Source organism: Mauremys mutica, chromosome 12 (genome assembly GCF_020497125.1).
Source record: "Mauremys mutica isolate MM-2020 ecotype Southern chromosome 12, ASM2049712v1, whole genome shotgun sequence".
Taxonomy (NCBI): Eukaryota; Metazoa; Chordata; order Testudines; family Geoemydidae; genus Mauremys; species Mauremys mutica.
The window spans coordinates 28444975-28564672 of NC_059083.1; the positions used below are offsets into that span (position 1 = coordinate 28444975).

General features: G+C 50.6%; 3 protein-coding genes and 1 pseudogene across 4 annotated transcripts; all 4 read right to left on the minus strand.

Moving 5' to 3' along the window:
• Positions 1-14665: 14665 nt before the first annotated feature.
• On the minus strand, positions 14666-46950 carry LOC123346102 (E3 ubiquitin-protein ligase TRIM39-like). Of its 2 annotated transcripts, XM_044983322.1 has the most exons (9): positions 46901-46950; positions 43785-44488; positions 42149-42244; positions 40855-41082; positions 40517-40539; positions 40314-40417; positions 20070-20090; positions 19468-19494; positions 14666-16572 (listed from the first exon to the last, which is right to left on the minus strand). In XM_044983322.1, exons 2-9 carry the CDS (start codon positions 44199-44201, stop codon positions 16013-16015), a joined length of 1476 nt encoding a protein of 491 aa, XP_044839257.1. In that variant the 5' UTR covers positions 44202-44488; positions 46901-46950; the 3' UTR covers positions 14666-16012. The 2 variants fall into 2 exon arrangements, with proteins under 2 accessions (XP_044839257.1, XP_044839258.1); XM_044983323.1 differs by lacking the exons at positions 19468-19494; positions 20070-20090; positions 46901-46950 and having other exon boundaries at positions 43785-44986.
• A 4186-nt stretch (positions 46951-51136) lies between these two features.
• LOC123346653 lies at positions 51137-55793 on the minus strand (annotated as a pseudogene).
• Positions 55794-65782: 9989 nt separating this feature from the next.
• Positions 65783-69233, minus strand: LOC123346654 (zinc finger protein RFP-like). The gene is made up of 3 exons (XM_044984130.1): positions 68666-69233; positions 66497-66592; positions 65783-66016 (listed from the first exon to the last, which is right to left on the minus strand). The coding sequence occupies exons 1-3, from the start codon at positions 69080-69082 to the stop codon at positions 65783-65785; spliced, it is 747 nt and encodes a 248-aa protein (XP_044840065.1). The 5' UTR covers positions 69083-69233.
• An 18663-nt stretch (positions 69234-87896) lies between these two features.
• LOC123346104 (butyrophilin subfamily 1 member A1-like) lies at positions 87897-116446 on the minus strand. Its single transcript, XM_044983326.1, has 8 exons — positions 116370-116446; positions 112824-112940; positions 110853-111200; positions 105894-106175; positions 103850-103966; positions 96778-96798; positions 96647-96673; positions 87897-88518 (listed from the first exon to the last, which is right to left on the minus strand). The coding sequence occupies exons 2-8, from the start codon at positions 112927-112929 to the stop codon at positions 87959-87961; spliced, it is 1461 nt and encodes a 486-aa protein (XP_044839261.1). The 5' UTR covers positions 112930-112940; positions 116370-116446; the 3' UTR covers positions 87897-87958.
• Between the last annotated feature and the right edge of the window lie 3252 nt (positions 116447-119698).

The following is a 119698-nucleotide window of genomic DNA, read 5'->3' on the forward strand; positions in this document are numbered from 1 at the left end:
TGTGCCAAAGAGTGGGAAGACCCCAAGACCAAGTCAAAGCCCCTCTTCAGCCACGCCCCATAATTAAGGTTCCATTTCAGGAAGTAGCTGTGAACATTCTGGGTCCTTTCCCGAAAAAGACACCCAGAGGAAAGCAGTACATACTGACTGGCCGGAAGCACTAGCTTTAAGCAACACTAGGGCTAAAAGTGTGTGCCAGGCATTAACAAACATTTTTGCCAGGGTAAGTTGGCCCTCCAATATCCTTATGGATTTGGGAACTAATTTCCTGGCCAGGACCATGAAAAGCCTTGGGAAGCTCATGGGGTGAACCACTTGGTTGCCACCCCTTACCACCATCAAACCAATGGCCTGGTGGGAAAGTTTAATAAAACTTTGGGGGCCATGATATGTAAATACATGAATAAGCACTCCAACAATTGGCACCTAGTGTTGCACAAGTTGCTCTTTGCCTACAGGGCTGTACCACATCCCAGTTTAGAGTCTTCACCATTTGAACTTGTGTATGGCCGTGGGGTTTAGGGGCCATTACAGTTGGTAAAGCAGCAATGGGAGGGGTTTACGCCTTCTCCAGGAACTAACATTCTAGACTTTGTAAGCAACCTACAAAACACCCTTCAAGACTCTTTAGCCCTTGCTAAAGAAAACCTAAAAAATGCTCAAAAAAAGCAAAAGGCCTGGTATAATAAACATGCCAAAGAGTGTTCCTTCAAAGTACGGGACCTTCAAAGAGTGATTGGAAGCTGTTAATTATGTCATAGCTTCCCCCCACCTCAACCCTAAAGAGTATCATGTTAATTCTCTAAAGCCCTTTTATTCCAGAGAATTAAAGGTTTCCCAGTTTACAGCCCAGGGAACATATGACACGGAGTGGCCTGAAGGTGTCTACTACGAAGGGAAAAGTGACGGTGGTGTGGAAGAGGTGAACCTCTCCATGACCCTCAGACGTCTGCAGCGACAGCAGATCAAGGAGCTGTGCACTAGCTTTGCACCGATGTTCTTAGCCACCCCAGGATGAACCAATCGGGCATACCACTCCATTGACACAGGTAACGCTCACCCAATTAGAACTCAACCTTACTGGGTGTCTCCTCAAGCCAAAACTGCTCTAGAACGGGAGATCTAGGACATGCTACAGATGGGGCTACTCTGCCCCTCTAACAGTGCATGGGCATCTCCAGTGGTTCTGCACACTTGCAGTAATACAGCCCCAACGGTGGGCATCCCTGCTCCAAATTGATTTGCAACTGACCCGTAGCAGTCTGGATTTGCCAGCTTCCACACAGCGATTGCAACATGCCTCTCGACCAAAGGGGCAGCTCTCAATCTGGTGTCCTTGTACTGCGGGCCAGGGGCCAGCTCAGCACATAACTCCAGGAAGGTTGCTTTACGCATCCGAAAGTTCTGTACCCACAGGTCTTCATCCTACACCTACATGACAATGAGATCCCACCCATCAGTGCTAGTTTTCCTAGCCCAAAAGTGACGCTCCACCATATGCAGCTGCTCTGTGAATGCACATAGTACTGATAAGTAGCTGCCGTCCATATCTCACACGGGTGCCTGCAATTCATCCTCTGTCAGTAACTTTGCAAGTAAGTTTTCGAGCAACTCTGCTGCCATGTGCAAAGTCCTCACAACAGTTAACAGTGCATAGGAGAGAAGTGCGGGATCCATCCTTTCTCACTGCAGATGCTGGCACGCACTACAAAAGATTCACAGTTGGAAAAATGGCACGAAAAGTCAGAAACCATAGGAGGTCTGGGACACAAAGTGGTGCATGACGGTACATTTTGCACGTCCCAGGATGCGCCACACTCTGTTTACGCATTCCCACAACACCTAGTGACAGATGGTGTTACCAGGCACTGTGGGATACATACCCACAGTCCATTGCTCTCAGTGTTGACAATGGTGCCCTGAATGTGGACATGATCTGTCGACAGAGGGAGCAAATATACACATGCTTTGGTGACTTTGCTTTTGTTTATTTTTTTCATGTGGACATTAGTTTCATTGACAAAACTTGCCAGTGTAGAAAAGCCCTTAGTTTGTTCATTGCCCATGCTGTTCTTTGACTCTCTACCATGTAATCAGTCACTGGCTTTTCTTTCCCTCTGGTGTTTCCCTTTGTGTTGGCTCTTAATTTAATCATATTTTTGAAATTTTGGTGCCTCAGGGTCCAGCAAGATAGGTGTTCAGGGAGATCCTGCACATTCATTGGCATCCATGGGGAGCAGTCTCCCAACCCCAGGACTGTACATATGTAGAAAATACAGCTCCCCTTTTGGGGTTACCCTGTGTTTCCCCTGCCCAGCACTGAGTCCTTCCCTGCCCCCTTGAGGGCTATGATCTATACTCTTGGGGCTAGGTGTGTTTACTCTTTGATTAGAATAGATGCACCTTTTCCCAGTAGCTTTCCCATAACTGCTCTCTATGTCTCACCAGCGTGGGGGAAGACACTCCCTCTCTGTCACCTGACACCCCACTCTCTGACACTCCTCTCTCTCTTGCTTCCAGCTGCGGTGCAGAAGTTAGTCTCAACCACCCTTCCACCTGGAAGTAGACTACCTCCTGTGCTACAGAGTCACAGGAATCCTCGTCCACCTCAGGGGTTTTTGAGATTCCCTGCCACTTCTCTGGGCTCTCCTCTGGGAGACATTTCTCTATGCTCCCTAGAGCCGGTTTTGCCTCTGGTTCAGCTGTGACCTCCCTGCAGCTAACAACCTGGACAATGCTCTCCCTGGCAGCCATTACACCCCCATCCCTTCCTGATGTGGTGCTGCCTCCAGCTGCAGTGCAGGAGTTCGTCTCAACCACCCTCCCACCTGGAAGCATGTGGCTTCCCCCTGCTGCCGAAGAATCAAGGAGACTCTTTCCTATTCTCTCAGCAGTCCCTGAGACCTTGTCCTTTCCCTCTGGGGTCCCAGGATAAAACTCCCTCCTGCTGCAGGCAAATACTTTAACGTGAGCTACACTGAAAAAAATCATTACCACAGAGCAGGTCAACTAGAAGGTGTTCTATTTCCCCCACAGTCAAAACACTTTCCAAACCACATGGATCTTAGCTAGTGGAACAAGGAATCTGTTTTCACCCACCCCCACAATCTCTTCCATTTGGCCAGGCAACATACTGGCCTTTGGGACCACAGTCTGCCTAGCCAGAGAGATTTGGGCCCTTGTATCCCTCTGCCCCAAGTATTCCCTCCCATTAACATGCTTCATATCTAGTTCTGCAGAGGCTAGCCTCACAGAACCAGTATGATAGGTTTCAATTGCTTGTGGGGTTCCTGTGTTGAGGACAGCAGAACTAACATGAGCTATTGGTTGCCTGCTTCCTCCTAGCAGATGGCATTTATTCTTCAGGTGACCAGTGGAATTACACTGATAGCACCTTTAGGGCTCTTTTGCTGTTACAGGAGATTTGGGATGTGGGTTAGAGGAATGTTTTTGGGTAAGAGAATGTTTATGATCCCAAACTCCTTCTCTCTTCCCAGAGGGAAAATGGGATCCTCCCTTCCCACAAGTTTTAAAACCATCTTTCTGTGGCCTGCCCAGCCCTCAATAGACGCCTGATTCTGTTTGAAGGCATCAGCTAAAAAAGCCATCTCATCCAGTCTTTACATCTTTGTCATATAGACACTGCTTTACATGAGCCTTACATACACTTAGGAAATGCTCTTGAGCAACAAGATCCAACATTCCCTCAAAACTTGCCACCTCTTTACCCCTCACCCATTTTCCCAACAAATCTTTCATTTTGTTTACATATTACTCATCCCAATATCCCTCGTAAGATTCATAAATGTAACTCTATATGTTTCAGGGGTAATTTGAAAACTTTGCAAAACAGTATCTTTAAATTTACAATAGTCTAAAGCATCTTCAATAGGCATTCCATTGAATGCATTTCGAACTTTACCAGTTAATTTCGCAGTCAGATGTGGAAGCAAGGAAAGAATTCATAAGGATTTGAAGGGGATTTTAATGCATGTTAGTCAGTTAGCAAGAGTCAGGCCATACTGTGACCCTTATGACGTGAGATTTGTAGAAGCAAGATAATGTAAGACAGAGTGAACTGTGTGAAAGTATTACGACCTTGCAATGTGCAGTCTTGCTTTTTCTAGTGAGATAGCAGAAAAGCTTATGTATAAACAAAATGTAGTTGTTGCTTTTTACTGTCTGTATTATTGCTAGAAATTGTCTGAAACAAAGGTATAAAGGCTTGATGTAATTGTTTTCCAGTTGAGAGACCTGTCCAGGACCCTGTCCTATGGCACTCTCTCCCTCCATGGTAATTACTGGAGAAATAATAAAGTATTTGATTTTGCTGCACCCAAACAAAAAGCGAGAACTGAGTTTTTCTTCGACAATTTGGGGGCTCATCCGGGATGGCAACGCCCACAGACCCACAGACAACTACTACGGATCATTCCCCTTCGAACCCCATGGCGCCACATGAGAGGTATGAGACCTTTTGAAATCTCTATTGGGGTATCGGAGGAGGACTTTCCGTGAGGACGTCTGTCTCTGTTGGGCTCACGCCATCTGAACTTATTGACTGTGAAGCAGGATCAGATGCAAAGTGGTATTGGGGAGAGGCCCCAATAAGGTTAGGTTATAGCAGTACTGGGAACTGCTGAGTTGGCCAAGGAAATGCATAAGGTAATGCATAAGGTAATGCATAGGTAATGCATTAGAATGCACCGGTGCTGAGGGGTTTTTACCGCCTCAAGAGGGGTTGTCATACCGCCTCATGGTATTGGTCCGGACCAGGTAAAGATGCATCATGGTTTAAAAAAAAAAAAAAAGATAAAAAGGTTAAAAAAGGGTTAAAAAAAGGAAGAAAAAGAGGCCTTGGTGTGTGTGTGTGTACACCAGTGTGAGTGGCTGTTACCGGGCTAGCCCGGTAACTAGTGGATCTTTAGGAGATCCGACCCACGGTGGGCTGACTCAGCCTGGCATAGTCCGGCGAGGAAGCTGCCTGGGTCTAGGGGTGTGTGAACCCATCTTCCCTCCCCTTTCCCTTCCGTGTGGGCTACTGACAGTCTGATCATCTCCTTAGTTTTTGAGCCGCTAGCGCGGACAGGACACCCTCTCTGTGTGTGTAAGTGGAAAATGGGTAAGGGACAGTCTAAATATTCCACCTCACCCCCTAAGGGTACCCCAGCATATTCCATGTACGTACATTATGGTCCTAAAACCTGCAGGTATTTAAATGATTGGAATCTGTACACGCGTGAAAATTCATTTAAACAATGCCCATTAGAAGGTACCTTCAATCTAGATAAGATCATATATCTCAGTGGAGCTTTAATCACAGAGAAAAACCTCTGACACACTGTGAGCAATTTGTCTAGGAACGGGTTAATTTGAAATTCGGCTTAGCCCTGAGATAAAGGAGAAGTTGTTTTGTGTTCAAGGTCATGAATCAGTGAGGGACTATGCTAAGTGCAAAGAAAACTGCTTTCAGCCCCAGCTGCTTGTGGAAAATAGAAACTGAGGCAAACCAAAAGCAGGAGTTACAGAATTGGAATTATATTTGCAAAGCTTAACTTCCCAGTGAGACATGTGTGAGTATTAAAGTGGTTTAAGGCTTGGGGCATTCATGTTTTTCCTGTGTGACGTGGGAGCATTCCCAATACTCTCCATTGTTGTTTTATTATTTTTAATGAAGCTTTAAAATTTGATTATATGCTCTGTCAGTCTGATCACCTGACATGAGGGATAAATTAGTGACAGGAATTTGTCACAGTTTGGTGAGCAATTAAGAATGGGGGGCACTGCAGAATTTACACCATCTATCTGTTTTACCCTTGTTATTTTGTGTTTGCTTTGTTTGGTATTGTTGGTGTTATATAATAAGGATTGCATGATTAAAGGTGAGCTCTAATAGAATAAGGAAACACTATCCCGGACGAGCCCCCAAATTGTCGAAGAAAAACTCAGTTCTCGCTTTTTGTTTGGGTGCAGCAAAATCAAATACTTTATTATTTCTCCAGTAATTACCATGGAGGGAGAGAGTGCCATAGGACACAGGGTCCTGGACAGGTCTCTCAACTGGTAAACAATTACATCAAGCCTTTATACCTTTGTTTCAGACAATTTCTAGCAATAATACAGACAGTAAAAAGCAACAACTACATTTTGTTTATACATAAGCTTTTCTGCTATCTCACTAGAAAAAGCAAGACTGCACATTGCAAGGTCGTAATACTTTCACACAGTTCACTCTGTCTTACATTATCTTGCTTCTACAAATCTCACGTCATAAGGGTCACAGTATGGCCTGACTCTTGCTAACTGACTAACATGCATTAAAATCCCCTTCAAATCCTTATGAATTCTTTCCTTGCTTCCACACAGGGTAGGAACTCTCTTATCAGAGATTTCATGTATTACACACTGCATTTTGAAGGTAATCAGATATTCAGCAATATTGTTCTCACTGTATGCAGGACATAAGTGTTCCCACTTGTGGATTTTTGGAGTGATGGGCGTCGCTGGGGTTGGGGGGTTCTGGTACTACTTCTCTAACAGGTCCAGTTGGTGTTTTTGTGCTCTCTCTCTCTTTCTTCCCACAGTTTTTCTTCCATGGCCCTTCTGTGTGCAGACTCCTCAATAGCTACCTCTGCCTCCATAGTTTCCCTGGCAGCAGCTGCTTCTTTGAGCCTCATTTCTGCCTGCTACATTTTAAACTCGAGGTCCTTTGCCTTCTTCCACTTCCAGTCTGGCCAGCTCTAGTTCTATAGCTGCCTCACTGGTAGTCATTTTTCTGTGTTCTTGTGCTTATTTCCCTCAACCAAAATAAACCAACAGAAAATAACAAAACTGTGACGTCCTCCTGACTGTTCTTAGCCACTACACTTAAGACTCACTTAAAATCACAAATGTCAGTGCTTAAACTGTGAACTTCACTTGGAGTAACAAGTCGTACATACACCCTGCTTGTTGCACCACTGTGATGTTCCCCTCTGGTATTATCCAGACCAGTGGTTTCCCCAGGAATTGAAATTAGGGGTCGGGTGTCAGGACCAATGAGATATATAAAAGAGATATGAATAAAGTAAATATTTTGTTAGGATTATGCCAACTTAACATAAGAATAATGCAAGTTACACCAAAACACATAACAGGTCTAGATTTCTAAAAAAATATACATTTAAAAAAAAGTATTTAATTTAAATTGACTTTTGAAAAGTAAGCCATCATGGGGTAAGAGGAAAGTCCTCTCATGGATCAGTAACTGGTTAAAAGATGGGAAACAAAGGGTAGGAATAAACTATCAGTTGTCAGAATGGAGAGAGATAAATAGCGGTATCTTTGAGGGGTCAGTACCGGGACCAGTACTGTTCAACATATTCATCTGGAAAAATGGGTAAACAGTGAGGTGGCAAAATTTGCAGATAATACAAAACTATTGAAGATAGTTAAGTCCCAGGCAGGCTGCGAAGAGCTACAAAGGGATCTCACAAAACTGGGTGACTGGGCAACAAAATGGCAAATTAAATTAAATGTTGATAAATGCAAAGTAATGCACATTGGAAAGCATTCTCAACTATACATACAAAATGATGGCATCTGAATTAGCTGTTAACACTCAAGGAAGAGATCTTGGAGTCATTGTGGATAGTTCTCTGCAAACATCCACTCAATGTGCAGCAGCAGTCACAAAAGCAAACAATGTTGGGAATCATTAAGAAAGGGATAGATAATAAGACAGAAAATATCATATTGCCTCTATATAAATCCATGGTATGTGCACACCTTGAATAGTGTGTGTAGATCTGGTCACCCATCCTAAAAATATATATATTAGAATTGGAAAAGGTACAGAGATGGGCAACTAAAATGATGAGGGGTATGAAACAGGAGGAGAGATTAAAGTGACTGGGAATTTTCAGTTTAGAAAAGAGATGACTAAGGGGGAATATGATAGAGGTCTATAAAATCTTGACTGGTGTGAAAAAAGTGAATAAGGGAATTTTATTTAATCCGTCACATAACAGAAGAACTAGCAGTCACCCAATGAAATTAATAGGCAGCAGGTTTTAAAAAAATAAAAGGAAGTATTTCTTCACACAACATAAAGTCAACCTGTGGAACTCTTTGCCAGGGGATGCTGTGAAGACCAAAACTATAACAGGATTATAAAAAGAACTAGATAAATTCCTGGAGAATAGGTTCATCAGTGGCTGTTAGCTAGGATGGGGAGGGCTGCAACACCATGCTCTGAGTGTCCCTAGCCTGTTTGCCAGAAGCTGGGAATGGGCAACAGGGGATGGTCACTTGATGATTCCCTGTTCTGTTCATTCCCTCTGAAGCACCTGGCCTTGACCACTGTTGTAAGACAGGGTACTGGGCTATATGGACCATGGGTCTGACCCAGTATGACCATTCTTATGTAAAAATTAATTATAATAAAAATGTTTAGTACAGAAACTCCCCAACATAATGACCTCTCAAGATAGCAATAATGCATTTTAAAAATCTTGGCCTACTAGGAAACATATTTATATAAGCTTCCATTCCCAGTCACAAATCTAGCATTCTGGAGCAAAGTGACTAAAATATAGTCCAACAAACAAATGTTTATTTAACATGCCCCCACCGCACTCCACTCACCGGTGTTGTCTTTGGTCAGTGGAGACTCAGAGTTCAGAGGTGCTTTCACATGAGTACACCTTCCAGGTGGGGGACAAGAAGGCACCTTGCTTGTTCCTCCAGCTGCTCACTGTTTGCTCTGGCCATGTCTGTTCGTTGTGCCACCGTTCACTCCACCGCTCTGTTGCCAATGGCCCTGCGCAGTCACCTTCTGCTGCCACCTGCCACTGTGACCTCTGTGAGTTGGTCTCTTGAGGTTCCACCAGCTCTCAGTGATTTCAGCTGAGCTCTCAGTGGGGGAACCTCACTGCTAGTGCAGTCTGGGCTGTCTCTTACACAAAAACACTGTACCCACAGGAACACTGTCCCAACAACAGGACTAAGCACTTAGACCTGATTGTCAGTGATTTCAGCTGCAGTGGTCACTTAGTAGAACAAAAGACTATCTATGGAGCCTAATCAGCTCTGTCTTTAAACAGTGGAGAGGGACAGGTCCCCACCCTCTCTCTTGATGCCTTCAAATCATCACAGGCTAAATACAGTTCTACTGCCCTTTACTCATACAATAAGAAAAACATTTCATCCCTCCCTTCCCCCCCACATTCAAGTGGTTTGTAACCCAACCCCAGCCAAAATCTATCACTTGGACAACACAGCTCTGTTTGCTGGATACCTAGGTAGATTAGGTGTGAATGTAAATACAATCTGGTCCTGAAACCTTTTCCCCCAGCCCCAGCTCATCACTAGCTGTCAGAGAGAGCTCATTTAGAGTTTGCTTACAAATCATCATTTGAAATTATTAGGTTGGCCAACATCACCGAAATGAATGCACTGACATCATAAAAAACAGCAGCTGTATAAGGAAGCAAGGAAGCTAGTCTAGGTTAATACTTTCCAAATCTATTATACTTTTTCAGATATACATTTTATCATACACTGTATAAGCTTTTAAAGTGTGTATTAATGTTTCAGTTTAAATTCAGATTTCCAAACAGTCACTAAATAGGTATGTAACTAGCTCACAAAACTGGGGGGGGGGGGGTTGGGGAAATTCATGGGGGGTGTAGGGAAATCACTGATCCAGACCCTGACCTGCTAGCTCACATCAATCCTTGACTCTGGGAGCCAGCCTGACCCTGCACTGCTGTGAGAACCCCCACTCCTGCACTGTTCATGCACAGCCTCTAGCATGTAAGCTGCTCCTGGGATAGCGTAACCGCATGACACTAGCCAATATCTCCGGTCCCAGACACAACCCTAGGAACCTCCATCTTGCAGTGTCCAGTTATGCCCAGTTCATCAATTTAACAAAGAAATTGTTATCCCAAGGAGAGTCTCTGACACACTTCAGACCAAATGCACTGCTTCAGGTAGAATAAACAAACAGATTTATTAACTAAAAAGATAGTGATTGTTAAGTGATTATAAATCAAAACATAAGTCAGATTTGGTCAAATGAAATAAAAACAAAATGCATTCTAAGCTGATCTTAACACTTTCAGTTCCCTAACAAACTTTGATGTTTCTCATCACAGGCTGGCTGGTTGTTCTTCAGCCAAGCTCTCTCCTTTGATCAGCACTTAGGGCTTGGCTACACTTACAAGTTGCAGCGCTGGGAGTTACAGCGCTGGTCATGCAGCTGTGTAGGGCCAGCGCTGGAGTGTGGCCACACTTGCAGCACTTTCCAGCGCTGTATTGAGAGGTGCATTGCGGGCAGCTATCCCACAGAGCACCTCGTCCCATTTTGGCGCTGAGTATTGTGGGAAGGGGAAGGAAGTGTGTGGGTCATTCTGCTTCCTGTGCCAACGCCCCGTGGTGCATCGCTTCACATCCCAGCATTCAGTCTTTCCGGCAACGTTTGGCGCCATTGTGAGTGTCTTTCTGTTACTGTGTGTGAATCGCGATTTCTGTGGGAAATGGAGCCCGAGCTGCTGAGGACTGTGCTGATGAGTGTCGCCAGCACAACACGTTTGGCAGTCGAGCTATTCCTTCAGCTCCAAAGTGACAGTGAGGAGTCTGACGATATCGATATCGATTTGCCTGCCACGTGTGACACTACAGTGCTTGTGGCATTCACGGAAATGCTCAGCAGCGTTGAACGCTGCTTTTGGGCTTGGGAAACAAGCACTGACTGGTGGGATCACATCGTCATGGAAGTCTGGGATGACAAGCAGTGGCTGCAGAACTTTCGTATGAGAAAAGCCACTTTCATGGGACTGTGTGCTGAGCTCGCCCCCACTCTGCGGCACAAGGACACAAGATTGAGAGCTGCCCTGACGGTGGAAAAGCGGGTGGCTATTGCAATCTGGAAGCTGGCAACTCCAGACAGCTACCGGTCGGTTGGGAACCAGTTTAGAGTGGGAAAGTCGACCGTTGGAATCGTTTTGATGCAAGTTTGCAAGGCAATTAATCGCATCCTGCTAAGAAAGACTGTGACTCTGGGGAGCGTGCAGGACATTGTGGATGGCTTTGCACAAATGGGTTTCCCTAACTGTGGAGGGGCGATAGATGGGACGCATATTCCTATTCTGGCCCCCCCCCCAACCTGGCATCAGAGTACGTTAATCGGAAGGGGTATTCCTCTATGGTTCTCCAGGCGCTTGTGGATCACCGTGGGCGTTTCATTGACATTTACACAGGCTGGCCTGGAAAGGTGCATGATGCACGCATCTTTCGGAACAGTGGCCTGTTCAGGAAGATGCAGGCAGGGACTTTTTTCCCAGACAGGAAGATCACAGTAGGGGACGCCGAAATGCCCATTGTGATCCTTGGAGACCCCGCTTACCCGTTACTGCCTTGGCTCATGAAACCCTATACAGGGAAGCTTGACAGGAGCAAGGACCAGTTCAACTACAGGCTGAGCCGGTGCCGAATGACTGTGGAGTGTGCTTTTGGGCGTTTAAAAGCCCGCTGGAGATCCTTGTATGGGAAGCTAGACTTGGGGGAAAGCAGCATCCCCGCGGTTATATGTGCTTGCTGTACCCTCCATAATATTTGTGAAGGGAAGGGTGAAACATTCAGTCAGGCATGGACCACCGAGGTTCAAGTCCTGGAGGCTGAATACGCACAGCCAGAGAGCAGGGCTAATAGAGAGGCTCAGCACAGGGCTTCAAGGATTAGGGATGCCTTGAGGGAATAATTTGAGGCTGAAAGCCAACAGTAATGTTTGCTGCCTTGCATGGGAGTGAAGTGCACTGTTTACACTGTTATTCTATTATCCCTAAAATGATCTGCAGTGCCTCTTTCTTTACTGGGCTAAGGTATCTTTCACTATCTGCTATAATAAAGACTGTTTTCAAAGTCAAGAATTGTTTTATTGAAAAGAAAAAAACTTCCTTGACAGACAGACACACAACATTTCATGAACACAAGAGGGCAGGGGTGTGGGTTGGTGAACTGTACAGTCACAAGTTTGCATATGTCCTGTCTGGATTGCAGTGCAATGAATCCTGCACTTCAGGGTGCATATACTTCATGGTGATGGGGGTTGAGTGCAGAGGGTAAGGGTTGTAGTTATCAGGGCTGGTTGGTGAACGTACAGGTGTTGGAGGCACCTGGTGGTGGTAAGAACCTGGATGCTGGGGAAAGGGGGTTTGAGCTGACATTGGGGCACAAGGCAAAAAGCTTTGGGACGGGGGGGGTTGGGGAGTAGCACGGTAGTGCTCTGCTTGCATGGCTACGAGTGACTCGATAGAGTCCGCTTGGCGCGACAGGATGCTTAGCAGCTGCTCTGTGCTTTTCCTCTTGGCCACTGCATTTCTCTGCCGGGTCCTGCTTTCCCTCTGGCGGATCCTGCTTTTCTTTTCTCTCCACTCCTGCAAGTTTTTACTCTCTAGCAGAGTGAGCAATAACAGTTTTCAGCATGTCCTCCTTGCTCTTTCGGGGATTTTTCCTCAAATTCTGCAGTCTCTGTGCTGTGGTACATCTGGTCAGTCCAGCAGTCAAGGTCACTTTAGAAAGGCAGAAATGACAACATTTAACAGGGTAGCATTGTTTTCATTATCTCCAGAGAGTAATTCCCACACACTGAAGGAGTTCTTAGTCCTCACTTTAGCATTCTTTTACCACACACATAACACAACAGAAGACACGAAATGGTGAGTGAGGGGTGCTGCATTGAGGGAGAAGTGGGGCTTGAGTGATAGAGGGGTGCTGGTTGCTTCGGGGAAGTGCACCGAACAGCTGCAGTGATAGAGGGGTTGAGTGAAGATGCAGCTGCAGGGGTGATCTTCACTATCTCCCTATCTCCTAATCACTATCTTCACTAAAGAGTCTCCCAACATTTTTCACAGGAGTTACTCCTGGAAGATATCTCCCTGCTGCGGGTCACTAGGGAAGAGCGGGAGGCTCTTCTACAGCAATGTGGATTCTGCCCTGGACCCTATGCGGGTTGCCTGTGTGCAGCAATGGTCCCACCTCCCCTCGTGGCACAGTGGCGCGGACGCGTTAGCCTGACTGGGACAAGGACCACAGTGGCTCTCCCTATAAACCTGCACAGGCATATTGCCCACGCTCTGGCTGAAACTTTTGAGGAGATTACTGCAGCCGATTACCGCAACGTGATAGACCACATCAATGGGCTATTCCACATCTAGGCTGGCATGCATGCAGCCCTAACCCCCCTTCCTCTCCAGAAACATTTCAACCCAGAAAATAAAAGCCGCTTACCGGTAACCCGCTGCTCTGCTTGTCCTTCTGCAACTGCTGGCTGCTACGATTGGGTACTTTCCTCCTGGCTTGAGAAGAGCTCCTGGCTGCATGCCTCCTGGGACTCTGGGGTGTCTTCCCCCATCCCAGTAGCTTCACTCGCGTTTTCCTCCCCCCCCCACCGCCTCCACCTCCACCTCCTCCTGTCCCCCACCCTGCTCAGAAGTGTCCATCGTGGTCCTGGGATTGGCAGTGGAGTCACCCCCAAGTATCACGTCCATCTCCCTGTAAAAACGGCAGGTCGTGGGGGCAGCTCCGGATCGGTGATTCCCCTCGCGGGCTTTGTAATAGGCACTCCGCAGCTCTTTAACTTTAACCCTGCATTGTAGTGCATCCCGATCATGGCCCCTATCCAGCATGGACCTTGATACCTGCTCAAAGATATCGTAATTCCTACGGCTGGAGCCCAGCTGGGACTGCACAGCTTCCTCCCCCCAAACACTAATGAGGTCCTGCAATTCGCCAGTGCTCCATGCTGGGGCTCGTTTGCCGCGTGGAGGCATGGTCACCTGTAAAGATTAACTGATTGCACTCCACACCTGGCTGCAGCAAACAGGAAGGAGATTTTTAAATTTCCCGGGGCATTTAAAGGGCGGGTCACCTGAGGCAAGAGCAGTAGAGTGCAAACTGATGAGCAGAGTGGCTGAACAGGAATTCTGGGATAACTCCTTATTCCCTGGAGGACAATTAAAGCGCTGGTGAGTGTCCACACCTGATGAGCAGCGCTGGATCACCAGCGCTACACTCCTTATACCCCAACCCGGATGGGTTTTCAGCCAGCGCTGCAACTCCCTGGTTGCAGCGCTGTTTGTGCCCTGCAAGTGTGGACGGGGTGTAATTGCAGCGCTGGAAAGCCTCCACCAGCGCTGCAACTTGTAAGTGTAGCCAAGCCCTTAGTCGCTTGGTGTAGTGTCTGTAGATGGAGGTGCAAGAGAGAGAGAGCATGGCAAATGTCTCTCCCTTTTATCATGTCCTTTCTCCCCGCTCCCCCTTCAGACTTAGGTGAGCATTACCTCATTGCAGTCCCAAACTGACCAAAGGAAGGGGGGGTGACTCCCTTGAGAGTCTAACAGAGACTTTTGTTACTGCCAAGGCCAGTGTCCTTTGTTCCTGTGAGGCTGGGTTGGGTTTGTCCCATACACCCCAATGAGATGTGAACCGCCCCTCTGCTCTTTAAGCCCAGAAAAAAAATCTCATTTTAAGCCATGAGGATACATTTTCAGCCTCATAACTACATACATGAAATTATAATCTATAACATTACTGTAACAACTACTATAACATCACTATAACAACCATGCTCAGTGCAACGTGAGCCTTCCAAAGACACCAGCCATGACAAACTTTAATTGGTTGGATACAACACAATCATTTTATAAAGATGAACATGGGGGTGTAGGGTGTTCCCCAGAGGTACAGAGCATCACAGTGTTGGACAGAACCCAGAGAAATTGTGATGAATTTCCTGGAGCAACTTTCTTGTCTTTGTACTCTAAACCTCATATGACAACAAAAATATCACCCTTTCAACTGATTTATAGCCAAGAAGAAAAATTTCCTTATAAAGATTAACAAAATTTCATGTTATGTGTCATTAAGTGCCAGGGTCTTTAATACAATTAAGTTAATTTGTGATGATTCGGTAAAGGAACACAACCCCTTCTCTATTTCTTTATCAAACTACATTTGTTGTGTCTTTATAACCAAGAACATGAAGAGCCCAGCAGTACATTGAAATCAACAGCAGTCACTGACAGTACATTGCCTGCAAATAATATTTCTAAATAAAAATAAATTAAAAAATGGAGATTGTAGGAGAGATTTCTATCTGTAGGAAGAGAGCATTTGAGGGTGGGGACCATGTTTTGTTAATTGATGAGAGAAAAATAAAGACAGGGTCATATCTTGATTACTGTTTATATGTAGCTAGAAAGTTAAAAAATCACATGAATTAATGCTGACAGAAGTTCAAATATTATATTGTGTGAGTTAACTTAAATATATTGCTTAACTAATTTGATCATTTTTTCATCTATTAATTGTCAAAGATGTAGTGCAGGAGGTGCGTGTATGTGCCCTGCCTGCCAGAGAGAACCAGTCAAGGCAATAGAGAGAGGTGGGGAGGGAGAAAACAGCTACACATGTCTGTAGTTGTGATGTTTATGACACATGTACATTGTAACTGAACAACCCAATCTGACAATTTAATAGTTTATTTTGTTAAGATAAATATTTTGGGTTTCTTGAAATTTCACAGTTGAAATACAAATGACGCTATTTAGAGAAATTAAACTTCAATATAGAATTGAGGGAAGAATAAAAAAATGTAAATAATTCCATTTCTAAAAATATGTTTAGATGCTTGTTTTTGAAATACTATTGAAAGGTAAATTAAACTATTCTTGTATTTACACCTTGTTACAATAATATTTTCTAAATTAGAATAAGCTTTTTTTTATTTTTTAAGATTTCACAGGGGCAGAAAATTCTGACAGGAGTGAATGACTCCATCCACCCCCATCTGCTACCCCTGGGGTAGGGGATGGGGAAAAGTGAGGGCTGGGGGTTCCCAGGTGAAAAGGGAAACTGGCACCATCAGGTCAGCACAAAAAGTCCAGTTGCTGCAGTAACTGGCCTCCTCCACTGGGGGCGGGAAGAGCAGCAGGGCTGGGAGGGGTCAGTCTGTGCCATGGGGTCACTGTCAGGGACCGAGATTCCCTCCGGCCTGAGCTGGGACCGGGCAGATTATCAGGGGAGCCGCGTTTGTACCCCCAGCACTGAGACCAGGACAGAAATAAGGGCGGAGCTTCCCGGAGAAGGTGCCAGTGAAAGTGAAGAGATGGGACCTGTCAGTCACATTGTAAAACGAGACTTCGCCCGCCTCATAGTCCAGGAAAATCCCAAACCGGCTGGGCCTGACGCTCATTGGGATGGAGGTCTGGGGGGAGGTGCAGGCCTTATATTCCCCATCCCACAGCCCCACGGCCCAGTATCCATCCTCGGGTGTGGCTGTGACCCACCCCTTCCTGCTCACAGATTCCCTACAAACCCCCAGAGCCCACTCAGCCTTGTCTCCCACCTCCACCTCCCAGTAACGTCTCCCGCCCGCGAACCCCTCAGCGCCCAGGACAATGGGCATAGGATCAAATCTCTCAGGGTTGTCGGGCAGATCCTGGCGTGTGTCTCCGAGTCTCACATGTTTCCGATCCCCAGACAGGACGAGGTTGGGATTTGCCGTGTCTGGATCCAGAGTCACGTCCACTGGGGAGAGAGTCACAGAGTCAGGGCCGGGGGCAGGGGCTGGTCACTGGGATCAAAGGGAAATTAACTTGTGTCCCCATTAATCACTGTGGGGGGAGGGGTTGTTGCCTGAGGGGAGTCAGGGCCCCTCTGCCTGGAGGAGACAATGGGGGGAAAGGGCAGGAGGAGCAGGGGAGGGGTGAGAAGGTGTCAGTGGAGGCGGGGGAGGGAAAGTGACAGACTGATGCTGGGGAGGAAAGGGGAGGGGGAGGTGATAGGAGCAGAGGGGGCAGGGAGGGACATGGGGTGGGGCAGGAACAAGGGCAATGGGGTGATAAGGGAAGGGAGCGGCACCAGGAAGATAGGAGTGTGAAGGGAAGGGCAGGTTCCAGGGGGCTGCAGGGGGTGGGGGGAGGGGTGGGCACCAGGGCAGAAGAAGGGGATGGACCTCAAGGGGCACAGGGAAGCAAGGGAAGGGGCAGGCACCAGGGGGCAGAGGGGGGTGAGGAAATGGGGGAGCTCCAATGGGGCAGGGGAAATCAAGGGGTGGGTGAGCTCCCAGGGGTGAGATGATGAGGAGTGGGGGAGGTGGAACCATGTGGGGGGGGGAGCGAATGAACAGGCATTGGTGCCAAAGGGGCAGAATGGGGGGTGAGGGAGCAGGTGAGCAGAAGGGGGCAGAGAGAGGGGTGTGGAGAAGGGCAGGCCCTAGGGGGGCAGAGGTGTGTGCAGGGAGATGTGGGCACCAGGGGGGCAGAAGGAGGATGAAGGGAGGGTGGGGCCCAGAGGTTAGGAGAAGGGGAGGGGAGGGGTGGGGCAGTGCTGAGGTGAGGGGAAGGGCTGAGACCAGGGGTGCGAGGGAAGGGACTTGCACCAGGCAGGCAGAGGAGGCAAAGGAAACAGCAGGCACCGGGGAGGCAGATGGGGCCAGGGTAGAGCTGGGACTTGGGGCAGAGGAGGAGCTGGCACCAGGGGACTGGAGGGGTGGTGAGGGGTGCAGGTGTCACGGAGCCAGAGGGGGAGGGGAGGGGCAGGGGTCAGAAATAAGGAGAAGGTGGCATGGGCGATGGTGGCAGAGGGGTGAGAGGAGAGCAGGGTCAGTGGGGCAGAGGGTGGGGAGGGGCTGGGCACCAGGAAGGAAGGGGCCAAGGGGAGTGTCAGGTGTTGGGGGGCAGGAGGAGGGAAGGGGCAGGCAGCAGGAGGGTGCGTGGGGGAGGGAAATGGCAGTTGCCGGGGGATTGAGGGGGTTGAGCAGAAGGGCAGGCACAGGGAGGGCAGAGGAGGGGAGGGACAAGCACCAGGGGGCAGAGAGGGGTGAGAGGCAGGGCAGGTGGGTAGAGGGAGGTGTTAGGGGAGGGGATTGGGGAGAGGCAAGTGCCAGGGGGTCAGAGTGGGGCTAGAGGAGGGGTGGGCACAGGGGGGTGAGGGAAGGGGCGGGTTCCAGGGGTCAGAGAGGGTGGGGAGAGGGGCAGGTGTCAGGAGGGCTGAGGGGAGTAAGAAGGACGAAAGTCAGGACAGCCGAGGAGGGTGAGGGGAGGGGTAGGAGACATGGCACAGAGGAGGGAAAGGGGAGAGGTGGATGCCAGGACATAGCGGGCGGTGAAGTGATGGGTGGGCTCCAGGGTGCAGAGGATGTTTGGGGAGAGGGGCAGATGCCAGGAGGGCAGGGGGAGAAGGGATGGGCTGTTCCAGCAGGGTAGAGATGGGTGGAGGGCAGGGGCATGTGCCAGGGAGGCAAAGTGGGAGTAGAGGGGCAGGGGCCCAGGGGAGCAGAAAGGGAGTGAGAAGAGCGGGAGGGATGTTGGTGAGGGGTCAGAATAGATGCTGGGTTCAGGGTCCCTCACAGGGGTGAGGGAAGGGTAAGGGAGGGGCAGGAGCCCCTGATCTCACCCCCACAAATCAGGCTGAAAATGGCGACTTGGCTCCAGCCTGAACTCTCTGCCCAGAGCCATTTGTCCCATGGACGATACTAGCGGCACAGACCCTCTGCAGCTGCACCTGGGCATCTCCCAGAGTGGATAATGGTCACAGAGACCATCTCAGACCCCCAGGGGCTCAGGTGTCTCCATCTAATGACTTTGCCAGCCACCCCCCTCGTGCCGGGGGTACGAGTGGGGTTCAAACCCCAGCTGCTGGAGCTCTGTGTATCGAGGATACAAAGACATCACAACGGCCATGTGAGTCCCCCCACTGTCCTGCCAACGTGGCTCAGCCCTGACACCTGCTGGAACCTCTCCCTGGGGAGGAACCGTCCCTGCGGCCTGTTCAGGCCTTGGCTTCCCTGAGGAGATGGTGGCCAGAGCGCCCCCTCCCTCCCAGCTCTGTGTGGTAGGATACCCCAGAATTCATTGACCCCTGGGCTACTGGTGCTGCTATGTGTGCGCATGTCACCTGGGCTTGCTAACCTCTGCTGGCGCTGCCCAGTCTCCCCCAGCATGCACCAGTGCACACAGAGGTCAGGCAGCAGGCTGGGTGTGAATGTAAAACACAGCTCAGCCACAGCTGAGAGACAGGAAAGCTGCCATGTGGGCACAGTTTGTTTTACTTGTGTCCGTGAGTTTCACAGTCTGGTTATAAAAACATCTGCCTCTGCACCGGGGACAGGGCCTGCCTCAGCCCAAAGCCATGGAGACACTGACCAGCTCTTAGCCCTTCAGAGTGTTCTAGAAGGAAATTGCAGGTTAAAGGCCTGTATGAGCATGGAAACCCTGCTGTTGGGAGGGGCGATTTGAGCAATTTAATGCCTATTAAGGTTAGGTGAGATAATGTCTATCAGGCACGACCCAGATACCATATTGGGAAGGTGAAGTGGAGGGAAATTACTCAGCATTTTTCCAAAGCAAAGGAGCAGAGAGCTCTCAGGGGCTGGTGGGGTTTTGACAGATCTCATTTCAGCAGAGCTTACAGCACAGTTACCTGCATATTGTCGGGCTTTTTCCCAACCTGAAATCAAGCAAATAGAGAGAGATGAGAACTGCCCTGAACACAGACTTGCTGAATAGAAAACAATCTCTAACAAAGTTTATGATAAGAGAAAATATATTTCTGTATGATAACTATCTATTAGCAAAACCACAAATTTATTTACCTGCATTTAGTAGGGCTCTTCTCCACTCTGGCTTTGGCTACACTTGCAGTTCAAAGCGCTGCCGTGGCAGCGCTGCCGCAGCAGCGCTTTGAAGCGCTTTGAAGCGCTAAGTGTAGTCAAAGCGCCAGCGCTGGGAGAAAACTCTCCCAGCGCTGTCCGTACTCCACCTCCCTGTGGGGAATAACGTACAGCGCTGGGAGCGCTCCCAGCGCTGGGGCTTTGACTACACTGGCGCTTTGCAGCGCCGCAATTTGCAGCGCTGGAGAGGGTGTGTTTTCACACCCTGCTGCAGCGCTGCAAATTTGTAAGTGTAGCCAAGGCCTCAGAAACCAAACACAGACAGAGAGACGAGACCTCCCCTGAACACAGACACTCCGAATACGATACAATTTTGTAGCAAGGTTTATATTAGGAATAAAAGGCAACTTACTGAGTTCACCCTGCAGTTTCTCTAAAAGTAAAGCAAAGAGAAACAAGTAAGCATATGATAAAAGAAAAAGGAGGCTATTCAACAAGTTCCCATACCACACAAACCAAACTGACTCTCAGTTCATAGTGAGAGCTCTGAATACCTGCCCTGGGGGAGGGGGTGTCTATGGAACTTGTAAAGTTTGAGATTCCCCCTCCCTTTCCCTTTGTTCATTGCAATGGGTCTCACCTCTCTCTGCACAATGTGCCTCTGCAAGTGAATAGCAGGAGAGATGTGTTACAAGGTAGAAGATTTATCTGAAAGTATTGCAAGCTCATCGGCGTCATTTTTCTACTGGTAGAAAGTAGAACACACACAGAGGCTCTGCCTAGCTATTCCCATTGCGAGCATTATACTGGGGACACAAGGCCAAGTGCAGGTAAAACACTGAGGCTATGGCTACACTTACGGTTTGCAGCGCTGGTCATCCAGCTGTGCAGGGCCAGCGCTGGTGTGTGGCCACACTCACAGCTACCAGCGCTGGTGTGTGGCCACATTTGCAGTATTTGCAGCGCTGTTGGGAGTGATGCATTATGGGCAGCTATCCCAGCATTCAAGTGGCTGCAACGTGCTTTTCAAAAGAGGGGGGTGGAGTGGGGTCTAGTGTGACAGGGAGCGGGGGGAAAGAGAGAGGGGATTTTTGGAGTCAACACTGTGTGTTTAGCTTCCTGCATTGAAAAATCAGAAAATGTTCACGAGCCCTTAGTCTTAACTCTTAATTGCAAACAGCCTGCCTCCAACACGGACTCCCCGCTGTTTCACTCACTCCCTGTGGTGTACTGTGACAGGGAGCGGGGAAGATAGAGAGAGTGGATTTTTGGAGCCAACACTGTGTGTGTTAGTTTCCCTGGATTGAAAAAATCACAAAATGTTTGCGAACCCTTAGTCTTAATTGCAAACAGCCTGTATCCAAAGCTGTTTCTCTGTCAAGCAAACTGCTTGCCTCTCATTTGATCGTTCACAGCCAGGTACAGATAGCTCCTGTTTGCTGTGATCAGTGTTTGTTTTTCAGATAAGCAGTTCAGCGGAGCTCCGATCTTCACAACAAAACAAAGAGAGGCTGCATAACAAAACAAAGAGAGTAATTTATAAAAGCATTCTGGGATACACCTTACACCCTGGAGGCCAATCACAGCGCTGGTGTGTGGCCACACTTGATGACCAGCGCTGGTGCTGCAGCGCTGGAATCCTTATTCCCCATGCTGAGTGAGGTGTACGGCCAGCGCTGCAGCCAGGGAGTTGCGGCGCTGGAAGTGCCCTGCAGGTGTGGCCACTTACTAATTGCAGCGCTGGTGGAGGCTTTCCAGCGCTGCAAATTGCCAGTGTAGCCAAAGCCTGAGTAAATGGTGTCTCCTTTCCCCTCTGGCCAAGTGAAGGGAGGCCCCACACTGAACTCGGTGGCGTTTCTGCCCGTCTGTAATGGGAGAACTTTTGAAAACCACGTCCCATCAGCTCCAGTGTTTCAGGGCATGTTCTAGGCTTCAGTGGGCAGAAACCTCCTGATTTTGGTGAAAACCAGAGAACTGTAAAAGCCTGATTTCCACTAAAATCACCATTTGATCCCTCAAGATACAGGATGAGGCAGTGACCTCAGGGTTAGGGTTTAAGCTGTGAGTGAGGTTAGAGTTAGGGTCAGCAGGCCCCTCATTACACTCCAGTCATCCCCTCCCCAGCTGCACTTATTGCCCCAGTGTCAGCCAGACACCCAGCTGGTCTCTTCACCCCCGGAGTCCAGCCAGGCCATTCTCATCCCTGCCCTGGTCTGAACGCTATTGATTTGGGTAACAATGAGAAAAGCCTGATTTTAGTGGAAATTAATTTTTCCAGTTTTCTGCTTTTCACCAAGCTCGATAAGGTTATGGCCAGAGTGGGGAGAAGAGGGACCCAGTTGAAGGGGGATGGAGATGGGGAGGAGCCCAGCCGGGATTACTACTGGGCCTATGTAATCAACAAAATGTGCTACCCTCTTGTTAAAGATTTGCCACATAATTATGCTCCATGACTTAAACTCTCAGGGTGAGATTTTGTGCTCAGAACCTGCAGCCCAGGAGCATGTGAGGGCTCAGGCAACTTTAAGCCCTGCCCTGTGTGGAAGCCAGTAAATAATTAACAAGGTTTTGAAGAGATCTTAATGAATGTTAGTTAGCATGAGTTAGGTTAACTGTGACCCTGGTGACGTGAGGAAGCAAGATAATGTAAGACAGAGTGAATTGTGTGAAAGTTATTACGACCTTGCAATGTGCAGTCTTGCAGTCTTGTTTTTCTAGTGAGATAGCAGAAAAGCTTATGTATAAACAAAATGTATTTGTTGCTTTTTACTGTCTGTATTATTGCTAGAAATTGTCTGTAAAAGGTATAAAGGCTTGCTGTGATTGTTTACCAGTTGAGAGACCTGTCCAGGACCCTGTGTCCTATGGCACTCTCTCCCTCCATGGTAATTACTGGAGAAATAATAAAGTATTTGATTTTGCTGCATCCAAACAAAAAGTGAGAACTGAGTTTTTCTTCGACAATTTGGGGGCTCGTCCGGGATGGCAACGCCCACGGACCCACAGACAACTACTACGGATCATTCCCCTTCGAACCCCATGGCGCCACATGAGAGGTATGAGACCTTTTGAAATCTCTATTGGGGTATCGGAGGAGGATTTTCCCTGAGGACGTCTGTCTCTCTGTTGGGCTCACGCCATCTGAACTTATTGACTGTGCAGCAGGATCAGATGCAAAGTGGTATTGGGGAGAGGCCCCAATAAGGTTAGTTTATTGCAGTACTGGGAACTGCTGAGTTGGCCAAGGAAATGCATAAGGTAATGCATAAGGTAATGCATAGGTAAATGCATTAGAATGCACCGGTGCTGAGGGGTTTTTACCGCCTCAAGAGGGGTTGTCATACCGCCTCATGGTATTGGTCCGGACCAGGTAAAGATGCATCATGGTTTAAAAAAAAAAAAAAAAAAAAAAAAAAGATAAAAAGGTTGAAAAAGGGTTAAAAAAAGAAAGAAAAAGAAAAAGGAAGAAAAAGAGGCCTTGGTGTGTGTGTGTGTGTACACCAGTGTGAGTGGCTGTTACCGGGCTAGCCCAGTAACTAGTGGATCTTTAGGAGAGCCGACCCACGGTGGGCTGACTCAGCCTGGCATAGTCCGGCGAGGAAGCTGCCTGGGTCTAGGAGTGTGTAAACCCATCTTCCCTCCCCTTTCCTTGTGAGTCGCTCCTGTGTGAGTGGAAAATGGGTAAGGGACTGTCTAAATATTCCACCTCACCCCCTAAGGGTGCCCCAGCATATTACATGTACGTACATTATGGTCCTAAAACCTGCAGGTATTTAAATGATTGGAATCTGTATACGCGTGAAAATTCATTTAAACAATGCCCATTAGAAGGTACCTTCAATCTAGATAAGATCATATATCTCAGTGGAGCTTTAATCACAAAGAAAAACCTCTGTTACAGTGTGAGCAATTTGTGTAGGAACGGGTTAATTTGAAATTCGGCTTAGCCCTGAGATAAGGGAGAAGTTGTTTTGTCTTCAAGGTCATGAATTAGTGCGGACTATGCTAAGTGCTAAGTAAAACTGCTTCAGCCCCAGCTGGTTGTGGAAAATAAAAAAGGCAAAAAGTAGTTTAAGTTACGAAACTGAGATTGCATTTGCAAAGCTTAACGGTTCAGTGAGATCCAACAGTTTTTGCAACCCTGAAGCCGGATAGGCAGCTGACCTGAACTGGAATCTCTGAAAGAGACGCCGCAGGAGATTCCAGGGTGTAAAAGAACAGCCATCCCAAGAGTGGCAGCATGTTGGAAATGCTGGACAAGCTGTATACAGGATAATCTCCCGTCCACCTATTTCCCTTCTCTGAACATTATACACAGACATGCCAGTCTGGATATGTGTAAGTATTAAAGTGGCTTAAGGCTTGGGGCATTCATATTTTTCCCGAGTGATGTGGGAGCATTCCCAACACTCTCCATTGTTGTTTTATTATTTTTAATGAAGCTTTAAAATTTGGATATATGGTGTGATTTCTCTATCTACCCCCCCCAGTCCTGCAATGTCAGTTTGATCACCTGACATAAGGGATAATTGGTAACAGAAATTTGTCACAGTTTGGTGAGCAATAGAGAATTGGAAAGCACTGTAGAATTTACACCATCTATCTGTTTTACCCTTGTTAGTTTATGTTTGCTTTGTTTGGTACTGTTGGTGTTTTGTGTTAAGAATAGCATGATTATAGGTGAGCTCTAATAGAATAAGGAAACACTATTTGGTTTTGGTGCACTATTTAGCTTTGGCTCTGTTTTGTTTAACCGGTTACTGATGTTTTTCTGCTCTGTTCATTTGGGCGTTAGGTGTGTGAGCGGAACTGAACTTCTCGTTCGTAATTCATCAGGGTGGAAGCCATGTGTGCGATGAAGCTCTGAGGTTGTCCTGAAATTTTACAGTCCCGCCCCCCCCGTAGCGGACAATATAATAGAAGTAGAAAAATTTGGCTTAGACTGTAATTTTCTTTGTTTTTTGTGTAATTTTCTTTTCTGTTTAAGTGTCAGCAGACAAATGGGTGGGTCTCTGGGTATGCCCCCAAAGGGGTTTGGATTATGTGTTAAGTGAATGGCCATGTATTTTTGCCCAGGTGGCAAGCCTTACTAGGAAGGACTCAGGTAGTCTTGTGAGTCGAAATGTTTTGGGGACAAGACCAGAAGGGTGGGGGCTAGTTGAGTAGCCCACCCTCCTAGCTAAGAACTGGTTGTGGAACACGCTCGTGTCCATGGACAGGACGATTCAGTGAGGAAAAAAGGATCGGGCCCAGGCAGGCGGGCAACAGACAGAGAGATTTGGAAACTTTTGAGGGTGTAGTGGAAAGAAGAAGTAAGTGAATATAAGCATGAGGATTTCAAATACTCAGAAGGATATTTGGAATGGTGATTTGCATTGGTAAAGTGGCTGTTGGAAGGAGAAAACAATTGATTTTTAAGGGAAAATGAAAAATTGACTCTGTGTTTGCTGGGGGGAACAGCACTTGAACTTTGTGAAAAAGCTGAAGAGAACAGTTTTTTGGTGTCTTTGACATATTTGTGAATGAATTCAGGCAAAGAAATTATTAGATTGCACTCATTTGGCTATGAACAATTTTGTTAAATCAGTTGAAGAATGTATACAGTGCTATGTAATGACATTGTATTAGGCCCTACAGGCACTATAAGTGGTGATGTTTTCTTTCAGTGTTTAAAAGCAGGAGTTAAAAGAAATAAAAAGCAAGCCGGAGAGCATCTGTGTTAATGCAAATTAACTAACTGATAAGGTAGAGGCCGCTGAACCAGGGCTGTCTAAGAAGCACATACGAGAAAATATGGGGTAATTCCTCTGTTTTGCCTAGAATCAACAAGAGTATTTGTATATTTTAAGTATTTAACTGCCCCGAAGGGGTGGACCTCTGTTTTTGTCTTTCAGATAATCAAAGAACATTAATGCCAGCTACACAGCATTCAACATACTATGATTTACTGGCAGTCACAATTATGTTGTGTGTTCTATGTTCTGTTTTGTGGTGTTTTGCCAAAAAAATTGTTGTGTTTAATATTTTCATGAGATGGTCTGATTTGACATCAAGCGAAAATGTTGCATTGCAATGCAGATACTTGTTTTCTTCAACTTAGAGTACAAAGTGTTTAGTTATATCAGAAAAATGTGATATACTAAAGTCTAATACATTTTCTTAAGTAAGAGAAAGAAACTACATTGGCCAAATCTTTTAATTGAGAATTGTTGTTAAAATTTGCATACTGACAGTCTTTGGACGCAAGGAGATGAAAAGTTAACCCACTCCCCATATTGTACGAGGGATCCTTCTGGCTACCTCAGACTTTTAGCCAGAGGGCTGGGGATGGTGGATAGCTATTGGACTAGAAGTTATATTAAGTGAACTTCTCAAAGTGGGTGTGCTTGTCCTGGCTTGTTCTTCCAAAGTTCTGTAATAAGGTTATTTTAGTGAAAGGGTATATGTGGCATACATTGAATGATAATACTTCTGTACTGTATAACAGTACTGTTTATGTGTTCATGGTATGAAAAAGGTGTATAATTGAAGAGTAAAAGTTTCCTTTGTAGGTTAAATGAAGAAAAAAAAAAAAAGCCAAGTAGAGAATGGCTAACATGCGCTGGCCCCAGTCAAGGACACCGCTTGGCTGCCTACCAAGGGAAGGGGGGGGGGAAATGTTTGCTGCAGTTACACGAGATTGGTGTGCAGCGGCCAGCCCACTCTCCTCCTTGGGGACCTTTTGTAAATATTCAGATTGATTTTATTTCGATGTCTACATGTTGTGGTTATGGATATGTATTTGTTTTAGTTGATGTATTTACCAATTGGGTTAAAGCTTTTCCCTGCAGGAAAGCAGGTGTCAGGACTGTTGTGACATTTTGCTTAAAGATTTTGTGCCACGTTTTGCCATCCCTGTGGGTATCAACAGTGATCGTGGAATTCATTTTTACTGGACCGATTGTGAAGGAGTTATGTGCAACTCACTGCCCTCACCACCCACAGTTGGGACAGTGGAACGCCAGAACGGGATTTTACAGAATAAACTGGGCCAGATTTGTGCTGAAACGAACTTAAGGTGGCCGGATGCCCTTCTTTTGGCACTGAGGTGTATGAGAGCCATTCCCAATCGAACGACTGGACTCAGCCCTCATGAAATTTGACAGGACACCCAATGCTGACTACCAACTGCACCCCCGCTAACCCCAGCTCAGATGGACATTCATTTGCTGGATAACATAATGCTTAAATATTGTCAGGCACTAATGAAATGTGTTAAGTCTTTTTATACACAGGTGATGGAAGCACTACCAAAGGATCCTGTGCAACCTTGCCACTCATTGGAACCAGGAGCCTGGGTCTACATAAAGATCCATCAGCGAAAGACTGCCTTGGCTCCATGCTGGAAAGGCCCTTTCCCAGTCCTGCTGACTACCGACACCGCTGTGAAGTGCCACAAACTGACTGCTTGGACCCAGGATTCTCACTGCAAAAAGACCCCTCCACATCAGAAGAATTTTCCTATTGATGATTAGCCTATTCTTTCTTTTAGTTCTACTGTGCTTCTGGACAGCAGGGAAAAAGCTCCCTTGACCACTGACAGACCAACTGTGCCTTTAGACTTTTCTAGAAAAGAGCACAGCTATTACAGGGTGATATGTGCTGGAAACCTCTCCCCTGTAGGATGCTAAACCTCGATTGTTTTGGGAAAGAAGAAGACACACTCACTCCACTGACATTGCCAAAGTCCAGGAATTCCTGACTGAAAAGGACACTGAGAACTGACCCTGGTGAAGAAACAAAGAATTACATACTGGCAGGAAGAAATTTGTGGGACCCATGCTTGGGACTGTGGTATTAATTGGATTTTGGGGTTTATTCTACAGGCTGCGCCCTGTGTTCTGGATAAATCCTTCAGTATGTATTGCCCTCCCTAATTGGATTTTACCTGACATTGCCCTTATCCAGTTTTCTACATACCCAGATTGCTCACAAGGGGCTACCATTAGATTAGCACAACAAAAAGGCCTGGGTTATTTCCTCTGGACAAAAAGGGAATTGACCAGATCCCTGTGGGCTGGGTTATTTCATCTGGCCAATAGTGTAGTAGCCATTTGGATTATTCTTCCAGGCCAAGAACATGATAAGAAATTGGGGCAACTAGAAAAGGCCACTAGTCTTATTTTTGAAGCTCAGCTATCTTCAGTACAGGCTGGAGTTGCTGAGTTACATGTAATTTCCACCCTTAGTTCTATGACCCAGAAGTTACTGACAGAGATGGTATTGAATATCACTGAGGCTGGGAAGGCATTGCAGTGGGATCTGGACTAGACTTGGCCCACTGCCCTTACAGACGTCAGGAGTACCATCTGATCTGTGGTCATGAAGACATACTTGGACACTTTCTGGATGGAAGTGTGGACATTCACAGTGCTCCTTCCAAGCATATGGACCGGTTAGGGTGGGTGTGGGCTCCCACATACCAAATCCTGCTGGGTCCATGGGGAGGATGCCTGTGGGACTGTAATTGTTTACCGAGACATCTGGGGAAATTAGACCACCTGGTATCTCCAACTGATTTCTAGACAGCACCCCTGGAATGACACCTGACATTTTGGATAAGAATAGAGAGTCAATGGATATTTTGGCCGTTAGAACCACCACAGCTCAGTGTATCTATAAACTGAAGCTAGGGGAAGTTGTCACTGTTTATGACAATATTTGTTGAGAGGGTGGAGGTCAAGGAACTACCCTGACGGGACACCCATTTTTTCAAGCTAATGATAGCTGTGTGTGCGTTAATGACACCACTTTACAAGATATACATATTGATCTTACCACTGCTGCAGGCAATCCTATCATTTCCTGGCCTGCAGATAGAATGTTACATGTAGCTCTTAGATTTCAGGTATATTTTAATTGGACTAGAATAGTACCTGATTGGTTTCAAAATTTGCTTTCATTGTTACCAAAGGTTCAAAGAATCTCTGAATTGCAAGGGCAAATTCCCATGTTTTAGAATGTATATCAAGCTGGAAGGAATGCCTTTCATACAGCTTATAGAGTGTTTACTTTATGTACTAGGTATGATGTTTTGTGCTTTGTGTTCACGATTGTACAACAGCCCCATTATATTATTCCTATAGGATTGTTATTATTTGTAGTGTTGTTAGTTAATTTAGGATTATATTGTTGTTGTTGTTGTAAAAAAATGTAATCATAGCAATACCTTTCATGTTCATGCTAATCATGCATTGTCATTACGTCCCATGACGGTTGACATGTTTGCTGTAGTATCTGAAGTCCATGGTTTCATGCGAATTGAGATTTGAAATTGTTTGTTGTACTAGAAGTACAAAAGGGGGGAGTGTGGAAGCCAGTAAATAATTAACAAGGTTTTGAAGAGATCTTAATGAATGTTAGTTAGCATGAGTTAGGTTAACTGTGACCCTGGTGACGTGAGGAAGCAAGATAATGTAAGACAGAGTGAATTGTGTGAAAGTTATTACGACCTTGCAATGTGCAGTCTTGCAGTCTTGTTTTTCTAGTGAGATAGCAGAAAAGCTTATGTATAAACAAAATGTATTTGTTGCTTTTTACTGTCTGTATTATTGCTAGAAATAGTCTGTAAAAGGTATAAAGGCTTGCTGTGATTGTTTACCAGTTGAGAGACCTGTCCAGGACCCTGTGTCCTATGGCACTCTCTCCCTCCATGGTAATTACTGGAGAAATAATAAAGTATTTGATTTTGCTGCATCCAAACAAAAAGTGAGAACTGAGTTTTTCTTCGACACCTGTATCCTCCTGATCCTGGGTGCTCTGGATGCTAAATCAACCCCCGCAGCAATGCAGGGCTTGTCTGCATGGGAAAGTTACACAGGTACAAGGTAAAGTGGCCATTTAAACCGCTTCTGTTACACCAGTATATAGCTCCATGGCAACACACACATTCCGTAAGAAGAGTGAGTTTTTCTGACTTAGTTTATGTAATATCAGAAACAGCTCCTGGCTGGCAGCGAAGCAGAGCAAACTCACAGAGGCGAGACATCAGGAGCTGTTGCTCTCCTGCCCTCCCCTTACACAGCCCAGGCAGGGAAAGTGACCTGGGATGCAGGGAACCTTGACATCGCTCCTCCATCGCGCCCCCCCCCCCAGCCCCTAGGGGTGTGCAGAGGGAGGGAATCCCCAGCTGTGACGATCTTTACATTGAGTCCCAGCCTCCCTTTGGCGTCATTCCGATTGTCTCCCCCTACCCGGCAATCTCTAGTTTACTGACATCTAGTTTGATGACGTCCTTGTCATCTGGACCCCTGGGAAGGAGGCCCTTGAGGAATTCCACCAGGATTTCAATAATTTCCACCCCACCATCAACCTCAGCCTTGACCAATCCACACAAAAGATCCACTTCCTGGACACTACAGTGCAAATAAGCGATGGGTCACATAAACACCAGCCTATACCCAGTGATGAGCTGCCAAAATCTTAACAACGGGTTCCCTATAAAAAGTTCTGATTTAAGGGATGTGCGACAGCATGTATTTTTTTGTACCAATAGGGTTACCATACGTCCATATTTTCCCAGGAGGTGATTTAAGAACCGAAAAGCCTGACATGTCCAGGAAAATACAGATGTATTTTAACCCTACCTAAAGTTCTTTTTTAAAAAGATGGGGCTGAACTAGAAATGAGCTCCGTTTCACATGTGTGGGTGGTGATCAGATGTCCCTATTTTATAGGGACAGTCTCAATTTTTGGGTCTTTTTCTTATATAGGCTCCTATTACCCCTCACCCCCGTCCCGATTTTTCACACTTGCTGTCTGGTCACTCTAGGGTGTGCACATGTGTGGGTCCCAGCTGCTCCCTGCCCCCCCCCTCCCATTAAAGCAGGTGTGCAGGGTTACTGCCCTGGGAAAAGACGGTTACTCACCGTAGTAACTGTTGTTCTTCAAGATGTGTTGCTCCTATCCATTCCATTTAGGTGTGCGCGCTGCGCGTGCACGGCTCTCCGGAACGTTTTTACCCTAGCAACTCCGGCGGGTCGGCTGGGCGCCCCCTGGAGTGGCGCTGCCATGGCGCTTGTTATATACCCCAGCCGGCCCGTCCGCTCCTCAGTTCCTTCTTGCCGGCTACTCCGACAGTGGGGAAGGAGGGCGGGTCTGGAATGGATAGGAGCAACACATCTCGAAGAACAACAGTTACTACGGTGAGTAACCGTCTTTTCTTCTTCGAGTGATTGCTCCTATGCATTCCATTTAGGTGATTCCCAAGCCTTACTTAGGCGGTGGGGTCGGAGTGAGACATGGCCGAGTGTAGGACTGCTGAGCCGAAGGCTGCATCATCTCGAGATTGTTGCACCAACGCGTAGTGGGAAGTGAAGGTGTGCACCGAAGACCAGGTGGCCACTCTACAGATGTCCTGGATGGGCACATGGGCCAGGAAGGCGGCCGAAGAAGCCTGTGCTCTTGTTGAGTGAGTGGTGAGGCGGCATGGGGGGACGCGAGCAAGCTCGTAGCATGTTCGTATACATGATGTCACCCAGGATGAAATCCGCTGCGAGGAGACCGGCTCGCCTTTCATGCGATCGGCAATCGCCACAAACAGCTGGGCCGAACGCCGGAAGGGCTTCGTCCGATCGATGTAAAAAGCGAGGGCCCTGCGGACGTCCAGGGTATGGAGCTGCTGCTCGCGAGGTGAGGCGTGCGGCTTCGGGAAGAAGACCGGAAGGAAGATCTCCTGGTTGCTGCACCTTGTCCCCGTGGAAGACGGTGTACGGAGGACCGGCTGTCAGGGCGCGGAGTTCTGAGACTCGTCTGGCAGATGTGATTGCCACGAGGAAGGCCGTCTTCCAGGTGAGGTAAAGCAGAGAGCTCGTGGCCAGGGGCTCGAAGGGTGGTCTCATCATTTGGGCCAGAACCAGGTTTAGGTCCCACGTTGGGGTTGGACGACGTACCGGCGGGTACAGACGGTCTAGACCTTTAAGGAAGCGGGCAACCATCAGGTTGGAGAAGACGGACCGACCTCCCATGGCGGGCCGAAAGGCCGCCAGAGCCGCCAGGTGCACCTTCAGGGAAGAGATCGCAAGACCCTGTTCTTTCAGGTACCAGAGGTAGTCGAGGATGGTCGGGATGGGGACCAAGAATGGGTTAAGACCTCGTTGGTCGCACCAGATCGCGAAGCGTTTCCACTTTGCAAGGTAGGTAGAGCGCGTCGAAGGTTTTCTACTTTCGAGCAGGACTTGCTGCACCGCCGACGAACAACCCCTTTCCACGCTGGTCAACCACTCAGGAACCAGGCTGTAAGATGCAGGGACTGCAGGTTCGGGTGACAAAGCCTGCCGAGGTCCTGGGTGATGAGGTCCGGCCATAACGGAAGTGGAATGGGATCCCGAACTGACAGCTCGAGCAGCAGGGTGTACCAGTGCTGTCTCAGCCAGGCCGGAGCGATGAGTATTACGCGGGCCCTGTCCCTCCGAAGCTTGAGTAACACTCGGTGCATGAGTGGAAACGGGGGGAACGCGTAGAGGAGGGGATCCGTCCATGCCAGGAGGAATGCATCTGAGAGGGAGCCCGGAGCTTGACCCTGGTACGAGCAGAACCTGTGGCACTTCCTGTTCTCCCTGGAGGCAAACAGGTCTATCTGGGGAAACCCCCACCTTTGGAAGATTGTGTAAGCCACATCTGGGCGAAGGGACCACTCGTGGGAGGCGAACGACCTGCTGAGCTGGTCGGCCAACGTGTTCTGCACCCCCGGCAGAAAAAACGCTTCTAGGCGAATCGAGTGGGTCACGCAGAGGTCCCATAGGAGCATTGCTTCTTTGCAGAGCGGGGAGGATCGGGCTCCGCCCTGCTTGTTCACATAGAACATCGCTGTTGTGTTGTCTGTGTACACCGCTACACAGCGGCTCTGCAGGTGGGCCCGAAAGGCGAGGCACGCTAAGCGGATCGCTCTCAACTCCCGGACGTTGATGTGGAGGGAGAGCTCCTGGGCCGACCAGAGACCCTGGGTATGCAGGTCTCCTATGTGAGCACCCCATCCAAGCGCCGAGGCGTCTGTGGTCAGGGTGACAGACGGGCGAGGAGGGTGGAACGGGACCCCCGCGCAGACAACCTCCGGATCCACCCACCAGGTGAGTGTCTGGAGAGCAGGCTTCGTAACCGTCACCACCATGTCTACGGGGTCGCGATGGGGGCGGTACACCGATGCCAGCCACATCTGGAACGGGCGAAGTCGCAGCCTTGCATGCGCGGTCACGAACGTGCACGCTGCCATGTGACCCAGTAGGCGCAGGCAGGATCGCACCGTCGTTGTAGGGAATGCCTGCAGGACCCGTATGATTGAGACCATCGTCTCGTGCCGAGGACGAGGGAGGCAGGCTCTGGCTAGCTTGGAGTCGAGGACCGCTCCTATGAACTCCACCTTTTGTGCTGGAGTTAAGCTGGACTTCTCGGCATTGATGAGCAGGCCTAATGAACGGAACAGATACAGTATTTCGGTCACCTGAGCTGTTACCAGATCTTGGGACCGACCGCGAATCAGCCAGTCGTCTAGATACGGGTACACATGTATCTGGCGACGGCGGAGGGCTGCGGCCACGACCGCCATACACTTGGTGAATACCCTCGGTGCGGTGGAGAGGCCGAAGGGCAGTACCGCAAATTGGTAGTGAGCGTTGTTGACCACGAAGCGCAGGTAGCGTCTGTGGGGGGGGGGGGGTAAATTGCCACATGAAAGTATGCATCCTTCATGTCGAGGGCAGCAAACCAGTCTCCTGGATCCAAGGAAGGAATAATGGTCCCCAAGGTTACCATGCGAAAGCGGAGCTTGCACAGGTGTCTGTTGAGCTCCCTAAGGTCCAAGATGGGTCGAAGACCTCCCTTCGCTTTGGGGATGAGAAAGTATCTGGAATAGAATCCCCTGCCCCGCCTGCTGTGAGGCACCTCCTCTATGGCACCCACGCTCAACAGAGTCTGGACCTCGTGTAAGAGGACTTGCTCGTGAGAGGGGTCCCTGAAGAGGGACGGGGAAGGTGGGTGGGAGGGAGGGGGCGAGACAAACTGTAGGCGGTAGCCGTGCTGGACGGTGTTGAGGACCCAGCTGTCTGATGTTATAGAGCGCCACGCCTGAAGGAAGCGGGAAAGGCGATTTGAAAATAAGAGGGATGGATCCTGGGGGGAGAGTGGTGGGCCGTCCTCGGGCGTCCCATCAAAAGGCCGGTTTTGGGCCTGGAGGGGCCTTGGAGGAGCCCTGTGCCTGGTTACGCCGACCCCCCGACGGTTTGCGGCGGTAGGGGGCCGCCCGGCGGTTGTTGAAGGGCCTGGACCTGGCCTGGGTGAAGGGCCGGTAGGGCTGCTGCCGGAATGGCCACCTCTGGGTGGCTGGCGTGTGCATGCCCAATGTCCGAATTGCAATCCTCCCATCCTTCAAGGTCTGTATCCTCGAGTCCGTCTTTTCGGAGAAGAGACCCTGTGTATCGAATGGGAGGTCCTGGAGGGTGTATTGCACCTCCGGGGGCAAGGTGGAGGATTGCAGCCACGCAATGCGCCTCATAGTTGTCCCGGAGGCCATAGTTCTGGCTCCTGAGTCGGCGGAGTCCAAGGCTGCCCGAATCAAGGTCCTGGAGGCCGTTCTCCCCTCGTCCAGGAGCGCCGAGAACTCTCTGCGCGAGGCCTGTGGGGTCAGCTCCGAAAATTTCTCCAGGCACCCCAAGATGTTGAAAGTGTACCTGGAAAGGAGTGCCATTTGGTTAGCGATGCGGAGCTGGAGGCCCCCCGCTGAATATATCTTTCGCCCCAATAGGTCCATGCGCCGCGACTCCTTAGATTTTGGCGCGGCGGCGGGCTGGCCGTGCCTCTCCCGGTCATTCACCGATTGGACCACCAGAGAGTCCGGGGTTGGGTGCATATACAGGTACTCGTACCCTTTGGGCGGGACCGAGTATTTTCTTTCCACCCCGCGCGCCGTGGGTGGGACGGATGAATGCGACTGCCAGATGGTAGCATTGTTCCGCTGTATCGTGCGGATAAAGGGCAGTGCCACCCTCATTGGGGTCTCTGCTCCCACGACATCAGTCACTGGGTCATCGTCCTCTGGCACCTCCTCAATTGGCAGGTTAATCGCCTTTGCCACACGGCGGAGAAGGTCCTGGTGTGCCTTTATGTCAATAGGCGGGGGTTCGGATGTGGATGCCCCCGCCACTGCCTCGTCGGGCGAAGAGGACGAGGAACGGCCTGGCAGCACCTCATCAGATGCCTGCTCTGCCCCTGGATGGTCAGCCGCCCCGGGCTCCGGTCCCAGCGCCGGGTCTTGAGGCGAGCTGGTCTTTCCCGTTGGAGACGGTGGGGGCCTGCTGATTGTGGCCTCCGGCACCGAACACTCCGCACCCGCCTGCCTCGGTGGAAGGGGAGGCCCTCGCTCGTGTTGAGCCCAGGGAACCCAAAATCCCCACTGTTGGGACCCATGGTCACGTCCCTGCGACTCTGCCCTGAAGTCCACTGCACTGCCCTCCGGGGAAGCGATGGAGGGTTCATGAGAGGGCCAGGGAGGAGCTGAGGCGGCCCCCGAACGTGTGACCGATGCCGGAGTCAGGTGCCTAGCCGGCGTAGAAGGTCGGCGTCAGTCCTCGCGTGACTTAAGCGGGGAGCGGGACCTGCGTGTGGTGCGGTACCGGGATCTCGACCGGCGGCGCCGGGAGCTCGACCGGCGGCGCCGGGAGACCGACCTTGACGGCGATCATCGGCGTCGTGAGTGGCTCAGGGAGTCTCGGTGCCGAAAGCGGTCTTTGGAGCCGGACCTCCTGTGGTGCTGGTGACTCGGTGACCGGGATCGAGAGCGGTGCCGGTGGCTCGGTGAACGGGACCGGGACCGTCGCCGGGAGTGCGACCGGTACCGCGATTGAGATTGCCTGGACTGCGACCGGTGCCGAGACGGGGAGCGGCGTCGCGACGTTGATCGTCGTTCGGATCGGGATCGGCGCGGCGGCGACCGTCTCCAAGAGTGGGACCGGGATCGGGACCGAATCCTGGAGCACCGTCCGTCTCGCTTGTCAGGGGAAGGAGGCCGCATCATCGGCGGTTTGCCCAGTGACTTAAGCGCCCGCACCGGCGGTGCCGGGGGCCGGAGGCTGGGAGCTACCGCGAGCTCGATTAGCTCCCTCGCCGTCTCAAACGCCTCAGGCGTGGACGGGATCCGCAGCTCTACCTCGGTGGGTACCGGGGAGCTGGGTGGTGCCGGACTTGACGGCCCGTGCGGCGCCAGAGTCGACGGCACCGTGCACTGCCTGTGCACTGCCTCAGCCTGTACCGCTTGTGTCGGAGGTGGCTGGGCTAACGGTCTCTGCGGATGCTTTGCGGAGACCGTCTTTGGCGCCTTATGCTTCCTTCCTGGGGAGAGGGAGCTGTGCCGGGACGTCGGTGCCGGGTGTCGAGGGGCCTCGGCACCGGAGCGGCTCGGTGCTGCTGGTGCGCTGCTCGCCGAGGAAGGCTTCGGCGCCGGTGGAGTTGGCGCCGGAGGCTGGAGCGAAGCCTCCATCAGTAGTTGTTTGAGGCGAGAGTCCCGCTCCTTCCTCGTTCGGGGTTTGAAGGCCACACAGATCGGGCACTTTTCAGTCCTGTGTGACTCCCCGAGGCAGCGAAGGCAAGAGTCGTGTGGGTCACTCACCGGCATGTGCCGCTGGCAAGCCGCGCAGGGCTTGAATCCCGGTGCCCTGGGCATAAGCCCGTACCGGGTGTGGAAGAAGAGGGGTTAACCCCTCTAATTCCCTACTTACACTATTAACTACTAAACTTATATAACTATATAACTATACTAACTACTAAACTAAGTAACGAACTATATATATAGGAAGAGATGGAGAAACGCTAGGGCTGTGGAGGTAAGGGAGCACTCCACTGTTCCAACTGGCCGTCACGGGCAGTAAGAAGGAACTGAGGAGCGGACGGGCCGGCTGGGGTATATAACAGGCGCCATGGCGGCGCCACTCCAGGGGGCGCCCAGCCGGCCCGCCGGAGTTGCTAGGGTAAAAATGTTCCGGAGAGCCGTGCACGCACGGCGCGCACACCTAAATGGAATGCATAGGAGCAATCACTCGAAGAAGAACACTTTCTAATTCTCAGGGCCGTGAAGCTCTGGACCCGGCTCCAGGGGAGGTTGTGGGATCCCCGTCACTGGAGGTTTGTAAGAACAGGTTGGACAAATCCCTGCCAGGGATAGTCTAGTCCCTGACCTAGCGTGAGGGGCTGGACTAGGTGACCTCTCGAGGTCCCTTCCAGCCCTGCGTTGCTCTGGCTCTAGGTTACAGTAGTTCCTGGGGCTGGGCCCTGGGGGCTCTAGGCCTGGTGAGTGGCACGTGACAGTGTTAACAGTTAGTGACCATGGCAGCTGGCAGCTCAGCATCCCTGCCAGGGGCCTGGGCTGGCATGTGGCTGCCTGTACCTGGCTCAGCAGCGTGTTACTGGGCCATATGGACAGGACCTAGGGTTGGCACCTGTCCATAGGGTTGCCAGGTGTCTGTTTTTTTATTGGGACGCCTGGTCGAAAAGGGACCCCAGCGGCTCCACTTGGTACCACCGACTGGGACATTAAAAGTCTGCTCAGTGGCGCAGCAGGGGCCCGGGGCTAAGGCAGGCTCCCTGCCTCCCTAGCTCCATGCAGCTCCTGGAAGTGGCCACCAATTTACTTCCCTGGAGTTTGAAACTTTTCTAGCAGAACATAACCAAGTGTCGGCCATGGTCAAGCCTCCCTTTGAATACAGGTTGGCTCTGGGGGTGGGGGGAAATGTATCAAGAGGGCTGGTCCTTTTAGGGGAGTCAGGGACCAGACTACCTGTGACAGGCTCCTGTAAGGGAGAATGAGACAACCCAGACCAACCTGGAAGTCATTAAATCCCTAGGTGGCTAGTCGGCAGTGAAACAGCTAATGAGGCTGATAAAGGGTAACCAGGGCTCAGCTGAAGGGATCCTAGAGACAGGAAGCTGCTGAGGAGATGAGGTCCCAGGAGAGCTCACCAGAGCAAGGAGCCTGGAAGGGGCTCCTAGAGCAGTGCTCCCCAAACTGTGGGTCGTGCCCCCTCAAGGGTGTGGAGGAACATTTGCGGGGCCTGACAGGGCCTGGACCAGCCCCCATGGGTGGCGGGAAGGGAATGTCACCCACCCCTGCTCTGCCCCCAGCTCCACTCCAGCCCCACCCTCAGCCCCAGCTGCACCTCCGGCCCCGACTTCAGCCACCCACTCCCGGCCCTGCTCCAGGCTGAGAACCCAGCTGCAGCCGCAGCCCCAAACACGGTTCCGCCCCCAGCCAAAGCCCCCAGCTTCCGGCCCCAAATGCGGGTCCACTCCCAGCCATGGCCCCCAGCTTCTGGCCCCAACTGGAGCCCCGTTCCTGGCCCAGTTCCTGACAGCAGCTCCCAGGGTGGGGGCGCAAACCAGGTAAGGGAGGGCAGGACCAAAACAGTTTGGCGACCACTGTCCTAGACAGAGGAGCTCCCCTAAGGGGGAGAAGCTGCCAGAGACAACAATGACAGCAGCAGCTGTAGCAGGACAGAGCCCTGGAGAGCTGCCCCTGGCTGGAGAAAGTGGATGCAGAGAATAAAGGCACAGTCTGAAATGACCCAGCTCCAGGAGTGGGGGCTGGAGTCGTCCGATTCCACCATGGAAACTAATCCAAGCCCAGCTCCGGGAGGGACTGAGGGCTCCTGACTTGAGGACAGTGAGGAGCTGGAGTGAGAGCTGGAGGCTGGAGCAGAGTGAGGGAAAAGATTTTATTTCGGGGTTTACTTGGACTCAGAGCGGACCCCAGCAGGGGACTTTTCAGTCAGATATTTTGGACTGTGAGGTGTAATTTAAGGAGTGCTGAAGAGAATAAACTGAGGCAAGATGCTTCCCAAGATACCAGCCTCAGCCATTTCAGGATATCAATAACAACACTCACTACCCAGCCCCCAAGGGCTGCATGACAGCGCGGGGCCTTCCCCATTGCACACAGGGACCTGGGGATCAGGGAGCCCTGGTTACTCTGCCCCACACATTCACCCAGAGACTCCCCTGAGCTGCTGGACCCGGGTCCCTGGGGTCGGAGCACAGGCAGTCGAGTGGCACTGACTGGTCGGGGCTGCTGGGGTGGGGGGAAGGAAAGGGTTAATCTCAGCACGGTGGCACTTTGCTGCCCAGCCCTGGCTGGTCTCTGCCCTCTGGGTGCAGCTCAGGGCGTGTGTCTCTGAGCAGGTCCCTGCCCACTCACCCGCCATTTGCCCCAGACACAGAGAACCCAGGTGCCGAGGGAAGGAGCAGCCCCAGTAGCGCCGCATTGGCCCTGGCACGGGCTGAGCCTGCGAGCGCAGCAGCAGAGGCAGCGGCAGAGAGAGGGGCTCAGCCATTGAGAGCAGCAGCGTCCCCACCCGCAGGGGAGGGGTCAGCGCTGGGACAACAGGCCGGGCTGCGTCAGGGGCTGGGAGCTCTGGCAACGAGCGCGGTGCCAGCACCAACGGCCCTGCTGGAGACCCTGGGCCTGGCCAGCCTGGAGCAGCCAGCGAGTGACTCAGGGGCTGGGACCCTGCCCAGGAAGGGGCTTCTGCGGGCTGGTGATCCCCTAGAACGAGGCACTGAGCTGACTGGCTCAGGATCCCGACAGGCTCAGGGGCCAGGGGTGTGGAATGGCCCAGAGCCTAGCCGTGTTCAGGGCCCAGTGGACACAGGCTGTGCTGGGCTGGGAGCGGCGAGCGGGGAGGGGAGCAGGGATGTGCTGGCTCCAGCCACTCACAGACAGGAATCTGCTTCTCCCACAGCCTGGGGTTCCTGCTCCCTGGAGCCCTGAGATCCTGGCCCTGCAGCCTCCATCAGCTGGGACAGACACACCCAGCTTGGCCCCTTCGACTGTCCCCTGCGGGGGGTGGGTGGGAGGAGAGGAGCGGCGGGGGTAGGAGGAATGGGCCAGATCAACAATCACAGACCGAGTTCATTGAACCTTCCCACCCCCCTCTCCTCTGCCTTAGCTTCTTCTCTGTCCCTCCTCGCTGTCAGGTTTCCGCCTTTGCCCCCGGTCTCTGCGCTGGGGTTGTGGGAGGGGTTTGGATGGGGGCAGCTCACACTCCGCCGTTGTGGCAGGGTCACACTCTTGTGAGTGAGTCTCACTCACTGAGCAGCAAACCACTGACCCAACCTCACACTGGGCTGTGCTCAGAGCAGACGAGGGGCCCGTAGGATTCAGCTTATTACCCAGTAACACACGGCCCAGGTCAGACTTCAGCAGCCAGACAGGCCCCTCCTCTGCTCATAAACTGGGCCAGCCTTGGCTAATGGGGGCTGGGGCAGCGCTGAGCAGTGGCCACACAACGCAGCCCTCACGTGTCCCAGGAGAGAGGCACAGACACGTCATCCGTAACCCGTCTGTGCAGCACCCACAACAGCGGGCCCAGTCTAGGCCTCACAGCACCTGGCTCAGTGACACCCAGTAACTCAGCCATGGAGGGGTCAGGATGTCAGAGTGACGGGGCCTGGTCAGACACCTGGGCAAGTACCAGCAGGTGGCTGTAAGTAGCAGGCAAACTGCCCAGCACTCAGAGCATCAGCCTCCAGCTATCACAGCTCCAAGCCTGTCAGCTGGGCCCATGTGTGTCCTGGGGTCCCAGGCTCTGTCCAGAGCCCCAGCACAACACAGCTGAATGTCCCAGTAGAATCCACTCACCTCCGAATCTCTGCAGCGCTTCCCTCATGTCAAGGGAAATTTTATACACGTTCTTCAGGTCAGTAGAAACAGTTTCTGGTTCCTGGAGTTTCACATTCTCACTCCTATGAAGAAAACATCCCATCATCACTCAGCTGCTATGTACACACATCATCCCAGAACCACCACCAAGAATATAAGAGCAATGAACATAGGAAACACACCTGCTCAATGTGCTTTTCACATCCTGAAAGGAAAAAAAAGAATCAATGTTCTGTATTAACACAATGTGCATAAAACTGTGTGAGTTTCACTCTGGGCATCAAACTTTCATCTAGAAAATAGATGTATCATCCATTTAATCTCCCATGGCCTCACTGGGTCTCCATGAGGAGAATTCCCCTCTAACATGAACTGGGATATTTTGGAACTGATGGAGCCCTTAGCCTGATGCTCTGTTTGTCAGTAAACCACAGAACACATTTACTCTAATTGTTGGAATCCAGACCCAGGGATCTGAGTTCTAATTCTGGATGGGTGGAGAATTTTGATGCCGTCTCACCTTTAGCAGCTCAACAACTGGTTGCTGACACTTCTCCTCTAGCTCTGTGATCAGCTGCTGCAGAGAGGAGCTTTGCTGGGAGAGTTTGGTTACATTTTCCCTTAGTCTCTGTAGAGTCTCCTTCTCCTCCTCCTCCAGGCTCTGCAGAAGCAGCTGCTCCTCTCTCAGCAGTGTGTGCAGTTTGTTAAATTCACCCGCAATCATCTCTCTCCTATTCTTCACTTTCCCCTTGAAATAGAAGAATAGGAAAGGCACAGAGAAACGTGAGCCAGATTTTGACTTACACAGACTGGGCCTCTGTCCATGAAGCAGGGCATTAGATCAGTATCAGGTTTGTAAGGAGATTTACTTCTTTGGGCACTGTACCATAATGGGTTTCTTTTAGTTCAGAGTTCATATGGCCAGTTCTATAGCAGGGTTGTCTAGGGTGCTTTGTAAAGCAATAGTATGTTATTGCAGGTGGGAGGGGATGGACACAGGGGAGTGGGGAGAAATCAACGGAGCAGGAGAGATTTACAGGGGGCCACACAGGGCATCCAGGGGGGGATTTGGGTGCCCAGTGCTGGGCACTCAGACACCAAGGGGAGCCATCACAGAGGGATGTGGGCGATGCTCCTTCTTTGACAACCTGCTCCCAGGGCTGCAAAGTTCAGGACCTAGGGCGGGTGCTAATAGTCCTTTGGGTGCATCCGGGGGCTCACATGGGTGTTGGGTGCCCAGGGCATTGTCAAGGCTGGCTATGGCCTCACCCAGCCTGGCCGAGTGCCCCCTGCCCATGTGCCCAGTGCCCCTGGGATCGCAGCCTTTAGGGAGCCCGTCAGCTGTGGGGGGGCCCCCACCAATTGCTCCTCTCCATCCCTCCCCGCCATCACTCACCCTTAAGGGGGCAGAAAGGAGCAACCGGCAGGCGAGGGGGACTTGGGGGAGGGAGAGGGGTGAGGAGCGAGCTGCAACAGTGAACGGTGAGCGGGGAGTCTCTGGGGAGGGGGCTGAGTGGGAGCCGGGCATGGGGCAGAGCAGGAGCGGCGCATGGGCGGGGCCTCAGGGAGAGGAGGACAAATGGGGGTGGAGCAGTGGGCAGGGTGCTGATCCGGGTGCCGGGGAGGATCCGGCACTCACGCCCGGCATCCCCAAATGCCGGAGGCATGCGCTGCCCCTTGCTGGCACCAAGCCTGTGCAACGGAGCAAACCACCAGAGCATGTTCGTAACCTCATCCTGGAGTTTTATGGTCCCGTCTTTCCTGGGAATGCTGCAGGGGGAAGGGCTTAGGGATGAATAAACCCGGACACCCACCTGCCACTCTGTGGTTTTCTTCTCCTCTGCAGACATCAGAGCCAGGGCCTCTTCCAGCTCCTTCCTCAGAGGGCCCAGGGCTCCCTGGAGTTTCTCCTGCAGGGACATCGCGTGCAATAAACAGCCATTAGTCTGCCAGTCCGATGGGTGGAAGTACTGTCCATATTGGCATTTCATACACGAGCAGTAAATACTCTGGAAAGAGGCAGCAGACTGGGCTCTGCCTGCCCCAAAGGCCTCATGGGAGCAGAGACGCCAGTCTCAGAGCAGGGGCTCTGCTCCCTGCAGACATTCAGGACTTCTCAGAGCCTGTGTCTGAGCTAAAGCTTCACATCACTGAGCACAGGCCAGAGGGGAAACAGCTGGGAAGGTTCTGAACGATCCCTCCTGCCGGTGCCAGTGAAGAGGTTGGGGCAGCACCTCGCTGCTCTGTACCCAGACCCAGGCCAGGAACAAGACCCCACGGTGCTCTCGTCTGTCCAGGCTCCCATGTGGCCAGCCGAGCACCTGAGCCAGCGCAGTCCCATTAACTGTACGGGGTGAAGCTGTGATGTGGCTGGAGGTCAGTGAGGAACAGGGAACACTTGGTCTGGGGGAATGTGTCACCCATAATTATAACTGCTCCAGAGCTGTAACAACCCAGGGCTCTCTTCCCCTTTGACAGCGTGTGAGTCATTTCACACAGCACAGCAACGTGCTCCTGCCCCGTCAGCTCCACTCTGTGCAACACCCCTGGCAGCCCCCCAGAGCCGCCTCCTGAGATCTCCCCATTTCACTTTTTCTCTTTTCTCTGAGCCCTCGAGTTCTCTCCTCCCCTCTGCCCAAGGGCCCAGGCTGCTGCTGTGAGCTCCTGGGGAGCTGTTCGGTGACACCCCTGCGGTGCTGCTGCAGGGAAGCAGTGAGGGAGGGTGGGAGCCAGCAGGGGCTAGTGAGAGACAGGAGGCGGAAAAGCAGCCTTTGCATCCAGCAAAACAGCGTCATAAATGAGTAGGGATCAGAACCGGGGGGAGAGAAATGTGGCTGGATTCTTTGAAGCTCCACCCACAAAATAAGCTCCGCCCACACGAGTCACTAAAAGGAGACACATGATCTGTTCAAATGGTGCATTGTTCAAAACAGGATGGAGTTGCTGATTGTTTCCAAGGCGCTCCTGGGGCCGAACTCCCCTCATGGGGCTAGAATGTACCCCCGGACTCCCTCTCCGCTGTAATTCTCCCCCTTGCTCTCACAGGGGAACGAAATAATTAACAGTGTTGAAATTTAAATGATCAGTTCTCCAGTCTGAAGGTAACACACTCACCTAGACTGGCCTGCAGCTCGTGTGATTTAAACCTCACTGATCGTTAACACTGGCCGTGGTGTAAAAAGTCCTCTTATTTCAGCAGTGGAAGCTGAGTGTGAAAAACATTCAGAATCTCAGAGAAAAGTTTCCCACATCAGGTATCTTTGAAGACTTGATATTCTAATTCTGTCACCACACTGCCAGATCATTCATTTTGTTATAGCATCTCCCATACAATGAAGGCTTTACAGAGCTGAATGATGCATCACACCCATGATAGGCAACTTTCAGTGAAATCAGCCTGTAATTAAAATCCAAAGTTATTACCCATTAAACTTGACAGCAATTCCCTACCTTGTACTCCTGGGCAGCTTCCTTTATGGGAACCACCCTGTGATCTCTGTGATCCCGGGACAGATGGCAAACCACACAGACAGAAGTTTGATCCTCTTCACAGAACAGTTTCAGAGTCTCCTGGTGTTCCCCACACACCCTCTCCTCTCCTGCTCCCTTTGCTGCCTGTAAACTCAGCCGTTTGACCATTTCTACAACATTTGCCAGCTTCCTATTCGGCCTGAGGTTTCCCTGTTGCACAGTTTCTCTGCACTGAGGGCAGGAGATGTCTGTATTCGATCCCTCCCAGCACTGGGCGATGCAGGCTCCGCAGAAATTGTGCCCACAGTCTATAGTCACTGGGTCCTTAAAGTACTCCAGACAGATGGGGCACGTAGCTTCCTCCTGGAGACTTTCCACGGGGTTGTCTGTGGCCATGGCTCCCTCTGGGCAGCGTCACAGGGTTAGTTTCACTTTCCTGAGCTCAGAAATATGCCCCGCCTGCAGCAGCAGCAATTGGGTGTTTCCCTTCCTGGAACTGACTTAGGCTGTTTGCTGAGCTGGAGCCAGATCACCAGTAACATTCCAGCCCTGGGGGCTTTGGTGAGAAATGTCCCAACAAGGCTCTGATCCTGCAATCAGCCCCCTCTGCTGGTGTGTGTGGGGGGAGTCACTGGGGCTACACATGGACATCAGCTTCCCCTTGTCCTGATGAGCTGACAGAACTGCGTGTCCAAGGAGTGATATTTAGGCTTGGCAGAATTCATTTGATTTAATACGTAATTTTGACAGATAAGATTAATATTAATTTGTAAGAATGTTTATATATTTATCTATTTAAACTGTCACAGTTTCAGTTTTTATCAATATTATTGTTCACAGTTGTGGGAAATTGGGGGGATTCAGACAATAGTTTAGTCAGACAATTATTTTATGACAGTAGACACAGAGATTCAAAAAGTTAAAAGGTGTAACTGTTAAAACACAAATTGTCAACATCTAATGTCAAAACATGCAAAGTAAATCTCCTTAAATTAAACTCTAGTAAGTTCTCAAGCAGCATTTTTCTTACTGTAGCTATTTGTAAATTTCAGTTCTTATCAATGGAAATGTTTTTTCATCCGTTTGTGTGTGCAAAGTGAAATCAACATTTACTGACATCTACCAATAAAATCTAATCCTTTCAAGTCTAGGGATATTCAATTCACAGGCCAAAAACTTGCTTAAGCTGGAATCAAGGTTTCAAAGGCCTGATTGTGACATATGCTAAGGCAGCTCTGCCTCAGTGTAAAGAAGACGCAGTGTCAAAAGTGTTGCCAACATTGATGATTTTATAATGAGTCTCATGAACATAAGAATGGCCAGACTGGGTCAGACCAATGGTCCATCTAGCCCAGTGTCCTGTCTTACGACCGTGGCCAATGCCAGGTGCCCCAGGGGGAATGAACAGAACAGGTGATCGAGTGATCCATCCCTTGTTGCCCATTCCCAGCTTCTAGCAAACAGAAGTTAGGGACCTAAACAAAGGAAGTTTCTAGTTGTCTTGGTTGCAGAGAAAAACTTAAAATGTGACCTGAGTCAGCCTAAAGTGTGAGAATCAGAAGGCAAATAGAAAGAACTCAACATTTAATATTATTTTTATTTTTTAGTCTCACAAAAGGCATCACATCATTCTGGGGGTCCTGACTCATGATTTTCAAAAGTTTGGGGTTGGCAATACTATGCCACGGAGAGCTCAGGCTTTAAATCCCCATCCCCCGTGGAAAGCCCCCTAATTTCAGGCCATCATTTATCTAAAACTGCAGAGTTAACACATAGGGAAACAGAGAGGGCGAGGTGTGGGAATGTGCATAGAGCCGGGCTGTGGGCCCAAGCAGCAAATGAGCACATCCCCCTGGATGGGGGTGAAGTAAAGGAATCACTCAGAATGCTCATTTTTATATTTAGGTCCTTAGAGCCTTTGCTGGAGAAGCCAGGCCTGAAAACAAACTGATCACTGCGAAGGCAGTATTGCCAGCACTATGTAAGCAAAAATCAAGAGGCTGCTGAAGAAAACATGAGGGTTTTTCTTCTAAAAAATTATATTCTGGACTGTTTGTTTGTTTGTGAGCAAGCAGGCAGGATTCGCTCTGGTCACGTACTCAACCTTTTCTACTCAGCCCCAAGATCAAGGAACTTACTTTTGTTAAAGTGAGAGCTGAGATTGTCACGTAATCTCAGGATTCCAAGAGCTGTGGCATTAAGAGAAACACCAGCTAGTGAAGGAGTCAGTGTGAAATTAGGAAATCTTGCGACAATCCCAATGTGATGTTTTTGTGATTTAATGTGGACAGGAAAGAGCTGCATGTCTAACTATTGCAGGTCCTTACCTGGCCCCCATCCCTGCACTGTCTGAGCAACTCACAAACTTCCATGTGCTTAGACTCACCATACTGCTGTGCAGAGATACCTGTACCTGCCAGTAGTGTGGGGGCAGAGTCAGGGCAGTGCCTTCAGCTGAGGTTACTGAGCATGCTCAGTCTGTGTGAGCATGCTCACTACAAGGCAAGCAGCAAGTCAGTGGGGGGAAGGCACATAGGTTCATTTGTCCCCTTCTCCTCCTCACACAATGTCTCTGCTGCTGTGCGATGTGGAAGGTTGTTTCCCCCATTTAGAAGAGGGGTAAGTCAGGCCCAGACAAAATAAATGACTTACCTGACTTCACACAGAGCAAAACCTGGATCTGTGCAGGTTAACGTTGCACCTTAACTATTGGGCAAACCTTTCCCTCTGCAGCCAGAACCTGGGAGAAGAGGATGAGGAGACGGATGGACATGCCCAGACACAGAGTTTGTCTGATAATCATCTCACTGACCCTCCCCACAGGCACTAGGCCAGTCTGTGCAGAGTCAGGTGATAATGGTGAGATCACCAGTCCCTGATGTGGTCTTTCAGGGGGCTCTGCTACCCCCTGATTGGCTTCCTTTGGTTGGCCCCTGGCATCTAATCAGGCCTAGAAGTCAGTGCCTTTGGGCTGAGTCTCTAGAGGCAGCCTGAGCCAGGGGTTTTACCCTTCTATACAGGGACGTCTGTTTTCTAGCAAAATCAAGAAAAGAAAAGGAGAAAACTCCAAAGAGGTCCTCATTGCGCTCACGTACGTGAAAGTGAATTCTCTCTCAGTCCTCAAGGAGAGACCTCGAGAAGGAGATGTGCTGAAGCAAAGCCACAGGGATCTCCTAGGTTGCCCCTGTCCTGCACCCCTGTCCTGCCTGGCTGATGTCAAGATCGCTCTGTGAGGTCATCGCCTCCCCACCACCTTTGTCCAATAGGCTGAGGTCCTGCCAAAGGCCCTTGTGATGTCACTTCCACACCCAGCCCTCCCCTGCGGTGCCGATGTCCTGCCCCTTTCCAGCCACATTGGATGGTTGAGCTGCTTCCCCTGGATCACCCCACTCAATGACTCTTAATTGTGGGGATGACACCGACTACACAGTAGAACACAAGACGCTCTTCCCCAGGCCACAATCAGGTTTTCATAAGTTAGTAGACTTTATGGCCAGAAGGAAACATTAGAGCATTTAATCTGATCCCTTGCGTATCCTAAGGCCTCCTGTATGTCAAAAGAGCTGGGTTTTTCTTTTACTCAAACAGTTTCCAGAAAGGCATCTAGTCTTTATTAGAAGATCTCAAGAGATGGAGAAGCCATCATTTCTCTTGGTAGTTTGTTCCAATGATGAATCAGCCTCTTACAAATCTGGGTCTTATTGTCATTAGACTTTTTCTGATTTCTGCTTCCATCCATGGGGTCTTGTCATGCCTGTCTCTGCTAGATAAAAGCCCTTTTATACTCAACATTTTCTCTCCATGAAGTCAAGTAACTCACCTCTCATTCTTCTTTTGTATATAGTAAACAGATTGAGCTTTTTCAATGTCTCATTACAAGGCATCATCCCCATCACTCAATTATGAATCTTTCCTGTACCCTCTCCATTTTTTTAACATAATATTCAAAATGTGGACACAAGAACTGGATTCAACTTTCCAAGATCAGTCTCCCCAATGCTGAATCACTTCCCTTTCCATATTCACCGCTCTATCCACCCAAGAATGGCTTTAACCTTTTTTACCACAGTTTCACATGGGCAGGTTATGTTGAGCAGCTCATCCACTATGGCCCCGAAATCCTTTTCAGGGTCACTGCTTTCCAGCGGACTGTCCCCCATTCTGTAGGGTGCCGCCTAACTCCTTTGTGACTGGAAGTATGGGTTTGCCTATGGCTTTATTAAAACCTAATTATTTAGTAAGTATTTTAGAAGAACTAGCCCATTCAAGAGAGAATCATGAATTACTCAAAGACAATGAATGGAGAAAAGCAGCAAGAGCGATCAAACACATGTGTGGTTATGGCTTATTTCCTTGATCTTAAAAGCGAGTAACAAGGACCTGAGTTTCCTCCCTCACAATAGCCCCATGCTCACACAATCAGCACTGAGACTCTGAGAATCAGAAAGCTGAGAGTTCTCACCAGATGTCCCAGGTCACCACCGGAGGGAATCACTCTTAGAGCACTATTCCAGCCACATGTCTTTGGGAGGGCCTCCCGCAATGAGAGTTGGAGTGGAACCTCCCCCCGACTGCCCTCCACTCCACATGCACAGACAGGTCCTGGTGGTGAAAGGAGAGCAGGGGGAAAGGACAAAGATGCAAGAGAAGAAGAGAAAGGAGGGAGAGACAGGAAAAGGGAAAACAAAAAGGAGAAACTCCAATGTCCCAAGTGATTCTAAGGGACAAAGTCCTAGGTCGGAAATAAAATGCTGCCCCCACAATCTAGTGTTTTCCATTCCTAGAATTCAGCTGGCACCTGATGGATCAGACTGAACAGGTTCCAAACCTCTCGGAGGCTCTTACCTTCTATACAGGGACGTCTGTTGTCTAGCAAAATGAAGAAAAGGAGAAAACTCCTAAGAGGGTCCTCCTTGCACTCACGTACCTGAAAGTGAATTCTCTCTCAGTCCTCAAGGAGAGACCTCGAGAAGGAGATGTGCTGAAGCAAAGCCACAGGGATCTCCAAGGTTGCCACTGCCCTGCACCCCTGTCCTACTTGGCTGATGTCAAGATCTCTGTGAGATCATCGCCTCCCCACCACCTTTGTCCAATAGGCTGAGGTCCTGCCAAAGGCCCTTGTGATGTCACTGCCACACCCACCCCTCCCCTGCAGTGCTGATGTCCTGCCCCTGTCCAGCCACATTGGATGTTTGAGCTGCTTCCCCTGGATCACCTGACTCAATGACTCTTCATTGTGGGATGACACTGACTACACAGTAGAACGTGAGATGCTCTTCCCTATGCTGCACACAGTTGTTCATAAATTATCAGACTTTATGGACAGAAGAGACAATTAGAGCATGTACTCTGACATCCTGCATATCACATGCTTTTTGTATAGCACAGTAGCTAGTTTTTGACTAAACATGTTCCAGAAAGGCATCTAGTCTTCATTAGAAGACATCAAGAAATGGGCAATTCCCACCACTTCCCTTTCTAGTTTGTTCCTTTGGTGATTCATCCTCACTGTTGAATATTTGTGCCCTGTTTCTAATATGAATTGGTCTCATTTGAGTTTCCAGCCACTGTGTCTTGTTATGCTTTTCTCTGCTAGATTAATGAGCCCTTTAATACCCGATATTTTCTCTCCATGAATTCACTTCAAGACTTCAGTGATGTCACCTCCCGATATTTTTGATAATCTAAACAAGCTGAGCTATTTCAATAGCTCACTAGCAGGCATTTTTCTCCAGTCCTCAAAACGTTTCATTGCTTTTTGCTGCCCCATCTCCAATATTTCAAAATCTTTTTCAAAGGTGGACGCCAAAACTGGAGGCAGTATTCCGGGATCAGTCTTACTGATGGTGTGTCAGCTCCCTATGCTACACACTGCTCTTTTCCTACATCTAATGATGGCATTAGCCCTGGTCACCACAGTATCACACTGATTGCTCATGTTGAATGGCTTGCCCAGCATGGCCCCTAAATCCTCTTCACAGTTAGTGCTTTCCTAGCAGGGGTGGCTCTAGGAATTTGGCCGCCCCAAGCAGTCATGCCTGCGGGAGGTCCACCCGAGCCGCGGGACCAGCGAACCGTCCGCAGTCATGCCTGCGGGAGGCCCGCTGGACCCGCGGCTCCGGTGCACCTCCCACAGGCATGACTGCGGAAGGTCCGCCGGATCCGCCTGCCGCCCTGCTGGGAAAATGCCACCCCAAGCGCGGGCTTGGCGCGCTGGAGTCTGGAGACAGGCCTGTTTCCTGGATACACGGCCCCATTCTGTAGGTGTGGCCTGCATGCTTTGCTGCTAGGTATAGGACCTTTCATTTGGTTATTTTCAAACTTGTTTTCTTTGAATTGGTCCAGCTTATCAAGGCATCCGATTACTCTGTGTCACTGCCCTGTCCTCAGCATTAATTACCACTCGGCTAGTATTTTATCACCCACCAATGTTAGCGGCAGTGATTTTATATTGTGTTGAAGTTCATTGATATTTATTTTCAAGAATTAGTCCTTGAGAGCCTCTTCATATCCCTAGTGCCCAGAACCTGCTCCACACAGCCCAGTGAGAAAAGGCCACCCAGCCCAGCTGTTCCATAGGGGTTAAGCACAGAACAAACTTAGGAGCTTGTGTTATCCATAGGTTCTGAACAACATGTGGGGGTCATCGGCTTACAAAGACATTCTAGACCGGTAGCATAGACAGGCCCCAAATGTATCTAAGTTTCCCGCCTTGCAAAATAGGAGAGAGAAAAAACATAACCTTGATTAGCTTCATGTTATAGTTGTGGAAACTGAGGCACACAGAAGCAAAGAGATTCGCTCATGGTCAAAAAGTCAGGAATAGAAAATGGTAGATCTGCTGATAGTCAGTCCTGGGCCCTAGCCGTGTTTATCCTGGCCTCTCTGCTTCAGCTCCAGTAACAAACCGAGTAGAGGTTTTCTTCTTCTCCATGTTCTTTAACTTCATGTCACTGCAGAAAAAAGATTTTTTCTTACTGGGTGGCTCTAATGCATGGAGATGTCTTTCCAGAAGACGTGCTCTGGCTCAGTCACGTCATAGGTTTTCTGGAGGAAGCACTCGGTGACGTTCTAGGTCCTGTGTTATACACATGTTCTAGGGCCGTGCCATCCCTCCCCGCTGTTCCTTCTACCAGCTCTGCAGATGCCCCTCCCCCAACCCCCAGGGCATACACCCAGGTGGCAGTGACCCCCCCCCCACCTGCCACTACATAATCTCCTCCGTCCACCGCCTCCACTACCATCTATAGCGGCCGGGGCCCCTTCCCCACCTTGACCAGGAAGCACAGTGTCCGTTGCCTCCTGGTGCCCACCTCGCCCGAAGTGGAGACCTACGTGTGGGCGTTGGCGAGGGTAGTGGGGCCCACTGCCATCGAGGTGGCCTCCAAAATGTACAGAAAGGTCGTCTTCTTCCTAGCATCGGAGGCCGCCACTCAGGAGGCAGTGGAGAAAGGCCTGGTGGTGGGAGCGTGTTCGGCCCCCTGGAGCCATTGGAAAACCTGAGCGTCCAGTTAGTCCTGACCTCAGTCCCTCCCTTCCTGCCCAGTGCCGCCCTGCTGCCTGCCCTTTCTACCCTGGGGTGACCAATCTCTGTTATCAACCCTCTTCCACTGGGAGTCAGAATGGTCTAATGATTATGGCACTGGACTAAGAATCAGGAGACCTGGGTTCTATTTCTGCCTGTAGATTAAAATAGGGTTGACTTCTTCAGGGACAAGAAACTGTCCAGAGCTGTGGCATTTGAGGCCCTTTCAATTATCCTGTGCTGGTTCCATCAGGCAGTTTGTGTTTCCCCTGCCCGACCCCTCCTTGAGCATCGCATTGCACCGCCCAAGTCCCCGCCCCCCAGCGCCACGTCATGCCACCCGAGTCCCCGTCCCCCCGAGCGTCGTGTGGGGCCGCCCAAGTCCCCCCCCGAGCGTCGCGCCGCCCAAGTCCCTGCCCCCCAGCGCCCCGTCGCGCCGCCCAAGTCCCCGCCCCCCAGCGCCCTGTCGCACTGCCCAAGCCCCGCCCCCAGTGCTGCGTCGCGCCGCCCAAGTCCCCACCCCCCAGCGCCCCATCGCGCCGCCCAAGTCCCCGCCCCCCAGCGCGGTGTCGCACTGCCCACGCCCCGCCCCCCAGTGCTGCGTCGCGCCGCCCAAGTCCCCGGCCCCCCAGAGCCTCATCGCGCCACCCAAGTCCCCGCCCCCCCAGAGCCTCGTTGCGCCGCCCAAGTCCCTGCCCCCCCAGCGCCGCCTGGCCAAACCAAAAACAAGAAAAAAAACCCCCGATCACTGCCCCCTCCCAAGGTGCCGCCCCAAGCACGTACTTGGTAGGCTGGTGCCTGGAGCTGGCTCTGCCTGCAATGAAGTGGACCTGAGCGGATGGCTCCCCGTTAAATCAAACACTTTGCATCTTTCCCCATGTTCAATACATCTGAAGTGTTTTTAAACATTAGCCAAGCTAATTGTTTATCATGATCTGTATTTATTATTGCTGCACAATAAAGCCTCTAATCAGCTCTAACACAGTGCAGCAACAACTTCTATTGCCTGCTGTGCTGGCACAGTGACAGCATATTTATGCAAGTTTTCAGCTGCAGAAGTTTAGCCTGTATTTATTTATGTCTGAAAAACACCAAAAGTTAGATTCTGACTGTGTGGAGACATCAACTATTATAGAAACCACATTATAACATTTACTTTGCTTACTATAGATGGGATTATAATAAAAATGTCATAGGAAAGATCCAAAGGAGAACTCTTGCCTGTGTTCTTGCACATAGGTTGTTAACCCTGAGAACTGCTGAGAGCAGATTTAATCGGGTTCTATCCAGTACCACAGACGCGATACCAGTATGCACTGACAGCTACAGATGATTTTTCAAAAGAGGTAGAAGAATTTCCACTTAGAACTATGACAGCACATGAGGGGGAGAAGACAACATGTAACATTATATATCCACATGGCTGTGCAGAGCAGATACTGGCAGATCTAGGTGCTGAACTGAATCATGAGGTAACAGTTTACATTTTCACTATATGGTCAATTACACCATCATGGCCGTGTGACAGGGACTGTTAGCAGCTACAAACTGAGCCCTTTGGAAGCCAGCACCCTGGTCACTGAGAACACCCAGGGCACCGGGTGCAGTTAGAGTAGGAGGGACTGAGTAGTTTGGGTTTGGAAGGGCAGAGGGGATCACTTGCACCTGTAGGGAGCCTGATGAGGTCACTAGCTCAGTGCCGAGAAGAAAGCAGCAGTATAAAAGTCTGAATCAGGGAGCAGGAAGGGGGCTCCTCGTAACTGCTGCTATGTTGTGATGCACCATAAAAAGTCATAAAGACACTTGGTGGAAGTTCCCTGGCAGACTGCATGCTGCTTAATTCACAGAGAGGTCTGCCAGTCAGGTGTTGCAGGAACTGATGGGGGAGCCTATTCATAGTTAGAAATTTAAAAATGAACATTGCCTGCAATCACTTCATGACACTTCATGGTGTAAATTGTGAGTGACAACACATTTTTATGTCTTGTCAGATACTAGAAAACATGTTGTATATTAACCTATTTGCCAACATATTTTCCTATGTAATAACACAATAATATTGGATAAGAAACCACAGTAATTACACATAAGTCAGTGAGAAATAGGGAAAGGAACGCAGATATTTCTGAAGGAAATTTTAGGGAAAAATTATCTAATTTTTTATTAATATTTCCCTGTGTTAAAAACTAGGAAAAACACATAGTTTCAGCAGCCCATGCCACCTAGACACCAGCAGATGGGATAAAAGCCACAAATGACTCCATCACAAGATAATTTTAGGGTATTTATTTTCAAATAATCAAGGTAAGTTTAGGGCACACTGCCATGAATGGCATATTGTGACTAAATCTTCAAAACTGAATTATTACATAGAAAATGTTTATAACGCATCATGTTTAAAACAAAAAGGAGTCCTAGTAATGCCATGTGATGTACCTCCCCTCAGACTCTGCTCAGCTAGATCTTCAAGAAATTAGGTTCAATTGCTAATTTCAAGGAATTAGATCAATCAGCCACTATTTTTACAGAGCATTAGAGAAGGTGGTGGACAGAACTCAGAGGATTGTGATGAATTTCCTGGAGCAACTTTCTATTCCTTGTACTCTAAACCTCACATGAGAACAAAAATATCACCCTTTCAACTGATTTATGGCCGAGAAGAAAGGTTTCCCAAGAAAGCTTCACCAATTTTAATGTTATGCATCATTAAGTGCCAGTGTCTTTAGTACAGTTAAGTTAATTTGTGAAGATTCAGTAAAGGAACACAATCCCTTCTCTATTTCTTTATCAAACTACATTTGTTGTGTCCTTATAACCAAGAACATGAAGAGCCTGGCAGTACATTGCCATCAACAGTGGACACTGACAATACATAGCCTGCAAATAATATTTCTAAAAGAAATAAACTAAAAAATGGAGATTGTAGAAGAGATTTCTATCGATAGGAAGAGAGCATTTGAGGTTGGGGACTGCGCTTTGTTAACTGATTTGAGAAAAAGAAAGGAAGGGTCATATCTTGAATACCAATGATATGTAGCTAGCAAGTTAAAAAACACATGAATTAATGGTGACAGAAGTTCAAAGAACATTATGTATTCTTGTGTGAGTTAACTTAAATATATTGCTTAATTAATTCTATCATTTTTAACCTATTAATTGTCAAAGGTGTAGTGCAGGAGGTGGGTGTATGTGCTCTGACTTCCAGAGAGAACCAGTCAAGACAATAAAGAGAGGGGGAGAGAGAACAGAGAGCAGCTGCACATGTGTGTAGTTTTGATGTTTATGACACATGTACATTGTAACTGAACAAACCAGTCTGACAATTTAATAGTTTATTTTGTTAAGATAAATATTTTGGATTTCTTGAAATTCCACAGTTGAAATACAAATGACGTTATTTAGAGAAGTTAAACTTCACTATAGATTTGAGGGAAGAATAAAAAAATAAATGTAAATAATTCCAGTTCTAAAAATGTGTTTAGATGCTTGATTTTGAAATACTGTTGAAATGTAAATTAAAATATTCTTGTATTTACACCTTGTTACAATAATATTTTCTAAATTAAAATAATCTTTTTTCTTTCATAGTTTACATTGAGATTTCACAGGGGTAGATATTCTCACAGGAGTGAATGACCCCATCCACCACCACCTGCTACCCTTGTGGCAGGGGCTGGGGAAAGGTGTGGGGTGGGGGTTACCAGGTGTCTGGTTTTCGACTGGAACCTCCAGTTGAGAAGGGAAACTGGCAGCATTCGGTCAGCACAGAAAGTCCAGTTGCTGCAGTAACTGGCCCCCACCACTGGGGGTGGGAAGAGCAGCAGGGCTGGGAGGGGCCAGTCTTTGCCGCGGGGTCACTGTCAGGGACAGAGATTCCCTCCGGCCTGAGCTGGGACCAGGCAGATTATCAGGGGAGCCGCGTTTGTACCCCTCGGGGTTGAGACCAGGATGGAAATAAGGGCGGAGCTTCCCGGAGAAGGTGTCAGTGAAAGTGAAGAGATGGGACCTGTCAGTCACATTGTAAAACGAGACCTCGCTCGCCTCATAGTCCATGAAAATCCCCACCCGGCTGGGCCTGACGCTCACGGGGAGGGGGGTCATGGGGGAGGTGAGGGCCTTGTATTCCTCTCCCTCAGCCACATGACCCAGAATCCATCCTCAGGTGTGAGTGTGACCCATCCCTTCCTGCTCACAGATTCCCTACAAACCCCCAGATCCCATCTTGTCTTGTCTCCCACCTCCACCTCCCAGTAATGCCTCCCGCCCGCGAACCCCTCAGCATCCAGGACACAGACACAATAATCAAATCTCTCAGGGTTGTCGGGCAGATCCTGCCACGTGTCTCCGAGTCTCACATGTTTCTGATCCTCAGACAGGACGAGTTTGGGATGAGCCGTGTCTGGATCCAGAGTCACGTCCACTGGGGAGAGAGTCACAGAGTCAGGGCCGGGGGCAGGGGCAGGTCACTGGGATCAAAGGGAAATTAACCTGCATCCCCGTTAATCACTGGGTTGGGAGGGGGGGTTGTTGGTGGAGGGGAGTGAGGGCCCCTCTGCCTGGAGGAGACAATGAGGGGGAAGGGCGGGAGGAGCGGGGGAGGGGTGGAAAGGTGTCAGGGGAGGTGGGGGAGGGGAGGTGACAGGAGCAGAGGGGGTGGAGGGAGGGACATAGGGGTGGGGCAGGCACAAGGGCTATGGGGTGATAAGGGAAGGGACAGGCACCAGGAGGAAAGAGGGGGGTGAAGGGAAGGGCAGGTTCCAGGGGGCTGCAGGGGGAGAGGAGAGGGGAGGGAGAAGCACCAGGGGGCAGAGAGGGATGAGAGGCAGGGCAGGTGGGTAGAGGGAGGTGTTAGGAGAGGGGATTGGGGACAGGCAGGTGCCAGGGGTCAGAGTGGGGCTAGAGGAGGGGTGGGCACAGGGGGGTGAGGGAAGGGGCGGGTGCCAGGGGTCAGAGAGGGTGGGGAGAGGGGCAGGTGTCAGGAGGGCTGAGGGGGGTAAGAAGGGTGAAAGTCAGGACAGCAGAAGAGGGTGAGGGGTGGGGTGGGAGACATGGCACAGAGGAGGGAAAGGAGACAGGTGGATGCCAGGACATAGTGGGGGTGTGAAGTGATGGGAGGGCTCCAGGGTGCAGAGGATGTTTGGGGAGGGGGCAGAATAGACGCAGGGTCCAGGGTCCCTCACAGGGGTGGGGGAAGGGTAAGGGAGGGGCGGGAGCCAGAGAGGTGGGAGGGAGAGGCAGGCCCCAGGGAATCTCTGTTGCTTTTGGGGCATGTGTAGTTGGTTTCTCGCTCAGAGCAGGTCGGTGCTGTCCCCACACACACTGGGGGTGCAACCCTGCCCCAGGGGGAGCAGCTGGGACTCTCCATGCTGGCAGGCCCCATGGGCCCCACCTTCCAGCCAGGAAAACCCCACAGCCAGCCCCTTCCCTCGCCCGGTACAGCCCCACCCCCATGGGGGCAGTTGTCTGGATTGGGCTCACTTGGAGGGCATTACAGTGGAAGATTCGGGCGGGGGTATAAATGCGCACTAATGGGCTGTTGCTAATGCGGCCAGGGCAGTGGGGAGGGGAGGGGGCATTTCCCCACTTACTGCCCCCTCCATCTGGGAGAAACTGCACTGGGGACCAGTCCTAGTTCACACCTGCACAGCGCATCTGCACTAGGGGTTTGCACCGGTGCAGCTACATCAGTGCAAGGAAGCCCCAGCAGACATGGCTGAGACACTGCTGTGCCAGGGGCCGTAACCCCTCCCCTCACTGGGGTTATGGATCAATAATTACAGGGTCACTGGAGCCGGGGAGCTGGACTCTGGGCTCCCAGTTGGGGGCCCGACCCATTGGGCTGCAGAGTCATCCTCACTCCCACGCTCTGGCCCAGTGCCCATGGCAGTGTTGGGACACAGGGGGACGTCATCAGACACCTGGAGCCCAGCGGTTCGAGCTCTCATGGCATCACACGGGGGATTGAACCTGGGGCTCCCAGCTGAGGGCCCAGCCACTGGGCTAAAGGCTACAAGGGAAGAGGCGGCACCTTTTTCTCTTAATTGAAGCTAGTCAGCAAACCCGACACGGATTCACGAATAGTTTCTCTTGACCCGAAATATAATTTTGCAGCAAATAAACTATTTGTCCAAAACATTTCACCCAGCTCCACTGCAAACCTGTCTGAGCAACTTAGGAGCCCCAATCCCAGTGACCAGCAATGAGAGACTGTCAACATCCCCAGAAACGCAGTTACAGGCAGGCCAGGCTCAGGACATCAGCTGTGAAACACTCCAGAGCTGCTGTTTAATTTGCCCTTTGCAGACAAATGCCCCCTGGGCCCCTGATCTCACCCCGACAAATCAGGCTGAAAATGGAGACTTGGCTCCAGCCTGAACTCTCTGCCCAGAGCCATTTGTCCCATGGATGATGCTAGCGGCACAGACCCTCTGCAGCTGCACCTGGGCATCTCCCAGAGCAGATAACAGTCACAGAGAACGTCTCAGAGCCCCAAGAGCTCAGGTGTCTCCATCTAACGACTGTGGCAGCCCCCCCGCCTCACTCCCATTAACCAGCCCTGGGACAGACCCGCTGGGAACTTTCACACCCAGACTCTGGAGACACTTTGGGTCCTTCTACACAGCCTGCAGAAGCGAGTCTTGGAACAGGGTGGACAGATTCAGGCTTATGGGGCTCCCTCTTTGGAATTAAAAATAGCTGCACAGATTTTCAGGTTCTGTCTGGAGCTCAGGCTCTGAAGCCCAGGGTGGAGCCAGGTCTGCCCCTCACAGCGCAAGAGGGGACATTGTCTGTGTCCAAATCCCCTTCACCCCCTTCCTGGGATGGGGAACAGCAGCCCCAGGGCCCCTCCCTTCACCCCCAGGGCAGGGGAGTGAGAGCCCTCAGCCTCCTGGGCAGTGGGGTCTCCCAGCACAGGTTCCTGGGTGAGCGTGAAAGTGTCTCCACACAGAGAGCTCTGTACACCCGGCAAATACACAGATGTATTTCAGGATCCAGGATGGTGCTCTCCCCAGGAGTGATGGAAGCTCCCTAAAAGTAGAGGGGTTTGTCATCAACAGATAGTTAAGGGTTAATGTCTCTTTTACCTGTAAAGGGTTAAGAGGCTCAGTAAACCTGGCTGACACCTGACCGGAGGACCAATAAGGGGACAAGATACTTTCAAATCTTGGTGGAGGGAAGTCTTTGTTTTGTGCTCTTTGTTTTGGGGGTGGTTCGCTCTTGGGACTAAGAGGGACCAGACCTCAATCCAGGCTCTCCAAATCTCTCTGAATCAGTCTCTCGTGTTTCAAACTTGTAAGTAGCACAGGCAAGGCGTGTTAGTCTTATGTTTGTTTTCTCAACCTGTAAATGTTCCTTTTTACGGAGAGGATTTTACCTCTGTTTGCTGTAACTTTGAACCTAAGGCTAGATGGGGTACCTCTGGGCTATCTGAATCTGATTACCCTGTAAAGTATTTTCCATCCTGATTTTACAGAGATAAGTTTTACCTTTCTTTCTTTAATTACAAGTTTTCTTTTTAAGAACCTGATTGATTTTTTCTTTCTTGTTTTAAGATCCCAGGGAATTGGGTCTGGACTCACCAGGAGTTGGTTGGGGGAAAGGAGGGGGGGAATGGTTAATTTCTCCTTGTGTTAAGATCCAAGGGGTTGGATCGGTATCACCAGGGACTTGGTGGAAAAGCCTCAACGCAGCCAAGGGAGGGGAAAGTTTTGGGTGGACAGGGAGTGTGCCAGACACTGGAATTCTGGCTGGTGGCAGCGTTACCAGATCTAAGCTAGGAATTAAGCTTAGAAGGGCCCATGCAGGTCCCCACATCTGTACCCTAAAGTTCAGAGTGTGGGAGGAACCTTGACAGGGTTACTCACTCGTGCCAGCCCTTCTCCCTGAGCTCCTGTCCCCGCACCCCTGAACCCTCGCTCTCACACTGCCCCTTCTTCCTGAGCCCCTGCCTTCACACCACCTCTTCCTCAACACCCTGACCCCCTGGTCTGTCCTCTCGGCCCCCTCCCCCATCCTCGCTCACCCCTACAGCTGGCAAAAAGTGGGAGGGAACAGCCCTCCCATTGGTAAAAGTGATGGGGCCATGGCCCCCTGACCCCCTCTTCCAGTGCCCCTTACTCACTCCCTAACCCCAGTAAGAGAGGACCCTTGGGGTAGTGTCAGTGAGTTCGGTGCTGGGGGTATGAATTGGGTTTTACATCCCGGCTGCTGGAGCTCTGTGTATTGAGGGTTAAGGAGACAGAGGCCGTGTCAGCTCCCCACTGTCCTGCCAACATGGCTCAGCCCTGACATCTGCCAGAGCCTCTCCCTGGGGAGGAATCGTCCCTGCGGCCCATTCAGGCCTTGGCCTCCCTGCGGAGATGGCCAGTGAGGCTGCCGTTAAAGTGAATTTTGATGTGAGCTCCTGTCCACTGGGAACTAGACTCTGAGCCTGGGCTGGGATCGGTGACTGGGGAGCGAAAGGCCCCAGCTGCCCTCACTGCCCCCCTGAGCCAACCCAGCACCACCAGACATTCAGTGCAATACCAGCGATGCTCAGGCTTGGTGACACAGCCAGTGCCCCAGCGGGCAGGGCGAGGGCCTGTCCAAGGAGCAATGGGCACAATCTGCAGCAAGGGAGGTTGAGGCTGGAAACACTTTCTAATTCTCAGGGCAGTGAAGCTCTGCACCAGGCTCCAGGGGAGGTTGTGGGATCCCCGTCACTGGAGTTTTGTAAGAACAGGTTGGACTAATCCCTGCCAGGGATAGTCTAGTCCCTGACCTAGCGTGGGGGGCTGGACTAGGTGACCTCTCGAGGTCCCTTCCAGCCCTGCATTGCTCTGGTTCTAGGTTACAGCAGTTCTGGGGCTGGGCCCAGGGCCCTGGGAGCTCTAAGCGTGGTGAGTGGCATGTGACAGAGATAACACTGTTAGTGACCATGGCAGCTGGCTGCTCGGGGTCCCTGCCAGGGGCCTGGGCTGGCATGTGGCTGCCTGTACCTGGCTCAGCAGGGTGTTACTGCGCCATGTGGACAAGACCTAGGGTTGGCACCTGTCCATAGGGTTGCCAGGCATCTGCTTTTTATTGGAACGCCTGGTCGAAAAGGGACCCTGGCGGCTCCAGTTGGCACCACCGACTGGGACATTAAAAGTCTGGTCAGTGGCACAGTGGGGGCCATGGTCAAGCCTCCCTTTGAATACAGGTTGGCTCTGGGGGTGGGGGGAAATGTATCAAGAGGGCTGGCCCTTTTAGGGGAGTCAGGGACCAAACTACCTGTGACAGGCCCCTGTAAGGGAGAATGAGACAACCCAGACCAACCTGGAAGTCATTAAATCCCTAGGTGGCTAGTCGGCAGTGAAACAGCTAATGAGGCTGATAAAGGGTAACCAGGGCTCAGCTGAAGGGATCCTAGAGACAGGAAGCTGCTGAGGAGATGAGGTCCCAGGAGAGCTCACCAGAGCAAGGAGCCTGGAAGGGGCTCCTAGAGCAGTGCTCCCCAAACTGTGGGTCGTGCCCCCTCAAGGGTGTGGAGGAACATTTGGGGGGCCTGACAGGGCCTAGAACAGCCCCCATGGGTGGCGGGAAGGGAATGTCACCCAGCCCTGCTCTGCCCCCAGCTTCATCTCCGGCCCCGACTTCAGCCACCCACTCCCGGCCCTGCTCCAGGCTGAGAACCCAGCTGCAGCCCCAGCCCCAAACATGGTTCTGCCCCCGGCCGAAGCCCCCAGCTCCCGGCCCCAACTGTGGGTCCACTCCCAGCCATGGCCCTCAGCTTCTGGCCCCAACTAGAGCCCCGTTCCTGGCCCAGCTCCTGACAGCAACTCCCCGGGTGGTGGCACAAACCAGGTAAGGAAAGGCTTTATCAAAAATGTTTGGGGACCACTGTCCTAGACAGAGGAGCTCCCCTAAGGGGGAGGAGCTGCCGGAGATGACAATGACAGCAGCAGCTGTAGCAGGACAGAACCCCGGAGAGCTGCCCCCGGCTGGAGAAAGTGGATGCAGAGAATAAAGGCACCATCTGAAATGACCCAGCTCCAGGAGGGAGGGCTGGAGTCATCTGATTCCACCATGGAAACTAATCCAAGCCCAGCTCTGGGAAGGACTGAGGGCTCCTGACTTGAGGACAGTGAGGAGCTGGAGTGAGAGCTGGAGGCTGGAGCAGAGTGAGGGAAAAGATTTTATTTTGGGGTTTACTTGGACTCAGAGCGGACACCAGGAGGGGACTTTTCTCTCAGATCTTTTGGACTGTGAGGCGTAATTTAAGGAGTGCTAAAGAGGGTAAACTGAGGCAAGATGCTTGCCAAGATACCAGCCTCGGCCATTTCAGGGTATCAATAACAACACTCACTGCCCAGCCCCTAAGGGCTGCATAACAGCCGGGGGCCTTCCCCATTGCACACAGGGACCCTGGGGCGCAGGGAGCCCTGGTTACTCTGCCCCACACATTTACCCAGAGACTCCCCTGAGCTGCCGGACCCGGGTCCCTCGGGTCAGAGCGTGGGCAGTGAGTGGCACTGACCAGCCAGGGCTGCTGGGGTGGGTGGAAGGAAAGGGTTAATCCCAGCAATGTGGCACTTTGCTGCCCAGCCCTGGCTGGTCTCTGCCCTCTGGGTGCAGCTCAGGGTGTGTGTCTCTGAGCAGGTCCCTGCCCACTCACCCGCCATTTGCCCCAGACACAGAGAACCCAGGTGCCGAGGGAAGGAGCAGCCCCAGTAGCGCCGCATTGGCCCTGGCACAGGCTGAGCCTGCGAGCGCAGCAGCAGAGGCAGCGGCAGAGAGAGGGGCTCAGCCATTGAGAGCAGCAGCGTCCCCACCCGCAGGGGAGGGGTCAGCGCTGGGACAACAGGCTGGGCTGGGTCAGGGGCTGGGAGCTCTGGCAGCGAGCGCGGTGCCAGCACCAACGGCCCTGCTGGAGACCCTGGGCCTGGCCAGCCTGGAGCAGCCAGCGAGTGACTCAGGGCCTGGGACCCTGCCCAGGAAGGAGCTTCTGGGGGGCTGACAGGAGGCTCTCCAGGGACTGGTGATCCCCTAGAACGAGGCACTGAGCTGACTGGCTCAGGATCCCGACAGGCTCAGGGGCCAGGGGTGTGGAATGGCCCAGAGCCCAGCCGTGTTCAGGGTCCAGTGGGCACAGACTGTGCTGGGCTGGGAGCAGCGAGCGGGGAGGGGAGCAGGGATGTGCTGGCTCCAGCCAGTCACAGACAGGAATCTGCTTCCCCCACATACTGGGGTTCCTGCTCCCCAGAGTCCTGAGATCCTGCCCCTGCAGCCGGCACCGACTGTGCAGCCTCCATCAGCCGGGACAGACACACCCAGCTTGGCCCCTTCCACTGCCCCTGCTGAGGGTGGGTGCGAGGAGAGGAGCAGGGGGAGGAGTAGGAGGAATGGGCCAGTTCAACAATCACAGACCGAGCTCACTGAACCTTCCCACCCCCCTCTCCTCTGCCTTAGTTTCTTCTCTGTCCCTCCTCACTGTCAGGTTTCCGCCTTTGCCCCCGGTCTCCGCGCTGGGGTTGTGGGAGGGGTTTGGATGGGGGCAGCTCACACTCAGCCGGTGTGACAGGGTCACACTCTTGTGAGTGAGTCTCACTCACTGAGCAGCAAACCACTGACCCAACCTCACACTGGGCTGTGCTCAGAGCAGACGAGGGGCCCGTAGGATTCAGCTTGTTACCCAGCAACACACGGCCCAGATCAGACCACAGCAGCCAGACTGGCCCCTCCTCCACCTCAGAAAGCTGGGCCAGCCTTGGCTAATGGGGGCTGGGGCAGTGCTGAGCAGTGGCCACACAATGCAGCCCTCACGTGTCCCAGGAGAGAGGCACAGAAACGTCATCCGTTACCCGTCTGTGCAGCTCCCAGCACGATGGGCCCAGTCCAGGCCTCACAGCACCTGGCTCAGTGACACCCAGTAACTCAGCCATGGAGGGGTCAGGATGTCAGAGTGACGGGGCCTGGTCAGATACCTGGGCAAGTACCAGCAGGTGGCTGTAAGTAGCAGGCAAACTCCCCAGCACTGATTGCATCAGCCCCCAGCTATCACAGCTCCAAGCCTGTCAGCTGGGCCCATGCGTGTCCTGGGGTCCCTGGCTCTGTCCAGAGCCCCAGGCACAACACAGCTGAATGTCCCAGTAGAATCCACTCACCTCCGAATCTCTTCAGTGCTTCCCTCATGTCCAGGGAAATTTTATACACCTTCTCCAGATCAGTAGAAACAGGTTCTCATTCCTGGAGTTTCACATTCTCACTCCTATGAAGAAAACGTCCCATCATCACTCAGCTGCTCTGTACACACATCATCCCAGAACCACCACCAAGAATATAAGAGCAATGAACACAGGAAACACACCTGCTCAATGTGCTTTTCACATCCTGAAAGGAAAAAGAGAATCAATGTTCTGTATTAACACAATGTGCATAAAACTGTGTGAGTTTCACTCTGGGCATCAAACTTTCATCTAGAAAATAGATCAACCCTTCCAGGCTTCACTGTTTTGTGGTAAAATCTCGTACACTATTGTGCATTAACACTTGTTTCATTTATGTAGGTGAGACAGGAATTTAGCTAAAGGATTCTTCCTTCTAGGGACCCAGCCCATCAGTATCTGTGTTTATCGCCTGTGTTGGGTCCAATGTTCTGGAGTCAGAGCAGGGATGGGTTCAGCTCAGTATCATTCTTGTATCATCCATTTAATCTCCCATGGCCTCACTGGGTCTCTATGAGGAGAATTCTCCTCTAACATGAACTGGGATATTTTGGAACTGATGGAGCCCTTAGCCGGATGTTCTGTTTGTCAGTAAACCACAGAACACATTTACTCTAATTGTTGGAATCCAGACCCAGGGATCTGAGTTCTAATTCTGGATGGGTGGAGAATTTTGATGCTGTCTCACCTTTAGTAGCTCCACAACTGGTTGCTGACACTTCTCCTCGATCTCTGTGATCAGCTGCTGCATAGAGGAGCTTTGCTGGGAGAGTTTGGTTACATTTTCCTGAAGTCTCTGCAGAGTCTCCTTCTCCTCCTCCTCCTCTCTCAGCAGTGTGTGCAGTTTGTTAAATTCACCTGCAATCATCTCTCTCCTATTCTGCACTTTCCCCTTGAAATAGAAGAATAGGAAAGGCACAGAGAAAACATGAGCCAGATGTTGAGTTACACAGACTGGGCCTCTGTCCATGAAGCAGGGGATTAGATCAGTATCAGGTTTGTAAGGAGATTTATTTCTTTGGGAAACGTACCATAATGGGTTTCTTTTAGTTCAGAGTTCATGTGGCCAGTTCCATAGCAGGGTTGTCTAGGGTGCTTTGTAAAGACAGTGTGTTATTGCAGGTGGCAGGGAATGGACACAGGGGAGTGGGAAGAAATCGAAGGTGCAGGAGAGATTTACAGGGGGCCACACAGGGTGTCCATGGGGGCATTTGGATGCCTAGTGCTGGGCACTCAGACACCCAGGGGAGCCGTCACAGCAGGATGTGGCCGATGCTCCTTCTTTGACAACCTGTTCCCAGGGCTGCAAACTTCAGGACCTAGGGCGGGTGCTAATAGTCCTTTGGGTGCCATTTGGGGGATCACATGGGTGTTGGGCACCCAGGCCATTGTCAGGGCTGGCTTTGGCCTCACCCAGCCTGGCCGAGTGCCCCATGCCCATGTGCCAAGTGCCCTGGGATCGCATCTTTTAGGGAGCCCACTAGGCTCACAGAGCAGCAGGTTTGGCTGATGCCAGCTCTGTCCCCACCTGCTCTCTGGGCACTTTGCCGGACACATTCAAACCTGGCTGTTAATTGTTATCCACCTAAATCCCTATTGTCTGAGGAACTGAGCACCAGCTGCTTCTGGTGCAGCAGTGGGAGCTGCTGCGGTTCTGTCCTCTGGAAACCAGCCCACTTCTGCTGGGCTCTAAATACGGCTTCAGCTGCAGAACCAGAGGCACCCAGCTCTGAGCACTTCAGCTCTTGTAAATGGCCATTTTTATCTGACTAGTGGGACACCTACTTCTCCTCTCATCCCTGCTCTGGCGTCTTCCTCACACCCGCCACGCTCCCTGCAGGGATTTCACTGTAAGAGGCAGGTGAATCTGAACAGACTTTTTTTCCCATGGGTTCATCACCTGGCTACAGACAAGCATAGGTAAAGTCACAGTGACTGTAGCAGGTGACTGGGATGAAGTGGCTACGTGATAGCAATAGAGGCTACGAAGTGGCCGAGCGCTGCCTGGCTTGACATGGACCTGCCCCAGGCTCTGCTCACTCAGGGGGTGTCCCCACTGCTATGAAGGTGTGACAGCACCGTGTGTAGACACACCCAGGCTAGCTCTGATCTGACTAGCTCGGGTACTCACAGCTATGAAGCTGCAGCAGCCCGGGCTGTACACACCCACCCAGACCCTGGGTATTACTCAGTCACTAGCCTGCAGCTGGCTGTTGGGGCCATGTAGATGCACCCTGTACAAAGGCCAGGAACTGCCCCTCCTCCGCCTACAGGAGCTGCTGTCTCCCCACCAGAGACGCAGCCTGATGCTGCCAGCACCCTGGATGGCAGGTACCATAGGCCAGGGGAGGCTGAGTTTCCCCGAACAGGATGTAGCGTCCCTCCACTTGGGGGCAGGCTGCAGACCTGCTGCCTGTGGAGTGCGGCCTGCGCTCCGCCCGGAGCCCTCGCTCCCACTCTTCCCCCGAAGCCCACAGCACCAGCCGCTTGCTGCCCGTCAGCTGTGTGGGGGCCCCGCCAATTGCTCCTCTCCGTCCCTCCCCCCCATCACTCCCCCTTAAGGCAGGAGGGGGCAGAAAGGAGCAAGCGGCAGGCGAGGGGGACTTGGGGGAGGGGGTGGGGGAGAGGAGCAAGCTGCAACAGTGAACGGTGAGCGGGGAGTCTCTGGGGAGGGGGCTGAGTGGGAGCCGGGCATGGGGCAGAGCAGGAGCGGCGCATGGGCGGGGCCTAGGGGAGAGGAGGACAAATGGGGGTGGAGCAGTGGGCAGGGTGCTGATCTGGGCACCGGGGAGATTCCCGCACTCATGCCCGGCATCCCCAAGTGCCGGAGGCTTGTGCTGTCCATGGCTGGCACCAAGCCTGTGCAACGGAGCAAACCACCAGAGCAGGTTCATAACCTCATCCTGGAGCTTTACGGCCCCGTCATTCCTGGGAACGCTGCAGGAGGAAGGGCTCAGGGATGAATGAACCCAGACACCCACCTGCCACTCTGTGATCTCCTCCTCCTCTGCAGACATCAGAGCCAGGGCCTCTTCCAGCTCCTTCCTCAGAGGGCCCAGGGCTCCCTGGAGTTTCTCCTGCAGGGACATCGTGTGCGATAAACAGGGCCGGCTCCAGACCCCAGCGCGGCAAGCACGCGCGTGGGGCGGCATTTGCCGGCAGGGGTGGCAGGCTGGGCCGGTGGACCTGCAGCAGTCATGCCTGCGGGAGGTCCACCGGAACCCCGGGACGACCGGACCTGCCGCAGGCATGACTGCGGAGGGGGCGCTCCTCCCGCGGCTCCAGTGGACCTCCCAGAGGCATGACTGTGGAAGCTCCACTGGAGCCGCCGGACCAGCCAACCGTCCGCAGCTGCGGGAGGTCCAGCCGAGCCACGCGACCAGTGGACCCTCCGCAGTCATGCCCGCGAGAGGTCCGCTGCTCCCGGGGCTCCGGGGCGTCTCCCGCGCATAACAGCTTGGGGCGGCCGAATATGTAGAGCCACCCCTGGCGATAAACAGCCATTAGTCTGCCTGTCCGATGGGTGGACAGTACTGTCCATATTGGTATTTCACACGTGAGCAGTAAATATCCTGGAAGGAGGCAGCAGACTGGACTCTGCCGGCCCCAAAGGCGTCATGGGAGCAGAGATGCCAGTCTCAGAGCAGGGGCTCTGCTCCCTGCAGACACTCAGGACTTCTCAGAGCCTGTGTCTGAGATAAAGCTTCACATCACTGAGCACAGGCTAGAGGGGAAACAGCTGGGAAGGTTCTGAACGATCCCTCCTGCCGGTGCCAGTGAAGAGGTTGGGGCAGCACCTCACTGCACTGTATCCAGACCCAGGCCAGGAATAAGACCCCACTGTGCTCTCCTCTGTCCAGGCTCCCATGTGGCCTCCCCCAGGCAGCAGCTGAGCCCTGAGCCAGCGCAGTCCCATTAACTGTACGGGGTGAAGCTGTGATGTGGCTGGAGGTCAGTGAGGAACAGGGAACACTCGGTCTGGGGGAATGTGCCACCCATAATTATAACTGCTCCAGAGCTGGAATAACCCAGGGCTCTCTTCCCCTTTGACAGCGTGTGATTCCTTCACACAGCACAGCAACGTGCTCTTGCCCCGTCACCCCAGCTCTGTGCAACACCCCTGGCAGCTCCCCAGAGCTGTCTCCTGAGATCTCCCTGTTTCACTTTTTCTCTTTTCTCTGAGCCCTCGAGTTCTCTCCTCCCCTCTGCCCAAGCGCCCAGGCTGCTGCTGCTGCAGCTGCTGCTGAGAGCTCCTGGGGAGCTGTTCGGTGACACCCCACGGTGCTGCTGCAGGGAAGCAGTGAGGGAGGGAGGGAGCCAGCAGGGGCTAGTAAGAGACAGGAGGCGGAAAAGCAGCCTTTGCTTCCAGCAAAACAGCTTCATAAATGAGCAGGGATCAGAACAGGGGAGGGGCAAAGGTGGCTGGAGTCTTTGAAGCTCCACCCACAAAATAAGCTCCTCCCACGCGAGTCACTAAAAGGAGACACCATGATCTGTTCAAATGGTGCATTGTTCAAAACAGGATGGAGTTGCTGATTGGCTCCAAGGGGCTCCTGGGGCCGGACTCCCCTCATGGGCCTGAATGTACCCCTGGGCTCTGCTGAGTTCTCTGGGCCTGGTCCTCCTTTACTGGGGGGAAATAAGAGGTGGCATCTCTCAAACATCACCCGCTTCTGGCACTGGAAGGAGGCGTCACTGGCAATAAATGGTGCCGAACTGTAATTCTCCCTCTCCGCTCTCACAGGGGAAGGAAATAATTAAAAGTGTTGAGATTTAAATGATCAGTTCTCCAGTCTGAAGGTAACACACTCACCTAGACTGGCCTGCAGCTCGTGTGATTTAAACCTCACTGATTGTTAACACCGGCCATGGTGTAAAAAGTCCCCTTATTTCAGCAGTGGAAGCTGAGTGTGAAAAACATTCAGAATCTCAGAGAAAAGTTTCCCACATCAGGTATCTTTTCAAGACTTGATATTCTGATTCTGTCGCCGCACTGCCAGATCATTCATTTTGTGATAGAATCTCCCCTACAATGAAGGCTTTACAGAACTGAATGATGCATCACACCTGTGACAGGCAACTTTCAGTGAAATCAGCCTGTAATTAAAATCCAAAGTTATTGCCCATTAAACTTGACAGCAATTCCCTACCTTGTACTCTTGGGCAGCTTCCTCTATGGGAACCACCATGTGAGCGCGGTGAGCCCGGGATCTGTCACACACCACACAGATGGGGGTTTGATTCTCTTCACAGAACAGTTTCAGAGTCTCCTGGTGTTCCCCGTACACCCTCTCCTCCCCTGCTTCCTTTGCTGCCTGTAAACTCAGCCGTTTGGCTATTTCTATAACATTTGCCAGCTGCCTGTTCGGTCTGAGGTTTCCCTGTTGCACAGTTTCTCTGCACTGAGGGCAGGAGATGTCTGTATTCGCTCCCTCCCAGCACTGGGCGATGCAGGCTCGGCAGAAATTGTGCCCACAATCTATAATCACAGGGTCCTTAAAATACTCCAGACAGATGGGACATGTAGCTTCCTCCTGGAGACTTTCCACGGGGTTGTCTGTGGCCATGGTTCCCTCTGGACAGTGTCACAGGGTTAGTTTCACTTTCCTGAGCTCAGAAATATGCCCCGCCTGCAGCAGCAGCAATTGGGTGTTTCCCTTCCTGGAACTGACTCAGGCTGTTTGCAGAGCTGGAGCCAGATCACCCATAATGTTCCAGCCCTGGGGGCTTTGGTGAGAAATGTCCCAACAAGGCTTTGATCCTGCAATCAACCCCCTCTACTGGTGTGTGTGGAGGGAATCACTGGGGCTTCACGTGGACATCAGCTTCCCCTTGTCCTGCTGAGCTGACAGAACTGCATGTCCAAGGAGTGATATTTAGCCTTGGCAGAATTCATCTGATTTAATATGTAATTTTGACAGATAAGATTAATATTAATTTGTAAGAAAGTTTATATATTTATCTATTTAAACTGTTACAGTTTCAGTTGTTATCAATATTATTGTTCACAGTTGTGGGAAATTGGGGGGGTTCAGACAATATTTTAGTCAGACAATTCTTTTATCACAGTAGACACAGATTCAAAAAGTTAAAAGGTGTAACTGTTAAAACACAAATTGTCAACATCTCATGTCAAAACATGCTAAGTAAATTTCCTTAAATTAAACTCTAGTACAGGGGTCGGCAACCTTTCAGAAGTGGTGTGCCGAGTCTTCATTTATTCACTCTAATTTAAGGTTTCGTGTGCCAGTAATACATTTTAATGTTTTTTAGAAGGTCTCTCTCTACAAGTCTATATATTATATAACTAAACTAGTGTTGTATTGTAAAATAAACAAGGTTTTCAAAGTATTTTAGAAGCTGCATTTAAAATTAAATTAAAATGTTGATCTTGTTGGTGTCCCTAGGCCTAAGTGAACCAAAGTTGTGACTCTGGGCCTGAGTGAACCAAAGTTCTTCCATGCTGTAAACTTTAACCAGCCTAAGATGCTAATAAACAGCAAGCAAAATGTGTAACTGTCAGCTTTCTTAGCTTGCAGCTGCAGGATAGCTCGAAACAGCAAAAAGCGGCAGTAAGACGGGGGGGAGAAGGGGGAGGAAAGTCTGCATGTGTCTGTGCTGTGAAGGCCATAGATAAATATGCGAATGAGAACAGTTCTAACAAGCTACATTATAGTGTTAAGTGTAACTGTTGCAAGGGGGAGGGAGAAAGGGGGAAAAACAAGGAGGGTATAAATGCTGGGACCCCGCCTGCGTGCAGGTGTGAAGGATTTGAGATTGTAATTTCTCCCTTGCACCTTTATTTGAGCTCAAATAAACTTGGTTTGCTTCTCCACCCTGGTGTGTTAATTAGTGCGACGCACACCGGACAACGAACCCCCGCTGTTGCTTCTCCTCGGGCCCTTTGGTCCGGCAACAATCTTATGCCGCCGGCCCAATGCTGGTCTGGGGTTCTGTTCTCCTAGGCCGGCAGTGGGCTGAGTGGGGCCTGTGGCCGGGACCCCAGCTGGGAAGGGTCTGGCAGCCAGGACCCCAGACCGGCAGCGGACTGAGCGGCTCAGCCCACTGCTGCTCAGGGGTTCCATCCGCGAGCTCCTGCCTGCTGGCATCCCGGCTGCCAGACCCGCTCAGCCCGCTGCTGGCCTGGGGTCCCGGCCCTGCCCACATACAGTGGGTACCTACCTTCTCCCTGGTTCTGGCCCATTCTTTTCCCCTCTCTGCACTGAGCTGAGGGTGGGAGTGGACCGAGCACAAGGCTGGGGGTGAAGGGTCTGGCCAGGAGCTAGAATGAAGGAGGGGGCTCAGGGTTGGGGCAGGAGGTTTGGGTGTGGGGGCACTTACCTGGTCATCTCCCATTTGTTGTGAGGGGTGCAGCTGGGAATGTGAGTGGGGGTGCAGGAGCTCCCGTTTGGTGCTCAGGGTGGGGGTGGGGATGTGCAGGGTGCATGGGATGTGGGCGGGGCTGGGGATGTGGGGGGTGCAAGAGTCAGGGCAGAGGGCTGGGGGCATGTGAGGGGGGTGCAGATGTCAGGATAGGGAAGCTGGGTATGTGTGGGGGTGCCAGAGTCAGGGCTGGGGTCATGGGAGGGAGTGAAGGAGTCAGAGGGCTGGGTGGTACAGGGCTCAGGGCAGGGGCCTGGAGGGTGTGTGGGGCTGCAGGGCTCAGGGCAGAGGGCTGTGGGAGGGGGCAGGGCTCAGGGCAGAGGGCTGAGTGACTGCCCTCCCCCCCAGAACCCCAACCCCCCCCCCCCGCTCCTTGTCCCAACTACCCCCTCCTGGGACCCCACCCCCATCTAAGCCTCCCTGCCCCTTGTCCCCTGACTGCCCCTCTAGGACCCTACCCCCTACCTCTCCCCTGACTGCCCCAACCCTTATCCACACCCCGACAGAACCCCCTGGACTCCCATGCCCCATCCAACTGCTCCCCACCCCTTGACAGGACCCCCAGAACTCTGGACCCATACAACCCCCCCCTGCTCCCTGCCTGCCCCAACCCCTCTCCACGCCCCTACCTCCTGACAGCCCCCCCAGAACTCCTGACTCATCCAACCCCCCACAGCTCCTTGTCCCCTGACCACCTCCTCCAGAGACCCCCCACCCTAACTGCCCCCCAGGACCCTCCTTGCTCCCTGTCCCCTGACTGCCCTGACCCCTATCCACCCCTCACCCCCTAACAGACCCCGGGACTCCCATGCCCCATCCACCCCTCCTGCTTCCTAACTGCCCCCTCCAGAGACCCCCGCCCCTAACCACCCCCCCGGGATCCCAATCCCTCATCCAACCCACCCTGCTCCCTGTCCCCTGACTGCCCCCACCCCTTATCCAACTCTCCCCCCCACCCCCCCAGCCCCGGACCCCTTACCTTGAGGTGTCGGCAGCATTTTTAATGGCACACTGGAGTCCCGGCAGGCTCCAGCATGTCATTAAAAATCAGCTTGCCGACCCCTGCTCTAGTAAGTCCTCAAGCAGCATTTTTCTTACTGTAGCTATTTGTAAATTTCAGTTCTTATCAATGGAAATGTTTTTTCATGGTTTGTGTGAGCAAAGTGAAATCAACATTTGCTGACATCTACCGATAAAATCTAATCCTTTCAAGTCTAGGGATATTCAATTCACAGGCCAAAAACTTGCTTAAGCTGGAATCAAGGTTTCAAAGGCCTGATTCTGACATATGCTAAGGCAGCTCTGCCTCAGTGTAAAGAAGACGCAGTGTCAAAAGTGTTGCCAACATTGATGTTTTTATAATGAATTTCATGAACATAAGAATGGCCAGACTGGGTCAGACCAATGGTCCATCTAGCCCAGTATCCTGTCTTCCGACTGTGCCCAATGCCAGGTGCCCCAGAGGGAATGAACAGAGCAGGTGATCGAGTGATCCATCCCTTGTTGCCCATTCCCAGCTCCTAGCAAACAGAAGTTAGGGACACACCTAAACAAAGGAAGTTTCTAGTTGTCTTGGTTGCAGAGAAAAACTTAAAATGTGACCTGGGTCAGCCTAAAGCATGAGAATCAGAAGGCAAATAGAAAGAACTCAACATTTATTATTATTTTTATTTTTTAGTGTCACAAAAGGCATCACATCATTTTGGGGGTCCTGACTCATGATTTTCAAAAGTTTGGGGATGGCAATACTGTGCCACTGAGAACTCAGGCTTTAAATCCCCATCCCCCATGGAAAGCCCCCTAATTTCGTGTAATCATTTATCTAAAACAGCAGAGTTAACAGATAGGGAAAGATGTGGGAATGCACATGGAGCCAGGCTGTGGGTCCAAGCAGCAAATGAGCACAGCCCCCCTGGAGTAAGGGTGATGTAAAGGAATCACTCAGAATGCTCATTTTTATATTTAGGTCATTAGAGCCTTTGCTGGAGAAACCAGGCCTGAAAACCTGAACTGATCACTGCCAAGGCAATATTGCCAGCACCATGTAAGCAAAAATCAAGAGGCTGCTGAAGAAAACATGAGGGTTTTTCTTCTAAAAAATTATATTCTGGACTGTTTGTTTGTTTGTTTGTTTGTTTGTGAGCAAGCAGGCAGGATTCGCTCTGGTCACGTACTCAACCTTTTCTACTCAGCCCTGAGAGCAAGAAACTTACTTTTGTTAAAGTGAGAGCTGAGATTGTCACGTAATCACAGGATTCCAAGAGCTGTGGCATTAAGAGAAACACCAGCTAGTGAAGGAGTCAGTGTGAAATTAGGAAATCTTGCGACAATCCCAGTATGACGTTTTTGTGATTTAATGTGGACAGGAAAGGGCTGCACTCCTAGCTATTGCAGGTCCTTACCTGGCCCGCATCCCTGCATTGTCTGAGCAACTCACAAACTTCCATGTGCTTAGACTCACCATACTGCTGTGCAGAGACACCTGTACCTGCCAGTAGTGTGGGGGCAGAGTCAGGGCAGTGCCTTCAGCTGAGGTAACTGAGCATGCTCAGTCTGTGTGAGCATGCTCACTACAAGGCAAGCAGCAAATTGGTGGGGAGAAGGCACATGGGTTCATCTGACCTCCTCCTCCCCACACAATGGCTATGGTGCTGTGCGATGTGGAAGGCTGTTACCCCCATTTAGAAGAGGGGAAATTCAGGCCCAGACAAAATAAATGACTTACCTTACTTCACACAGAGCAAAACCTGGATCTGTGCAGGTTAACTTAGCACCTTAACCAGGGCCAGCTCCAGACCCCAGCATGCCAAGCGCACGCTTGGGGCGGCGTCCCGCAGGAGGGCGGCAGGCGGCTCCGGTGGACCTCCCGCAGGCATGCCTGCGGAGGGGCCGCTGGTCCCACGGCTTCGGTGGAGCATCCGTAGGCATGCCTGCTGGAGGTCCACCGGAGCCGCGGGACCAGCGGACCCTCCGCAGGCATGTCTGCGGGAGGAAAACCAGAGCCGCGGGACCGGCGACCGCCAGAGCGCCCCCTGCAGTGTGCCGCCCTGCTTGGGGCAGCGCAAATCCTAGAGCCACCCCTGACCTTAACTATGGGGCAAACCTTTCCATCTGCAGCCGGAACCTGGGAGAAGAGGATAAGGAGATGGATGGACACGCCCAGACACAGAGTTTGTCTGATAATCATCTCACTGACCCTCCCCACAGGCACTAGGCCAGTCTGTGCTGAGTCAGGTGATAATGGTGAGATCACCAGTCCCTGATGTGGGCTTTAAGGCTCTGCTAACCCCTGATTGGCTTCCTTTGGTTGGCCCCTGGCATCTAATCAGGCCTAGAAGTCAGTGCCTTTGGGCTGTGTCTCTAGAGGCAGCCTGAGCCAGGGGTTTTACCCAGGGCCGTCCTTAGGATTTATAGAAGCAGCAAAGAATCCTGTGGCACCTTATAGACTAACAGACGTTTTGCAGCATGAGCTTTCATGGGTGAATACCTACTTCTTCGGATGCAAGTAGTGGAAATTTCCAGAGGCAGGCTTATATAGGCAAGCAAGAAGCAAGCTAGAGATAACGAGGTTAGTTCAATCAGGGATGAGGATAAGGCCCTGTTCTAGCAGTTGAGTGAAAACCAAGGGAGGAGAAACTGGTTCTGTAGTTGGCAAGCCATTCACAGTCTTTGTTTAGTCCTGAGCTTATGGTGTTAAATTTGCAGATGAACTGGAGCTCAGCAGTTTCTCTTTGAAGTCTGGTCCTAAAGTTTTTTTGCTGTAGGATGGCCACCTTAAAATCTGCTATTGTGTGGCCAGGGAGGTTGAAGTGTTCTCCTACAGGTTTTTGTATATTGCCATTCCTAATGTCTGATTTGTGTCCATTTATCCTTTTCCTTAGAGACTGTCCAGTTTGGCCGATGTACATAGCAGAGGGGCATTGCTGGCATATGATGGCATATATTACATTGGTGGACGTGCAGGTGAATGAACCTGTGATGGTGTGGCTGATCTGGTTAGGTCCTGTGATGGTGTTGCTGGTGTAGATATGTGGGCAGAGTTGGCATCGATGATTCCACCATGATTTCAACAGCTTCCACCCCTCCATCAACCTCAGCCTGGACCTATCTACACGGGAGGTCCACTTCCTAGACACCACGGTGCAAATAAGTGGTGGTCACATTAACACCACCCTATACCGAAAACCTACCGACCGCTATGCCTACCTTCATGCCTCCAGCTTCCATCCCGGGCACACCACAAGATCCATTGTCTACAGCCAAGCACTGAGGTACAACCGTATCTGCTCTAACCCCGCAGAGACCAACACCTAGAAAATCTCCACCAAGCATTCTCAAGACTACAGTACCCACACGAGGAAATAAGGAAACAGATCAACAGAGCCAGATGTGTACCCAGAAGCCTCCTACTGCAAGACAAACCCAAGAAAGAAACCAACAGGACTCCACTGGCCATCACATACAATCCCCAGCTCAAACCCCTCCAACACATCATCAGGGATATACAACCCATCCTGGACAATGATCCCACACTTTCACAGGCCTTGGGTGGCAGGCCAGTCCTCGCCCACAGACAACCTGCCAACCTGAAGCATATTCTCACCAGCAACTGCACACCGCACCATAGTAACTCTAGCTCAGGAACCAACCCATGCAACAAACCTCAATGCCAACTCTGCCCACATATCTACACCAGCAACACCATCACAGGACCTAACCAGATCAGCCACACCATCACCGGTTCATTCACCTGCACATCCACCGATGTAATATATGCCATCATATGCCAGCAATGCCCCTCTGCTATGTACATCGGCCAAACTGGACAGTCTCTAAGGAAAAGGATAAATGGACACAAATCAGACATTAGGAATGGCAATATACAAAAACCTGTAGGAGAACACTTCAACCTCCCTGGCCACACAATAGCAGATTTTAAGGTGGCCATCCTACAGCAAAAAAACTTTAGGACCAGACTTCAAAGAGAAACTGCTGAGCTCCAGTTCATCTGCAAATTTAACACCATCAGCTCAGGACTAAACAAAGACTGTGAATGGCTTGCCAATTACAGAACCAGTTTCTCCTCCCTTGGTTTTCACACCTCAGCTGCTGGAACAGGGCCTCATCCTCCCTGATTGATCTAACCTCGTTATCTCTAGCTTGCTTCTTGCTTGCTTATATATACACCTGCCCCTGGAAATTTCCACTGATTGCATCCGAAGAAGTGGTTATTCACCCACGAAAGCTCATGCTGCAAAACGTCTGTTAGTCTATAAGGTGCCACAGGATTCTTTGCTGCTTCTACAGAACCAGACTAACATGGCTACCCCTCTGATACTTAGGATTTATGGGGCCCTACGCAGTATTATTAAACTGGTGGTGCCCCTATGCCCGATGGCAGCCCGGGCTCTCAGCCCAGTGGGGAAGGGACGAGGTAGCAAAGGATAGTGAGATGCCCGGCCTGCCTCACAGTGGTGGAGAGTCACAGTTCCCTGCAGAGATCCCAAACCAACCCCCTCATGCAGAATAAACTTGCAGACCCATTTTAAACTCTTCACCACAAAAGACAAAGCCCCTAGGATTCATCATTAACTATTTATTTCTCCTCCCTTGGCTCCCTACAGCCACCAGCCTCCTTCTTTCCCTCTTCTCTCGCAGTCACAAAGACCCAAGGCACAGGAAGACCAGGGCCCTCCTCACTCCCCATTGATTTCCATGCTCACAGGGTCTGGCCCAGCTCAGAGACTCTCAGCCTGGGGAACAGTGTCCCACAAGGGAAGGGCTGGGAGCCCCATTGCTGGGACCTTGCCAAACACACTGGAACGGCTCTGGAGAAGTCCCTGCCCAGTCTGAGAGTGAGGGGCTCTTGGGGGCTGTTTGCAAATGAAATCACCCTTTGGAGATGTTCTCTCCCCCTCTTTCTGACTCTTTCCAGATAGACAGGGGAAGCCATTGAGAAACCCTAATGCCACTCACTTGCTCTAGGTGATGGTATGATGGATGGCAGATGTTCAGGGTCAGCAGATGTCCCTCGCTTTCCTCCTCACTCTCCAAGCCCAAGACAGGCTGGAGAGGGTGATGACCTGAGGAGTTACCCTGCCCAGCCAGCAGGCAGGGTGATGACACTAGGGCGATCGACTGGCTGTGAAAACAAGAGTCGATCTTATTGCCAGGGGACGGAGAAACTCGGCCAGCAGCAGGGGGTGCAAAACAAGAGCATTTCCTGTTTGTCACAGTGCATTAAACTGTCTCGTCGTAGACAAAGAGGAGACACTGTGATCTAGAAAACTAGATGAGATGCATCAGTCTGAGCTAAGTAGTTGCTGCTCTTAACAATTTCAAAAGAATAAAAGACCGATAAAATAGAATATTATGTCATAACCTGATATGGCTCAATGTGATAGGACACCTCCTATTCTGCACTGCTACTACTGACACTCTTCAATGGATCTCCATTGTTGGTGTCACTAGGCATAAGTAAACCAAAGTTGTGACTGAAGGCCTGAGTGAACCAAAGGTCTTCCATGCTGTGAACTTTAACCAGCCTAAGATGTTAACAGACAGCAAGCAAAATGTGTAACTGTCAGCAGTCTTAGCTTACAGCTGCAGGACAGTTTGAAACAGCAAAAGCGGCGGGGAGGAGGGGGAGAAGGGGGAGAAAAATCTGCATGCATCTGTGCTGTGAAAGCCATAGATAAATATGCGAATGGGAACTTTTCTAACACGCTGAAATGTAATGTTTAAAGTAATTGCTGTTGGGAAGGGAGGGGTGAGGGGGAAAACCTAACAAAAGGCTTACACAAACAGCTTAGGGTATAAATGCTGGGACCCCACCTGCGCGCGGGTGTGCAGGATTTGAGAATGCTTTTTCTCCCTGGCACCTTATTTGGGCTCAAATAAACTTGGTTTGCTTTTCCACCCTGGTGTGTTAATTAGTGCGACGCACACCGGGCAACGAACCCCCGCTGTTGCTTTTCCTCGGGCCCTTTGAGCCGGCAACAGTTTTGGTGTCCCTGGGTCGGCTCGAGGCAAAATTGTGCCTTGCCCGGACTCCTCCAATGGCCGGTGGACGATGGTCACAGCCGACGCCCAGCGCGCACTGGTGTCTTTACCGGGGGCCTCGGCAGAGACGCGTCAGGCTGACCTTGGTGGACACAACGGTGCAACGCACTCAGATAGTGGAGAAGCAGTTGCGGGCAATGGTGAGGAACCGGTCCTGTGGATAAGGTAGGAACAGTCCAGTGCTGTCAACCTTTTTTTTCCTGTTAAGATCTGGGGACACCCAGTGTCTCCCTAGAGTATGGGGCAGGGACAGAGTATAGGTAGGACACGGTGTACGCCCCTAGAATGCATTCTAGCAAATTGGAAGGTATTTGGTTTGGATCCAATGACTAAAAGTAAACTGAAAAGATTCTGTACAGTAGACTGGCCTCAGTATCAGTTAGAGAGCCAGGAAAGGTGGCCACCAGAAGGATCACTTAATTACAACACGATCCTTCAATTACTTCTGTTTTGTCAGCGAATGGGTAGCTTCTGAAGCTGTTTGTATGGAGAGCTCTTGTAAAAAATCCCCCATCATATGCCCCAGAGCTGCACTGGGAGGAGGACTGTCTGCGGGGACGTCTGTCTCTGTTGGGCTCATGCCATCTGAACTTATTGACTGTGCAGCAGGATAAGATGCATCGTGGTAATAGGAAATAATGGTCTTGGTGTGTGTGTGTTTGTATATACCAGTGTGAGTGACTGTTACCGGAAGACACCCAGAGTACCCTGTGAAGCGAATGCTCATGACCAGGACTACTCTAACGCAAGCCCGGTAACTAGTGGATCTTTAGGAAATCCGACCCACGGTGGGCTGACATCGTCCGGCGAGGAAGCTACCTGGGTCTAGGAGCGTGTGAACCCATCTTCCCTCCCCTTTCCTTTCCGTGTGGGCTACTGACAGTCTGATCATCTCACTGGATGCAATCAGAGTAAGCGGCGCCATCTCCCAGAGACTAGCCGACGCTCTTTGCTGAAGGGAGGTGTAGGAGAGTCATGGTCATCCTCGTTAGTCTCTCCTGTGTAGAGTGCCCTGTAGGGAGAGATCCTTAGTTTATGAGCCACTAGCGCGGACAGGGCACCCTCTTTGTGTGTGTAAGTGGAAAATGGGTAAGGGACAGTTTAAACATTCCACCTCACCCCCTAAGGGTACCCCAGCATATTACATGTATGTACATTGTGGTCGTAAAACCTGCAGGTATTTAGAGAATTGGAATCTTCACACACGTGAAGATCCATCTAAACAATGCCCATTAGAAGGTACCTTCAATCTAGATAAGAGCATATATCTCAGAGGAGCTTTTAATCACCAAAGAAAAGCCTCTGACACAGTATGAGCAATTTGTCTAGGAACGGGTTAATTTGAAATGCAGCTTGTCCCAGAGATAAAGGGAAAGTTGCTTTGTGTTCAAGGTCAAGAACCAGCGCGGACTATGCTAAGTGCAAAGAAAAACTGCTTTCAGCCCCAGCTGGTTGTGGAAAATAGAGACAGGCAAACCAAAGGCAATACAAGTTACAGAATTGAAATTACATTTGCAAAGCTTAACTTTCCAGTGAGATCCAGCAGTGTGCTTCTGCGACCTTGTAGCTGGTGTGGCTTGGTGACACTGGAAAAGCCACAGGCAGCTGACCTGAACTGGAATCTCTGAAAGAGACACCGCAGGAGATTCCAGGGTGTAAAAGAACAGCCATCCCAAGAGCAGAAGTATGTTGGAAATTCTGAACAAGCTGTATACAGGATATTCTCCCGTCCACCTATTCCCCCTTCTCTGACCGTTATACACAGACATGGCCAGTCTGGACATGTGTGAGTATTAAAGTGGCTTAAGGCTTGGAGCATTCATATTTTTCCTGAGTGAGGTGGGAGCGTTCCGAACACTCTCCATTGTTGTTTTATTATTTTTAATGAAGCTTTAAAATGTGGTTATATGGTGTGTTTTCTTCCCCCAACCTCCTGCAGTGTCAGTCTGATCACCTGACATGAGGGATAAATTGGTAACAGAAATTTGTCACAGTTTGGTGAGCAATTGAGAATGGGGGAGCCCTGCAGAATTTACACCATCTATCTGTTTTACCCTTGTTATTTTATGTTTGCTTTGTTTGGTACTGTTGGTGTTATATCTTAAGAATTGCATGATTAAAGGTGAGCCCTAATAGAATAAGGAAACACTATCTGGTTTTGGTGCACTATCTGGTTCTGTTCTGTTTAACCGATTACTGTTGTTTTTCTGCTCTGTTCATTTGGGCGTTAGGTGTGTGGGCGGAACTGAACTTCTCATTCGTAATTCCTCAGGGTGGAAGCCATGTGTGCGATGAAGCTCTGAGGTTGTATTGAGATCCTTCTGTCCCGCCCCCTGTAACGGACAATGTAATAGAAGTAGAAAAATCTGGCTTAGACTGTAATTTTCTCTGCTCTCTGTGTAATTTTCTTTTCTGTTTAAGTGTCAGCAGACAAATGGGTGGGTCTCTGGGTAGACCCCCTAAAGGGGTTTGGATTATGTGTTAAGTAAATGGCCTTTACCCAATGACTATGTATTTTTGCCCAGGTGGCAAGCCTCACAAGGGAGGACTCGGGTAGTCTTGTGAGTAAAAATGTTTTAGGGAAAAGACCAGAAGGGTGGGGGCTAGTTGAGAAGCCCACCCTCCTAGCTAAACTGGTAGTGGAACAAGTTGGTGCCCATGGAAGGGACGGTTCAGCGAGAAAAGCAGGATCGGGCCCAGGCGGGCAGGCAACAGACAGAGAGATTGGAGAACAGGTTGGAAACTTTTGAGGGTGTAGTGGAAGGAAGGAGTAAGTGAGTATAAGCATGAGGATTTCAAATACTCAGGAGGATATTTGGAATGGTGATTTGAATTGGTAAGTGGCTGTTGAAAGGGAAGAGCAAGTGATTTAAAGGAGAGTGAGAAGTTAACTCTGTAGTTGCTGGAGGGAACAGCAGTTGAACTTTGTAAAAATGCTAAAGAGAAAAGTTTTTGGTGTCTTTAAAATGTTTGTAAATAAATTCAGGCAAAGAAATTATTAGATTGCAATCATTTGGCTATGAACAATTTTGTTGAATTAGCTGAAGAATGTATACAGTGCTATGTAATGAAAATTGTATTAGGCTCTAAGGGCACTGTAAGTGGTGATGTTTTCTTTCAGTGTTTAAAAGCAAAAGTTAAAAGTAAAAAGCAAGCCAGAAAGCATCTGTATTAATGCAAATTATCTAACTGATAAGGTAGAAGCCACTGAAACCTGGGCTGCCTATAAAACACATACAAGAAAATGTGGGGTAATTCCCCTGTTTTGCCTGAAATCAACAAGAGTATTTGTATATTTTAAGTAATGATTGACTGCCCAGAAGGGGTAGACCTCTGTTTTTGTCTTTCAGATAATCAAAGAAAACTAATGCCAGCTGAACAGCATTCAACATATCATGCATTTACTGACAGAGTAAAAATTATGTTTTGTGTTCTATGTTCTGTCTTGTGGTGTTTGTCTCGTGGCCAGAATTGATGTGTTTAATATTTTCATGGGTTGGTCTGGTTTGAAATCAAGCGGAAGTGTTGAATTGATATGCAGATACTTGTTTTGTTCAACTTAGAATACAAAGTGTTTGGATACATCAGAAAAATGTGATATACTAAAGTCTAATACATTGTCTTAAGTAAGAGAAAAAAACTACATTGGCCAATACTTTTAATTAAAAATTGTTATTAAAATTTGCATACTAACAGTCTTGGGAAGCAAGGACATGAAAAGTTAACCCACTCCCCATATTGTACATGGGATCCTTCTGGCTACCTCAGATTTCTAGCCAGAGGGCTGGGGATGGTGGGAAACTATTGGACTAGAGGTTATATTAAGTAAACTTCTCAAAGTGGGTGTGCTTATCCTGGTTTGTTGTTCCAAAGTTCTGTAATAAGGTTATTTTAGTGAAAGGGTATATGTGGCATACACTGAATAATAAGACTAATGTACTGTATAACAGCAATGTTTATGTGTTCATGGTATGGAAGAAGGTGTATGAGTGAAGAGTGAAAGTTTCCTTTGTAGGTTAAAAAAGCCAAGAAGGGAAGAAAAAAAAAGAATAGCTAGCATGCTCAGTCTAAGGATAAGGCGCTGGCCCCAGTCAAGGACACCGCTCACAGCTAAGACTTGGCTGACTACCAAGGAAAGGGGGGGATGGTTGCTGCAGCTAAACGAGATTGGTGTGCACCGGGCAGCCCACCCTCCTCCTTGGGGACCTTTTGTAAATATTCAGATTGATTTTATTCAAATGTCTAAATGTTGTGGTTATGAATATGTATTAGTTTTAGTTGATGTATTTACCAATTGGGTTGAAGCTTTTCCTTGCAGGAAAGCAGATGCCAGGACTGTTGTGAAACTTCTGCTTAAAGATTTTTATACATGTTTTGGCATCCCTGTGAGTATCAACAGTGATCGTGGAACTCATTTTACTGGACAAATTGTAAAGGAGTTATGTGCAGCTCACTGCCCTCACCACCCACAGTCTGCTGGGACAGTGGAACGCCAGAACCGGATTTTAAAGAATAAACTGGCCAAGATTTGTGCTGAGACAAACTTAAAGTGGCCAGATGCCCTTCCTTTGGCACTGATGAGTATGAGAGCCATTCCCAATTGAAAGACTGGACTCAGCCCTCATGAAATTTTGACAGGACGCCCAATGCCACTACCAGCTGCACCCCCACTAACCCTAGCTCAGATGGACATTCATTTGATGGATGACATAATGCTTAAGTATTGTCAGGCACTAATGAAATGTGTTAAGTCTTTTTACACACAGGTGAAGGAAGCATTACCAAGGATCCTTTGCAATCTTGCCACTCGTTGGAACCAGGAGACTGGGTCTACATAAAGATCCATCAACGAAAGACTGCCTTGGCTCCACCGTGGAAAGGCCCTTTCCAAGTCCTGTTGACTACCAACACTGCTGTGAAGTGCCAAAGACTGACTGCTTGGACCCAGGATTCTCACTGCAAAAAGACCCCTCCACATCAGGAGAATTCTCCTACTGATAATTAGCCTATTCTTTCTTCTAGTTCTACTGTGCTTCTGGACAGCAGGAAAAAAGGACAAAGTGACGTGCTAGCAACCTCTCCCTTGTCCACTGACAAACCAACTGTGCCTCTGAATTTTTCTAGAAGAAGCAAAATCATTACAGGGTGATGTCCTGGTAATCTCCCCTGTAGGATGCTGAACCACGACTGCTTCGGGAAAGAAGAAGAAACACCCACTCCACTGACATTGCCAAAGTCCAGGAATTCCTGACCAGAAAGGACATTGAGAACTGACCCTGGTGAAGAAACCCAAAGAATTATACACTGGCAGGAAGAAATTTGTGGGACCCATGCTTGGGAATGTGGTATTAATTGGATTTTGGGGTTTATTCTACAGGCTGCGCCCTATGTTTTGGATAAATCCTTCAGTATGTATTGCCCTCCCTAATTGGATTTTAAATGACATTGTCCTTATCCAGTTTTCAGATCACTTTTACATATCCAGATTGCTCACAAGGGGCTGCCATTAGATTAGCACAACAGAAAGCCTGGGTTATTTCCTCTGGAAAAAGGAAATTGACCAGATCCCTGTGGGCTACGGCCAATAGTGCAGCAGCCATTTGGAATATTTTTAAAAGCCAAGAACATGATAAAAAAATTGGGCCAACTAGAAAAGGCCACTAGCTTTATTTTAAAGCTCAGCTATCTTAAGTACAGGCTGGAGTTGGTGAGTTACACGTCATTTCCACCCTTAGTTCTATGACCCAGAAGTTACTCACAGAGATGGTATTGAATATCACTGAGGCTGGGAAGGCATTGCAGTGGGATCTAGTATGTTTAGAAATCCAGGATTTCCTGAATGACCAGCTGATGGCCATTCCGAGTGATCTTGAGCACCAGACTTGGCCCACTGCCCTTACAGACACGTCAGGAATACCATCTGATCTATGGTCATGGAAACATACTTGGTCACTTTCTGGATGGAAGTGTGGACATTCACAGTGCTCCTTCCAAGCATATGGACCGGTTAGGGTGCGTGTGGGCTCCCACATACCGAATCCTGCCGGGTCCATGGGGAGGATGCATGTGGGACTGAATTATTTACCGAGACATCTGGGAAATTAGACCACCTCGTATACCTAACTGATTTATAGACAGTACCCCTAGAATAACACCTGACATTTTGGATAAGAATAGAGAGTCGATGGACATTTTGGCCGTTAGAACCACCACAGCTCAGTGTATCTATAAACTGAAGCCAGGGGAAGTTGTCACTGTTTATGACAATATTTGCTGAGAGGGTGGAGGTCAAGGAACTACCCTGACGGGACACCCACTTTTTCAAGCTAATGATAGCTGTGTGTACGTTAAAGCCACCACATTGCAAGATATACATATTAATCTTACCACTGCTGCAGGCAATCATATCATTTACTGGCCTGCAGATAGAATGTTGCAAGTAGCTCTTAGATTTCAGGTATATTTTAATTGGACTAGAGTAGTGCCTGATCGGTTTCAAAATTTGCTTTCATTGTTACCAGAGGTTTAAAGACTCTCTGAATTGCAAGGGCAAATTCACATGCTTCAGAATATTTATCAAGCTGAAAAGAATGCCTTTCATATAGTTTATAGAGTGTCTACTTTATGTACTAAGTATGATGTCTTGTGCTTTGTAACCAAAATTGTACAACAGCCCCATTATATTATTCCTATGGGAATGTTATTGTTTGTAGTGTTGTTAGTTAGCTTAGGATTATATTATTGTTGTTGTTGTTGTAAAAAAATGTAATCATAGCAATACCTTTCATGTTCATGCTAATCATGCTTTGTCATTACATCCAATCAAAACCCCTAAGGTTGAAACATCTGATGTAGACTCTGAAATCCATGAATTAATGCAAATAGAGATTTGAAAATATTTGTTGTACTGGAAGTACAAAAGGGGGGAGTGTGGAAGCAGGGAAAGAATTAATAAGGATTTGAAGGGGATCTTAATGCATGTCAGTCAGTTAGCAAGAGTTAGCCCAGCTGTAACCCTAATGACGTGAGACTTCTAGAAGCAAGGATAGTGTGAGGCAGAGGGAAAGAACTGTGTAAAAAGTTATTACGACCTTGTAACTGATAACCAAATATGCAGCCTGGTGTCTTTTAGGAGTGAGAAAACAAGATAGCAGAATGGCTTATGTATAAACAAAATGTAGTTGTTGCTCTTTATTGTCTGTATTATTGCTAGTTATTGTCTGTAACAAAAGTATAAAGGCTTGCTGTAATTGTTTACCAGTTGAGAGACCTGTCCGGGACTGGGGCGACCCTGTGTCCTATGGCACTCTCTCCTCCATTGTAATTACTGGAGAAATAATAAAGTATTTGATTTTGCTGCACCCAAACGAAAAAGCGAGAACTGAGTTTTTCTCCGACACAAGTTTTGAGTTGCGGAAGTTTGGCCTGTATTTATTTATGTCTGAAAAACACCAAAAGTTAGATTCTGACTGTGTGGAGACATCAACTATTATAGAAACCACATTAGAATGTTTACTTTGCTTACTATATATGGGATTATAATAAAAATGTCATAGGCAAGATCCAAATGAGAACTCCAGCCTGTGTTCTTGCACATTGGTTGTTAAACCCTAGGAACTGCTGAGAGCAAATTTAATCGGGCTCTATCCAGTACCACAGACGCGATACCAGTATGTACTGACAGCTACCGATGATTTTTCAAAAGAAGTAGGAGAATTTCCACTTAGAACTATGACAGCACATGAGGTGGAGAAGAAGACATGTAAAATTATATATCAACATGGCTGTGCAGAACAGATACTGGCAGATCTAAGTTGTGAACTGAATCATGAGGTAACAGTTTACATTTTCACTATAGGATCAATTACACAATCATGGCCGTGTGACAGGGGCTGTTAGCAGCTACAAACTGAGTCCTTTGGAAGCCAGCACCCTGGTCACTGAGAACACCCAGGGCACCGGGTGCAGTTAGAATAGGAGGGACTGAGTAGTTTGGGTTTGGAAGGGCAGAGGGGATCACTTGCACCTGTAGGGAGCCTGAGGAGGTCACTAGCTCAGCACTGAGCCGAAAGCAGCAGTATAAAAGTCTGAATCAGGGAGCAGGAAGGAGGCTCCTCGTAACTGCTGCTATGTTGTGATGCACCATAAAAAGTCATAAAGATGCTTGGTGGAAGTTCCCTGGCAGATTGCCAGCTGCTTAATTCACACAGAGATCTGCCAGCCAGGGGTTGCAGGAACTGATGGGGAAGCCCATTCAGAGTTAGAAATTTAAAAATGAACATTGCCTGCAATCTCTTCATGACACTTCATGGTGTCAATTGTGAGTGACAACATATTTTTGTGTCTTGTCAGGTAGTAAAAGCGATGTTGGATATTAACCTATTTGCCAACATATTTCCCCATGTAATAACACAATAAGATTGGATAAGGGAACACAGTAATTACAAATAATTCAGTGAGAAATAGAGAAAGTAACTCAGGTAAGTTTAGGGCACTCTGCCATGTATGGCATATTATGAATAAATCTTCAAAACTGAATTATTACATTGCAAATGTTCATCACACATCACTTTTAAAACAAAAAGGAGTCCTAGCAATGCCATGTGATGTGCCTCCCCTCAGACTCTGCTCAGTTAGATCTTCAAGAAATTAGGTTCAACAGCTAATTTCAAGGAATTAGATCAATTAGTCACTATTTTTACAGAGCATCAGAGAAGGTGGTGGACAGAACCCAGAGGAATTGTGATGAATTTCCTGGAGAAAGGTTATTTTCTTTGTACTCTAAACCTCACATGACAACAAAAATATCATCCTTTCGACTGATTTATGGCCGAGAAGAAAGGTTTGCCAAAAAGCTTCACCAAATTTCATGTTATGTGTCATTAAGTGCTGGCGTCTTTAATACAATTAAGTTAATTTGTGATGACTGAGTAAAGGAATACAACCCCTTCTCTATTTCTTTATCAAACTACATTTGTTGTGTCCTTATAAGCAAGAACATGAAGAGCCTGGCAGTACATTGAAATCAACAGTGCACAGTGACAGTACATTGCCTGCAAATAATATGTCTAAAGAAAAATAAACTAAAAAATGGAGATTGTAGAAGAGATTTCTATCGATCGGAAGAGAGCATTAGAGGTTGGGGACCGTGTTTCATTAACTGATGTGAGAAAAAGAAAGGAAGGGTCATATCTTGATTACAAATGATATGTAGCTAGAAAGTTAAAAATCACATGAATTAATGCTAAAAGGAGTTCAAAGATTATTTTATAATCTCGTGTGAGTTAATTTAAATGTACTGCTTAATTAATTCTATCATTTTTTCAACTATTAATTTTCAAAGGTGTAGTGCAAGTGCTCTGCCTTCCAGAGAAAACCAGTCAAGAGGGAGAGGGGGAGAGGGAGAGAGAGCAGCTGCACATGTGTGTAGTTGTGATGTTTATGACTCATGTACATTGTAACTGAACAACCAAATCTGACAATTTAATAGTTCATTTTGTTAAGAAAATATTTTGCGTTTCTTGAAATTCCACAGCTGAAATACAAATGACGTTATTTAGAGATGTTAAACTTCACTATAGATTTGAGGGGAAAATAAAACATAAATATAAATATATTTATATGCTTCTTTTTGAAATACTGTTGAAATGTAAATTAAAATATTCTTGTATTTACACCTTGTTACAATAATATTTTCTAAATTAAAATGATCTTTTTTCTTTCATATTTTATATTGAGATTTCACAGGGGTAGAAAATTCTGACAGCAGTGAATGACCCCATCCCCCACCATCTGCTACCCCTGGGGCAGGGGATGGGGAAGGTGGGGGCTGGGGGTTCCCAGGTGTCCAGTTTTCAACTGGAACCTCCAGCTGAAAAGGGAAACTGGCAGTGTCCGGTCAGCACAGAAAGTCCAGTTGCTGCAGTAACTGCCCCACCCCCCGGGTCTGGGAAGAGCAGCAGGGCTGGAAGGGGCCAGTCTGTGCCACGGGGTCACTGTCAGGGACCGAGATTCCCTCCGGCCTCAGCTGGGACCGGGCAGATTATCAGGGGAGCTGCGTTTTCACCCCCGGTACTGAGACCAGGATAGAAATAAGGGCGGAGCGTCCCGGAGAAGGTGTCAGTGAAAGTGAAGAGATGGGACCTGTCAGTCAAATTGTAAAACGAGACCTCGCCCGCCTCATAGTCCAGGAAAATCCCCACCCGGCTGGGCCTGACGCTCACAGGGAGGGGGGTTGGGGGGGAGGTGAGGGCCTCGTATTCCCCATCCCTCAGCCACACGACCCAGTATCCATTCCCAGGTGTGAGTGTGACCTGCCCCTTCCTGCTCACAGATTCCCTACAAACCCCCAGGTTCCATCTCGTCTTGTCTCCCACCTTCACCTCCCAGTAACGCCTCCCGCCCGCGAACCCCTCAGCACCCAGGACACAGACACAAGGATCAAATCTCTCAGGGTTGTTGGGCAGATCCTGGCGTGTGACTCCGTATCTCACACATTTCCGATCCTCAGACAGGACGAGCCAGGGATTTGCTGTGTCCGGATCCAGAGTCATGTCCACTGGGGAGAGAGTCACAGAGTCAGGGCCAGGGGCAGGGGCTGGTCACTGGGATCAAAGGGAAATTAACCTGCATCCCCGTTAATCACTGTGTGTGTGTGTGGGGGGGGGGGTTGTGGCCTGAGGGGAGTCAGGGCCCCTCTGCCTGTGAGGAGACAATGCGGGGTGTAGTAAGAGGAGGCCCTAAGATATAAACCTTGGTATCAGATGCCTGGGATGAGGCCTGAGGCCTGAACTAAAGTAATGGTCAAGACTTTGCTAACATAAAGCAAAGTTAAGCTGTGAGCCAGAGGCAGGCCCTGCTCACAGAAGCTGGCAAGGAAAGGGCTGATACGTACCTAAAAGGTACTGAACATTCACATACTTGCACATTCCACACAGATAATAAAGAACAGGCTGGCCCATCCCAATGACAGGAGCAAAAGGGTAAAATGATGGATAGAGTTGTTTTGATCGAACCAACATGTACAAGGTAGAAGGCGGCACCTTAATACGTAGAGGGGTTGTACCTAGCTACGTGGAAGCATACGTCAGGTGTGATGTGGAACTTGTTTGTATCTGTGTATAAGAATGCATCCCTGGGGCGGTGCCTTTGTCGGGCCGAGGGGGCAGTAGAAAGTCCCGCCAATGACTGAGCCGGGTCCATTGCCAAGAGGCACTTTCTCGTAGTATGCCCTGAGTTAGGCTAAGAAACCTACAGGGAACTGCCATTGTGTCCGAGGTCGCAATAAACCTAGTCAACGTGACTTTGCATCTTACTGGACTCTGTGGCTATTGGGGGTTCTCGTCGGATCTGCTGTGTCAGCTATCTGCGCAGAGCTGGGGCAACACACCGAGGGAACTCATGCACGCAGCCGAGTGATATCAACAAGGAGAAAGCAGAGCACCACACCGGTACTACTCTGACAACACGGGGAAAGGGCAGGAGGAGCGGGGGAGAGGTGAGAAGTTGTCAGGGGAGGTGGGGGAGGGGAGGTGACAGACTGATGCTGGCAGAGGAAAGGGGAGGGGGAGGTGACAGGAGCAGAGGGGGGGAGGGAGGGACATAGGGGTGGGGCAGGCACAAGGGCTATGGGGTGATAAGGAAAGGGAGGGGCACCAGGAGGACAGAGGGGTGTGAAGGGAAGGGCAGGTTCCAGGTGGCTGCTGGTGGGGAGGGGAGGGGTGGACCCCATGGGAGAAGGGGATGGACCCCAGGAGGCTGCGGGGACAAGGGATGGGGCAGGCACCGGGAGGACAGAGGGGAGTGAGGGGCAGGTTCCAGGGCGCTGCAAGGGGTGGGGGGAGGGGTGGGCACCAGGGCAGAAGGAGGAGATGGACCCCAGGGGGCACATAGAAGCAAGGGAAGGGACAGGCACTAGGGGGCAGAGAGGTGTGAGGGAATGGGGGAGCTCCAATGGGGCAGGGGAAATCAAGGGGCGGGTGAGCTGCCAGGGGGTGAGATGATGAGGAGTGGGGAGGTGGAACCATGGGGGGGAGCGAATGAACAGGCATTGGTGCCACAGGGGCAGAATGGGGGGTGAGGGAGCAGGTGAGCAGAAGGGGGGCAGAGGGAGGGGTGTGGAGAAGGGCAGGCCCTAGGGGGGCAGAGGCGTGTGCATGCAGATGTGGGCACCGGGGGTCAGAGGGAGGATGAAGGGAGTGTGGGCCCAGAAGTTAGGAGAGGGTGAGGGGAGGGGTGGGGCAGTGCTGAGGTGAGGGGAAGGGCTGAGACCAGGGGGTCCCAAAGGGGGGCAAGGGAAGGGACTTGCACCAGGGAGGCAGATGGGGCAAAGGAAACAGCAGGCACCAGGGAGGCAGATGGGGCCAGGGCAGAGCTGGGACTTGGGGCAGAGGAGGAGCTGGCACCAGGGGACTGGAGGGGTGGTGAGGGGTGCAGGTGTCCTGGAGCCACAGGGGGAGGGGAGGGGCAGGGGTGAGAAATAAGGAGAAGGTGGCATGGGCGATGGTGGCAGAGGGGCGAGAGGAGAGCAGGGTCAGTGGGGCAGAGGGTGGGGAGGGGCTGGGCACCAGGAAGGAAGGGGCCAAGGGCAGGGTCAGGTGTTGGGGGGCAGGAGGAGGGAGGGAAGGGGCAGGCAGCAGAAGGGTGCGGAGGGAAGGGGAAGGGCAGGTGCCAGGGGATTGAGGGGGTTGAGCAGAAGGGCAGGCACAGGGAGGGCAGAGGAGGGGAGGGAGAAGCACCAGGGGGCAGAGAGGGGTGAGAGGCAGGGCAGGTGGGCAGAGGGAGGTGTTAGGAGAGGGCATTGGGGAGAGGCAGGTGCCAGGGGGTCAGAGTGGGGCTAGAGGAGGGGTGGGCACAGGGGGACGAGGGAAGGGGCGGGTGCCAGGGGTCAGAGAGGGTGGGGAGAGGGGCAGGTGTCAGGAGGGCTGAGGGGGGTAAGAAGGGTGAAAGTCAGGACAGCAGAGGAGGGTGAGGGGAGGGGTGGGAGACATGGCACAGAGGAGGGAAAGGGGAGAGGTGGATGCCAGGACATAGCAGGGGTGTGAAGTGATGGGAGGGCTCCAGGGTGCAGAGAATGTTTGGGGGAGAGGGGCAGATGCCAGGATGGCAGGGGGAGAAGGGATGGGCTGTCCCAGCGGGGCAGAGATGGGTGGAGGGCAGGGGCATGTGCCAGGGAGGAAAAGTGGGAATAGAGCGGCAGGGGCCCAGGGGAGCAGAAAGGGGTGAGAAGAGCGGGAGGGATGTTGGTGAGGGGTCAGAATAGACACAGGGTCCAGGGTCCCTCACAGGGGTGGGGGAAGGGCAAGGGAGGGGCGGGAGCCAGAGGTGGGTGAGGGAGAGGCAGGCCCCAGGGAATCTCTGTTGCTGTCGGGCCATGTGTGGTTGGTTTCTCGCTCAGAGCAGGTCGGTGCTCTCCCCACATACACTGGGGGTGCAGCCCTGCCCCAGGTGGAGCAGCTGGGACTCTCCATGCTGGCAGGCGTCACAAGCCCCACCTTCCAGCCAGGAAAACCCCACAGTCATCCCCTCCCATTGCCCGGTCCAGCCCCACCCCCATGGGGGCAGTTGCCTGGATTGGGCTCACTTGGGGGGCATTATAATGGAAGATTGCAGGAGTGGGTATAAATGAGGACTACTCGGCTGTTGCTAATGAGGCCAGGGCAGTGGGGAGGGGAGGGGGCATTTCCTCTCTTACTGCCCCCTCCATCTGGGAGAAACTGCACCGGGGACCAGTCCCAGTTCACAGCTGCACAGTGCGTCTGCACTAGGGGTTTGCACCGGTGCAGCTACATCAGTGCAAGGAAACCCCGGCTGACATGGCTGAGACACTGCTGTGCCAGGGGCTGTAACCCCTCCCCTCACTGGGGTTATGGATCAATAATTACAGGGTCACTGGAGCAGGGGAGCTGGACTCTGGGCTCCCAGGTGGGGGCCTGACTCACTGGGCTGCAGAGTCATTCTCACTCCCACGCTCTGGCCCAGTGCCCATAGCAGTGTTTAGACACAGGGGGACGTCATCAGACACCTGGAGCCCAGCGGGTCGAGCTCTCATGGAATCACACGGGGGGATTGAACCTGGGGCTCCCAGCTGAGGACCCAGCCACTGGGCTAAAGGCTACAAGGGAAGCGGCGGCACCTTTTTCTCTTAACTGAAACTAGTCAGCAAACCCGACATGGATTCACGAATAGTTTTTCTTGACCGAAATTATAATTTTTCAGCAAATAAACTATTTCTCCAAAACATTTCACCCAGCTCCACTGCAAACCTGTCTGAGCAACTTAGGAGCCCCAATCCCAGTGACTTGCAATGAGAGACTGTCAACATCCCCAGAAACGCAGTTACAGGCAGGCCAGGCTCAGGACATCAGCGATGAAACACTCCAGAGCTGCTGTTTAATTTGCCCTTTGCAGACAAATGCCTCCTGGGCCCAGATCTCACCCCCACAAATCAGGCTGAAAATGGAGACTCGGCTCCCGCCTGAACTCTCTGCCCAGAGCCATTTGTCCCATGGACGATGCTAGCGGCACAGACCCTCTGCAGCTGCACCTGGGCATCTCCCAGAGCAGATAACAGTCACAGAGACCGTCTCAGAGCCCCAGGAGCTCAGGTGTCTCCATCTAACGACTGGGCCAGCCACCCCCCTCACACTCATTAACCAGCCCTGGGACAGACATGCTGGGAAATTTCACATTCAGACTCTGGAGACACTTTGGGTCCTTCTACACAGCCTGCATCAGCGAGTCTTGGAACAGGGTGGACAGATTCAGGCTGGCGGGGCTCCCTCTTGGGAATTAAAAATAGCCGCATAGATTTTCAGGTTCTGGCTGGAGCTCAGGCTCTGAAGCCCAGGGTGGAGCCGGGTCTGCCCCTCACAGTGCAAGAGGGGACATTGTCTGTGTCCACATCCCCTTCACCCCCTTCCTGGGACAGGGAACAGCAGCCCCAGGGCCCCTCCCTTCACCCCCAGGGCAGGGGAGCGAGAGCCCTCGGCCTCCTGGGCAGTGGGGCCTCCCAGCACAGGTTCCTGGGTGAGCGTGAAAGTGTCTCCACTCAGAGAGCTCTGTGCACCCGGCAAATACACAGATGTGCCCATGGATCAGGATCCGGGATGGTGCTCTCCCCAGGAGTGATGGAAGCTCCCTAAAAATAGAGGGGTCACCCACTCATTCCAGCACTTCTCCCTGAGCTCCTGTCCCCGCACCCCTGAACCCTCGCTCTCACACTGCCCCTTCTTCCTGAGCCCCTGCCTTCACCCCACCTCTTCCCCAACACCCTGACCCCCTGGTCTCTGCTCTTGGCTCCCTCCCCCATCCTCGCTCACCCTTACAGCTAGTAAAAAGTGGGAGGGAACAGCCCTCCCATTGGCAAAAGTGATTGGCTATGGCCCCGGCCCCTCTCTTCCAGTGCCCCTTACTCACCCGCTCCCACCCCAGGAGGAGAGGGGGCTTGGGGTAGTGGCAGTGAGTTCAGTGCTGGGGGTACGAGTGGGGTTTAGTTCCCGGCTGCTGGAGCTCTGTGTATTGAGGGTACTAGGACATCACAGCAGCCATGTGAGCCCCTCACTGTCGACATGGCTCAGTCCTGACATCTGCTGGAGCCTCTCCCTGGGGAGGAATCGTCCCTGCAGCCCGTTCAGGCCTTGGCCTCCCTGCGGAGATGGCCGGTGAGGTTGCTGTTAAAGTGAGTTACGATGTGAGCTCCTGTCCGCTGGGAACTGGACTCTGAGACTGGGCTGAGATCGGTGACTGGGAAGTGAAAAGCCCCAGCTGCCCTCACTGCCCCCTGAGCCAGCTGGTTCCCCTTCCCCCCACAGTGCAATACCAGTGATGCTCACACTTGGTGACACCCCCAGTGCCCCAGCGGGCAGGGCGAGGGCCTGTCCAAGGAGCAATGGGCACAATCTGCAGCAAGGGAGGTTGAGGCTGGAGATGAGGAAACACTTTCTAATTCTCAGGGCAGTGAAGCTGTGGACCAGACTCTGAGGGAGGTTGTGGGATCCCCGTCACTGGAGGTTTGTAAGAACAGGTTGGACAAATCCCTGCCAGGGATAGTCTAGTCCCTGACCTAGCGTGGGGGGCTGGACTAGGTGACCTCTCGAGGTCCCTTCCAGCCCTGCATTGCTCTGGTTCTAGGTTACAGCAGTTCCTGGGGCTGGGCCCAGGGGGCTCTAAGCCTGGTGAGTGGCACGTGACAGAGTTAACACTGTTAGTGACCATGGCAGCTGGCAGCTCGGGGTCCCTGCCAGGGGCCTGGGCTGGCATGTGGCTGCCTGTACCATTCTCAGCAGGGTGTTACTGGGCCATGTGAACAGGACCTAGGGTTGGCACCTGTCCATAGGGTTGCCAGGTGTCCGGTTTTTTATTGGAACGCCTGGTCAAAAAGGGACTCTGGCGGCTCTGGTTGTCACCACCGACTGGGACATTAAAAGTCTGGTCAGTGGCGCAGCGGGGGCCCAGGGCTAAGGCAGGCTCCCTGCCTGCCCTATCTCCGTATGGCTCCTGAAAGAGGCCACCAGATCCTTGTGGCCCCTACGCACATGGGTGGCCAGGGAGGCTCCTTGCGCTGCCCCCGCCCCAAGTGCCAGCTCTGCAGCTCCCATTGGCCGGGAACTGCGACCAATGGGAGCTGCAGAGGCAGCGTCTGCAGGTGCGAGGGTGGCATGCAGAGCGTCCCTGGCCACCCATGCACCTATGTGCAGCAGGGACCTGGTGGACACTTCCTTGGAGCCGTGGTAAGTGCTGCTGGGACCCTGAATCCCCTTATGCACCCCTTCCTACACCCCAACCCCCTACCCCAGCCCGGAGTCCCCTCCCGCACCCAAACTCCCTCCCAGAGCCCACACCCCTCACCCCTCCCTCTAAACCCTGCCACAACCCAGAGCCCCTTCCTTCACCCAAACCCCTCATCCCCAGCACTAACTCCAGAGCCCACACCCCCTCCCTCCCTCTAAACCCCTTGGCCCCAGCCCACACCCTCCTCCCACACCCCAACACCCTGCTCCAGCCCGGAGTCCCCTCCCATACCCAAGCTCCCTCTTGGAGCCTGCACCACTCACTCCCTCCAACACCCCAACTCCCTGCACCAACCCAGAGCCCTTTACTTCACCCCAAACCCCTCATCCCCAGCTCCACCCAGAGCCCACACCCCCAGTCTGAGACCTCATCACCTCCCACATCCCAAACCCCTGCCCCAGCCCAGAGCCCCTTCCTTCATCCCAAACCCCTCATCCCTGGCCCCCCCCCCAGAGCCTGCACCCCCAGCCAGAGCCCTAACCCCCTCCTGCACCCCAAACCACTGCCCAAGCCCAGTGAAAGTGACCGAGGGTGGGGGAGAGTGAGCGACAGAGGGAGGGGGGATGGAGTGGGCCTTGGAGAGGAGGAAGGGTAGGGGCAGGGCCTCAGGGCAGGGCAGGGGTGTTCGGTTTTGGGAGATTAGAAATTTGGCAATCCGACCTGTCCAGGTTTTCCCAGGATTGTCCCTTTGTCCATGTCACTCTCCTGGGAAATCTGTGAGTCTGCCCAGGACATGACAAGTCCCAGGTGTGTCAGTGGCTGTAGCGGGGGAGCTGTGGGGTGTCGGTGCCCATTCAAGGGGAGATCTGGGTCCAGATTGCCTGGGAGCGGCAGAGATGGGGCATCTTGGAGCAGTGAGTGAGATCAGGAGCTCAGGGCCAGCAGGGGCCAGTCACCACTGTGTAGGTTCCAGCTGTGGGGGTCACCGCTGGGGGCAGCAGGGTAGATCTGGTGCCATGTCCTGCTGGATGAGGTTGGTACTTGGGGCAGTCCAGGAGCAGGAGCCTCTGGTGGCTGGTGCCCTCTCCCGGGATTCGGATGGAGAGACAGTGCCCGGGTGAGGGGACAGGGGGTGTACATGAAGCAGGCAGGTTTCCTGTTTTGTTGCACCTCAGAGGTGGCGACCCTAACAGGATCCCCAGTGGTGTTTGTGTAACTGCCCTGGGTGCTCCCCTCCCTCCCAGGTCTGTGCGGTTGGATACCCCGGAGTGCATGGACCCCTGGGCCAGTGGTGCTTCAGTGTGTGTGCATGGACACTGGGCTCTCTGATCCCTGCTGGAGCTGCCCAGACTCTCCCAGCATGCACCAGGGCACACACAGTCAGGCACCATGCTGGGTCCAAACACACACACACCTGAACCACGCCTGAGAGGCAGAAAAGTTGCTGCGGCGGCACAATTTGTTGTAACTGGGTCAGGGGAGTGTCACAAGCTGGTTATAAAAACCTGCCCTTGCAGTGGGGACAGGGCCTTCCTCCCCCCAGATCCATGGGACACTGAACAGCTCCTGTCTGGGCCTGTTACGCTAGAAGGAAATTGTGGGCTAAAGCTTGGTCTGAGCATAGAAACCCTGCTGCTGGAAAGAGAGAGCTGAGCAATTCAGTGCAAATGATGGCCAGATAAGTATGTCCATCTGCAGAGCCCAGGTAGTGCCCTGGAAAGGTGACACCAGGGGGCAGTATTCCCTCACCAATCAGCCCTTTCCCAAAGGGGGCATATCCCTGCTCTGCAACAAACCTGGGGTGTCACCTGCCCCTTTCCATTCACCCCAGTGACATTGCTGTTTCCAGCCTATTGAATGTCATAGGAAAATGCTCTGTGCAGGGAAAGGAGCAGAGAGCTCCCGGGGGGAGGTGGGTCTCACCATGGATAAAACACCAGTGGTATGTACAGTACCTGAGTAGAGCTGGGCGCGTCTCCACCCTGCAACCAAACACAGACAGCGGGGTGAGAACGCCCCTGAACACCAACACACTGAGCAGGAGACAATGTCAGACAGGGTGATACAAGGGGGGAATGGAACTTACTGAGCTCAGCCTGGAGTTTGTCTAAAAATAAAACAAAGAGAAATGAGTCAATACCACATAAAGTGACCAGATGTCCCCATTTTATAGGGACAGTCCCGATATTTGGGGCTTTGTCTTATACAGGCGCCTATTACCCCCCATCCTGATTTTTCACACTTACTGTCTGGTCACCCTAATATCACATTATCTTGCAGAAGAGAAGTGAGTCAAAAAGACTTTAAAGCAGGGAAGTTAAAATCCTTAGACTCAGCCTGGAGGCTACATCAGCAACCGGAGCCTGGCACCTCCTGAGCAGCAAAGGAATTAGCAAGGGGAGAAATATTGTAACCCCACCCTGCCAGGTGCAGGAGGTGGTAGAGCCAAACAGGGATCTTTCAGCAAGTGGAAAATATTAACCCTGTGAAGCCTGCAGAAAGGACCATACAGTACATCGGGTGACGTGCATGATGGGAATTTAGAGATTAAAATGGAATTAGCAGAGTGAACGTCCAGAGATATAAAACAAATTCCAGGGAATTATTTCGGTTTTTGATTGGAACACCTGGTTGAAAAGGGACCATCAGTATCAGGAAGCCTGTGAGAGAATCAATGGGACCCCTGGATCAGCAGGGGGGAAAGGGAGCAATTGAGGAGGGTAAGGACAATGCTGAGAGACTGACTGGTTTCTTTGCATCAGTTTCCACCTCAGAGAATGTTGGGGAGACCTGCCCTGGAGCTGCTCTGTTCAGGAAATGAATATCAGGGATTGCGGTGTGAAGAGGAGATACTCGAACAACTGATAAGTTAAAGAGCCAGCAGCCACCAAGAGCAGTGTAGATCCCTGCCAGATGGCAAAACCCAGGAGCTCTCAAATGACATCAGACGATATGGCTGAGCTGCTAACAATAATCATAGAATCATAGACTCTCAGGGTTGGAAGGTCATCTAGTCCAACCCCCTGCTCAAAGCAGGACCAAACCCAACTAAATCATCCCAGACAGGGCTTTGTCAAGCCTGACCTTAAAAACCTCTAAGGAAGGAGATTCCACCACCTCCCTAGGTAACCCATTCCAGTTCTTCACCACCCTACTAGTGAAAAAGTTTTTTCCTAATGTCCAACCTAAACCTCCCCCTCTGCAACTTGAGACCATTACTCCTTGTTCTGTCATCTTCTACCACTGAGAATAGTCTAGATCCATCCTCTTTGGAACCCCCTTTCAGGTAGTTGAAAGCAGCTATCAAATCCCCCGCATTCTTCTCTTCTGCAGACTAAACAATCCCAGTTCCCTCAGCCTCTCCTCATAAGTCATGTGCTCCAGCCCCCTAATCATTTTGGTTGCCCTCCGCTGGACTCTCTCCAATTTATCCACATCCTTCTTGTAGTGTGGGGCCCAAAACTGGACACAGTACTCCAAATGAGGCCTCACCAGTGCTGAGTAGAGGGGAATGATCACATCCCTCGATCTGCTGGAAATGCCCCTACTTATACAACCCAAAATGCCATTAGCCTTCTTGGCAACAAGGGCACACTGTTGACTCATATTCAGCTTTTCGTCCACCGTAACCCCTAGGTCCTTTTCTGCAGAACTGCTGCCCAGCCATTCGGTCCTTAGTCTGTAGCAGTGCATGGGATTCTTCCATCCTAAGTGCAGGACTCTGCACTTGTCCTTGTTGAACCTCATCATATTTCTTTTGGCCCAATCCTCTAATTTGTCTAGGTCCCTCTGTATCCTATCCCTACCCTCCAGCGTATCAACCACTCCTCCCAGTTTAGTGTCATCTGCAAACTTGCTAAGGGTGCAGTACACACCATCCTCCAGATCGTTAATGAAGATATTGAATAATACGCATCTCTCATTAAAATCAGCTACACTCCCGGAGATTCAGAGGACTGGGAATGTTGTACCCAGCTTTAAATATTTGGCTTGAGTAATTCTGAGAGTTACAGCCCAGTGAGCCTTACATCAATGCCTGGTAAACTGGCTGAAACAAGAACTAAACCAGAATTCTAAATCAGCTCCATGAGAATGATAGGAACCAAACCGACCAGCACAGCTGGAAAAGAAAACTGAGGGTATGTCTACACTTAAATCCCTACAGCAGTGCAGCTGCACCACTGCTGCTGGGGGGCTTCAGCATAGATACTACCTATGCTGAGGGGAGGGATTCTCCCATTGTCACAGGTAACCCACCTCCCCCAAAGTCAGTAGCTAGGTTGATTCTTCCATCAACCTAGCACTGTCTACACCAGGGGTTAGCTTTGTATATAAACTACCTCTCTCAGGGGTGTGGATTCACACTCCAGAAAAACGTAGCTACACCAGTATAAATTCCTAGAATAGACTAGGTTTGTGTCTCACTAATTGATTAAATGTCGGTGAGTTTGTCAGTCCAGTATGGCACAAAGGAGAACCCAATGGCATAACTGATGTGGCCTTTCAAAAAGTTTTTGAAAAAGTTCCTCACAAAAAGTTTAAGGAAACTAAGGCTGTCTACACTACCACTTATGGCTCCAAAACTTATGTCACTCAGAGGTGTGAATATTCCACCCCCTGAGCAACATAATTTACACTGACAAGCGTTAGAGTGCACAGCACTATGTCGGTGAGAGAAACTCTCCTGCCCACATAGTTACCGCCACCCGCTGGACGTGAAGCATTATGCCGAAGGGAGAACTCTCTCCCGTCGGCACAGAGTGGCTCCACTGGAGATCTTACAGTGGCCCGGCTGCATTGGTACAGCTGTGGCGTTAGAAGCTCTGTAGTGCAGACATAGCCTAAGTCATCATGGGGTGAGAGGTAAAGTGTTGTCCTGGATCAGAAACCAGCTAAATGACAGAAAACAAAGAGCAGGAATAAATTGTCAATTTTCATATGGAAAAAGATTAGCAGTGGGGAGCCTCAAAGTCGGGTATTAGGACTGTTTAGTCTATTTCAGCAGTTCTCAAACTGTGGGTCAAGACCCCAAAGTGGGTTTTGACCCTGTTTTAATGGGGTCGCCAGGGGTGGTTTAGAGTTGCTGGGGCCTGGGCCCAAAGCCTGAGTCCCACCACCTGGGGCTGAAACTGAAGTCTGAGGGCTTCAGCCCTGGGCACTGGGGCTCAGATTACAGGCCCCCTGTCTGGGACGGAAGCACTTGGGATTCAGCTTTGACCCTGGCCCCCCACCCAGGGAGTGGGTCTCAGGCAGGCTCAAGCTTCAGTCTCCCGTCCTGGGGTCGTGTAGTAATTTTTGTTGTCAGAAGAGGGTCGCGGTACAATGAAGTTTGAGAGCCCCTGGTCTTAGGGCCGGCTCCAGACCCCAGCGCGCCAAGCGCGCGCTTGGGGCGGCATTTTGCCGGGAGGGTGGCAGGCGGGTCCGGCGGACCTTCCGCAGGCATGACTGCGGACGGTTCGCTGCTCCCGCGGCTCGGGTGGACCTCCCGCAGGCATGCCTGTAGATGCTCCACCGGAGCCGCCGGACCAGCAAACCCTCCGCAGCTGCGGGAGGTCCACTGGAGCCGTGGGACCAGCGGACCCTCCGCAGTCATGCCTGCGGGAGGTCCGCTGGACCCGCGGCTCCGGTGCACCTCCTGCAGGCATGACTGCTTGGGGCGGCCAAATTCCTAGAGCCGTCCTTGCCTGGTCTATTGATCAGTGACTTGGAACAAAGGATAAGCCCTAAAGTGGCAACATTTGCAGCTCACACACAATGATTTAGGTTACCAAAGAAATCTGAGTTATTTCAGAGGAACCAAGCTTGGATAACCTGATGGCTGATGAAATTCAGTGTTGATCAATGTGAGGTAACGCACGTTACAAGGATAATCAGACCTGCGCATGCAGGTTATTGGCTTTAAAATATTCAGGAAAAAGACCTGGGCAGCCCTGTGGACACCTCTGTGAAGAGCTTTGCTCAATGTGATCAGGGTGAGATTCTGTGCGCAGAACCTGCAGCCCAGGGGCACTTGAGGGCTCAGGCAGCTTTAAGCGCTGCCCCATATCCTCCTGACACTGGGTGCTCTGGATGCCAAAGCAGCCCCCGCTGTAACTCAGGGCTTGTCTGCTGGGCAAAGTAACACCAGTGTAAAATAAGTTGGGCATTTAAACCACTCATGTTATACCAGCGCAATGCTCCATATGAAACACACTTATCCCATAATAAGAGTGAGTTTTATCTGGCTTAGCTTGTGCCTTTAGTTACAGCAGCGACCTGGGTGCATATGGGCAGCAGCACGGCGCAGGATCTCTGCAGCACCATGCACTGTGGCCCTGCCCCGACACCCCGCTCTTGTTCCCAGTCCCATATTCCCTACACACCTACAATAGGGCTTGTGAGTAGGTCCTCAGAGGGCAGCCTGCAGCTGTTCTCTGCACTGCCTGCACTGGGAATCCTCCCTCAACTGGATCCAGGCCTTCTGGAGCCCAGTTACACTGTTTTGGTCCTTTTACTAACCATAAAGCGATTGAAGTGTGGGTGAAAATCTCATGCTCCATTTATTAAAAGGTGTCCAGCCTTTCTGGGTATGAAGGTAGCATTGAGCAAGTGACCTGGGTGTAAGCAGTGCTCCAGCCCACTGAGATCTACCTGAGTCTGCAGGCAGCGCTGTTTGCTGCTCACACTCAGCACAGTGGCGTTGGGATGGTGACATTAAAGCCTGATCAATGACAATTTAATTGTCACCATTTGCAATTACCTCAATGCTGATCATTTTAACAGAAACATCCAACTTCTGTGCTGCTCCCTCACAGCTGGATGCAAGGACTGATACTGAGGAGGGGGGCAGTGGGGCAATGGCAGATACTGGGGCAGAATGCAGTGGGGCAGCTACCTGTCATCAAAGGTTACTGGGTGAGGAACAGTGAATTCAATTCCCTCCATCCAAATACAGAGTGACCACTTTTATGCTAAACCAGGAAGGGAGAGAGGAGATACATTTCCCTTTCCCTCCCCTCCCCCGCAAACACAAACACACAGCACATGGTCACTGAGAGTGAAATCCTGCCCCTTCCCTCTTTATATGGCTGTGGAAGGGGGGATCCCAAGTGAGAGATCCTGTTAAATACTGGACAAGTCTTATAGTCTCCAGCAATGAGCCTGGCCCATGTGGGCTGCTAGACAGAGCTGCTCAGGCCCCTTCCCCTTCACAGCTCGTCTGTGTCAGTGCGACAGAGAGAGAGAAAAGGGCGAGAGGTTGGATTTCATTCCATCACGTGTAGGGTGAAGTTCCTATTACTGTTGAACACAGCTCCGCTGTAGTTATGAGACGGAGAAACAAAGAGCCAGACAAATGGGTCCCACAGATGGGTCTGTCTGTGGAGGCCTCTGCCCTCTGCATCCCTGCTGCCTGGGGCTGAACTGCAGCGATGGGTGGTTCAACCTGTCCCCACAGGCTGTGGTCTCTATGGGTCATAGTAGCCGACCCTGCTGCTTGAGTCCTAGACCCACTCACATCAGATATGGCTGTTGTGGGAAGGAAGGTCTCTGTTTATCGAGTTCCCTGTCTGGTGCCCTCTGTGCCCATCCCTTGAATGGCCCCAGCTCCCGACTGCAGGGATGGGGGAGGGAAGAGAGTGATGGGAATGGGACTTTGACCTGGGCTGGATAAGGAACAGGGTCTTGCTGGCTCCATCCTAGGCCAGATCCTGATCTTGTGGCTGGTGTCTGCCCCTTGGTCCTAGGGATAACAGGGAAGAGCTCCCCTGGGCGGATAGTGGTAGATAGTGGGTGTCCCAGCAAGGAATGGGGTGGAGGTGCCCTTCCTAAGCTGGATGCTCAGTTCACTATCACCGCTGAGCACAGCCTGAGCGAGAGCATCTTGTGCCCAGTGTGAGCAGCGTGTCAGACCAGCCGTGCAAATCCTGAGTGTGTTTGTGTTATTACAGCATCCTAGCCACAGCTCACCAGGGCAGCTAGTGCGGCGAATTCTCTGAAAGGCCCAGGGAACAAGACAGTGACAGTTAATGGTTCTGATTGTTTAGTGTTTGGAAATGAGCCCAGCATCTCTCTCTCTGGGCACATACACAAACTTTACATACAACTCAAAATTAGTTAATCCCTGGCACCTAAATATGGACTCAACCCACGTAACGTATCTGTTAAAGCAGGGGTGGGACCTTTTTTTCTATCAGGGGCCACTGACCCACAGAAAAAAATAGTTGGGGGCCACACAGCCCCACAGGCAGGGGATGGGGCACAGAGGCTCAGGGATTCCCCTAGGCTCTGGAGTGGTGCCAGAAATGAGGGGTTCAGAGTGTGGGATGGGGCTCCAGGTTGGGGCAGGGGGTTGAGGTGTGGGAGGAGGTGAGGGCTCTGTCTGGAACTATGGGCTTGGGATGGGAGGTTTTGGGTGCAGGAGGTGGCTGAGGGCTGGGCAGGGAGTTGGGGTGTGGGCTCCAGTTGGGGGTATGGGCCCTGGGGAGGGGCCACGGATGGGACCGGGGGTGCAGGAGGAGGTTCGGGGTGCAGGTTCCAGGATGGAGTTTTGGTGTAGGAGGGGGCTCATTGTTCATTTATTTATAAATGGACACAAATCTGACATCAGGAATTATATCATTCAAAAACCAATAGGAGAACACTTCAATCTCTCTGGTCACTCAATAACAGACCTCAAAGTGGCAATTCTACAACAAAAAAACTTCAAAAACAGACTCCAACGAGAAACTGCAGAACTGGAATTAATTTGCAAACTGGACACCATCAGATTAGGCCTGAATAAAGACTGAGAGTGGATGGGTCATTACAAAACCTAATTTCCCCCTGCTGTTACTCACACCTTCTTGTCAACTGTTTGCAATGGGCCAATCTCATTACCCCATAAAAGTGGTTTTTCCTCCCTTGGTATCCTGCTGTTAATTGAATTGTCTTGTTAGACTGACCTCACACTTGGTAAGGCAACTCCCATCTTTTCACGGCTGTGTATTTATACCTGCTCCTGTATTTTCACACCATACATCTGATGAAGTGGGTTCTAGCCCACGGAAGCTTATGCCCAAATAAATTTGTTAGTCTCTAAGGTGCCACAAGGACTCCTCTTTTTTTTTTTTTTTAATCTCTGTTTCTCTCTCTCTCACTCTCTCTCTCTCTCACCAAGTTCCCGCCTCTTGTTACTTCACCTTTTGCTCTGTGCTGCCTCCAGAAGCAGTAACTGGCCAGGGGAATGAGAACGGCCAGGAGAGCCAGGATCACCCCAAGAGCCACCATCCAGGGACTGACTCGTGGGAAAAACAGCTCTGCAAGAGAAAGTGCCATTGATTTAGGAGCAAACACGTGCAGAATGAAGGCAGGACATTGACAAAGGTGACACTGTGACTAGTTAAAAGAATCTCACAGGGAAATACACAGGGAGATGTGGCTGCTTTGTGCTTTATTATTAAACCAGTGAGAGCCCAAGTTAGCCTGGTTACTGAACATGGTTAATTAATGGGGGGGGGGGCATGTTGGGGGGTCGGGTGCAGCTCCATTATGCCACTCTATCCCCACTGACATACGTTCAGGCATTCCCTACGTTGCTCTAAGTGATCCCCAAGCTGCAGCCAGTGCAGAGTAGCCCTTAGAATCAGAGAATTGTGACCAGCTTCCTGACACCCCCGACTCTCCTCAGCCACATGAAAGAATCTGGCCCAAAATATGTTAATGCAGGATTTTAATAAAAACAAAAGTTGAGGCTGGAGATTCAGAGTCATAATTCCTCCAGATTCCTCTTCCCTGGGCTTGGAGCAATGGCTGGCTAGAGGGTCCTTGCTAAGTGATTGGTGCAATTTATTGAAAACCATGTAAAAATTACAAGCTGACACTTGAAATCCTGACGGGATTCCTGGTCCTACTTGCAGGCTAGGGGGCTCTGTAGGGAGCATGTATCTGGGTCCTCTGCAGTCAGTCTGCAAAGAGCCAGCCTAGAGAAGGGGGGGGGTTGGTTCTGCCTCTCTGCCTTAGGGAGCAGCCTGCTTTGTCTCTCTCTGTATTTGGCTGTGGCATGTTAGAGTTCTGGGTTCTTAGAAATAAAGCAGTGTGACATGGCAGCCTTTCAGGAACAGAATTTATGTTTTATTTCTAACTCTCCATGTGTGCTGTGAACAGTCAGGTAATACTGGGCATATCATAGACTAACCAGCAGTGCAGCACTATGAGACCTCAGACAAATAGTGCTTTACAAATACAACATTCTTACTCTTATAGTGATGAAATATTCATTCGATAGTAACCAAGTTATTTGGTAGATAATAACACATAAAATCACAACCTTTTTTTCTAAAAATTAAGGTGCTCTTAGGTAAGATTTTGTTTCTGCATATTTTGGGCCTGAACTTTTATTGCTGGTATTTTCAGATGTAATCTAAGTAGCAACGCTCAGGCCATATTCAGGGCTCTCTTGTGCTAGTCAGGAAAAATGACTTTATTACCCAGATTTACATAAATATTTAGCACCCACAACTCTCACTGAGAACAGAGGAGAATTCCCTCTCCCACCCCCACAGAGAATTGTGATGTTCACAGCGTGTGTGCATATATACACACACACACACACACACACACACACAAAGTGAGATATAAGCATAAATACTCCTCCTGGAAGGCTGCACTGTATCATGACTTTATTTCTTAGAATCCAGAACCTGAATACACAAGAACCCCAGGACAGAGAGGGAGGCGTCTCCCTAAGGCAGCAGGCACAACTCACCCACCTTGCTCTACGGTGGCTCGTCTATAGGCACAGTTACACCCCAGCCTGCTGCGCACTAAATCCACTGTGCACTGGCCTGCTGCGCACTAACCGGCTGTGTGCACCCTGCTGCACTGCACTAAAAGTTCCCTGGTGCACTTTGATCTGTTTCCGTTTTAAAGTGGGGTAGATCAAAGCACAGCATAGAAATGTTAGTGCATGTAGCAGAGTCCAGCCCAAGCTCAGACATCTATACCACAGTTTAACAGCCCCTTAGCCTGAGGCCCTTAGCCTGAGCCAGCTGGCCTGGGTCACCAGCGGGTTTTGCATTGCAGTGTAGACATATCCAAAGAGAACTGAGGTTATACAGGACTTTCCAAGACATGCTCAGCATATTGAAGGTCTAGGCCAATATACAGGAGACACAATGATAAACACTCTCTGCTCATGTCTGCAGCGTCTCAATCTATCCATGTGCGGCACAGACGGGCACTGACCTGTTATGGAAATCGCTGACTCTCTCTCCTGGTTGAGTCGGGGGGTTCTGACAGAGCAGGACACTTTCTGGTTGGACTCTTCAGTTATAACAATGGCAATCTCTGTTTGAAACAGGCCATTGGCCTCTGGGGATATTTTTTCAGAATATGATGGTAAGATCTGCCCCTGGAGATCTCTCCACTGAGCCTTGGGCTCTGGGTACCATCCGGCTGATCGACACACCACCCGGATCCCTCCGTCCTGGTGGCCCTCCACAGAGATGACAGGAGCAGAGCCCAAACCTACAGAAGAAATAAATGAACTTGTGATAATCCTACAGTGCCCAGTAATGAGCCAAACGTTTTATTACACTGTTATCAAAAGCCATTTCCTATTAAACTGAGAATTGAATGTGAGTCCACAAGTGCACCTGGTCAGTTAATCTGATCAGATTCCAATTTGATAGAATTAATCTTAATGTCAGGGCTGTTCTATGCACAAACTTGCTCCAGTTTCGTTAAAGTTGTTTGTTTGTTTTTTAAACCAGTGCAAACCCCTGGTGGACACTCTTAAATCAAGAAGGAATCGACTAAAGCTACCTTAATATAAGCCATTTCCAAACCATTTAAGAGTGTCCATATAGGGTTTTGCACTACTTCATTGTAACCAGTTCATGTGTATGTATAGACCAGAGGAGGGCAAACTGCGGCCCCCGGGCTACATCCAGCCCGCGGGACCCTCCTGCCCGGCAGGCTTGCCACCAGCCCCTTCCCCACTGTTCCCCCTCCCCCACAGTCTCAGCTCACTGCACCGCCGGCGCAATGCTCTGGGCGGTGGCGCTGCGAGCTCCTGGGGCAGTGCTGCTGCAGATCCTGGTATGTCCCGGTGCTCTGTGCTGCGTGGCTGCCCCCAGCTGGGCAGAGCGGCTGCCTGCCCTGGTGCAGGGAGTGAGGGAGGGGGGTTGGATAGAGGGCAGGAGAGTTTGGGGGATGGTCTGAGGCTGGGGCAGTCAGAGGGCAGGGAACAGAGTGGTTGGATGGGGCAGGGATCCCAGGGGGGCAGTCAGGAAGGGGGGGGGTTGGATTGGGCAGCGGGGGGCAGTTAGGGGCAGGAGGTCTAGGGGCGGTCAAGGGACAGAGAGCAGGGGGGTGGATAGGGCAAGGGTTCCAGGGGGGCCGTCAGGGAACAGGGGGATTTGGATGGGGCAGGAGTCCCAGGGAGGCAGTCAGGGGGCGAGAAGCGGGCGGGGGGGGGGTGTCAGAATGGTGGCGGGGGCACAGCCTCCCCTAACCAGCCCTCCATTCAATTTTTGAAACCCGATGCAGCCATCAGGCCAAAAAGTTTGCCCGCTCCGGTATAGACAAACATTAATTTAATTCACTACCAAAAACTTTGTTACTGGGGAGTCCAGGTTGTCTCAGCTGTGCCTTGTACCCTTCCAGAGCACAGAAGTTGGCAGCAGAAAACTGGACTTCACTGAGAGACAGGAAACACACCCACACTCACACCCACCAAATACAGACATTAGATAACAAAAAATGCAGGATTAAGGTATTGCCTTCTGCCCCAGATCACACTTTTACTGATGAGCTAAACTGAAATAAAATGAACTTAATCTGAATGATCTTAATCCGGCCGGCGGGAGCAGCGACTCATCTTGCTGATGGTTTTGAGTTCATGAATATCACTTGTGCTGTTTTCTCAGATTAATGCTAGGTTACTTTAATAAAAGTAACCATTTCTAGATCAGACTCTGTGCTTGCGAGAGGGGAAGAATTGCCTCTTAGAAGTGCCCAGAGGGTAGAGTGAAGTTTTCCCACCTTACTGGGTGGGGGCTCAAGCGGTTTTGGTTCTATTGTTGAAAAGGAGCCCCCTAGATATTGAACCCAGCCCTTCTTGCTGCCCACTCCAGCTGGCAGAAGGGCTACATTATTATAGCACTTTTTGATTGTCAGCGTAACTTTTGTCAACCAAACTTGGCAGTGTAGACAGGGCCTATTTCAAGCTGGGTCGATTTTTTGTTTTGATTTTGATTTTCTTTTTTGAGCTGTAATCTGTATCCAGGAGATAATTCAGAAGGTGCTGAAACTATATTTGAAAAGAAAATAAATTACACAGCAAACACTGGCTGGGAGGGGTGATGGGGATGGAAGAGGAGATGGGAACAGGGGTTGGGTCTGCAGCAAGGCATGTGGGTATTATGAGGAGGAGGATAAATGGGAATGGGTGGTAGGGGAGGAAAAAAGGGTTGGGGCTTTCTCAGGCAAGGGGAAGGAGTGGGGTGGGAGGTATTTGATATGGTGAGTAGAAGTTGGGGGTTTAGGGGCAGGGAGTCCTGTCAGCCCCATATTCTCCCTTTTCCCATTCTGGGATCTGGGGGAGCCCTACCCTTTTTCTTCCCACTGTATGTCCTGGGATCTGGGAGACCCTGCCTCTCTTGGGGTGTGTAACCCCCTCGTATGATCTGTGATCAAGGACGAGTGGGGTGGGGGCTGAATGTGATGAAAATCTAAACATCTTAAATGCAGGACATGAATAGTTAAAATACACATCGCCCCTGTGTGGGGTTGCCAGAGTGTGTGGGGGAGGGGGAGTTGGACTGGGTGGGCCTGCAACATGGCTGGGGTCCTGGGGAAGTCTGGCTGGACCAGGGGCGGGGGGCCCAGCTAGGTCTGGTAGTTGGGGTGAGCAGCCCAGCTCAGTGTGCAGCTCAGGCTACATAACCGAGGGAGTGTGTGGCCAATCAGTCAGCTGCTGCCTGTGATGTGGGCACCCGGAAACACAGGGCAGAGGGGAGCTACACGTTGTGGGGGATGGTGGAGAAGGAGACAGACACAGGAGTCTCCTCTCACATGCTTAAAGTAGCCGCTGGGTAATAAAGCTGTCCAGGTGATGGGGCAGGGACCTGGGATGAGATTTCTCTCACCAGCCCTGTTACCAGCTACACACTGCAAACATTGCAAAGCACGACCGTTATCCCCACTGCACTGTCACAGAACATACAGGGGGGAGGGGCAGTGAGCAACCATGGAGCAACTAAGTGGCCTAACAGAGTTCCCAGGACTGGGACTATTGCTCGCTCTGCCACTGAACTGCTGGGTGACCTTGGGCAACTCACTTCTCTGCTTTGTGCCTCAGTTTCCCATCTGTAAAATGGGGATAATGATGTGAAGCTCTTTCAGGTCTACTAATGGAAAAGCATCATACTATGCTTTCGGTTATTACCTAGGCCCAGTCGTGTAGCAACTGCAAACCTAGGTGAGAACTACAATCACCTAAATGGCCACTAGCTCCTATAACAAATGTTTCCCCTTCTGTTAAAAAAAAAAAATGATCCAGAAAATTCACTGACAAAACCTTGGTTTGCACAGAGTTCAGGCTGCCTGGTGATATTATCTCCTGCCCTTCCATAGCACAGTGACAGCTCTGAGACCCTGTCCCCACTACTCTCTCCACTGCTCAGTGCAGCTACACTGAACACAGGGAATGCAGCTGCAGTGCAGGCAGATACATGCTCCAATTCAAATCTGTGGAACACAACACAAACAATGGCGCTTTCCTGTAATCCTTCCTCATGTCTATTCATTGACAAAAAACTTAGGTACCTCCAGGCAACCTTAACTCTGTATTATCTCCTACCCTTCCAGAATGCTGCATTCAGCAAAACTCAGACCTCTAAAGCCAGCAAATCCACAGTGAAGGTAAAAACCCAAACAACGTTAACTCTGCCCCTTTGGAGATGGTAATAACCACTGGGAATTGGCTGCATGCACTAAAGCTGCATGCACTGTGCTCGGTGTAGCTGTAATGACTAGTGGAGGGGATTATTTGGAGCCTGTTGGCAGAGTTATCACTGTGATATGCAGAGAGATGCAGGTGTACCTTGAGGGATCGATCATGCCTCATTTCAGTGCTGAGTTGTGCAGGTTGTGTCAGTAACAGGGCACAGACTCCTTGCCATGGGGATTGTCAGAAGTCTGGTGTCAGATATGCCAGTGATCTCCAGGGCTTGGTGAGGGGTAAGTGGAGGCAATGTCCCACAAGGAATCCTCAGGGCAAGGGAGATGAGGCGATAACATTTTGCAAGTCAGGGGTGGTTTGTGTGCAGCAGGCTCAGTGTTTGAATGGAGACCAGGAGTTCGCTACATCTGACCTAAACCTCATGTCATGGTTACAGAATTAGCTGCATCTCTGTCCCCTTGCTGGTCTCTCTGACAGCACCTTCAGGGGTCAGGTCTCCTGCCTCTACGTGTGCTGGGGGCGGGGAATTCCTCAGTTCTCCCACTCTTAGACCAGGCTCTGGACTATAGGGCCCTGTGTATCAATCACTGTTACCCTGAAGGGTACATGAGCCGAGATCAATCCCAGCTGGTGGCATCAGTTTGGGGCGGATCAGAGTCATTGTTCAGCCCCAAATGTGCACAAAATAGTTGTAATAACCACAACATGTTAATGCCACCTGACTGTTTAGGGGTGTTTGTGTGTCTCATCAATTCCTTGTTCTAAAGACCTCAAATATGGGCCACTAACCAGACTCCAGACTCCAATGAGTCACAGCAGTTTTCAAAACAATCTGAGTCTGCGTGTGAATTATAGAGAATTTAGAAAAAATGTCAAGTATCAGAGGGGTAGCTGTGTTAGTCTGGATCTGTAAAAGCAGCAAAGAGTCCTGTGGCACCTTATAGACTAACAGACGTATTGGAGCATGAGCTTTCGTGGGTCAATACCCACTTCGTTGGATCCGACAAAGTGGGTATTCACTCACGAAAGCTTATGCTCCAATACGTCTGAGTCTATTGTGCCACAGGACTCTTTGCTGCTTTTAGAAAAAATAGATCTAAAACAGCAAACTAGAATCAACCTTATCCAGAGCACAGTTACTGCCTCACTATAATAGAAAAATTGTGTCATCTCACAATTAACCCTGTGACTCCACTTATTACCCCATTGAAGACATTAAATCATCAGAAATTACTGACCTTCCACCTGCAGTTCCAATATAGCATTTTCATAAGAGACACCAGACTGAAAAAAACACACATATGGCCCATTATCGGAGGGTCGGATATGGCGTATTCTCAGGGAAACTCTCCCATTGGTGATGTTGTCTTTCAAGAGCTCAGTTCTTTCTTGATATTCCAGCATCTGCTCTCCGTACTGATCCTGCCCATCACGGTACAGGTGCACAGCTGGAGAGAACTGGGATCGGAACCATCTCACCTCCATGTTCTCAGCGCTCATCCTGGGGGAAAGGTGGCAGGGCAGGATGGCTTCCCCACCTACGGAGGCAGTGACTGGGTGGTCAGGTCCAGTCACTGTGAATTGTGCTGTGAAATGTACAATGAAAAAAGGAAATTTAATTGGCATGGGGGCTGGGGTAACATTAATTCAGCAGTAAGACACACAGTAAGAGAGCGCCCTGCTTTAGAAGTGAAACCATTTAAAGACAAAAGCCTGACAGAGAAAAATTTAGAAAAATTTACCATAAATCAATAAAAGGTCTGAATACACATTACACTTATCCCAAAGAATTCTCATCTGACACATGGGACTCTCTGGTAGGTTCCAAAGTCTTTCCAACCTTTCTCTAAGGGTTTGTCCTCTTGGTTAACAGGTCCTGTCACTTTGCAGCCCAAGATCTCGGGCCTCTGGTCAGTTCAAATCCAGCTTTTATACCAAAAATCTGTGTTCTCTTGGGCTTCTGGGACCTGGTCTAACCCAGTTTATGCAATTCTCCCTAGGGGTGGTACTTCTCTGGAGCTGTTACTTGTCCCTCAAGTAATTAACCCCCATGGTTTGCAAATTCTGAAGGAGATGGGGTAACCCTCCCCCATGGCATAGATTACAATCCCAAGCCCACAAAGATACATATAACATGTATAGATACCATTGGTAAAGGGGGTACACAAATAAACAGAACATTCATAAAGTGAATTTGATAGTCCCCAAAATGCCGCATGTGGCTGCAATATCTGTCACACAGAGTTCACATGTGAGTGTCATACACTGTCCCTATTATCTCTGAATAAAGCTCTAACTTCTCATAGGCACCCTGGAGCCTGGGTCTCTGATACACCAAGGCCTTTTCATGCTGCTCCAGCCCAGGGGCCTCCTCATCTGCAGTAGGGGTGGTGTAAAGGCTGACAAGGTGTAAAGATATGAAAACAGATCATCACTATGCAGGCAATGGCTTTAAAGGTCAGAGGTCAGATAGTGGAGAGAGAGAAGGAGGCAGATAGAAAAGTGCAAGAAACAGAACAGGTCACTGTGGAACTGCACAGAATGTGGGGGTCTCAGTGCAAAGACTCACCATTAGGAGAGACCGAGAGAGCTGGTTAAATTAACAGGATGGAAACCACATCAGGGGAGAACCAAAATGCCCAAGTAGCTGTGGAGCCAGCCCCAGGGGTGGGTGGGACAATATAAGGGGTTCACTTAAGGCACAGAAGGAAGAAGCCAGCAAATATCCTCACATCCTCACTGTGAGACGAGGTCTAGCTCTGAGCCCTAGTCAGATGTGCCTAGAGCAGCATGAATGACTTGTGGGTTGTTACTTCTAAACCGGAGACTCTAGGATTCAGGACTCCTTCGTGGCTGAAGAGTCTGACTTGTGACATATACGGTCTGTCAGTGCAGTGTATAGGAATTGGTAGTGTCCTTTTAAATAGTTTGTGAGCCCTGTAGTGGTGCTCACTGTGTTCAGTGTTTTAGAAGCTGCCAGAAATCAGCCAGAGCAGTAGGATGGATGTATTGTCTAGGCCTGACATGATGGTGTATAGATAGTAACCATGTTCCTGGGGACCCAGGTGTACCCTGTGATTTCTCCATGTTGCTGGTTGTGGGCTGGTTGAGCAGACGTGGTTTACAAGACAAGGCAGTGATGCGAGGTGAATGGTGATGACCAGCAATAGCAACAGCAGCAAACCCAGCGAGGAGGTTGCAGCTCCTACCTGACACCAGCCTGTGAACCTGTAGAGCGAGGCAGAGAGCGACATAGCCGGGCAGAGCGGAGCTCACTGTGGAGCCGGGGGAGAACAAGGGAACCTTCCCTGTCATCGTAGCTGGGTCTGGGGAACAGGAGAAATAACAAACCAGATAGCAAGTGAGTGGGATGCAGTGACAGTACCATGGTTGTCTGACTTTTATAGTGCTGGTCCATGGATCAGTTACATTTACATTAGCCCACTTCCCAATACTCATAGACTAAGTTTAGAGGGGACCATTAGATCATCTAGTCTATATGTGCCACAGGCCAAACACTCTCACCCATTTACCCCTGTACTGAGCCCAAACTTGTGTTCGACTGAAGCATCTTCCAGAAAGTCACCAAGTCTCTATCTGAAGAGAGCAAGAGATGGACAATTCACCACTTCCCTGGGTAGTTTGTTTCAGTGATTAATCACCCTCACGGTTACAATTCTGTGCCTTAATCCTAATTAGAATTTGTCCAGTTTTAACCTGCAGCCATTGGTTCTTGTTATGCCTTTCTCCACTGTATGAAAGAGCTCTTTAGTACCCTGTGTTTTCTCCATGAAGATGTGACAGGTGGGGAATTTTACTGAAATATTTTTATGAACTATCGGTAGGACTCTGTACCGATCCCCTTGGCATCCCTGCTGCTTTGGGGGAAAGAAGTGTTTCTCTCACTGGGACGTGGCCGAACAGGCTAGGTGTCTGAGATGTAGAGCCACTCGGACTGTCTGGGCTGGAATCAACCCATATCAATGGAGGATTTTGAAAAGACAATGGGAAGCCTCAATGATTAAGCATCAACTCCTACACCAACTTTCTTCCCCCCACCTCTCTACAGGGAAGAGGAGCCATAGCCCAGAGCTGGAGCACAAAGGGAGAAGGTGTCAGGTGTCTGTGTTAAGGGACTGGGCTGACAGAGACACAGGAACTCACTTGGGACTGAGCGACAAAAAAGGGACAGGGAGAGAGTGAGCCACGCTGGGCCCTCCAGCAGCACGGCTCAGCAGAGCCCCAGCTCTGGCCAGTGGCCAGGCTGAACCAGCTATTAAATTGTGCTTCTCTGTGCTGACCTAAGGACTTTCAGACTCTATAGGCCAGGTGACTAACACATTGTTAGTTGGTGTGGAAAAGGCTGCCTGGTGTCTCTGCAGATACTCATTATCTTTGCGGAAATATCTCACGTGATGCATCCTAAAACTGCATTAGCTTTTTTAATGGCCATATCACATTGGCAGCTCATAGTCATCCTGTGATCAACCAATACTCCGAGGACCTTCTCCTCCTCTGTTACTTCAACTGATGTGTCCCCAGTTTATAACTAAAATTCTTGTTATTAATCCCTAAATGCATGACCTTGCAATTTTCACTATTAAATTTCATCCTATTACTATTAGTCCAGTTTACAAGGTCATCCAGATCTTCCTGTATGATATCCCGGTCCTTCTCTGTGTTAGCAATACCTCCCAGCTTTGTGTCATCCACAAACTTTATTAGCACATTCCCACTTTTTGTGCCAAGGTCAGTAATAAAAAGGTTAAATAAAATTGGTCCCAAAACTGATCCCTGAGGAACTCCACTAGTAACCTCCTTCCAGCCTGACAGTTCACCTTTCAGTACGACCCATTGTAGTCTCCCCTTTAACCAGTTCCTTATCCACCTTTCAATTTTCATATTGATCCCCACCTTTTCCAATTTAACTAATAATTACCCATGCAGAACCATGTCAAATGCCTTACTGAAATCGAGGAATATTAGATCCACTGCGTTTCCTTTGTCTAAAAAATCTGTTACCTTCTCAAAGAAGGAGATCAGGTTGGTTTGGTATGATCTACCTTTTGTAAAACTATGTTGTATTTTGTCTGAATTACCATTGACCTCAATGTCCTTAATTACTTTCTCCTTCAAAAATTTTTCCAAGACCCTTACATACTACAGATGTCAACCTAACAGGCCTATAGTTACTCGGATCATGTTTTTTCATTTTCTTGCTACATAGTTCCTATTTTTAATTCTCCAGTTGTAGGTACAATCCCTGAGTTTATCGATTCATTAAAAATTCTTGCTAATGGGCTTGCAATTTCCTGTGCCAGTTCCTTCAATATTCTTGGATGAAGATTATCTGGGCCCTTCGATGTTGTCCCATTAAGCTGTTCGAGTTTGGCTTCTACCTCGGATGTGATAATATCTACCTCCATATCCTCATTCCCATTTGTCATCCTTGCATTATCCCTAAACTCCTCATTAGCCTTAGTAAAGACTGAGGCAAAGTATTTGTTTAGATATTGGGCCATGCCTAGATTATTCTTAACCTCCATTCCATCCTCAGTGTTTAGCGGTCCCACTTCTTTCTTTGTTTTCTTCTTATTTATATGGCTATAGAACCTTTTACTATTGGTTTTAATTCCCTTTTCAAGGTCCAACGCTACATGGCTTTTAGCCTCTCTCACTTCATCCTTACATGTTCTGATCTCAATCAGGTAGCTTTCCTTGCTAATCCTGCCCATCTTCCACTCCTTGTAGGCTTTCTGCTTTTTCTTAATCACCTCTCTGAGATGCTTGCTCATCCAGCTTGGTCTACAACTCCTGCCTATGATTTTTTTCCCCTCCAAATCTTAGTTGGGGCATTCAGACACTACTGTGAACAGGACATCTGAAGGAAAACAAGCCAGTGTGGTACGAATGGCCACAGATTGCTTGGGTAAAGTGGCGCCATCACCTGACCACACCTGTCCCAGATGAGGGCTTTCTGGGGATTTCCCAGATCAGTCACCAGCCCCGGGTGATTGTACATATCAGTGGCCCACCCTCATTGCCTCCAGCCTTGGTACAAATGTGAGGGATGAATTCTGAACAGGGTCACCCCAGCTCTGTGCCCCCTGGGATCTGTAACATTTAAACCTCTCTCAGGGTATGTCTCCACTGCAGCTGGGAGCGAGCTTCCCCGTGGGGGTAGATAGACATGTGATAGCTCTGCTGGAACTAGCACACCTCACCTAGCATGTAGCACTAGCTGGGGTAGCAGAGGCAGCAGCTCGGGTTATGTGCCTGAGAACAAACCTGCCTGGACCCCCTTAGGCATGTACCTGGGTGGCTAGTTCGAGCCCCCTCCCCCCACTAAAACCACTACTGTTATTGCACTAGCTTGAGCAGTGGAAGCAGGTGTCTGCCTGTGGTAGGAATCGTGCTGTAAAATCCTCCCAGAAACCAGAAGGTGCCTGGAACTTCCCCTACAGCCGCCAGGGCCTGTTGCCCACAAAGCGACCAGCGGCGGCCAGGAAGGGGCCTGACCAGGGAACAGACTCGCGGCCTCCCCCAGTGACTCCCACTGACAGAGCTCTGGGGGGAGGTGAAGCACCCCCTGCCCCGGCAGGCACCTGTAGTAACAGCACCTGCCCTGCCCCGGGCAATGGCCCTGCAGACTGGGGTGGGGCTGGGAGGGATTCACTGACTCTAGAAATAACAAGGGGGCAGAACCCGGCCATTCCCCGGGGGGAGTTTGCACCATAAATCCCCAGGTCACTTACCGAGGCTGCAGCACCATTTCCGGTCAGGGAGCCGGAGGGTTTGAGACCGGACCCGTCGGCGTTACTGGTGTTACAGTCACTGTGCCAGGAACTGCTTCCCATCGGAATTTGCTACCAGCAGCAAAAACCTAAACTCACTTGATTTGGAGCCTAATTTTTTGCAGTAGCAGCCCCCTAACTGCCTGTGTTTCTGCCTGTAGACATGTGCCCTGTTACCTCCCACACACCTGTGTCCTGCCCAATCCCTAACACTCATGAACCTGGGGGCCACAGGTGCTCCTCCACTTTTATCTTCCCTTCAGAGCCCAATTCAGGAGATCTGCTCAGAGGCAGACCAGCAGATCTGGTCCCATTCAAAATGCGGCCAGAGAAGGCACTACCTGCCTCATCACTTTCAGGCCATTGATTAGCGCACTCCCCTGCAGTATGAGGGGACCCAGGTTCACTTCCTCTCTGTGTGAGGGAGAGGAAGGACTTGAACTGGGGTCATAGGAGAGTGCTCTAAATATATGTTCCAGTAACTGAAGTGAGGCTGGCTGGTCTGTAATTCCCTGGGTCTTCTTTGTTCCCCTTTTTAATGATAGGTACAATGTGCCCTTCTCCAGTCCTGGGTCCTCACCCCTCCTCCAGGAGTTCTCAAAGATAATCATCAATAGCTCTGAGATGGCTTCAGCCAATTCTTTAAGTGCCCACAGGTGAATTTCATCAGGCACCACCAACTTGAATACATCTATCTTATATAAATATTCTTTAACCTGCTCTTTCCTCTATTTTAGCTGCTGTTTCTCCCACCTTGCTGCTAATATTAACTGTATTGCATATCTGGTCACAATTCACCTTTTTAGTGAAGATTGAAGCAAAATAGGCATTAAACACCTCAGTGTCAGTGACTGGGACATGGGCAATCATGCCTCATGGTCAGAGCCGGAGTCAGAACCCAGGATCAAAACATGAGTCTGGTGCTTGATGCCAGAGCCTGGCATCAGGGCTGAGGTCAGACATCAGGAATCTGAATCAAGGGGTCAGAATTGGGTTAGCTAAAACAAAGCAAAACAGGGACAAGGCTAGAAGAAAGCAGGAGCTATTACCATACTGCTGGGCTTAAGACCTGGTCTGCTAAATTTGGCAACCAATCCAGTGTTGTAGCCACTCAAGTAGCCTAGTACAGGCCAGCTACACTTATTAGATTGTCCAGAGACTGGCTCAGCCTTCTTGATGTTGTCTGATATTAGCTTCCTTCATTGCTAAGTAGAGGGCCTACACTTTCCTTCATCTTTCTCTTACTTCTAACATACGTATAAACTCTCTTCTGATTGCCTTTTTTATGCCTAGCTTGGTGTAGCTAATTTTCTGATTTGGCCTTTTGTCCCTATCTGCTTCTGCTGGTTTCCTGTGCTCATTCTTAGCAACTTGTCCATGTTTCCACTTTTTCTAGGATTCCCTTTTGATTTTCAAGTCATTAAAAAGTTCCTGATTGAGCCATATTGGCCTCTTACTGTTCTTCCGATCTTTCCTTCACATCAGGACAGCTTGCTGTTGCATGTTTATTAGTGTCTCTTTGAAAAACTGCCAGCTCCCCTGAACTCCTTTTTCCTGTAGATTTTCTTCCCAGGGGACCTTAGCTGCCAGTTCTCTGAGTTTGTTAAATTCCATTTTCCTTGTTCTGCTGCTCTCACTCCTTCCTTTCCTTAGAATCATGAAATCTATCATTTCATGGTCACTTTCACCCAAATTGCCTTCAACCTTCAGATTCACAAGCAATTAGTCAGAATCACGTCTAAAGGGGCTTTTCCCCTGGTTACTTCCTCCACCCTCTGAAACAAAAGGTTGTCCCTGATATATTTCAAAAACTTACTGGAACCTTTTGTGTTTTGCAGTATTGCTTTTCCAACAGGTATCTGGGTAGCTAAAGTCTCCCATTACTACCAGGTCTTGCATTTGGATATTTCTGTTGTTTGTTCTAGAAATGCAACACTTACCTCCTCCTCCTGATTTGGTGGTCTATAGTAGACCCCCTCTCATGACATAGCCTCTATTTCCCCCCCTTTTATCTTAACTCATTGTATGGGACCAGGACATAGTTTTGCCTGGCAGTTTTGCCTAGCGGTCACAGCTGGGCTGAGGTCTGCCCACCAGGGAAGGGAGTTTCTGTGTCAGAGTTGGAGGAATCAGAAGGCCAGGTTCTGTAAACAGGAGTCAGGGTTAGAGTCAGGCCAGGTCAGAGACTAGAGGCAGTACCAGTTTAGGGTCAAAGTCAAGCTGGAATCAGAGATCAGGAGATACAGTATAGTAGTAGCCAACTAAGATCTATGTGGGTGCCCAGACATCTTCCTGGGCCAACCCCTGGGGTTGAGCAGGGGCACTTGTCCAATCAGAGGGCTGCAGGGTACTGTCACTCTGGGTCTCCTGGGTGGTACTTCCTGCAGCGCCTATTCTCCATAGTGCTCCCTGGCTGTAACTCTACAGGGCCTTCCAGTGGGACTGTAGGACTATCAGGTGCTACAGACCCACATTCTAGTCCCTGGGTCCTTACACTCAAACTTTCAGCTGGTCTGTCTCTCACCTCCTTCTAGACCTCAGAACAAGTGAATATATCCTTGATGTATTACATAGCACCTTGTGGGCAGCAGGTGGATCCTGCCTTTGGGGAAGTAGCCCCCAGCTCCACCCCTTCTGCCCATTCCTCCCTGTGGCCAGAGCCCCCAGACCTCCTGCCCCCCCATGGCCAGAGCCACAAGCCTCCCCCCCCCCAGGAAGCCCTGAGCACCACCCCCCTCAGCCAGAGGAGCCCTAGGCCAGCTGTACCTCCCCTCCCCACAGGGCCGGCTCCAGGCTTGGGGCAGCACCTTGGGAGGGGGCGGCGATCGGGGTTTGTTTTTGTTGTTTTTGTTTTGGCCAGGCGGCACTGGGGGGCGGGGGCAGGGACTTGGGCAGTGCGACGCGACGTTCGGGGAGGGGTCGGGCGGCGCTCGCGGGGGCAGGGCGGCGCTCCTTTTTTTTTGCTTGGGGCAGCAAAAATGTTAGAGCCGGCCCTGCCTCCCCAAACTGCCCCAGGGAAAAAGTCTTTTCCAAAACACTTTTGATATGCCCAATGCAGGTTCCAGGACGGCTGAGGAGGTGCTATGTGCTACACAGTTTCCTGGGTTCCTCAATAATTCCCCTGGAGTCCATGGAGATTACTGAGGAACCCAGGAAGCTGAATAGCACATACTGCCTCCTCAGCCACCCTGGAACCTGCATGGGGCATAATAAAGGAAAAACTTTGCCCCAAACCTCGCAATGTGGGTCCTGCGGCAGCACCACAGGAGGCAGAGCCTCCCCTGGCCTAT

Bases quoted from the DNA above. Each gene is read 5' to 3' on its own strand.
- LOC123346102 (XM_044983322.1), bottom strand. From the start codon at position 44,201: ATGGCCACAGACAACCCCGTGGAAAGTCTCCAGGAGGAAGCTACGTGC. The intron at 41,083-42,148 runs GTGGGTGTCCGG...TTCTATTTCAAG, and splicing joins AGAAAACCACAGAGTGGCAG to GGGAAAGTGAAGAATAGGAG. The intron at 40,540-40,854 runs GTGAGACGGCAT...TTTTCCTTTCAG, and splicing joins CAGTTGTTGAGCTGCTAAAG to GATGTGAAAAGCACATTGAG.
- LOC123346654 (XM_044984130.1), bottom strand. From the start codon at position 69,082: ATGGCCACAGACAACCCCGTGGAAAGTCTCCAGGAGGAAGCTACATGT. The intron at 66,593-68,665 runs GTAGGGAATTGC...ATGTCCCTGCAG, and splicing joins AAGCTGCCCAAGAGTACAAG to GAGAAACTCCAGGGAGCCCT. The intron at 66,017-66,496 runs GTGGGTGTCTGG...GCCCCCACACAG, and splicing joins AGGAGATCACAGAGTGGCAG to CTGACGGGCAGCAAGCGGCT.
- LOC123346104 (XM_044983326.1), bottom strand. From the start codon at position 112,929: ATGACAGGGAAGGTTCCCTTGTTCTCCCCCGGCTCCACAGTGAGCTCC. The intron at 96,799-103,849 runs GTGAAGTAACAA...TTTTATTTTTAG, and splicing joins GAGGCAGCACAGAGCAAAAG to ACAAACTCCAGGCTGAGCTC. The intron at 96,674-96,777 runs GTAAGTTCCATT...GTTTGGTTGCAG, and splicing joins CAAACTCCAGGCTGAGCTCA to GGTGGAGACGCGCCCAGCTC.